General features: G+C 40.4%; 1 protein-coding gene and 1 long non-coding RNA gene across 2 annotated transcripts; one reads left to right on the top strand and one right to left on the bottom strand.

Moving 5' to 3' along the window:
• The first annotated feature begins 13,121 nt into the window (after positions 1 to 13,121).
• LOC110968802 (leucine-rich repeat neuronal protein 3) lies at positions 13,122 to 28,485 on the top strand. The gene is made up of 2 exons (XM_022218783.2): positions 13,122 to 13,518; positions 24,698 to 28,485. Exon 2 carries the CDS (start codon positions 25,136 to 25,138, stop codon positions 27,263 to 27,265), a length of 2,130 nt encoding a protein of 709 aa, XP_022074475.1. The 5' UTR covers positions 13,122 to 13,518; positions 24,698 to 25,135; the 3' UTR covers positions 27,266 to 28,485.
• A 50,130-nt stretch (positions 28,486 to 78,615) lies between these two features.
• LOC127536490 (uncharacterized) lies at positions 78,616 to 141,402 on the bottom strand. Its single transcript, XR_007945479.1, has 3 exons — positions 141,309 to 141,402; positions 80,105 to 80,154; positions 78,616 to 79,274 (listed from the first exon to the last, which is right to left on the bottom strand). It is a non-coding gene; the product is annotated as an uncharacterized LOC127536490 (long non-coding RNA).
• Between the last annotated feature and the right edge of the window lie 931 nt (positions 141,403 to 142,333).

The raw sequence follows: 142,333 nt of genomic DNA, 5'->3' as shown, positions 1-142,333 counted from the left end.
AGTCTGAAGCACTTTCAGGTTTGTCATTTCTGTAGGGCTTTAACTGAAGCACAGTTTGCCTGTCCTGACTTAGACAGAGAGACACAGTGAGCTCAAACCTGCGCTCCGAGTCTTAACTATTATTTAAAGAAGAACCCATGAGGGCTAATGTCTGACGTCAGTGCTATTGTAGTGGGTGTGATTAGCTGGAAATAGATTTAGAATCATAGCTAAGAATGGCATCAAGGGAATGTGACTGATGTGACCCCCAGCAGGCCTCCAGCACAGCAGAATATTGATTAATTAGAACTGAGCGTTGCAGTATTTTACATCAGATTTCCATTTTCCTGATTTCCATTGCTGATTGAAATAGCACAGCAAAGTGACTCATTACACTGTATAAAGCTTTTATACTTGCTCTTCTAAACAATCAGTGTCTGACAGGTTCTTGGGAAAAAAACAGCCCTCTTTGTACAGGAGATGATTTGCTTTAAATGAAGGGTAGAGAGCAGAAGCAGCAACACTAGTTAAACCAGACAAAGAAGTAGTGTCAAAGACAGGAAGTCACACGTCACAAACAGAAAAAAACAAGCTGTGACAGTGTCGCCCACACATGTGATCCCTGTCAGTGAAAATATGACAAAACACTGCATGTTTATTGCACTACAGAACTAATCAATTAAAAAAACAGCTTGATGAGCTTACAGGTTACAGAAGGCAGCACTTAAAACAGAATAATCATACAGGTTTAATGTTTACACAGCCATACACGCACATCAACCTTATCAACACAGGAAAATGTTCATCAACTACTTTTTAATTTAAACTTAGTTACTAGTGCAGAAAAATATGATGTCATGTAATGTGTCATATCAGGAACAGTGCTAAGCGATGTAGTTGAAAAGCGGATAATACACAATGTTTTACTGGAGTCGATACTGATGAATATTGATCATTTTCAATTATTTCTAAAGAAGAAAAAAAACATACAACTAAATAAACTTGCACACATAAATAAGGATGAAGAAATGATTTCACATTTAAACCCTGCACCAGCCTCCATGTGCACCCTTAAGTCCATCAGACCTTGGGACAGAGTTACTTAGGTGAAGGTGGCGTTAGACACTGGTTCATGGGTGCTTTTTTACCATGAAGCCAGTTCCCACTGGCCACAGCCTCCACTAGGGGATGTCTACGGGTTATAAGAGGCCACAGTGGCCACGGACTAAAAGCCTCGGGAGACCTGGATGAAAGCCAACTGGGAGAGCGACGGAGGGCCAAGCGACTCCATTATCAAGGTATGATCGGCTGTTTATGGACTACGGAGGGAGAACGGATGGAGACTGTTCATGCAACTGAACTTTGCATTTTTGTTCTGTGCGTTGACTTTCAAATGGAGGTTGCATCAAATACATTAAAATGAAACTATTGAACATTCTATGCAACAGCTTTATTATTGCCATCAATGAGCTGTCCATCACCAGAATACAATATCACGATCGCCCAGACTTTTGTATTATAGCTACACATTTTCAGCAGTTCACAGCAGCATTAAACTGACATGATCAGTTTAATGAGGTAGGAAAAGAGAATCATTTATCAGGCCTGCATGGTCACCCAATTGGAACATTATAAGCCTAATGTATGGTCATCATCAATGTATATCATCCTAATACATACTCCCAGTGGAGGCAAAACTTTGTAAGATGTGGTACACGTAGCGATAGGTTGTCTTCTAATGCAAACCATTTGTCCATCGGTATTTTTCCATTTGGGAGATAGTGGCAGCTGGCTAAGATTCCAGATGTCCCCCTCCATCGCAATACTTTTCTGGTCTTCCTCTGTGATCCCAAGGAGATACCAGGCCAGATAAGATATGCAATTCCTCCAGCAAGACCTAGGTCTACACAGGGATCTGGACTCACTTAGATGAACCCAGAGGCATCCTAATCAGACATCCGAACCGACTCAGCTGGCTTCTTTTCATGCGAAGTAGCATCTACTTCACTTCTAGGTTCCACCGGCTGTCTACACCCCTCACCCGACTGCTAAGGCTTAAGCCCACAAAGGAAACTAATTTTAGCTGCTTCTTTCCACAACCTCATTATTTCTTTCACTACTCAGAAATCAAGACCATTGGTGACGACTGGAACATACATCATCTAATTAACTAAGAGCTTTGTCTTCTTATTCTGCACCCTCTTCACCATCATCATATAACCGGTACAACCCCTGCATTACTGCTGCATCCTGTACACTCCATTTTCTCATTCCTCTTGGAAAGGTTCCCATAATACTTAAGCTCCTTTTGGGAAAGAAACTCACCACCAACCTGGTGGGAAAACTCCATTGGTTTCTGGCAGAGTAGCATGACCTCAGACCTGGAGGTGTTGACTCATCCTGGCCACTTTATGCTTAGAGTTCATGGCTTGATGAAGCCAGGTCATCCACAAAAAGCAAATCCTATCAATGAATATCACACATAGAAGTGGAGACAAGGGGCAAACTAACACCCATTGGCGATGTCTTTGACTTTGTGCAGAGAATATAAACTTAACCAAACACAAACTTGTCAGGGCTGTGGCGTGTGGAGAACCCAAATGCAGACACGATAGACAGTCGGCCTTATTTTCTGAAAAAAGATTTATTTAAATAAAACAACGGCTAACTGAAAACAAGACTGAGATGGCTTCTATAAACTAAACAGCAGCAAACTACAGAACCAAGGAAAATACTCACAACACAAGAACAAACTAAAGGCCAGATGAAAATCATTGAGTCCAGAAATGTATCCAAAAACGGGGGAAAAGCAGAGTAATCCTGTGAGCAGATAATCCAGGGGAAAAAGGGGAACGGAGATGGAAACGGGGTGAGTCCAAGACAAGATGAGCCAGCGACACTGAACACAATGACCGGGCTTAAATACAGAGGGGGAACACAGGTGAGATGAATCTGAACTGATTGTGTCAGGTGACAGCAATCAGTGACCGAGAACCAAGAAAACAGAAAGCAACAGACAGAGGGAGACCAAGAGACCAGGACACAGAAGGGAAAAAACAGGAAAAAGTAACAACCAATACACAATAAATACAGAATCCTGACAAAACTGTTGGTAAACCCCCAGTGAAAAACAATGAATGACAGCCAAAGTCAAAGCAAAGTCAATTATACTATACTTGAACTCAGATCTCCTGGGTGAAAGTCTGTACATCACTACTAACCCTTTCAATCCCCAAATGTGGACCTTTGTTCCTATTTGCAACCGTTAAATCACATCTCCACCAACACTGAATGAGGTGATAACAGAGCTCCATTATTTGGTGATAACGGCATACAATCTACTAGAAGCTTTTGGATCACGTTTGGGAATGTAATGGGCTGGTAACATGTGAAACAAATGGTATGTTGTGGAATGACACATGAAAAAGCAAAGAAATGCATTGTGATAACATGTAAAGTAATTTGAGGTGTCATTCATACATCTTTTCATGATACCAGGGCGTGCTGAAGTATCTTTGTGGTATTATTCTCCTTTAATGAATGGATCTGAGTTCTCCTTCCACTACAGTGTTTTTTTTTTTGGGTGAGGGGGTGGAAGGGTGTGGAACAAGTTCTGCTATTCATGTGAGACAAAATCATCCGTGAAAAGCAACGAGTTCAATGACTTCTCTTCAATCATTTGACTTTCCTTTCAAGAGCATCATTCAAAGACACTGTCACTTTCGACTGTCATACCACTGCACTAGCAAGCTGTTTATTTGCTAAAAAATACTTTCCAAGTTTGTAGAAAAGTAACATTTTAAAACTTGATTTTTAGATGAAATTGCCTGTGCTCTAAACAGTTCACTGTTGCCGTGTGCAATGTAACTGTACTTTTCAAAGCGCAGCAGCAGTCTGAGGAAAGACATTAACGCCTTGGGGTAGTTTTGTGAAGGATATGGATTGTTTGAGTAACACTTTGCAGCATAGACAGTGGTCTCTTTGTGTACAGCTTTGCTCTAGAGACGATTATTCTTCTAGAAATTCCCCCAAAGACTGTCTACAGAACTGAATAAAATGTAAGATATTTTACAAAACATACAAGACAATGATAGTGAACACAGCTCTACAAATATAGGCTCTTCGTATTGTGCTTAAGGAGATTTAACATATCATTTAGAGACAGAATGTAAGGTTTTCTGTGCAAGAAACTACTCAGGTGCTTTAAATACTACACCTCCATCCTTGGTTCTATGCACAGTATTTGTCAAAGAGCAAAGTTATAGTCGATTGAATAAAACTATATTCAATACAACTGACTGCTGCCATGACTGCTGGCAGTACACGGAACAAGTTTACAGATCTCCACAGCCTCAGCAGAGAACAGATCATTTTCTTTATGTCACTTGTAAAAGACCCATTTATAACTGTGAAATTCAGTCAATAAATTCTACTGCCCTCCGCGGCCTTTTCTCCCTCTGCGGAACACATCGCAAAATGTCACCACGACCACGAGACGCCTTCAGAATGTTCCCCAAAACTCAGCAATAAACAAGCATGAGCGAGAACATTACTCACACTATAAACACTTCACATCTTCTTTTTTTTTTTTTTTGCACGAAGCTCTCCTCCCCAAAAATGTGTAAAATTTTATGCATATTCTTCATGCGGCCATGATATCCTGCTTCTTGTCTATGAAAACCACGGGCTCCTCCTTGACACTGCCAAGCTCTGTAGGAAGGAGTTTATGATGTGCTGAGTTCACCCTTGACTGGCTTCATGAGGTGTGAAGTCACCACGGTCAGCCTCCACAGGAAAGGTCCAACGTATAGAGGTAATAGAAGGTGAAAATGCAGAATCAGCTCAAGGCACCATCAGAGCCCTAGTCATCCTGAACATCCAAGAAAGTAAAGGGTGATTTAGAGGATTTGTTCACCTTGAGTATGAAGAAGAAATAGTTATTTTTTTTATATTTGTAATTGATGGATAGGCTGAAAATGAGTCATTTATTACTGCAGCTACGTTTTTATTATACTAGACAATTGATATCAGAGTCACACTACGGTTTTAAAATTTCTATATTTTGCCACTTATCTACAAAATAATGAAGGTCTGACATGTCCTTAGCATGTGTCTTTCAAATTTTCAGCTAAAAATACAACAAAAATGATTCATTTCACCATGACTGGGTTGTTGGGCTGTTTCACTGCCTGTAGTGCTAAAAATTAGCCTAGCCGCGCTAGACAACCCACAGCAACGAATTTAATTCTCTGCCAGGGTGGGTCTAGTTACCCTCCATAAGGCTCGAGGCTGGATTCTCCTAAAACTGGCCAAACGAATCACCATGAAGTGTAGAGTCAGAAGGCGGGCGTAACTAAGTGACAACAGAGGCGCGACGATTCTGACAGAAACAACCGGAAACAACTAGCCTAGCCGCGCTAGACAACCCACGGCAACAAATTTAATTCTCTGCCAGGGTCGACAACAAAAACGACAACAGTCGTTGAGCTCCATTAGCACCGACTCTTAATAATCTTTCTGTTAACATGTCTGTCATATACTTGAGCTTCACCCATTGACTGTATAAATAAGGCTTCACCGAACTACCGTATCCTCTGATTTCCGGCGCTCTAGGAGCCTATTCGTTGCGCTGATTGGTTGTATACCTACCCAATTGCTGCAGAGTGATTTGATAGACAACCTTTTAGCCCGCCTCCCTCCCTGTCGAGCGTGCCTAGACCCTTGTGCCTTCAGAACATGGGTCTAGCAGGGCTAGGCTAACTAAAAATGCCAGTGAGCTGTTGCAGTCCACACCCCCTTCAGGAAGAAGACACTCTCTGCATCTGCACTGACAACATGGAGAAAAACAGTTGGCATTTCAGGTGACCAGGATCTTTCTATCACTTCCAACTTCCTCCCTGAGCGATCATTTTGTCAGTAAATACAGCCAAATTCACGGTGCTGTCCTTGTTTTTATCTCATTTGTGTGCTATGTTTGTCAAACGGTGTTGCACTTATAATATCAGCTGTTTATTGGTGCACAGTCACAGCTGGGAACAGCTCCAAAGTGACTGCTGAGAGTTCAGAGAGTAATTTCCGTAATTTCTGAATGACTCAGATTACAGTTTACCCATAAGTCTGACAAGTGGACATATGACCAAAGCTAATGATAACGCTAGCCATGCAACCTGCTATCACTAAAGCCACGTGTCCACTTGATGTGTTTTTCCTGCATGTAAACGCGCTGCATCTGAAAAATCGCCCGCATGATAGGCATGTACTTGTGGAGAAAGTACATGAAATAACCAGACCAGCATGAGCGATGCATTTTGAGCTGCAATCCAGTTACTCGGCTCATTTGCATGAAGTAGACTTGACTTTTACATTAGGCAAATTTGATCTAAACTAGCCATCAGTGAACTAAAATGAGGACAGATTCAGCTACTGCACAGGTTATTTCTCATCTCAAATGCTTTCAGAAATACTTTTCACTAAAGTGTTTTAGAAATAAATAAGAAAGTCAAGCTGCCATGTTGGTCCGATGCATCTGCCAGACTGTCAAGCTGAAAGCGCTGTCATGTGACCATGTAGCGGCCTGCTAGTGACCGCCCACCATGCTGGTGATTTTCAGATGCGGCACATTTACATGCGGGAAAATCGCATCTAGTGGACACGTGGCTTAAGGATTTCTCATTGTGGTGATTTTGTCATCAAAAATAAAAAGTAATCCACTGAATCTTTAGTTCTTCAGATGCTGGGAGTGCATGAGGTCTCCTGTGTTCGCTCGTGCAGCCAAGAACAGCACATTTGATGAATTTTGCTTGTGGCTAAGACAGTTTAGAGTCAGCAGAAGCAGCTCTAGAAAGTTATAAACCTGGTGGTCCGTGAGTCAACTGATGTTTCAAAAATGCTCACATCAGAAGCACCGGGCCATAAGGGGGCAGAGTAATTCAAATTTTTTAGCTTGACAAATATTGGTTCCTCAGTTAGGGAATAAAATCCTACTATCCTGCTACTTTTCCTTCTGAAGAAAATTCTTACTGACTTGTAAAGCTGGGAGGTTTATATAGTTAAGAGGATGCCAGAGGAATGGAAGTAGTAAGTGTCTTCATATTAGCACAGCTTTTATTATACATCTCCAGTTCTTTAAGACATACAAAACACAACAGAAATGGATTTTTTAACCCTGAGAGACCTTTAAATAACAATAACAAAGGTTTTAAGAATTTTAAACATTGAGAAACTATTTTTTTTTCAGCATTACATAATCATGTGTAATACATGATTCACTGTGTGAAGGTTAAATACACAGACAGCCTACGTGTTTAAGTGTCTTTTCATGTCTCTGTCAGAAACACTTGAGTAAAATGAAGCAGGGGTATGCATCTTGTACCAATGTTACATATGTGACAGAAAAAACACTCAAGCTGTAAAATGTATGTAAGGTAAAGAAGTAACGAGTTCATTTTTGTTTCTTCAGTCCAGACAACTTTGTTTCAGCTCTCTTATGCTTTCTTTTGTGGCTGTTTTTACAAACTGCAACCTTTTTGTTTTTGAGGCTTACGAGGGATTTTCACCTTGTGCTGAATCCTCTGAGGTTCTGGTCATTAAGTTTCCTCAGGATCGCTAACAAGCAAACATATACACTTACAGTCAGGAAAGCATCACTGACTGTGCAGACATAAAGGGCTATTGCTCGTTATTCTTCCAGATTTTTCCACTAAATCTGTGCCTCTCAGTCTACCAGGTCATCACTGAACCCCCATTTTGATTTTGGCTAATCAACTACATTTGATATGTCTCAGATATATTACTATCATCTTTATTTATATGACTTATGGACAAACAACACTAAATCCATCTAAATGGAAACTCTCAATCAACCCTGAGCCACATGTGAGCTTTTTTTTGGTCATCCACTCATGTTGAATTGAAACAAAGCTGCCCAAGAAACACTTAGCAGCCAAAGCGTTCAATTACATTTGAACCCTTGCTATTTGGGGACTCTGTGATCAGAGGGCTCTATCTCACACAGTTCTTCCAATATTGACATAAGGATAGACTCAAATTAAAGTGAGACTTTGCATTTTAATGTCCTATTATTCTACTTCAAGTTAAAGCGCTGAGAGACAGAGCCTTAAAAGCAAAAAAATATAATTGTTAAATGTCCAAAATATCATCCTCTGGACTGTAAATGGTTAGTATGAGGTTTGTCCATCTATTATGGTTGTTGCTAGAGGTACGGACCCGTACCCGTAGCCTGTGGACTACGGATACGGCACTTGCCATTTGCCAATCAGATACGCGAGATCTGGTCACGTGACTCCCGGTAGACGCTAGCTGTAGCATCGGTACGACAGGTACGGACCCTAAACCTAAAACTAACCCTAACCTTAACCTTTGCTTACCTTTCAACAGTTTGCAGTGGTTAGCAGCTTCTTGACTCGCGAGACTCACGTACGGGTCCGTATCTGTCTGGCAAATGGAAAGTGCCGTATCCGTAGTATCCGTAGACACTACCATCTATTATACCTGTCAGGTGATGTATCATCCTGATATTAAAGCTGGCAGAGTTAAATAGTCAAAGTGTGAACAGTTCAGGTGAAATTCACACAGTCATGTAAAAAAGACTAAATACATTAAAAAGAAAATATTGTTTCTTTGACATGTTTGGACAAGCAAACTTTCTCTTCATCTTCTTTGAAACAGTGCCTGCAGATAAAGGTGAAACTGAACACAGCCACACACAAAAAAAAATCATTTTCTTCAATCATTTGTTCAACAAAAATGTAATTGTCAGTAGATGTAATATTCTTCTGTAGATACAATAAATCCACCTTGACCTCAGAAGTGAATATTGCCCCCCTTAGTAGAAACTAACTTCCTTTTGGTGTTTTGCATAATCATCCACCAGTCTGTTAAAATATTTGAAATTCTTTGATGCAAAATTCCTTCAGTTGCAAGATGTTTGAGGGTTTTCTTGCATATGCTGCCAGATTAAAACCCCCAACAACATTTCAGTGGAATTCCGATTGGGGCTTTGACTGAACCATCTTTTTGTGTCTTACTTTGGCAGATTTGCTTGCATGCTTAAGATCAAGTGGATCTGTTGAAAGGTCCACTTCTGGTTTAACTTCAACTTTTGGACAGATGGCCTCACATTATCTCCAAGCGCTCTTTGATACGATGCAAAATTCATCTTTGAAACAGTGACAGCAAACTGTCCAATCCCTGAGGCAGTGAAGCAACCCCTAAACATCACATTTCCGCCGCCAGGCTTCACAGAGGTTTTTTTCTGCTGAAAAGCTGTCTTTGGTCTGCATTGTCTTATGTGTACTGTTGCTGTGGCCAAACAACTCTATCTTTGATTCCTCTGTTCAGAGCACATTATTCCAAAAGGCCTGGTCTAATGTTCTTTTCAGACAGTGAAGGCTGTTCCTGGCATGCCTCCCATGCACCTCAAATTTGTGCAATCTCTTTCCAGTTGTAGATACGACACTTTCACACCAACAGTTGCAAGAGCTACCGACAGATGCTGTGATGAAATTTCGGGATTCTTGGAAACTTCTTTTTGCGTCAAACAGTTTTCTGCTGGGATAAATTTGCTGGGATGGAAAGTCCAGGACCAACTGGCAGCCATTTGAAATTGACATCCCTTTTATTTTGTCATGGTGGAAGGTTTTTTTTTCACAAGTCGAAGTACATCTATTCAAATCTTTAGCCAGACAATCTTTTTCTTATGAAGGCCTTAAAGATCCATTACATTTTGGCATGATGGCACCACACACTTCAATAGCAAAGAGAACACCAAACCCAAGAATTTAGAGGTTTAAGGTTCCATCTGTCACTCCCTAAGGAGGTTTCAAATTATTGGATTTCAATAATTCCACTTCATAAAGATGTTTTAAAAGCAGAGCAGCACTTACTTTTTTCGGTGACCAGTATATATTTTTTTAAATTGAAATTCAGAAAATGACCTGAATATGTCAATTTTATGTGTCATTTGTTTGAGTACATCACATTTATCTGCAGGCAATGTTTCTGAGAGGATCAAGTGTTGTTCAAATGCATTGGAAAAGTAAACCACTTTGATTGAAATATATATTTTTTATTTCACATACCTGAACTGGTGCTTACTCAACGCTGCACTGCTTCATAAACATGAGTACAATAACAGGATTTTTTTTCCCCCATTATGTTAACCAAGCGAGATTTGCTCCTTAAGCTTGACCCCATCAGTGAACATACTAAAATGAGAACATACAAATTGCAGTTTCTCTCCAGGCTCACCGGTGGTACTCGATCTGAATTAGAATCAGCCTGCTGGTTTTTCTGCCATCATTATATAAGCTGAGGTCTCTCGAAAAGGGCATTTGTACCATTATCACAGACAGAGGGTGGTTTGCAAATTCACAGAAACACTAATCTTAACAAGGATCATGAAAAATGCAGAATAAGCATTGGAAGGAGAATATATGGAAAGTATTTCAGAAAGAGTTGCATAATTTCTTAAGTTTGAGTGAGCAGCACCTGGGGCATGGAAGAATCATCTGCATTCAATTAGAGACCACTGTCTAAATACTGTAGTCTCATGGCATGATATTTATTCATAAAGGTCATCCATTTACGAGGATACATCCTAAATGAATGATTTTGGGTAATTTACATGAAATTTGAATAATTTCTTCTGGATAATCCAAAGGGAACTAAGAGGGATATTGATCCATCGAAACTCCCAAACGTTCCTGAAGTTGCACAGGAATGTAAGTGACGCCACATGGGTAAAAAGAACATCATGATGTGCGATAAGTTTGTATACATTAAGCCATAGACCCAGTGAAATCAGACCAGTCTCTGGATCAGAACCCTTTGGGCTGACAGATGAAGTATGTCTCTTTCTTCGAGGCCGCGGATAACCCTCCCGACCTCCAGGAACATCAGTTTGTAGAACATTGTGTTAGAAATCCACCTGGGACCTGAGTCGGGAGCTCTAGAGCTAATAGGTACAGATATCCATTTTCTTCCCTGCCTGCACTTTCTTCCTCATTCCGCTGCACTGCAAAAAATGTCCATCTCAAATGTACTTGCACACAGAAAGTGGCAGCTGCTTGCCAGGGCTTCCACAGTTCGCAATGAATTCGACTCCAACCACTGCAGGGAGAGACAGAGCAGCAGTGCACTTGTGCTGATGCCATTAGTAAATGCGCCAACAAGTGGTGGCAGATCTAAATAGAATTTCCAATTGCCCTAAATAAAAAGGGAAATTTCTGTGTGCCAAATGTAAAATCTAAGTTTGAGATGTAAACATAGCGACTTGTTTAAAAGCCAGTCATAGTCGATTAAAGCAACTTGAACAAATGTAGTCCACCTGTGTAGTCAGACCATTCTTTAGCTGTGTAGAATGGTCTGACTGCACTTCATTATTATTTTGCTTTTGGGGCAAAGAAAACTCCAGCTTGATTGCATTTCTTTAAACAAATAATAATGATGTTGATTGAGTATAAGAAATGGTGTCCCCTCAAAATAGTGACAGGTGAATTGTTTTGGTGGTAAATTTGCATGCAGGGATGCAGGCGCTTTGATTAAAGTGACTAATTCGCCTGAAATCGCTGGCAGAACAGCTTTAAAGCACAACATTTTCAGTGTGTTAGATTGCTTTTTCAGAAGTTGCTGTTGTTGTTTGATGCAATAAAGGGGATTTTTAAAGATGAAGATAGTGGAAGGGGAGGAGAAATCTGCCTGAAATACATGGCCAATGGTAAGCTTAAACCAACAGTCTACATCTATCTGGTGGGTCAGACTAACACATGGAGACTTAAATATTCATACAGCAATTCATTTTAGGAGAAGAAGAAGACATCTTACACCTAGTTGTTACACTTTAAAGCACAAAAAAACATTTGCATAGTCCTAGATTTGATATTTTTCAATGAGGAACAAAGAGTCCATGAGTTTTAATGTGTCTTAATATCACTGCAGGAGATCTTAGTTCAATATGACCGCATTTGCTGTGGTGATAATTGACAACATATGTTCTCAGAATTAGCTCACTTCCTATAGGTGGCATGTTTAGACAGTGTGCAATACGGTGATGCTCATTTATCCTGAATCACTCATGACATAAAAGTTCAAATCTTATAAATAAAGAACCAAAAATATCTACTAGGAGTTAAAATCTTCCTATGAAAGCTACGTTTTTCTAATTCAGGAAATAATGCATATCTACAAATGATGCACAAATGACAGCTACTGAGGTACTTGTCCTTAAGTATTTCCCTTTCCTGATGCTTCAGCTGCACTACAGTTCAGAGAGACGTCTGACACTGCAGTCAGTTCTGTGTTTACATCGATGGATTCTGTCTGATTGAATTGCGTGTTTACAGATTGAAACATTACAGAGGACTTTAATAAGCCTCTGGTGTTTCCTCATTGCAAATTTATGAAATTTCAGAGATTTATTTATGATAGCGTCTCCTCAGTTCCTCGCTCCGTGCTTTTTATCGAGTCCTTCATTTATAATCGCTTGTGGGCGGATTGAGAAGGGGGTGGCAATGATGTTTCTGCTTTTAGTTGTATTTAGCAATTTGTGTTAGATTCTATTTGTAGGCAAAGTCCGATTGATTGACTTCTGTTTCATCATTTATTGCTACACTACAGCTAGAACAAGACAGTAGCTGTAATTTCGCAAATAAGTTGCAGAGGAAAAATTGGTTTGCCCAATTCCTGATAAAATATATCGATGCTTGATGTTTTTGCTGAAGCCATGTAGTGTTCAATAAGTCAAACAGTGTCAGGATAGAAAATCAGCCAAGTTGTTCAGGAGGCATTTGGCAGGGGAAAAGTCAAACATCTTTACAGTGAAGACAAACTGATATCTTTTGGATGCTAGTAAAGAACATTGATTTTTAAAACATGAAAACATCTTTATTCATTTATATGTAGCTGTGTGATTTGAAACACCATTTTAGGACTCCTGGCTGGCCTGAGTTACTTGTTAATATGGATATTTTTTGCAGCGTGCTTCACCTCCAACAGAACAAGACATAGATGAGAACAGGCTTCTGGGATATGACTGACGGTTGCTCTCAGCCAACCAGAGCAGGGATGCTGCGAGCAGCTCGCCTGCTTCTCTGACGCTATTGGCTGTCCTCTGGAGAGTCAGGGTTTGTTCTAATATTAATGACTGCTGAGGAGACGGCGGCGCATCTATGTGGTCCGCCTGACACTTGATCGAGGGGAGAGATGCGCCCTAAACAGCCGCTGTAGAGACTGGAAAGGGAAGGGCAACCGGAACGCGTGAATCTTTCTTCGTACTTTAGCCAACAAAGCTGCGGGTTTTTTGGGACTTGGCGGTTTTGATCTCCCCTCATGCAGAAGCTCGTGTGCATTTTCCCCATTGGAAGATAAACCAGAACTGATTTCGCGTCAACTGCGTGAAAATAAGAAGACCACACATTGTTGACTGGCTTTATGTTGTGCGCTGGGGCTCTTACTCGGCACCGGAGCGGCGCACTTGATGGGAATAGACGTCACATACAGCTTCGATGATGATTACATCGGGTAAGTTTACTCTGTTTACTTGTCTATTGTGTGTCTGCCATTTGATCCATGTCGTGTGATTGCGTCTGCGGTTTTTCCAAGTTACAGAAAAACGCCGAAATCCGGCGAATCGGGGATGTTTCGCCGCACAAAATGGTCTTGTTGTTGGAATAACGGATCGGATCGCTTCCTAAACGGCGATCAGTCATGCGCGATCGCAGACATTAGGGACAAATATTGCAAGATAATTAGACTGATGACTGGCCTCGAACCCTCGCTTGACGTGGAGACATGCTTTTTATTTGCGCAACTATCCATGATGCGCTTTAACCGGAGCAGATCTGTGTTTGAGCACATTAGTGAAAAAAACAAACACGAGCGGTTTAAAAAAAGAAAAGAAATGTGTGGATGGATGATGGACTGGCAGTTTCGGTGTCCTGCTTAGTGAGCGCACATCAGACACGTCTCGAAGAAATCCACAGAATGGTGGCCACCCCACACCACCTCCTCCCTCCTCTCCCCTGTTAAACCTTCCTGTTGCAAACACAGAAGTCGATACCGACACACGAAAGTATGCTACGCATCCCTGTGGCTTTTGTGCGTGTTTTTTCCCCTCCAACCCACCACTAAAAAGGAACCTTTTGCACCGAACCGCCATATCGAACACATTTGCATCCAGGAGCTTCTGCGTAATTAACGCAGAAGCCTTTTTTTCTGAGCGCATCATCACTTCACCTGCTTGCACACCCACATATCCACAGATCCAGCTGGAGAAAGACAAAAAGAAAAAAGAGAGAAAGGGATGGCATTCACCAATCCCTTAACTGCATTGGGGCGTCTCTCTCCCCCCTTCTTCCTCCCTCTCTCACCCCCTCAAATTTCATCCCTCCCACCCTCCTCTCTCCTCTCCTCTCTGTCCAAAATGCATCCCATACAGCAGATGCATTACTCATGAATATTTCAAACCGATAAACAGATAATAGCTGATAACTCCAGATTTTTCCCCCCTTCACCGAGGGGGCTATCGAACCTGATTGCTGTAATCTTCTGTGCTGTGCATGGATGCATGCGGGTGTCCGCTTTTGCTTGTTTCCTGGTGATGGATACAATAGATTTTTGGCCTCCACAGTGCAGGAGTGACTCACCCGAAGCAGCTGCTCCATATGAAGCACAGTCAAATGCCACATGAGAGCCATCGTGCCCTCACATCAGACACCACGCCACGCTGGGGGAGAAAAATCTCAGCCCACACACACTCTGTATTGTTCCCACTTAGAATGATTCGACTACCTGCTGGTCCAGGCCAAAGCCATTTGCAGCTCATAATATCCCTGCACATCCTTGAGAGCAAGTATTTATGATTTCATGTCCTGGACACTTTGTGAAGCTCAGGATCACACAGTCTACAGTGGTGATAAGGAAAAAAACAACAACTGTAAAGCAAAGCAGTAATGGGTTGCTTCATTAATTTGGGCACATTTGTTCAAAACAAATCGATATTACATGTCCACAACAAGTCATACGCTTAAAGTGAGTGGCTTTGCGAATTGCCTATTGATCTGCGTGTGAAACGGTAAGAAACAGAGGCGGGGTGGGAAAGGTATTGTGCCTGCAGTGGCCTTGTGGAGGCTCTGAGAGCATGATAGGCAGCACGGTGTGGGTGTTCCATATTAATTTCTCTATAGGCAGAGGGCAGCAGGTTCCTGTGAGGTGAGAGGATGTGTGGGTGCCAAACACTACTACTGGTTCAAAGTGGAGCTGAGGAAGCCTGTGCTGTGCTGTAGTGCCACCAAATCGGAATTAATCTCGAGATTTATTTATTTTTCTTCTATGATGGTGGTAACGAGACGCCCAAGGATCTATCGGGACTCCTGAGTGAAATGCATGTAAACATATTCACAAAGACGGCTGCAGGGGATCAGTCTGTGCAGCCAAGCATTGGTTCTCTGATAGCATCCTGTTCCCAAACAAACACAGGCAACCATTAAAATGGAATAAGCAGAGACAGAGGGCAGAAAAGACAACACACAGGGAGAGACAGGAAGAGAATGATGTGCGTGTTTTGTTGTGGATCCAGTAGACGGACTGTGTCGGACCCAAATTACGTGGAAAGAGACAGAAACAAAGACGGGCTGAGGATCAAAAGATGGCTTGATGGCAACATCCATGGCATTTTGGTGTTCTCAGTTGATATCAAAGGTCAGATTGGGATGTGACATTTACTCGTGTGTTTGTATTTTAGGTGTTTAGCTTGCACACGTTTTCCAGTTTCGAGCGATGACACAAAGGTACGCGAAAAACTGAACAGCTAAATGTCAGGTGCTGGGAAAACAAAGAGGGATGCTGGTGCTGGAAATAAAATCAAAGCTATTAGCAGCTAATTAGTCTGCTCTTCTGTAGTTTCATATCAGAGCTGGACAGGACAGAGACATATGCCCATATTGCAGTTTCAAACATGAGCAGAGAAGAAGAAGGACATCTAAAGGGCCACTGCTGTGCCGTCCATCTGTTCTGCAATCACATTGATACATATAGGCTCTGGGAGCACTAATGAAAAGGTTGCTGATGCTGTATCATGAGACCAAACCTGCTTTTCATGTATTGATGAAGCTGCAGTGACTGATGAATGGCAATATGCACATAGATGGATGCATTTATATGCACGCATGCAGAGATAAGCGCATAAATGCAACATATACTACAGCAAGTAATTACTGCTGTCTGCAAATCAGATAGCCGGTGTGCTGCTGAGCCTCTGAATAGACACGGAGTCACAGTGCCATTTGAAAGCACCGTTATCTTTCATCTGTTTTAGCTGAGGAAGAGGAGCTGTGAATGAAAACAGAAAGAGAAAGCCCATATCAAGCCCCATGAAATCATAATAAAGAGGTCCAAGCCAGCGATAAATGCATTTCAGTGGCATATAATGATTGATTCCGTGTGCCGTAGGAACTTATTCCCTGCAGGCTTCTTGGCCCCTTGACCAGCCATATATTATTCATATAAATATAGATAGCTGCGCATCTTAGAGGCAGCACACATGCCACATTTGCACCTGCAGATTCAATTTGGCTCTGACTTTGAGGGATATGCCGCTGGCTCCATTCCCCCTGCCTGTCCCCCGCCTCACCACCATCCTCCCACCTCCCTCTTTCATTCTAGCTAGCAGCTATACATGGAACATTATGCAGATTTTTGTCAAGAGTGAGTGCGATTATGTTGGGGAGAAATGAGTGTTGGAATGTTCGCTACGCCTTTGACCTTATCAGCGGCAGCCTTAAGCTGGATACCTTGGCTTAATTTTAATAGATGCAGCACTATGCGAATTAGACAAGGGGACCTAGCTGTGCTCTTTCACTGTGCGGTGCGTTATGCATGCATTATGCGAATGAGCTGGCGCCTGTTTGAGTTTTTATGCTCTCTGCGAAGACACTGTTGGCTAAATTACGTGGGCACGCTCATGTCTGCAGAATGCATGGATCTTTTCGTGTGTTTGCATGTGTTCCCGTCTGCTGTGTGTCTACTCTGTGTGTGTGTGTGTGTGTGTGTGTGTATGTGTGTGAGGCAGGTGGCTATGCTATAGCGTTCAATAGTGCAGCATGTGTGTTCTCCCTCACTCAGCCCAAGGGCATGTCTTGTCCAGAAAAGAGCTGAAAACCCAGAGATGGGGGTCCTGTGGTTAATTTGGAACATTGATTTTACATTAGCAGTCGACTTGCCGCTGATTCATGGTCATACAAGTGCAGATGTAAGGGGAAAGGTTCCCATCTGGTCCCACATGGGTGCACACCGGCTCAGACACACATGCATACATACAGGAAGCTTCATTATGCATACACACATAGAGGTTCCCTTTAATGGACTCTCCCTTACCTTGGAGAAAGTATAATAGTAAATCAATGAGGTGAAGGGCAGAGGGAGGGACAGTAAAGACTTGCAGAGGCCTACAACCAGTATAGGGCTTACCTAGAATATATATCAGACATGGCTTGATTGACTGTGCTATGTGCTTATAGAATTGCTGTGTCTTGAAGCATTCCACTTGCTTTTTTATACCTTAAAATGAGCACTTAACTCTGACAAGATGTACCAAAAACACATATCCACAGCATTTTTATTCTGATTAATACAAAGTGACTTGAAGTTTGAAGAAATCAAAGTAATACTAGTCAGATATGTGCAGTAATAATATGCTCCAGCCTCCTGCAGCAGCTCAAAGACGGGAGTAGTAGGCTAACTGCTGATTCTAAACTGCTAAGAGGTGTGAATGAGTTTACCCCACTCAAGTCAGCTGTTACAGGCTTCAGCCCCCCCGTGACTCTCTAGAAGGGCTAAAGTGGCTATGGCTAATAATAAAAATGGAGAAAATGGTAGACATTAGGGGTTACCAGTCACTGAGCTATGAGTCAGAAGCAACTGGTGCAGGCATGGGCATTGGTAATTAGGAAGCAGGAGCTTCTAGACAGACAGTCAGACATGTATCCAGATGAGATGCCAGCTCCAGCAGGTCCTGGGAAGGCAATTAGGCCGACAGCAAACAAGCAACAGGACAGTCCAAGAAATCGAGACAGAAACCTGGACATGCTGGGAAACAAAATAAAATCCTGAGACTCTCTGTAGTCCATTGCTGGGGCGGATAATAATGCTAATAGGGAACATAAGGAGAAATATTCACCATAAGGGTTTGAAGAGCGGAGACAAAAGTGAGAAAGCAGGATGAAAAGGACAAGGTTTATTCGAAAAGTGATGTGGGGGATGCGTTACTGTGAGAAAAAAGCAAATGAGAGCGAACAGGGAGGGAGAAAAAAAGAGTAAGTGAGAAGGTGGTGACTTAAAGAAAGCCTTGCAAGGCTTATTACCAGTGGATCAAAATTCCCAGTGAACCCTTTCTACAATACAGAGGCTATTCTCCTGAAAGAGGAGGCAATTCGACTGCGCCCTACTTTCCACTTACGCCTGACCTTTATGTCTTCCACCCAGTTTTACCACAGTGAGTGTAATGTCTACCTCTCAGCAGATGCAATACTGCCTTGTTACCACTTAAACCGTGCAAGCCTCATAATCATCTCCCCACGGGCTCAATATGCTTCCCTCAAAACCCCACATCTGAATCTTAGAAATCTTCCCCTCTACGACCGCCATTCCCCACAAAACAATAACAGATGATTTGGTTTTTACCTGAACTGCGGGTCAACTTGGCTCCACGCAAAGCAACCAACCCGCGACAAAGCAATCACCTCTGCACGGCCGCTTCGCTAAACCCCATCCAAGCCCTGTGAAGCGAAGGTGGGAGGGGAGGATTTATAACTCATTTCAATAAACAGCATAAAACAAACAGTTCTGCCCGGCTGTTTGGCTGCCCAGATGACTTGAGTCAGGCTTTCCTGAATTAGCACTGCAGAGCCACCAGGACCAACACTTTCTGCCCCTACTGTGCACACTCATTAATTTAAAGTGGTCATATCTCACTGGTCTCTAATCAAACTGTATTTGTGCCATTACTGTCCGGAACAGCCACAGTGTTAGTATAATGGAGGTGGCCCGGTGGGATAGTAAGCGAGGTGTTGCCAAGATGTGAATGGAAAAGCTTTTCACCTTGACAGCGGGTGAACCTCTTAAATGTAGCCTCGTCCCAATTAGTCTGGTGCGTTTCCAGCAAGCAAATGATCTCAGAGAGGTGTAAAATGTGTAAAGTAACATTTATTTTGCACAACCAAATTCGTATTACAGACCAAAAAAAAAATAAAAAATTAGCACCAGGAAACAATACGCCAGCCAAAATGTGCAGCATTTTAATGAGGACAGATTCCTGGGTTTCCAGTCATGTCAAATGTCATTCTAATTAAGAGTGAAATCTGTGACTAACAAGGACTAAAGGCATACCAGTTTAGAATGGTGATGCAATGACACTGTCATTTCTGAACAGCTTCTCTGTTGGAATATGCCAATAAATATAGTGGCTCCCAATTTTCCTAATGGTGATGCAATGACACTTCCATTAAAAAAGTATTTTTTTTTCAAAACGCCTGCTTAAAAACAGGCATGGAAATCAATTTGACAAGTACATTTCCATCTACCTGATTTTGTGTGCTTGTCTAATTCATACAAAAGCAAACCTGAGGGTGAAAAACAACTATAAATATTGAAAAAAAAGTTTAATGTTGGCATTATGTAGAAGGTATTGCTAAAAATGGTCTATTTCTGTCACTATAAACCATGAAGTACATGATGCATGTGACTCAAACATCCACCGACGCTTCTGTTCTATTTGTGAAACTACAAATGGTGGCAAACAAATCTGAGTGGAGCGCTGAGACTGTAGCGCTTTTAGAATTAATACAAGAAGCAAACACAAATGCCGAACTTCAGTCATTTGTTTTTGTCAGTTTTCTGGGGGAAAAAAATTGAAAATCAGTTAAACTTTGCTTCCAATGTTGCGCAGAAAATATCTTCTAATTTTTCACAACGGCGCTGGATCAAATGGCTGTGAGTAATTTAAACAGAGCATTGTGTAGTGACAAACCCACAGATAATAAACACCTGACTCTGCAGCTGTCCTCGACTGCTGCACCGAGCATAAAACAGCAGACAAATAAAGTTTGCATCTACACGGTGAATATATTGAGCGTATTTAGCTTTCTAAAGAGCCAGATATTTTTCTCTGGAGCAGAAGCAGAAGCGCTAAACGGAGAGTGGATATTGGACTTGGATTCCTCAGGCGGATTGAAACACAACTCAGAATGAATGATAATGTTTCTCTGTATCTGCTGGACGTTTTAATAGGCAACTGTTTGCTATCAGCTTTTTCATTTAACTTTAAGACAAGTTTGTGTTAGTGTTGTGTTCACAGGCTTTATATTTTTGGAAGATGGAGGCATCCAATGGTGTGAATCCAATCCAGTGGTGGTGAACACAACTAAGTGTATTTCACACAGTGCTGAAACAAGTCAGATACAAGGAGCTTGTTTGCCATAATTTTCACAGCCTGGATTAACTCTGGTGCAAGTGAAAAGCCCACAGGCGAGACTGTCACCCTCCTACTGTAATAGAGCTGCTTTGGAGACCATGGCTTGAATGATCGTCCCCCTCCTCTCCTTTCCTTCCTCTGACACCTGGGAACTTGTGTTAGCTCCATGAGTGAACACCTTAGCCTGACCTATAAAAGCCTCTCTCGACAAATGTCAAGGCTTAGGCTTAATGTGTCAGTGCAGGTGGACATTAGGTTAAAGGAGATCCCATTTCGAGCTCTCCGCTTTGTATTGCCAGGTGTTGATTATATATCTCTGGATTTCCTGAAGCTTTTACACGCATAGATTACAGACATCCATCTTTGAATTCAATTTACTCCACAGCTTATTAACCACATTTCTCTTTGTTGTGTGGTTACCTAGCCACTTGATGCCAAAAGCACCACAACCTTTTCTTCTTTTGTGCTTGGAAAACCTTTTTTTCCTCCAATCTTTGTCTTATTTTTCCTGCTACATGCCTAGACCATGCTAAGATTAACATTCCCTGCAATGACAGCACTGTAAAGGTCACTGGAGGTTAATGCTTGACTACTGATACTATGTCAAGTTCCTCCTCTGGCGAGTCATTTTATCCTCCAGATCTCTTCCCTCCCCTCTGGCTTCGCCTCAATTACCAGTAACTGAGCAGTGGATTGTGGAGGAATTAGCTGTACATAGTAGCAGCGGGTGGATGTGTGTGTGGGTAGTGGGGATGCGGCTGGGTAACTTGACTGGACCTTTTACTAATAGGTTAGTACAAGTCTGCGTGGACTCCACAGTCGTAGCAGTCACGGTGCAGGGCCTCCGGAATACAGACTGCCTTTTCACCCGGCGCCACATAATGCAGTCGTACAATATCAATTTACGTGTTCAACCGCCTGTAGATTATTAGGATAGTTCACTTCTAATGATAAAGTTTGGTGGGGAAGTACACCTCAGAGTTTTAACCTTGAACGTGCTGAGATGCTGTAGCTAGGCCTTTAACAAACAGCCAAACAAGCCCGATGAAAGCTTTTCAATTTCCCTCTTTTGTTAACACATCTCGAGCTCTGTTCCTCTTGTCGTTTATGTTCCCCCCGTCCAGAACCATGCATCGTATTAACACTGTCTTACTACAGAGCTGTCTTGCCTCAGTTGTCTTCATCCCAGACTGTTTTATTATGTAACTGAGTCACCAAGGCGGTAAGTGTGCCTGAAGACCCAGTATATTTGCCACATCAGACACATCGCCACACTGGATGTCACTTCAGATTCAATCAGCTACTTTTCCCAATGTTTTCCTTCAACAGCCCTTCAATGGGACCTCAGCTAACCTCCAGGAAGCTTGAAATTCAACCTCATTTCTATAGATTTAACTCTAGCAGTACCATGTTTTTTTTAATGTGTAGATTAATTGATAATTAAATACTTAGCAGGGTCCCCAAGACTGAATTTAAAAGCATCAGCAGTAACTGTAATTTACACACAATTTGCCACAAACATATCTTAAAATCTATATTTGTCTAAACCACATGTTGGATTATCATTAATAGAATTTTATCCCCATTAATTAGCATGGAAATATGTTGCGCTTGCTGGCCGCTACATCGGCAAATTGTCCTGTAAAGCCTCCCTAATCCCATCCTTGATTTTCACCAATGTGGACAAGCAAGCATTAACATTAGCCAAACCGAATGGAATCTCTTTTCCCAATCTGTCTCCATTTGTAAAACCTCCTCGGCGTCCATGATGTCATCCTCACATCTATCCTTGAGCCTCGCCAAAATCTGGTGGAGGAATATTTGATGTAATGTGTGGTGAAAAACAACAGTGATTCTTCCTATCCTGCTGGCTGTTTAGAGACGTTCATTTCTGAGGGCTGCAAAGTCTCTGAGAGAAAATATTGAAAATCAATGAGTCCAAAAATGTCCCCACTGACACAATTAACAGCACTGGTAAAACAAAAGAACAGCACACTCTGTTCGAGCCACCTGCGGTGAATGCACAATAAAGCGAAGCAATAACAGTTAACCTGACCACATTACACTGCTGGTAATTGTGATTACTAAGGAGAAAAGCCAGAGCGAGCAGAGGTGAGACCTGAATGCTGTGGGCTGAATTACAGAGTGTGTCCTGTGCTTCCAGGGTGCGGATCAACTGCATAACCCACAATGAAGAGCCAGTGCTGAGGGAGAGAAGCTAAACCCTGTTTATCAGAACGCTAGGGGTGAAGCAGCTTATTAAAGTGCCAGGTGCTTTTGAAAAATAATATCCCCAACACCCCACCACCGTCCACCCCAGCGCCTCCCTCTCTTTCACCCGCTCTCTCCTCCAAACCTCCAGCCAAAAGGTTTGAGGAATGGACCCTTGGCTTGGCTTTGCCAGCGGGGCAAACTGCAGCATTTTCTGCAGCCTTCAGAAGTTCTTATTCATTTATTTATTTCTTTTTTTTCTTCCTCCACATCTCCCCTGTGGCCACTGAGGTGGAAACAGCGAGGGTGATGAAATGAAATCATTTCTCTCCTTTCTTGTTCTCACTTTCCCAGCCGCCGTCACACTTCTTCTCTTGATTCTTTCCATTTCATCCCCTGTCTCTTCTGACTTTTCCCTTGATGTGGTTCCCGATCTCTTGGCCCAAAAATATCAGAAGCACCATCAAACCTGTCTTGTTCAGTAAGAGGCAGTCACATACAACGGATTACATGGTACACTTCAACTGCCATTAGTCGTGGAAACTAATAATGCGATGCTACAAGAGAGACTATATATAAAAATAAAAGCAGATGCCTGACACACATGCTAGAGGATGCTTTGTATTTATATACTACTATTTCTAAATGATTTCCTCCTAAAAGGCAATATCATTTCATGTTTACTTGATACGATTAAAGGACACTTTAATAAATATTTGTTACTGGAAGGACCAAAAGAACAAAAAATATGGTCAGTGGTGGATTTGTTTGTCTTGTAATGTTTGTTTGAGCTTTTACGCTTAGATGTACTCTGTCTCATAACTGGGCTAATAACTATGAGCTATAAAACCGTGCATAAAATTCCCACAGTGTCACACTGTGTGCTATTGCAGAGACTTTCTGGCTTTTCGCTGATTGTCAGTGAAGCAAATATAAACATTTTTAATATTCCAAAAATATTTGCTGTGTATACACCCAAACCAAATGTGTTAACCTAATAAAATATGTTAACTGTGTTCTAGCCTTGAGCTTTCACTCAGTTCAAACTGAAATCATTCCATATTTATTAAATGCTGCACTATATTTCACCCATTCCTATTTTTTGAGGGTCTGAATAGGAAATTTATGCTGGATATAGTGCCCTCGAAAAAGTCAGGGGCATGGACTTTTTTGCTTACATTCCTATTAATTTCCACTGTAATAATAGTGGAAATTGCACTTGTGAGTGATGATGTAAAACGATGATTTACAGAGTTAAAGGCCGAGAGTCATTTCAGACATAGAGAATGTGTCATCTTGAACAATTCTTTAAATGCCGTTAAAAATGCTATTGTTATATGCAAACATGTGTGTCCAAAACTATAGAATAATGATGTGTTTTCTTCCCTTCAGGCATCTCTATGTGTGTTTTCCTTGTTAGTGAAGTCTGATAAACTGCACAACCTGCATTTCAACAAAAATGCTAAATTCTATTAGCATACAGATTTGCTGATTGCAAAAAAAAAAGATTAAATGCATCCCCACGTTAATGCATTTTATTTTTCTCAGCAGGTGCAAACTGCATCTGGGTCAAACGCTTAGTTTGCATGTATGGCCAAATGGTCTCTCTGTGTTGTGCATCGCCGCCTGCCCGTTTACTTGTTGCTATAGTGACATATTCCAGTGTCTTTAAGCAGCTTGCCCTAAAGGCTAATGCCTAAGCCCTAGGAAGTCTGCCATTTAAGAATTTTAATAAAGCCTCCCTTTTTAACCAATAATAGACTCACACTCCTAGCATCACGACTGAATGCCATAATGTAAGGGCACATGTGTTTTGTCCCCAGAATGAAGTCTAGAAGGTCAAGTAGATATAAATCCATTGTTCTATGTCTTGAAGGGAGCGTGTATAAATGTTAACATGCATCAGTGTGCCTATAACAAATGTCAATATGCCCAAATCCTTCTCTTATGACATTCCCTGACCACCTCCACTGCTGTGTAATACTCACACTGCTTCTCTCTGTCTTGTTTGTTTTTACACAGGTAGGAATGGACTGGGCTGTGGACTCTGGAAGCTGGTAAAGACAATCAATGAGGATAACCTGCATTAAAGAAAAAGCAGATTTTTCCATGGATACCTTTAATAAATCCTTCGAGGTGTAAAATCAGTCCATACTTTTTTCTTTTTTCTCCCTCCTTCCACCTTTTTTGACTGCAACCTTGGCCTCGAACCCTGACACCAGCACGCAGCGTTGAGTGATCGACCGTTACATTCAAGGGCGTCCACGCAGCAAGACAAAAACACCCAAGGGAACCCTGTGGTGTTGGTGGTGGTGGCAGGGGCTGCAGCAGTGGTGGTGGCAGGGGCGGTGAGTCAGTCGCCTCAGCAGCTGCAGCAAATGATTCATTATTTGTGAAGTTAACAGCTCTGACCACTTAATCTACAAGGACCAATTTCTAACTGGAGGGAATCGGTCCAATATGAAGGACGTATCATTTGTGGATCGTCTCTTTGTTGGCTTGGCCATGGCCTCTTTCGTCGTGGCCACCGAGGTGAGGCCTGACTGTCCAAAGCTCTGTGCATGCGAGATTAGACCCTGGTTTTCTCCCAGTTCGGTTTACATGGAGGCGCAGACAGTTGACTGTAATGACGTGGGACTCTTTAGTCTCCCTGAGAAATTACCGGTGGGCACGCAAGTACTATTACTGCAAACAAACAACGTCGCCAAAATTGACAAACCCTTGGATTACCTGGCCAATATCACAGAGATTGATTTATCGCAAAACAACTTATCCTCCATCAGCGACATCCATCTGGGGAACCTTCCTCAGCTGCTGTCCCTGCATTTGGAGGAGAACTGGATACGAGAGTTACCTGAACAGTGTTTGTCAGAGGTGGCTAACCTTCAGGAGCTCTACATGAATCACAATCTCATCTCATCAATTTCCCCGGTGGCTTTCCAGGGTCTCAGCAGCCTTGAGCGGCTCCACCTCAATTCAAACAAGCTGAAGGTTATCAAGAGAGAGTGGTTCGAACCCATGCCGAACCTGGAGATCCTAATGATTGGTGAGAATCCAGTTCTGTCTATTGATGATATGAACTTCAAACCTCTCAGTAACCTTCGCAGTCTCGTTCTCACCAGAATGAACTTGTCTCAGCTTCCTGATGATGCACTGGCCGGTCTCGATAACTTGGAGAGTATCTCTTTCTATGATAATATCTTCCCTGAGGTGCCTCACTCTGCCCTGAGAAATGTCAAAAATCTCAAGTTTTTGGATCTAAATAAAAACCCAATTGCGAGGATACAGAGAGGGGACTTTGTGGATATGCTCCATCTTAAAGAACTGGGGATTAATAGCATGCCAGAGCTAGTTTCCATTGACAGCTTTGCCCTTAATAACCTCCCTGAGCTCACCAAAATAGAAGCCACCAACAACCCTAAACTCTCTTATATCCATCCTAATGCTTTCTACAAACTGCCAAGGCTGGAAACCCTCATGCTAAATGGCAACGCTCTCAGTGCCCTCCACAGGATTACTGTCGAATCTCTCCCAAATCTCAGAGAGGTTAGCATGCACAGCAACCCCATCCGCTGTGACTGTGTGGTTCGCTGGATGAACATGAACAAGACCAACATTCGCTTCATGGAGCCTGATTCGCTGTACTGCGTAGAGCCTCCGGAGTACGAGGGCCAGCATGTCCGACAGGTGCACTTCAGGGAGATGATGGAGATCTGTCTGCCGCTGATATCTCCCGAAAGCATGCCGGGGCATATTAAAGCACAGAACGGGAGCTCCTTGTCACTCCATTGTCGGGCCTTCGCTGAACCAGAACCGGACATTTACTGGATCACGCCATCTGGCACCAGGGTCCTGCCAAACACCGTGTCCGACAAGTTCTACATGCACCCGGAGGGAACGTTTGACATCTATGATATAACAGAAAACGAGGCTGGTCTTTACACCTGTGTTGCTCATAATCTGGTCGGAGCTGACCTTAAATCTGTTTCCGTAGAAGTGAATGGATATTTTCCCCAACCTGCAAACGGGTCTCTGAATGTTGTCGTCAAAACCGTGGAGACGCACTCCATTCTGGTTTCCTGGAAGGCTGGCCCAGGCACCTTGGCCCCCAACATTAAATGGTACACCTCATCAGAAGCTAATCATCCCACCACGGCGTTCACCACCAGGGTTCCCTCTGACGTCCAGGTCTACAACCTCACCCATCTCAGCCCTGCCACTCAGTATAAAGTGTGTGTGGATATCCGCAGCATCCACTACAACCACGACACCAAATGCGTCAATGTCACAACTAAGGGATTAGAGCTGGCAGCCAAGGACACAGAAAAATGGGATGCGGCAGTAATCACTGTCTTTGGTGTGCTCTTGGCTGTGATTTCAGTGGCTTGCCTGCTTATTTATGTGTCTCTGAGGAACCACCACCTTTATGGGGATATAAGGAAATGCGACTCCAAAGCTTCTCTGACGCCAGTGGAAGCTACCGGTATGCACTCTTCTTTCTTTACAAAGCTGTGGGTTTCGGGTAAGGGACTGCCGAGCGGAGTGGAAGTGAGAGCCACAGTCATAAATGTATCTGACAATGCATTTTAAGAAGCGCAGCTTTGTAGAGCACCACACACCAACTACAGTGAATGGACAAGGCCACGGGCAGGGGCGGACGATGTTGTACTGTTTCAAAGGCATACGCATTCCTGGCCCCCAGCTCACATACACTGGCAACACTATTATTGGACTGGGAGCAGTTTAAAATAGACTACATGCTATCCCAGTTTCAACCCTAGTTGAAGTGATGGCTTTGTAACCGTTCCATCAAACCAAGCTAACATCAACAGGAGAAGGGGTATTTACTGCAAAATGATATATTTCAGTACCATTCATACAGAGATGCAGGCAGAGAAAAGAAAGTGAAGATGGTGATGATGATGATGATGATGATGATGATGGTCAACTCTCTTGTAATTGACTGTTAAATGTGTTCAGAGTTGTGGAACTGTCTGTGTGGTCCCAAGCAATACCGTCTGTGCTTTGTTAAACATCCATAGACGAGTTAGAGATCCAGTAATAACACCTGTCTATTATGGGAAGGGAGATTTAGTAGAGTAGACAAATAACAGTGACTATGGTGTAAGCCTTTTGATGAAATATACCCCCCTTTTTCTATTTAAAAATGGATTCTTGATTTTTCATGGAAATATTGTTATATATTCTATTATGTTGATGTAATGAAAAATCCTCTGTATGTGAACAGTTTAAATGGATTTTAAATTAAGGCAAGGAGCAGACTACTTTTGATTACAACGTCACATTAAGCTTAATGAAATTCAGCAACAAAATGGGTACCCAGAGAGGAGGTTTGCCAAATGGCTGTTTATGCTTTGTAGTTCTCATTGCAACGGTGACTGGGAAATAATGCGGACACATTGGACTAAAGCAAACACGGTTGATTAAAACTGAGGTGAGCGATGTGTTATCTCCTCGAGAAGTGGTTTGTTATGCCCTGGTAAGTGCCTACAACAAGAACTACATGAGGTAAACAGAAAAGAAACAGAGGAACTCCGTCAGCCACAGCAGAACATGGTCATGTCATCATCGCAGAATCACAAGCTATTCTCCAGTACTTTTAGTGGAAATACTTTCTCAGTATTTTTAGCATACATATTTTAAGAAAAAAACATTTCGTTGTTGCTTTGGGTGTAAAGTTAAAAAGCCATTTTTATATTAACTGTATTATATGTGATCAATGGGCACAACAGACTAATTAAGAAAAGCGCTGAGAAAAAAATAAATGTCATTGTTTCTTTTACAAACAATTGCCTACTTTCTCTCTTTTTTTTCTCATGTTTGTCATACATAACATTTTGCCATGATCTTGTGAAATGTGCCATGACTTTTATATGACATTTTAAGTGGAAGAATGTAAAACTAAATATTGATAAGTGGCACAGTGTAGAAAAAAAGGTCCTTTGAGGCAGACCACAGGGGTGAAGTAAAGGGACTCCAGCTGAATGGTTGAATGGTCGTCCTAACCCTGGGAAGAAGTGGGAAAAAAAAAACAGCAACAAAAGAACAGAACTCATTAGCCGCCTCATTAAGAACATGTTCGTCCTTCAGCTGGTCTGAATACAGTCACTGTGCTACAGCTGCTACTGCTCGTGCTCAGACGGGGACACAACGTCCCTGCAACACAGAGATGGAGTACAGTACGGGAAAGTCATGCGGGCTGCTGGGATAGAGCTGAGCCCGAGCTTCAGGACTCACATTTTATTTGCCTTACTGAATTATCCAGCATTTCACATGAGAAAGCCGAGCATGATGAATAGTTGTCAGAGGCGGAGTGACATGGCGGATTTATCAAACGGGGCCTAACACTCATACATCAGGCCAGCCTTCAGCACCACGGACAGAGGCTTTTAGAGCCGAGCCATCTGTCAAAGACAAAGGGAGTTAAAATATGACACGGCGCGCTCCTCAGGTAACGCTCGGGTCACACCGAGTCTGTCTCTCTGCAAACATAGGCACAAATACAGATGCAAAAAAAAAGAAGAAGAAGCCTGGCAGAGCTGAGAACCCACACAGCTGTATGCTAGTATGTAAAAACATAAATTCAAGGTCACTCGTGAACACAAAGAGACTCTAGAAGGAGACAAAAGCACATTAACACACACACTCGATTACCGAATCAACCGACGTTTCACAGAGCTTCAGTCGTGCTGCGAGAAACGCAACACGACAGCCAAAGAAGCCGCTAAATGAGTTCACCGACCAAACATGTTCCCTTGAGATTAAAGCAGCTCATGGATATTAGCCATATTGTTCTTGATTTTTATTACTATTATTATTTTCCTCACAACTCATGATTTGATTACATACTTGAGTGAATAAGCTGAATGTTATCCGCAAACTCATCTCTCCTGCTGTCTGTCCCAATCTCATGCATTTCCACGATCGCTTTGTTTTCCTTTTCTCTCCTCCAGCCTTTGACACTTCCCCCCCCTTCCTTCCAAACACAGAAATATGAGTTTGAGAGATAGCTTTTATTTCTTTGTCTGAATTTGTACATTCAAAGCAACCTATATTAGAAAAAAAAGAAAAACCCTCTGGATTTAACTTAAATCCCACATGAAAAGAACCAGTGAGCTGTCACCATTTAATCCGCAGTGAGGAAGGAGAAATTATGTTTCTCGCTGAATCTTCAAATATTTCAAATATTAAAACCACCTTGTTCTATTCAACAAAAAAAGCCATCTGCACTGGGGCAGATATTAAAGCATTCTCGGTGAAGGCTTATAGATGGGTTGTTCCTACTGCTTACATATTCATTTTAATTTTGCGAGGATCATTGTCAGGCAGCCTGAGATTTGATGGTGCAATCCCGCGGTGGGAGGTGCAAGTTCAATAGCATATTTATTTATTTCATTTTTTAACACGAGGCAACCATTAAGTCAGTGGCTGGCAGGTAATTTTCACTTTTATGTGATTACATGAAATAAATGTAAAAAATATGGAGTGCAGGAAGTGTGAATTTGTGAGCCTGGTTAGATTTTATAGAATTATTCAGTTGATTCACGCCTGCTGCTGTAACAGTGCGCATACAGGAACTCTTGACAATCAATATCCCTCAAGCATGCAGGAAGGTACTATTTAAACACTAACAGTTCTCCAAATACCTCATATTTATACTAGTTTTATTCAGAAAACAGCCCGAATAAATCTTTTTTTTCTTATTTGATCGCTGAAATGAAATATTTAATCTCCCTTCTATCTGAGATAAGATTAAAAAACAGAAACCTACAACACTGCAAGGGCTGCAGAAAAGCAAAGAGCGCTCACGCTGCTAAAGGCACTTTTATATGTTTGAATTATCAGCTTATTAAAGTTACAAACTTCCACATAGGTCAGCCGGTGTAGCTACAGGCAGCCACATTCCAATGAAAAGTGAAATGTCAACATGCATTTACAATCCTGCTGCTAACACGATATTTAATGCCACTGCTTGCTTTTAAGAGGCCTTTATGGGCTGCTATTGGAGAAACAACCAGATGACCTATGGAGTGCAATAACGAAGCACTGATTGCTTTCATGACAGAGTAAAAATGCCTCCGGAGTCATGTGGGTTCACACATTTGGATTTTTGACCCTTTTATTAATTAAACATGAGTTTTGCAGCAGCAGCGGTATAAATTGTTTCATGTCTCGGAGTCTTTTTCATGTGTTTACACCCACGTTGACACTAATGCCAGTGACAGGTGGATTCTTCATCCGCACCATGTATCTTCAGCGGGCCAGAATTTGTCCACTACAGCGCTATTGTGAACATGGCGATGCTGTGTATTTCCTGAAAAGTAGAGACAGAATGTCGCAACAGATTTGCCACGACTCGTCAAAGAGCGAGTAGTCAAAAGACATTTGTGTGTGCGCATTTCTGCTCTGCTCTGCCCTGTTCTCGTCTGCATTGCTGTAACCATCGCTCCCAGCGTGTCCCAGCTAATTTTTCTTTTTTCCAGCCACTGCATTGCAATTATAGCCACATACAAATTAATTAGCATCGAGGCAAAGCGTCCAACAAAAACCCAGCTGCTGTTTTCCATTTTAGGTAGAGCTCTTTGGCATGTTTTCTACAAGGCATTTCCCACATATAAGGAGGAAGCCAACTGAGTAAGAGCTAATGCAAGTAACCCGTCATATTGATAAATACGCTACCATAAGTCTTGCTGAGGCCACGGTGGAAAATCAACCTGGATTGAATGTTGGAATGATATGACTCTACAGAGAGCTTTTTCACTAATTGGAAGACCCATTCTCAAACTGATGATTGGTTTCCTGGGCCGCTGATTGATTGCTGCTTCCTTTTGTTTCACCGCAGTTTCCTCTATGAAGTGGGCATGCAGCCTGTGCCTGAGTTGGATCGATGTGAGGACTAATGAGTTATTCACATGCTTGCTCACATTACATGACTGGTGTTGGAGGGGTAAAAAAACAAAAAAAAAACAGAAATCAAGTCCCTAATGAGCAAACATGCAAGGACGTGGAGGAACACCCTTTCTATCTTAGGTGGGGTTTTAAAGTATTGTCGCCTAATAGCACAGATGCATCGTCGCTACCATCAGATTCATTAGTGCTGCTGAGGACATCGATACTCACGGTAACCCACATTAATCACCACCGAGCATTAAAGTTCTGTTGTGAAAGGGAGGAAGAGCCACCTACAGTTATAGCCCCTGTGTAAGTACAGCCTCTTTTTACTGCAGCCATGTTTACGTAATGCTTCGTCCAGGTCCATCTGTACAAAGACCGACTGCAGATTTTGCTCTCCATTAGGCAGATGGAAGGTTTGAAGAATAGTTAGGTAACAGTTGTTGACGCCGGTTACGACAGAGCTTCGACCGGTTCTCCACGACTCACCTACAGAACACCTATAGAAGTACTATTTGCAAAAGCAAGCACGAATGCAAGTTTGCTCTGTGGTAATTATGCACTAGCCAGATTGACAGAGCATCTGCGCCAACTGTCACAATTTTTCATTTAATCAGGGCAGCGTTAGAGAGGAGGAGACGGAGATGATGGGGAATTATGAAACGCAACGAGTTTCTCTTTCTGTGTTTTTTCTTTCTCAGTCCACTGACTGCCATCAATCTAGACTGTTCAGTAAAAAAAAAAAAAAAAAACGACACAAACATGAAGAAAAATAGATGTCATACATGTAATCTGTTTTTTATTTTGTTTTGCGCCTCAGGAAAAGAAAGAGAAGACTCCAAATTTGACTCTTTGCAGCAGTTACAATGCCACAAATTGCAGGTTTTCAGACAGCGAAAAACAAAATGAAGCATTTTGGTCACAATAGCGATAAAAGGCATGACAGGGAAAAAAAGAACACAAACGTCAATGATGCTGAGACACTTTACAAAAACATGAAAGTACAGTTTTGTTTTTTAGATAGGCGGTTTTGTGATTTTGCACGTCTGTCGAATGGTAAGTGAGGTGTCAACACTGGCTGGCTGCAATGAACACAAAATGACTAGAGACATTAAGTTAAAATGAAAAAAACTACATATGAAATCCTGCTGTGCCGGTACATGTGCAACTTCTTAATGTTTGTTTCTGACAAAACCTCTTTCTGTCAGCAGGAATGGCTTCAAACGTGGCTCGACTAATCCAAGAAAACCGCTGAAATTATTTTGTTATTTCTCATCTGTCGAGGCTCGGTTCCTCTTGCTGCAGTTAAAGGTTTGATTTGTTTATCTTGGTTGAATGAATAACTATTTTCAATAGCATGACAGACATGTACAGTTGAGAAGAATTTTCCGTGCCTTTGAATTTCAACTTATGCGTTTGGTATTTTATAAAAGCATCTTTTTAGCAGAGCAAAGCAGCTAAGAAAAATGGCTCTGAAGTGACTGCCAGTTCACAAGTAGTCTTACTGAGCTGTGTTTGCGTCACTATTTAATAGTAATTTGGTTATCTGACAAAAAAATTTGAAAGATAAGTAAACTAAAACAGCCTCAGTGGAAGTTCAGCTGGATTCAAATGCAATCTAAGCGAGCACAGAGAACAGGATAGAAGTAAACAGATGTAAATGCTGGTTGAGTTTAGGTTTCACTGAAGTGCAACAGACAACATGTTAACATCAGCATGAAAGTTTCCACCATCTCTGACTGTCCCTCAGCTTTACAATTTCCACAAGCCTCTGACCTGTGGGCAAACAATCACAGCTAACGTTAACGTGCTAATACTTAAGATTTTCCTGTTGTAGTGGTGACATTGCCATCAAAAATAAAAGTACCCTACTGGATCTTTAGTTCCGCAAATGCTGGGAGTGCATCTTGTGTTCACTCTTGCAGCCAACAGCAGAACATTTAGCATTCTGAGTTTATAGCTGAGACATTTTAGAGTTAACAGAAGCAGCTCTAAAAAGTAAATAAACCTGGTGGACTGCAAGGCTGCTGCTCTTTCTGAATGACTCACCTGGAAGCGGCCAACAGTGAAGAGACAAAATTATGCAGTTTTTTTGTCAGGGTGACTTTTGGTTCCTCATTTGGAACTTAGCAGTTCAATAAATATTCTTACTGGCTTGTAAAGCTTGCAGGCTGCTTAGTTGCTGGAGGGGTTGAGGAGTATCAGAAGTAAATATCTTTATAGCTTAACAGCTTTACTTTACACCCTCAAGTTTATGACAACCAACAAACACCATAAAAAGTCATTTTCACCAAAGTTGAGGAATCATCTTAAACATATTTTAACTATTTGATGAAACCTGATTAAAAAACCCCACAAACAGCAGTGTCTGTCAATGAAAACTGTAATTAATCAGATCTAATTAAAAACTGATTCTAATTGAAAATCATGGTTGTAGAATCACAGAGATAATATTGTTACATTTGATACTTCAAATACAAATACATTTAATGCTTGGGTGATCATGTTTTAATTAAATGTGACATTTTCTCGTTCCATTTGTCTAACAACACTTAGAAACAATGATTTCAATGAATCTCTTTTCTCTCATCATATTAATTTAATTGACTGCATTTTTTTGACATGTTAAGACACTGAAAATAAATTCGGAATATTACCACTGACTGTTGAAAGTTTTTTTTAACAACATACATGTTGGAGTTTGTATATGGGTTTAATCTTGAAAAATCTTGTTGACTCAGCATAAGCTTGACTTTTGCAGGAGTGGAGTTGGATTTGTTGCTTTAGTGATGGCTCCAGATCGGTTTTAAGGAAGATTTCCAACACCGAAAATTCCAAGCATGTGTCATATAATCAAAGATAAAAATAGCTCTAAAAGCGTTCAGCACTCCAAAGAGGCAGACAAACACCTGTAATATGGGCATTAATTAACTCTCGTGTTGTCCTTGGGGTCGCTCTGACCTCAAGTACAATCTTTTGCCGTCATATACTTTTATGTACCAAGGTCTATTTGGCCTTAAACTACAAAACGAAGGGAAAAAATTGTGGTAATGGGTTGAACTGAAGCAAGACTAAAGGTGTAACGCTGAATTGATTGACAACTTATACTATATGCTTTAAATAACAGTCAAACCAGGTGGGGTAATTTTGACCCCAGAGGACAAAAGGTGTATAGCAGCTGGGAGGGCATTACCAGGGTTACGCTAGATGAATGACTATTATCTATTTGTAAAGGACCTGTGGTATTTAAGGTTATTTTGTGGATGTATGCATACAATTTTCTTACTTGTATTTCTTATATTTACAACTTACAAAAAAAACAAAATGTTGTGAGTAGTCATTTAAACACCACAGTTCTTGTGTTTGCCAGATGTTAGCTTATAAAATCAGTATTTTAGCAGTGCAGAACGTGTGTGTACTATCGGAAAGAAAAGGGGTCCTTGGCCTAAATTGAATAACGTCCTTGAGTGAAGGCGTCATTTGTTGTTGATGCATTTGTATGTGGATTAAATATTTAAAAAATCTTGTTAGCTTTTGTGAAATTGGATTTGTTGCTCTGATTACGGCTCCAGATAAATTTGGAGTAAAATTCAGAAAGCTGAAAAATCCAGGCATGCATAAGATCATCAAAAATTAAACAAAACTATCTCAGAAAGGCTATGGCACTTCAAAGAGACGGACAGAAACCTGCAATGTAGACATTCAGTTAGTGAGATGAATGACTATTATCTACTTCTAGAAGATCCAGGGTTTTGTCAGACCCCTTTTTTTTTACTCTTTGTGGATCTCAAAATATAGTTTTGTCACTTGTATTCCAAATGTTGTCGGTAGTCTAACAGGCATTTAAAGCTGCTGTCCGGAGTTTGAATCGCAGCGTCTCCCAAAACGCTGGTGGTCCCACCCTCCCTCCCTCTGATTTCGCCCCTTTATTTGTGCACGCGCGCAGTACATGAGAGGAGTGCCCGGAGTGCTGCAGCATATGGCCTGTTCTGCTGTTTTCCCCTCTTCTGCATTTAGTACATTTAGTAAATAATAAAGGAATTACGTTAGAATGCTGTATTGAGTCTTACTTGTCCTAATACCAAAATAACATGAATCTGCTAGGACGAACGAGTAAAGTTTCAATATGTGATTACACTCGTGTATCCCTCTCGATGACGTTGTTTATCAAACTTAGTGCATTTACGCGTGTATATGTGTTAGATTGTTTATTTATTTCTATCTAGAGTTCAGAATTGCATGACTCCTCTGACGAAGAGTATGTCCCAGACGCCCCAACATCTTCCTCCAGAGGTCGGGCATCTAAACGAAGCCGTCAGGCGGGCTATGGAGGCCGTGGTCGGGGAGCGACGCGAGCACCCCGAGCCAAAAAACGTCCTGCAGTCTCTTGGCCTGACAAGCCGTGGGATTGGTAACTTTTCTGGAAGTTGCTGAGTCCTGATGCTCTCTCCTCCACAAGCAAAACAAATGTGCACGCAGTTGCGTAGTGCGAAGCTCGCCCACCTCTGCATGGACTTGCTTGCTGTGCGCGTAACCGTTGATTGACAGCATGACAAAGCTGAAGCTCGAACTTGATTGGTCGGCAGCAGCCGGCGCTTTTTGGAGTAACATGGGGGTCTATGAGAGGAAGGCGGAGCTCAGGAATAAATTTTCATATCGCGTTATACTAACTTTATATTATAGTATCGAACTAGACTAACACATTTAAGCTTTGTTAAACAATGATACATAAATTGAAAACAAACGGAAACTCCGGACAGCAGCTTTAAGCATCGCAGTTCTTCACTACATCTTGTGTGGGCTACAGGAAATTAAAGAGGTCAGTGTCCTAAATAAAGCAGCTCCATGCGTATCCTTCATTACAATGGGTGGTCTTATTCTTTGATGCAATGATGGCAGCGTTGGGTGCAGAGAGGCATGGAGTTTATTAGATGAGGGTCAAGGCTCGTGAGGACCATTCGGCAGATGAACACCTGCAGAGCCGTGATGCTAATGAGAGCAGCTAAAGTGCCGTGCAGCCACTTCTCAACGGCGTGTTTCAAATTATCGTTAGTACACATGCACGCCGGCAAATCTACACGCATGATGCTCACCGGTTTTTGTTTCTCGCTCAGGTCTTAATGCTAATCAACCGAGAGGAAGTCAAAGACAGCACGTCTTCCCGCTGTCTGTCAGGGTTGTTTACACCAATGTTTTAAAGTTGCTCCCAAAATGAACACACAAATGGCTGCAGTCTACCATCAATCATCCTCCCAACCCCCCGGCATGTGTGGATGGCAGCTCTGTGTGATTCCTTCCACTGTGGAGCTGCATGTGGTTCGCAGTAAGGTTATACTAAACAACCATATTCCTTCAGTTCATTACACGCTTCCCTGGAAGCTAGAATAACAATAACCAAGGCTGCGTGTTTGATCTTCATTATCTTTTTGATAAATTCCCTTTACTCTTTCGCTCCTTTCCCACTGTTGATATTTGCGTTTTTCTCTTCTCTCCAGCATGTTTCCTCTCATCTCCAAATAAGACAAATCCAGCAGTTTAGATTAGATTGTGGTAAAACTGAATGACCGTTTCATATTGATGATAATTGTGTTTTACATAAATTATCTATCTAGATTATTTGCAATTGAAATGAAGGGAGCGGGGTAGTTAAGAGTCTGGCAATCTGCTCTTCTCCATAATGTACGCATCCACAATGATGTTTCTACTGACTGAAAGCTGTTCATCTCTGAAATAAAAGAAACTGAGTGACCTATTAAATTGTATTATGGTAATCGTTGAATTAGCAGCAGACTGTCAAATACCATCACATTCATTATTGTCCCAATAACAAATTATTCTCTCTGGAGGGCATGTTAAAGCATTTTCCTCTCGCTGGGGGAATGAAATCAGAGTTTTGTGAGGGCTTACTGCAGAAGAGAAAAATTTGTCAAAAAAATAGGATGAAAAATAAATGAATGTAACTAAAAGCCCTGTATTTATGTACGCTTTGTGCGACGAGCTGTAGAAATTTGTGCCATTTGTAAGCACTGTCTCAAATCTGTCAAAAGAGAAAGCTTTCCTCGGTCCTCTGAAGTGCGTCCAAAAGAACACGGGTGATAACGAGGGCCTGGCTCTTCTCTCTTAGTCCTGCAGGCCATTAGTGGGAAAGGCTCTTCACTGGATCTCGATTCTCAGAAATGACTATTTCTGTCTCCATTGGCTTTTCCTTTGGAGTCGGGAGGCGCTTGCTGCCGAGCTCTCCTCGCCGGCTTCAAACGGAGGGTGCAAAGATTGAGCAAGTGCCATCGTTCGGAACTCTGGCGAAGGATTAGCAAGGTGAGAAAAAAGTGAGAGGGGTTGTAGAGGCTGATCAGAATCAAAGCGAGAGCCGAGGTAATGATGGGGATTCAATCAAAGGAATGGGGCTGCTCTTACAACAAAGAGGTCTTAAGCAGTCAGAAGACACTCTGATATAACTCACAAAGCCACATTAGCGTGGGATTCAGGTAGGCAGCCAAATGACCAGTTACCTTTTTTTGTCTTCATGTTAGACAACAGCACACTGATTCCACTGACAGCTCTTTATTTTCTATAGATTAAAACATCACTGTGGTTTTTCTTCGCCCCACTCATGAAAGCATAAATTTGAATCGCTTCAACCCAAACCGGTGCTTTTACTCATCATTCATACAGCAGGTTGATTTCTTGTCATCTCTCTCCCCCGCTTGCGCAGTGTATTTTCATAGTTCAATAGTCCAAATTGGATATTGTTTATGATGCATGATATTGAAAACAGACAGACTCCGGAGGGACCGGCGACATTCTCGTCAACCGACTGAACAAGCTAACAAACAGATCCAAGTGATTTTTGTTGATGCTCCGAGACACGTAGCTCCCCGAGCACAACAAAGGGACATTCATTCTATATTTATGCCACCACTGAAGTGTCAGAAATATTGATGACCCTGGGCAGAAATTAGCCTGCTTGTCAAAATAGAATAGTGCAAATACAGGGTTTTCTTTTCATCCAGTGCAGCGCTCGCAGCCTCTTATCACGTAACCAGAAATTGTGACTGAACAGGCACAAAGCCCTGACACACTGGATCATTGTCAGTCTAAATTTAAACTAAGCACATCTGTCACTTTGTCTCACTGATGCACAAAAATGCTCCAAGGTTACGGAAGTACTTGCTTAATTGAAGTGAGACAAGTTGTTTTCTGTTATTGCCATTAGGGAATTTCAATATCGGCGTGTATCTGTCACTAAATGCAAATGTGGAAATAAGCACAAATAAAATGTGTTTTATTAAACAGTGATCCAGGCAAAGGCTGACACACCCCGCTTTTGTTTATGTTTACTTTGCTAACCGAGTTAGAAAACTCTAATCCAAAATCACTTTTCACAGGACCAGACTTGTAAGTAACAGATGAAAGCATTGATTCCTGTTTCAGATCGATTCCTTTATTTCCTTGACTCAAAGTTCACCATCAAACTCTTAACCACAAACAGCCAGGCCAAGCGGAGAAAACAATCAAAAAATAACAATGAAAAACATCAGCGCCCAGAAAAGACAATGGCAATTGATCAGGCGTTCGGCGAGAGAGGTGGCATCTCTCCTATCAGATTCATTAGTTTTCCGGCCGCTCTGACATTTCCATTTGCACACTCCAATTGACAAAATAAAATACCCGTTCGGCTCTCATCCCTCAGCTCCACGCTGGGTAATCACTCCTCCACTGCACCATACACTCCCGCCTCCATCCGTCCCTCCAGTGCAGAGTATAAAACATAAACAGAGCACGCGCCCTTTTTGGACGAGGAGTTTTGGAGGAGGAACGGCGCCGAGCATCCCTTCAATCTGGGGTCACTTGTACAAATCACCTCAGGGAAGGGCACACTTCAGCTTATCATTTTCTTCCCATCACCACCTCCCTTGTCTCTTTCTCGGGCCTCTCGCGCTCCTCCTGAATACCTAAACAACTCCTCCGAAGTGCAGCCATCTCTGAGAATCACCATCACCATCTCCCCGCCAGCCTATTGACTGGCCACATGCTCGCAGGGAGTCTCTCAGCCATCCATTTCATTTAGACACAACTTTTTGACTCCTCCACATTACGGGTCAAACAGGCTCTTTTCAAAAGAGACTCGGAACGGAGGTAAATTATACAAATTGAGTGGCAGGAGGGAAGGGAGCGTGGCTGAGCCTCGGCGGCTCCCTGAACCCAGACGACCTCGGGTTTCCTTAATGATGTCTTTGCCGAGCCAGACGGAGACACATTGGATGATTATGCTGCAGATCAGGCAGAAATCTCTCAGACGCACTTTTTCTCTCTCCATCTCCACCCTGTCCTTCCCACAATCTATTACCCGGCCTCCTCTCCATCTTTCTCCATTTCACCATACATCCACCCCTCTCCTCTTTCTCTATACATTTATCTCCCCAACTCCTACTTCCCTCCAACTTCACCCATTCAGAGCAGTGGCAACATGCTGAGAGAGACTTTGGTCAAATCTGATGATGGTCCCTTCCAACCGTGGCATTTAATCAATTGAAATCTTATTTTGGGGATGAGCAGAGAGGAAGTTGTTTTTTTCATGAGCTGCTCTATAATAGAATAACACAGCCAGAAGGCCAGGTCCCTCATCACCGGGGACTCCATAGATTGAGGTGATCGAGTTGTTCAAAGATGAATCCTGAATACTGCCTACGCCGGCTGGCAAGCTGAGCTCCGCTGTAACTCACCGTAAATCCAGTAATACCGTATAAAAGTGTCAATTAAAAATGCAAAATAGAATGAATAAAAGCTCATGTACCGTTGAAGCTTGTTTCATTTGCTTAAAATGTATTTAGGGAGTTTTTCCGCAAAAGTTAGTATACGCAGTAATAGATACCTGCGATCTATCTTGGCAGCAAATTTCTGGTTGGCTGGTTTATTTAACCAGGTTAAAGTGCTGCTGAAATGAAATCTCATCCCAAACACAGGCCTGGTAGAGACAGCAGCATCATTATACAGTTATGAGTGCAACAGACTGTCACCCGCTCCAAATGAGCATCCAGTTAAGATGCAATATAAGATTACCGAGTTACGATGCAATAAAACAGCAGCTACAATATCCAGTTCAGATGTGCAAACAGCTATGATTTTCTGAAATGATTAAAAAAAATAAAAAGATATTTGTAATTACCACCCAGACTGACACAAGCATCTCTTGATTTAACACCCTATCAGCTATCAGCAAGCTGCAACTGGTCTCCACAAAATTGCATTTACATACAACTAAATTATGTTTTTTGGGGGAAACACATTTTCTGCCAAATTAGAGTTTCTGACGTATTAGAAATACATTTTAAATGAACATATCTTTGTCAGTAAAATAGTATTTTATGTAATATTTGTAGGGTTTAATCTCTAAAAGTAAATTACTCAGGCATAACTGCACCTAAAAAAACACCACAGGGTCTTAACTGTTATGTTTAGATTATGATTGGTGTTACCTTCATAATCCTTTTTACTGGAAGGCACTTTGGAACAGTGGCTGTTGTCTTAGATGTGCTAAAATTAAAACAGCTTTGACTTAGCTGTTTTATCTTGCTCATGTTGCATGTTTATGAACTTGTTTATTTGCCGAATTTGCAGTCATTTTAAAAAATCTATTCTGACATTTGTTTTACTGCCAAGATGTGAGGCAAATTAAGTTATCAATATTATCATTATTACTTATTTTGCTGTACTGTTGTTCTTTTTTAGTGAGCCAAGGGCATATTAATTGGAGGCCTGCTATCCTAGAAAATGGAGGAGAGGCTTTAAATTTGTAGTCAAAATGTCCCATTTTAACCCAAACTATGCCATTCTCTTAAACATAATCAAGCTGTATGTGCTTACCACTGTAAACCTAAACACGTAGTTTAAGTCCCTAAATGACTAAAAAACCAGAAGAAGAAAGATGAAAGTTAAATCAAAGAATTACAGTCCCACATGGGATGTGAGCTACGGTCTTCTGGATGAGAGTCATATGCCTCCGTCTTCCCCACCTGCCTCCTTATGTGGACTTTCAAACTGGAAACCTTTCCAATAATGCCATATGTGAGGAAATATGCTTGTTCCAAAACAAAATTAGATTTCTTTGAAAATGTAAATGCAGGATGCAGTTTAGTTGTACAGGAAAAGCAATATCGTGGAGACAGGATTGGCGAGACGACATTATTTATCAGTGCCTTGCCAAATCTGATATAGACATATAGACTGTATATTGCATATTTAAAAAAATAAACACATAAAAAAAAGACTCTTTCTGATCTGACTACTTAGCAGTTAAGGTTTAGGCACAAAAGCAACCTGGTCAAGATTAGTCAAAGATCACATTAAGATGAATTATTCTGACAATTAATAAAAAAATAACAAAAAAAAATGGTTAGAATTAGGGAGCAGCTGAGCACAGTGAAGGTTACAAAAACAGAAAGGAGCCACAGTGTCTATGACTGCTAAAAAGCTAACATTAAAATTTGTCATTTTTGCCATTTGCTGTAAAAAAAATAATAAAAATAAAACACTGCTGCAGCCATTTTTCTTTGCAGAACAGTTTAAAAAAAAAACCCAATATGATGCATTTTAAACTGAGAGTTGCTCACTCCATAACTTTCTGCCTGTGATATTCTCATATAAATAAAGAAGTGTTTGCAGCACTAATTGCCTATTGATAGAACACGATATTGATTCAGCCTACACACAGTTCATTAAAGCTTTGACATTTGCCGCCTTAAACATGCAGAGTTGGGATGTTACGCCTCTGACCAGGAGGATGCATAAATAAGATTCTATAAGATGTTTATTATACAGATGGAATTTAATACATGCAGTAATATATCTGATTTGATTCCAAACAGAAAAATCGTTGTTAAACAGACATGTCTGTGAGCATTATATACCATTTGATTCCTTCAATATGTAACACAGTTGTGCCTCTCAGGAAAGTTGGTGGGCAAGAAGAGCCCAAGTTTTCGGTATTTTTTGTCATACTGGCTTCACTCATGAGCATGCTGGAGCTGTAAGCCTGCAGGATATGAGCTCTGCATCAGATCTGCCATCTGACAGAAAACGCAGCTCGAGCCTGTGAAAGCCTCCACAACAGATGGACCGATGAGCGGTGGTCAGGTGTCATGCACACACAAACACAGGCCTCCTCACACAGCACAGGCAAGCAGGTGATACGCTTCTGTAGACACATTCTGTAGATGCAGGTTGAATACCCTACACACATGGAACATAACTGAACAATGTATCCTCATAAAATGCTTCATTTCAGTCGATATTGCTAATTGTTGCTAATTGTTAATGACCTAGTTTTAGTGAAGACTCGGAGAAAAAGGTACTCAGATAGTGCAGTAATGAAAAAACACAAATACATAATTTTACACAGGGAAATAAGCAAAAAGCAATCATGTCACCTTGACACACATTAAATAGACAGCAAGTAAGCTCTAAAGGTGATGATGTCACCAGATAGGGTTTCTGTCACTTAGGTGGAGGTAATGTGGAAAACAGGATTATGGGTGTTTTTCATTGCAAAGCCAGTCTCAGACAGGCAGCTATTGGTTCCCAGTAGCCACAGTTTCAACCAGGAGAGGTCTGCGGGTGCAGATGGAGGTGGAAAAATGCCCAGTGGCCCTCAGACTAGTGCACCTTGAAAGACCTGTACAGAATCCAACAGAGGGTTCACTGAAGATGGACGGATGTTAAGGGATTTGATAGGCTGAGAGGAAGCACCCTTGAGATTTGTTCATGCATTTTCACGATGTATTTTGATGGTGGTTTGCATCCAGTGTATTTTGGTGAATCAAACAAGCATTCAATTGGACAATTTCTTTGTTGCTACGGAGGCAGTGGTACATGAAGCTATTTTTATATCGCCTAGGTTTTTGTACACATAGTCAGTCTTTTAGATTCAACCACAAAATAACAACAATACGTGTATCAAATGCATCAGAAATGTTCACTCTGAATGCATCTACAAAATCTTCACTGATAGCAGTGAATGCACCTGGATAAGGTGAGGGACAAATGTGACACAATGACTTTTTCTACATTACACTTTAATGACAATTTTCCCTGAAGCTTGACAGAATTGTTGTAGTAGTCAAACAATACCCACGCCTGGGACACAAGACATATATTTCAGTCCCCAGTAACTTACATACAAAGCAAAACACCCGCCATTGCCATTGCCCTTGACCACGACACTGATCTCGGAAAAGAGTTGGTCCCTCAGCACTGCCGCTAAAAGCAGAGGACGAGTCTCCTCCCTGGAATAACTAAAGAATAACTTGAATCGCACAAAAGGCCAGAAGTGCTATGATGCACATAAACCATGCTCAGGAAGTTGTGTCCTGTTATCAAGCGCACACACAAACACACACAAACAGTTTCACACAGAGGCTGATGCAGGTTTGACTGATGGTGATGATGATGGCATGGCATTTGGCAGGTCACACACACAGATGGTGGACACCTAGCGATTTCACTGGCTCGCTGCAGTGTGTTAGATTTGGATCTGGAGCCTGACATTCGTGCTGCGTCCTCAGGAATCACAGGTTCAGAGGGAATGGAAGAGTGAAAAAAAGAGACTCGAGCCCCGCAGATTAACAGAACAGATGTTCTCACCTCCTCCATCACTGGCTTGATGGGCAAAGTGACTGCAGAGAAAAGTTGGCTTAAGTTTGGACTTGACTGACAGCAGTACAATGACTGTGGCTTGTCTGTGATTGTGTGAATCAGACGGAGTCTTTATCTAGAAAGAGCTCCTTTGAATTCTGGGTCTCAATTTAGCAGCTCTCACCCACAGCAGGGATCTTTCAGACTGGCAGAAACCAACCTAATAAACACCAAACCATTATACTGCTCTCACTCTCACTGTATCTTTTAATGGATCAAAGTGAGATAAGTAAATATGTGCAATATGTGACATTGGACACAACACAACTGTGCCTTCTTTTCAGTGAAATGATACCACAGAAGCAGCGTATGGAGTGTCTGTATTCTCTCGCGACACAGCACTAACAGTACAAAAAATTGAGAACAGGCTTGGCTATGCTTGGAATAGCAATGACCTTTGTTGTATTGATTGTAGCGAGGGTGGCTCTCGGACAGGCGTAGGCTTTGTACGCGTCTCTGTGTGGCATTGAAATTTGCGGCTTGGCCTTTTCTTGGAATACAAACATTCCTTCAACAGAAATAGACATTATGCCCTAATTAGAGTGTCCAAAGACACACAAGTGCTGTTCAGGACACGGTTCCAACCAACTGTACGTAGTAAAGGAGGCAGACACAAGATACCTATTCAGCAGATACAGTACATGTTGTACAGTACATGCAGTGCTATCTGTATGGTGCCACTTGTCCTTGCCACTGTCAATTTTGTCCTACTAACAAATTACACTATTCTCTTAAGAGGCACATTTTATACTAAGTAGTAGCTTTCTCTCTCCTTGTCATCCATCCATCCATCCCATTATTTTTTAGTTTGAGAAATAAGGAACTGCTGTTCCAATAGTATCTGTACAACAGAAGGGATGTCACAAAAAAATCTGCAATCTAATGTAGATGATAATAGGCAGATCAAGTGGAAGGTCACAGAGCAGAAATTCCAAGTCAGTAATGAGTCACACATGTGTGACTACTGGAGTTAATGAAGTTGTCAGTGCTGCTTGACGTATTCTTTCTGAAGGGCTCAGTGAAGCTGGTGGACTGAAAAGATTTCTGGTGGAGCTGTGGACATTGAAGTGCCCGACTACAGCCCAAACTGACATATCAGCATCTATCATGCCTACAGCTAGTTTCTAGTGTTTTTGCACTATGAAACAGAACCCAGGAATTCCTAGAAGCTCTGAAGATGAACTAATGCAGTACTGCACCGACTGAACCCAGGGTTATTTTGATGTACAGTAAAATGTGCTTTTCTATTTTAAAGGGGTCAAGTTAGCTTGTGTATATTGTTCATTTCTGATACTGTGAATAACTGTCAGAATGAAATTTAGTAAAAGTGGAACACTACAAACAAAGTAGACGAAGAAATGCAGGAAAGTGAAGACAATATGTACTTTGCATTGGACAAGTAAACCCTGCAAAACAACAGCATCTTTCACCTGTATCACTATTTGTCCTGTTTTTACAGGACTCATACCTGTTTATGGGTCATCAGCCTGAAGCCTGTTTTACTGTCAGCTTCAGTATTTTGGCCAACCAGAAAACCAAATATTTTGTTTCACCTTTTATCCTTGACATTATTCCCAAATGTCACAAAGGAAGTATCTGCTGCTGATTGTGAGGCTAGATAAGAAGTGTTGAATGTCATTCTGCACACAATGAAAGGAACAACACTGATCTAACAGATTTAATTTCCTACAGCACATTTTAATTCATGGACGTCTCTGGTGAGGTTTCCAAACATTCTATGCGTTTCCAATCAAGCCGACCCAATGGAACTGTACTTTAAAAACAGATTCTCCAATATCTAGGCCTGACAGATGGCTAAGTTAGATCTGACATGCCATTGAGCTTTCATTACACTTGCAGAAACCTTGAATTTTTAAAATATCATCTATAATCTATCCATCAATAAAGCCTCCATCTACTCAACGTCATATATTCCCACTTATCCATATATTCATCACAAATACCAAAGAACAACCCAATGCACTAGCCAAATTGATAATTTAATGAAAATGAAAGTCTCGGGAGATAACCAGTGCAAATTAAGAGTCAATAAAGCCCACTGAACTGCTTCTTGACAGTTCTGTGATTATGCTGCTAGTTTAGTAATAGCGCTAAAGAACACATTACCATTAATAGCAAGACATACTATAAAACTGTGATTCAACATCCCATTGACCTAAATAGAGGAGATGTAAAAACAGGCAAGCAAGAAATGAGGTTAAATGTGTTAAGATTGGAGAATATAATGTTCAAAGTGGAGTCCTCTGAAATAAATGTACAACGTGAGCAAGAAAGCAGGAGAACTGAGGCAGAGGAAGAGAAGGGGTCTTTAATGGGCTTCTCAGATGACTAACTAAAGAGCCAAGGCGCTTAGTTGCTAATTAGTTTGATTCACCAGCCATGCTTTAAGCATTGTGGTTTGTTGTTTCGCTATTATTTTCTATCTTGTGTTGGCGTCCACTGTTTGAGGCTCCGCTTAGTGTGCCATGAGAGGCCCTATGGAGAGGAAAGCAAGAGAGAGGCCCACCCCCAAGTCACAAGACAACATTGTTGTTTTCTTTCCTCTGTGGTATTAAAAAAAAAGAAATCAGAATAGCTTGAAATTCTCTTTAATGTAACACAGAGGAAAAAGTTAACTGAGATAAAGGGAGTAAACAGTATTAGATTTACCAGTGAAGTCTTCAAAGGAGAAGGATGTGGCAGTACATTGTCATGGTGAAGGTTACTTTCTAACCAGAAATACCCTTTCCTCAAGGTGCAGTGGTCAAACAGAAATTATTCAGAGAGATGTGAGAGAAAGAGAAAATGTGGTGGAGCATACACACAAGCAAACAAAAGATTAAAACCATCATTTACCTTAAAAGCTGGAAACCGAAATTCTATGTGTTCAATAGAATTCATCACGTTTGTCTAAAAGTGGTGGCGAAAATCAATGGCTTTTGGGCTCTCGGAGACTGGTAGTGGTTAAGTGCTCCGGTAATCAATAATGTAATAACCTTCACAGGGCCGTGTAACCACAATGAATGGTGAGCGCTCAGGTGTCGGAAAACAGAGGGTATATACATTACAATACCACAATTACTGGCTTTACTGTGATTATGAACATAAATAGCATTTTATGATTGCAGTAACAATTGCCTTTTTAAATCGCCATACTGTGACTGCAGAATGAAGAAAGTCTGACACTTTTCTAAACATTCTTGGAGTGGACATGAGAGCTCTATTTGTGAAAGGTATAAAAATACAATAGATGATGCTGGAAAAGTGTCCTGTGACAGAATTATTGACTGCTACATTTATCTGTCATTCATGGATTTTTTTTTGGTCAGAAGCTGTATTTTAACATATTATCACTTTGTAAAGTTAATATGGAAATCTGCATACCCCAGTTGTGTTTCAGGTAAAGTAATGAATCTTCTTTTAGCTCTATTTTGGTCTCAACCAACTCTTTAAGGTTAATTCTGACTGTTTAGTCAATTGCTAACTAATCTATCTGCTTTTTAGTCCTTGGTAAGTAGTGCAAAATGAATTTATCAGAGTATTTTTAACTCCCAGCTGCAGCAAGAAGCAAGGTTTATATTAGCTATAACAGTGAGCCAAAATAGTAAAGTTAAGGATTATTAAACTGAAATGATGATCTGAAAGACACTAAAAAGTTATGTGCAGCGGAGGGAAACTGTAGACTTTTCTGTCCATTTTATGATGAATAAAGTCACCCTTTCATGTTAAACATGGTAATTTTAGCCATTGTTAATCTATAAAATAGATCACAGCTGCCTGAATTGACATAGTAAAATGTTGCTATAACCCATGTCTTGTTAAGTATTCTAACCAGGCAGTAGGCTTGAAAGGCCTGTTATCTCTTAATGACACCATTTATTAGAGCAAGAAACTGTAAAAACTGAAACAATGGTCAGATATTCAACTTTTTGATGGTCCTTTAATCTTTCATCATGTGTGACGTGTCATTCCATTGGGAAATTTAACCAAACCTCAGTTAAAAACTGTGGCATTTCATCAAAATGACTCTATTCTACATGTCAAAATTGGAATACAATAATGTAGATTATGTAAAGAACAAAAATATTCTGCACCATTATGCACAAATGTGAAGTCATTTGTTACTGAGCTCTGAAAAAACAGCCACAACAAACTTTACTACTATTTGGGTGAACTGCAGGCAGTAGATAGTAGATAGAAGTGTATGGCAGTGCGGACACAAATTAAAAACATAGGTCGTAAAATATCCATGGAAGTAAACTTCTTTCACAATTTGACAGATTAGTACTATAATACTAGTTGTATGCAATTCTTGTTGTGACAACTTTTCACTTCACTGCTGACATGAAAACTCTAAATATAGAGGTTAAACTTTGTTAAAAGCAGTTTCCTTTGAGTGAAAATAGACCCCAGTTTCGACCCGTGTTGGCTGTTAGAGCTGCACAGTCAACAGACCATTTTCTAAACATTTTTACTCTTCTGCTGACTTTGAAATTTAACTTCCAGAGAAAGGGGGAAAAAAAAACTGCTGGCTTAGCTTCCTCCGGCACAATGACAACACCTGAACCGAAGTCGGTGTTAGGCCCGAGCCTGTTTTTACCAACAACACACTATTAGAAATGGAATTCTGATGATTTGACAATCAGATAAAAAAAAAACATGCCGTGCACGTCTTCTGCAAAGTAAGTACGGTGGGTGATGTAGTGACTGCTGTGGTGCATTAAGCAACACATTGAGAAAAGAGCTGCTGCCTCTGCATATGTTTTTAGTATTCTGCAGGAGCGAGGTTGAAAATGGATGTCTGAGAAAAGAAAGTTAGTCAGTCAGAGAGAAGGTGTGGTCCTCTGTGCACATTTGTTTGATTCAATAGTGAACACCAAGAATCTCAATTTCAAAGCCTGTAATTTGGCCTACAGAACAGCGAGTATACAATAATTACATGCAAAATTTTAAATTAGAGTTCAGTGTGTGGGGCCAGGCCCAGAATCACAGCTAAGGAGGTAAACTGTCAGTGGCAGGAAGAGGACGGAACAGGGATGGAGCATGTTTGGGTGGAATGTCTTTGTATGACACCAAACCAGTAACAGACGGTTGTGAATTAAAGTGACACAGCATTGAACAGTGCAGAACACAATGAGCAATTTGATTACAGCTATTTTAATGACTGAATTAGAAGCAGAAGAACTGTGATTAGTATGCCGAATGCTTCAAATTTGTAACATTGGAGAAAGCTACGCTGCTCACAAACAAATTAGCTAATAAACAAAACATCCTCGGTTTCTTTCTCTTTCTTCTAAAGTCTCTCAGCTCTCCAAGCTTCCCAGGTAGCCATTAATGAGTGATTTTTCATCACAGTCTCCTTTTCTTCCTCTGCTCGCCCCATTTTACCCTCTACCCCTCTCCAAGACCCCTGCTCATCAATCGGCTGGTAGAGGGGAGGCTCGTCTGTCTCTTGCTTATCTTCCCTCACCACTCTGCAGTCATATCATCCTGACCTGACCATCCATCTTCTGCCATCTCCCTCCATTATTGTGTGTGTGTTTGTTTGCGTGTGTGTTGGACCTTGAGCCGACCGACCATGTTGTATTTTCCAGGCCGAATCTGTCCGCGTTTTCCCCTCCAACAGGGCCTGAAAACTCCTCTGCTTGCTGGCAGCAGTGCCTGTGATCTCTCGCTCAAAAAAAAAAGAAAAAAAAAGTCTGTTTGGTCTCGTGTAATAGAGAAACAGAGCGTCAAGAGGTCTGTCTCGCTTTCAGCTCCTAGTTTATTGCGGGTGATGTATCTGAAGACAACCGCTGACAGCTTTGCAACCCCTTTGAACCTCACATCAAAGGATGACAAAATGGTGGGCACTGCGTGGCAATTTGATCCGTTGAAATGAGCCGCGACCATCAGATGTGAGCTATCATTGATCTGACATTCAAAAAAGTTGATGGAAAGCCTGTTCACCCATTACTATTGAGCATTAAATTATTGCAGAATAAACCGTTCAGTGACACAGCGCTCAGGAAGTGAATATTCACGAACTGTCAGTGACCAGTTCTGACCTAAAGCAGAAGTTTTCACAACTGGCACAAACTCTCAACCACATTTGCATGATGCTAAGCTGCCCCACTTATCAGCTGCTGCACAAACTGCCGGATCTTAACTTTAATGGTTTTAAAACTTGCCGCATACATGCGATAAAAATGCTTTTGGATCCCTCCGCAAGAATGTGTGCCTAAATACTGCGGGGTAAATGAACAGGGGCCAGAGATATGACTTTCTGGCATTTGTTAGCAGCACGGTACTCTATTTTAAACATTTACAGAGCATAGTAAAAGTGTTATCAAGCCTCAGCTAAGCAATCATTTGTTTCAACACCCTAGGAGGGAAGGAAAGATGAAACAATGATGGAAAAAAAGAAACTGGAGCTGGAGCATGTTGGTGCTCTGCAGCAAATCAAGTCAGTTGCTCACTGGGATGCAGGCTATAATTGGTAAATGCGCTGCCAATTTTAAAGTAATATTACACACAGCACCATGTTTTAAAAGCTGACATTTTTCTTAGAAGAGTCATGCTGGTTGGGGGGAAAAAACTTTGTATTGCTATTAAAGGCAAGAGTACACTTTTCTTAGTGTTACATGTATAATGCTAACCTTGCCAGCAAGTTGATTTCTCGCGATATTTGTGAGTTCACAAATCTCTCAAGAAACCATCTTGCTCCGCTCCCGCCTTCACTTTTCGTACAGCACCAAGTTGGTTCGGGCCAATCACGCAGGATATCCGGGTGTGACGACGACACCAAGCGCCAGTAGATCAAAACAAACATGGCAACGGAGGACAACGATCGTGTGGATGCTGCTATTAAGTCAGTTTTAGCTGAATCTCCTATCGCTTCTTTGAAGGAAGAACAACGAGAGGCGCTTTGCGCATTTCTGGATGGTAAAGATGTTTGTGCTTTTTTACCTCTGGGTTTTGGTAAGAGTTTAATCTACCAATTGGCTCCGCTCATTATGAAGATCCCGCGATTGGCTAAAAACAAACCTGTCAGAGGCGGGACATACTATTGCATTGTCCAATCCGTGCCTCATGTAAACAGATTTACATGGAGCGGTCCCAGATTGATATTGTGGAGTACTATCAAGTACTACACAATTATTAATCTGGCTATTGCCAGGTTAGTATAATGCACACCACCTACAAATGAACAGGAAACTAATGCTGTTTCATGACGACTGGAGTAATTAGGAAAGAGGTCTAGTTTGGCTTTCTAAAATGACTCTTGCAAGCTCCATGAGCTACGCTACTTTTGTTGTCCAACTACTGGAAATTTATTCAGTCCTGAGATTATGAAACAATTAATTCCATAGAAACACAATTAAGATTTTGTGGGTAATCAACTAAATATCGTGTGTTTATGTTACTATTTATTAAGTAAATAATAAGTCTAATACTTTTGATTGTAGAGGAAAAGCTAATTCTCCTAGCTTAAATGAGTTTATTGGTTGAAACTTATTTCATTACAAGTTGTGCTAACTTTTAAAGATTGATGCAAACTTTCGAGTAAATTTTTAGTAAGCCCTCAGAGCAGTCTCTGGTCCTTACCTAAACCTCATCAAGAAGCTGTGGACTTTTATTTGAATAGTCAAATATCAGCATTGCTGTATGCATATTTCAGGCCCAGGAGATTTCATATTTTTAGAAAACCTATAATAAATCTATGAAGAAACCAATATGCATTATTGTTTTTGTGACAAAGACACATATTTCAATAATTTTATCATAGAAAATTTTGAGTTTTTGGAGTCACTGCCATGCTATATTATATATATTCCATGATATTCTTTTTGATCACATTTAGCATAAGTGATTATACCTATCCACATGCCTATTAAACATATGTGAACACATGGTTTCAATGGTTATATAGTAAATTCTACTCTCACACAGGACCGAATCAAGCAGCCAAACATTAACAGAGTCACCGAATGTCAGGAGCTCAAAAAGACAGTAAAAAATTCAAATGGAAAATTATTCTGCCCACTTCCAAGAACCTGACAGAAGAGTGTATTAGAATGTGACTGAGCGATAAGCCACACAAATGTGAGCTGCTTTAATAGAAGTATTTTCTGTGTCACTTTACAAGAGAAAAAGGCTTTAAGGTAAAACCTTCAAACAAACAAGGAAAATTTTGCAACAAGCCAGGATGTCTTCAAATCAGTTTTATATTCAGCTAATGTGGTGTTTAGCATTCTGCATTGCCTTCAGTCTTGTGTGCTCCACATGCCAAATATCAAAAAGGTTTTCTGGCTCTCTCCCTTATGTTTCTGCTAAAGTCAGCAATGGACCTCTCTGTAACACAGACCTACTGTATGCATCAAAGCCAACAAGCCATCACTTGTGTCCATCACAGATCACGTACAGTTTGTTTCCTTTCGTCTGTCTCCATCTGAACTGTGACTTATTAATTGCAGAAAGTGATCTGGGAATGAATTAATGCAAATTGTGATCTGAAATTCTGCCCCACACTGCATCTGTTGAGCATGCTAACACACTTGAACCCCAGCACGCCACATCACACATCATTGTGTTGGTGGAGGATCCAGATAACCGAGTGGTAATGCCTGAAGTGGGATGACCGCCAGCTTTATCAATTTGTGTTTTCCTGCAGTCCACACAATGCAGCAGAAGAGCAGCTAATTAGGAGGATACACTGTCTGCATGTTCATAGAGTCTTTGTTATGTTCTTTATGCGCTATATGTGTGTGCGCATCTGTCCCTGGGGATATGGGCTGTCTTCTTCTTCTTGTGGGTAATTATGGGTAATGTAGGATGACAGCAGAAAACATTCACTTGAACAGCAAAGGGGCTCACAGCAACCAGATGAAAAGTCACTTGCAAATTCACAAAAGCAAGCACACAAACAGACAAACATATTCTGCTAGCAAAGCATGTTCCATAGCATGAAGTCACATCAGCTGTGATCAGTGTGAGGCCATTAGATTGCGCGAGTCAACAAAAATTAGCAGGAAAGTGTGTAATCTGATACTGCCCAGCATGGATGTTTACTCCTGTATATCTCAGTGTGCGTACGGTATCTATGTTTGCATATATTTGTGCGAATGTGTGGCCTCTCCGCATGGCGTATTAATGCCGTCTCAGCGTGACCGCGTGTTTGCATTTCTATCCAGCAAAGTGAGGCTATTTGGTGTGATGCATAGCGTTTATCCAACAGCAAATATCCAGCGAACACAATTACCAAACAACAGTAGATGTCTTTCTAACCCTGCTGGAAATGGATCACCAGGAATATTTTTTTTATTCCAACAAGGAAAATGGAACTGTATCTGTCAATGGCAGGAGATTTTACTTCAGTCTTGCTTCCCAAAGTGGGGCTTGGGACCCCCCAGGCAGCCAAGATGATTTCCAAAAATCGAATAAAATTTGATAATGAGTAACATTTAACAGCCGTAATTGTTAGAAAACATCAAAACAAACAAAAAAGTGCAAATAAAATGACTTGCTGTGCACACCCATCTAATTAGGTGAGTTTAACACTGAGATGAGAGTAATGAGTAAAAATTTACAAAATGTCACAACAATGTAGGAGCCTGCTGCTCATAACACACACACACACACTTCACCTGCTGCATCTGCATACAGTGTGTTCAATTTCACTGGTGTACTCTGCTACTAGCCTGTATTAAATTAGTGTAAAATAACATTATGTTTGTCAGGCTGTTGTATTCTTTTGTGTTGTTTTTGAATAGTCCATTCAGTGACCATTGTGTGGCTGAGCACCATGTTTGTATGCTTTAACCACCTCCAGGTACAGTGGGGGTCTTGAGTTTCTGCCACTGTCATTTTTGGGATTGGAAGCTGAAAAGGTTGAAACTATTTACATGTATAAAGCATTTAGTTTGTTGTGATACATATGTGACAAATCATACCATTTAACTGAGACGTCTTTGGTTTAATCCTGTCAATGATAGCCATCTCTGACTACCATTTTATGTTCGTTTTTAATCTTGTTAACATGCTCATATGGTGTTTTTATATCATGGAGGACACATTATGAGGGAAACAAGCAGTCAGCATCATTGCTGAGCTTTATGATTTTAAAAATGCAGCATATTAATGACACAACAAAAGTAAGGAATTCATTCTGTCAACTTAATCAGAATTGGTTTACAGTTTGAACATCTGTGGCTTATTCCAACTCTACAGCTTGTGCAGCATAGAGTGGTTTTAATGTGTTTGTACGGAGTTGTAGGTGAGCTGGTGAGCTTGAGCTGCACCAAGTGGGAAGAGATTAGGACTCAGTAGATCTTCACATTATAAAGGAAACAAGTGTAGTTTTTCATATAAGCCATTTTAATGCATAAAGGAATTATTTTAACGGAGAAAAATGTCTAACTGTGTAATTGTGATACATTGAGAGGAGTATTTTTTTGGGTTAAATGGATGACTGGCGAGAGAGTTTAAACACAAAACTACTCTAATAAGTGTTTGCTTTGTTGACTTGGCTGCTTCGTTGCAGATAATAACATGGAGGTTCAAAAGTTTAGGTATTTGTACATCGTTTTCCTTTCTTTTCTTTTCTCTTTACTGCAGAGACAATCAAATATTCAAAGTCTGCAGAAAAACTAAAGCAGTGGTGGAAAGTCAGCCTGACTCTTGCTAAATACTGTGAAAGAACAGCAACAGCAAACTGCCCCTGATGGAACTAAAACTTAAAGTTCCTGTTCATATAGGGCTTTATAGATGTTGGTATGTATATATATTTTTAACCTATGCTAAGTAAAGCTAAGCTGCTGCTACTGTAGATGTAGCTTCATGTACAGAAAACTGGCACGAGTGTTCATCTAATCCAGCTCTGCACAAAAAAAAAAAAAAAAAGAAGAAGCTTGTGTCCCAAAATGTTAAACTAAGGCTTTAAATCAACACGTCTGCAAATTTAATTAAAGAGAAACTCCAATGATAAAGTCAGTGGCTTATGAGCTATATAATCAAACCCACTAAGAGGTAACGATGAGTCAATGAAGGTAATTTTAGAGGGATAAATAAACGGAAATTAAAAGGAGACCATGTTGTTTCCCAGGTGTACATCATTTAGATTTCCTAGACACAGCTCAGCACGTCCGACACCAGCATGAGCTGTATTTGATCTTCTGTATTACTGATATAACAGCACTGCTGTGGGGATGATATGAGCCCTTCATCTTTATGAAAAAATCTAACTCTTTGTTAAAATTCTGCAATGCTGTCTGACAAGTTAAAAATCCAACAAAAAAGGCATAAATTTTCATCATCAAAAATTATGCCACAGTTATTTTTACATTTACTGCTAAGATTCAGAAGAAAGACATGTTTTACAGACACATATTTGTTGGTTTTTAAAGGGAGAAAAGGGACAGTTTTCACTCTGTTTACTTGTTATATCAGGCTTTAAACACTTTTTTCTCTAAGCCCCATATAGGTACCATGCAGAATGATGATAATCCCTTCCCTCCTCCCCCCATCTGCCTCTCAGGTTAAGGAATCAGCAGGCAGCCTCACCGGGAGACACAGAGCTCCCCAGGCATAAATCACACACCCACACGACTTTCCATCCCGACTCGTCCCCTTTTTTATTCAGTTTTTTCTCCATTCCCTTTGTTTTCCTCACTTTCTGTCCATCCCCTTTCTTCTCTTTGCTCTTCTGCCTTCGTTGTTTCTCTATTCCTGCCTTCATCACGCTGCCACAACCACGCCATTATTGCTCATTCTGCCTCGTTCCCCCTCCTAAACATTTCCTACTCTGTTTCCACTGTTGTCTCTCCTCCGTCTCCCGCCTTCCCTCCCAAATTTGCATCACACCATCTTTTGTCTCAAACTGCGAGCGGATGAGTAGCCACCTGCCGAGTACAGCATGGGTGTCGAAATTACACTCAAATTATTATTCACTGTTAATAAGACTTTGAGGCAAAGGGGTCAAAGGGCGAGTGGGACTGGAGAGAGGAGAGAATGAATCACTAAAATGCTCTTCTCGTTGCCGTTTTTCATCACAGTCGCAGGGAAAATGACCACAAATTGCATTGCTTTGACCGTCCAGCTGCAGTGTGTGTTTGTGTGTGGGTGTTGCTGTGTGTGGGAGCACTTCTGTGTGGACACGTGGGGCTTTAATTCCAGCCTCACCATCTAATTACTTAAATTGTGCTTACAGGTCTTATTGTACTGTACACTTCCCCTTGGAGAGCTGCACCCCGTCTTCCTTCATGTCTGCTGCATTAGCAATAGAAATAAGCACATTAGGCAATTTTGTGCTCCATAATAAGTTCTGCACCTGAGGGATGTTCCCGAGTAAAAACGTCTGGACAAAAAGAAAAACAGCTTTCTAGCCCAACAGCACTCTGTCCTTTTTTTCCCCTGTCATTTGTTTCACCTCCCCTTCTTCTTCTACTCTTTTGTCCCTTGTCGCTTGCGCCAGGAGAGATGAGTTCCTCGATAGAAAGCCTCTTGTTTTTGTGCTGCCCAGCCCTCACCGCTGATTGCTGTGTGATTTTACAATTATTAGCGGATAGGACAGTCCAGCCCTCCAGGAAATCGACCTTCTCGGTTTTGTCGCCAATCAACAGGTCAAATTGCTTCATGTCACCTAAAACGACAGCACTTTAAAGGAATACTATGGAATTTTGGAAGCCCATCACTACCTATTACCCACCTCTCATGTATCTGTGTAAACACGGGCTGTACTTTTATAGCCATCCAACCTTTTCTGCACACAGGGTTTGACAGCATTGCATCAAATCCACATCCAGTTTAAGATATGTGTGCTGAGTGCAAATCCTTTCTAATTATTAACCAACTCTAAAGATGTTTGCTTTCATATAAGGGACCAAGGATGCAAAAGAACAGAAAGATTCAAATCCATTTGAATCTTTCTATTCTTTTGCATAGAAGAATAGTCTATTCTTTTTGTCTTTCTTGCACCTTTTTTAAAGTTTAGCTTCTTTAAAATAAGATGATAAAAGTTGAAAATTAGTATATTGTACTGTACTGCTTGATGCTATTACTGAAGATTACAGTACATCACTGTTAACCTTGTTACCTCCAAGACATTTCTGGACATTGTTTGCTCGTGTCACATTTTTACTCACTGTGGCCTCATTTTCAATGCAATCTCAAGTCCTGCATCTCTATGGAAACAGCACAACCATGACTAGAAGTACAGTGGTCCCTCGCCTATTGCAAGGGTTATAGACCTTTCCCGCACAGTTATTAACCTTTCCCACACTCTTAGGAACACTGTCTATGCTCTTAAACACTTTCTACACTCTTAAAACTGCGTAATTTTAACAACATATAGAATTCTATATGGGTACTCACCAGTCCATATACTTTAACCTAAATGATGAAGATGCTGAATTAGCTGAGCAGTGCTGATGACGATGAGATAAACGTACTGTACAGTGAGAATGGACAAAGCGAGATGTTGAATGCTGCTATGCACAGGAGATGAAGTAGACTGATGCTACGTTGCTAGGCCAATCAGCACCCAGCATTGTGCTACACATTTTATTCCGATTTAATTATTTTTTTACATTTATTTATATTGTTTTCATTTTTTTAGACTAGAAAATGCTTATTTTTCCGCAAAATAAGTTTAAAAAATATAAAAATACCTATACACTGCAAAATCCTGTGATAAGAAATACATATTAAAGCCTAAAATCTAATTTACATATTGCTCTACACACTACAGATATTTTACTACTATATTTTTTATTTGTTTACACACATCTTCAATCTGCTCTGCTGTAATCACAGTCTGCAGTTCTATCAAAAGGTTGCTTAATTTTTGTCCTGTGACTGAGAAAATGAAATGCACAATCTAACCAGTCCCAAGATATAAAGTTTAATCTCCTGTCAGATGGTTCCAAGCTACAACCTTTTGGCAGCATTTAATGACAAACTGAAGACACTATATTGCCAGCTATATTTTAAAAAAATGAACAAGACTGTATCATCGGCATAGAGATGAATATGGAAGTTATTACTAACATTATTAAAAACTGTGGAGAAGATAGTGGGACTAAGTACTGAACCCCGGGGAGCAGCTTAAGATACATGGAGGGGCTGAGAGCAATTGAGGTGTACATTTGCATGTTAAACCCTCTTAGTAAGAAAATTGGTGAGGTAGAAAAACAAGTTAATGAGCAACCACAGACCCCCATACTATTTAGTCTATCTAATGTTGCTTCACAATGTTTGGTGTCCAGTGCAGAATTTTTGTCATTTACAGCTTTCAAAATGACAGTCATAGATTCAGAAACTGAACAAAAACACAACTGGAAAAATCATGTGCCACAAGACAGCAAGTTAACTGCTTCTCTAAAAGTTTCTCCAAAGCTCAGGTACGCAGAGCAAGATGAATACAGAGCAGTAGCAGATTCAGTCAGCCTGATCATCACCCTGAAGAAGAAGGCGTACACTGGCTACCTTCCAGTGAGCTGGTATTTCTGCAGTACGACTGGAAAGGTTAAAAATGTCCATTAGTGGTCCTGTAATGACTGGAGCTGATATTTAAATAAAGAATGGAGCAAATCCATCTGACCTGGCTGGCACTGTGGAGTCCAATGAGAGCAATTCTTTTGAAACTTCTCTTTTCACAAAAGGTTGAAAGGATAAACTGTGACAGGCTGAACACAAACAGGACACAGAAGTTGAACAATTGGCTAAAAGAGGAGTGTGAGTTGGATTAATGTACAGGCAAGTCTTCTTTCAGCAACTTGAATTGGTAGACACAGAGACCAGTCCAGATTTTCTAAAATAATGATCGAGAAAGTCATTCAGATGATTTTGACTGGTGATCAGAATGCTTTAAAGTCCTGCACCTCTATTGAAACAGTATAATCATGGCTCGAAGTAGAGAGAACTCAAATTTGTCTTTTGTGCTGAATTATTTTTTAATATGCACACAGCCTTTACCAATACTGTGAAAAAGTGGTGACTCTGCATACTAAAATTGGTTTCTATTCATATTGTTGATTTGTTTCCATACTTGTGTACTATCGACTTGATGTAAACACGGCCTGCAGTTCATCCTTGTTCATTCAGAATGCCCTTTGGAAGATGACTGTCGCAGGTGAGTCAGTCATGGCTTCAGAGTTACGCTGCAGAGCACAGAATATTTAGTTTTTACAGAATCTGGTGCAAAAAAACAAATTGATGAGAGATGTAGAATAAAGTGATTTTGATAAAATATCATGATTGAAGCTTAGATTTGGTTAAGTTTTTAAATTAAATGGCATGTCACACATGATTGAATTGAGGACAATCTAAAAGTTGTACTGGAGTGTAAATGGAGATTCATGATGGAACCAGGTATCAAAACTCAGTGCTATAAAAGTCATTCTTCAAACTGCAGAAATCAGTTACTGGACTGTAGAGCTCAAAGGAAACATATACATCATATGAGGGCACTTCAAGAAGTTCTCCGCTATACCAGAAAATGTCATAGAACAAAGATTGTTCTTGCATCATTTTTCAGCATAGTCTCCTTTAACTTTCCACCATTGTTCCAGCTTCACTATACATTAGTGGGAGACAGTCACACTTTGAGTCTCCAGAAAAATGGAGTCTCAACTGAAAATGGTGACCATGGAAGTGAGATTTCAGTTGAGATTCACATAGAAGTTCAGTGGTGCAGGTTGGGTGAGTGAGGTGCATGAGGCAACAGCTTAAAGTCACATTTGGCAGCTTGTGGATGCTTCCAGCTTTCCTCTCCTTTGTTTTCTGATTGCTCCAAACATCTGAGTTTTTGTGGACAGCGATATAAGGCTTTACAGTATAGAGTTATGTCCCAAAAAGGGAGTTATGCCCCTTGTTTCCAAGTAAGGCCAAGAACTTTTGTACCCTTGTACACGAAAAAGATGCACACAGACACATTAGTTGGGAGGTCTCAAGCTCCATTTTCCTGAAAAATCCTTGCCAATAAGCTAAGTTACACACAGAAAAAAAAACAGCTGATGAAAGCAGCAAACAGGGTCTGTAGCTGTATTGCTGACAGGCAGTATCTAAAGTCATTTAGAAGAGAAATTCCTTCACTGATTACCTATAAATTAGCAGAGGTCGGCACATTACCCCGACCCATCCCCTCCTCATTTTTTTTCGTTTTTACCTAGAACAGTGTTTTTAAATTGCACAGCCATTAAGTAAAAGAAATACTGTCCAGGTAGCTGTGGCTGTACAAAAAGCATTATGATGTGAAATATCACATTCACACCTCTTGTAATTACTAGGAGACCAGCAAATAATGCCAAACACTGGAACGCCCACACTCAGAGATAACCTGAAATGCATGCAGAAAAATGTTCAAGGGCCACATACTACCAGGGGACTTCCACTTCATTAACTCCAGTAAGGGCCTCTGTTTGTGGAGGAGGTGCTCCAACACATGCGAGCATCTAGTGAGGCGAGGCGACAGGACATGTGAAGACTGTGTGTTTGCTTGTAACATAAACTCCGGTCCCTGCATTACAGCAACAGCACAGGAAAGAGAAAGCAGCCGTGCACGTGCAAGGTTTGTTTTTGTATGTGGGTTACACGTCCTTTCTCGTGGATGTGTGCAGCCTGGGCGAATTCCTCAAACAGGAAGACAGGAAATGTGCGAGTGATTTTGTCAAGCGTTTTATCTATCTTCAAAGCTACTTAAAAGGAAATTTAGGGGGAACAATGGGAACATTAGGGCTCAAGTGGTTAAGCTAACCTTCAGCTTTCATTTTCAAAGTTACAGTCTTTCAGAATAATATCATCCTACTAAATATGAAAATGTGTGCGGCAGCTACAAGACTGAAATATAGGACAAAGATGCCTCTTTCATAAAAACCGCAATTTGTATGTGTGCGTATATGTGTGAGTGTGTGTGTGAGCGGAGTACAAAATTTGGCGTCGCCTGAATAAAATATTTCCCAGGGGCCTCTCTACTTGGCGCTTTGCTGGGGGAGAGCCTGGAGCATCTTTTCAATATCACCCTGAGAGAGAAGAAGAGCATTCATGAAGGGATTAAATGAATTGTCACCCTTCTTCCTCTCTGCCTTTGCCACCATTAAGACGGGGCTCACTGGGGCTCTCCGAGTGCAGTGTAGTGTAGAGGCAGGGGTTAAGGTTTGGAGGGGATCATGTGATCAGAAGAGCACGAGCTGGTGTGCCGGTTTTTGTGAAGCTGGATTCTAGCCAACAGGCAGGATTTCACAAAACAAACTACAGTGTAACGTTTTAAAAGCACAGACGATTATAGCACCAGCAGCCTCTACCTTCCATAGCAACAGAGAAACTATAAATCACATAATTTCAGCTGTGTGTAATAGAAAGATCAGCGGTAAATGTGAGAGAGATGCGTCATTTCCTCAGAACATATTAATCTTCTGAACTCTCAAACCTGCTGGCGGGTTTGAAAAGGCATCAACAAATTCAAACTTACAGCATTTTTCATAATTAGAAAACATAAAAACAGGAAGAATTGTTGGATTTTCAGCCTTTCAGTGGTAAACTACTTGAATTAATCATCTGTGACAAAAAATTACATCATAAAATGTAACCAAATCCAACCTAAAAATTATGATTTTTTATCCCAATCAATAAGTTTGTCAAGGGAGAACTGTTTGCAGTAACCACATTTTCTAAAAACAAAAAATAAGAACAAATTAAGGATTTTCAGCTGAACTGCAGGTAGTGTTTACACAGAGCAGATAGGAGGAAAGTATGAAAACAAATTAAGAAGGAAGCAGTCAAATATCTACAGTAGCTGACGTAGAGTCAACATTTTGTCCCAGTATTGGTAACACGTGGGAAAAATGTTGCACGTGCTGATTCCAGATTTAAGAAATAAAAACATGCCTTTTTTTCTCTGTTTTCATGATTTATAGCATTCTCAATGTGCCACACCACACACACACAAAAAAAACGTTTTTAGTTGTTTCTACTTCGAGTCATGGTTGTTCTTTTTCCATAGCTTTGCAGGATTTTATATTGCAATGAAAAGTTACCCCACAATAAACAGGAGCAAATAACACTCAGAAACTGCTCTGGGGTCAGAGGGTCAGAGGGTTACAGCATTTTCCCCTTAACTTGTTGCACCTGTTGTGCTAAAATAGCAAAAAATCAATACCAACAAAAAATGTGTGTTGAAAAGGTGCTAAACCTCTCGTGTCTGGTTCAGCCGAGCTTACATGACATGGACCTCACTGTCGGGCTGATGATAAATCAATAAAGCAAAATGCAAGTTGGATTTCTTAGTGTACAGAACAAGATAACAGAAATGCCAGCAGCTCTGGGAGAATGCACTTAAACACAACTGTGCTTTTAAGCTGAGCACTAAAGCTAACAGCGCTATCCAGATGACGGTGTTAGCATGTCAATTTAGCCGTCGTAATGGTCGTCATCTCAGCTTAGCGTGTTCGCATGCTATCATTTTCAGAATGGCAGTAAAAAGAAAGCAGAATGACTAATAATTGCTTTCATATAGGGAGCTTTGAGGGTGGCAGCTGCCTATACACCTGGAGGTATATGGGCATATTATTGGATTTATTTATTTATAGAGTTTCATAGGGACTTTACACAGTGATAGAAACAGGCGTGCACAATTTTGGATTTTGCTAATGCCCGATACGCTGATATTTTCCAATTTATCTGATTGCCTAAACTGATATATGCACATATTTCTTCCCCTAATTGAACATCAGGTCTCCCCTCTCGCATATGCAGAAATAAAATACAACGCTTTAAAAAAATAAAAAATAAAAAAAACAAGAGAAATGTTACAATTTACCCATAAAACTTTTTGAGCAAAAATATTAAGATTAAGAAGAGAACATACAGTAGATCTTTTACCGACAGCAACTACTGTCAACCTTCTGCTGGTGCTAAAGTAAAACTCAGAGGATCACTGAAGCCTGCTGACTTGATCATCTGGACATGTCTGTAAAAAACTGATAATTGTTCACATCAAAGTGTTGAACTGACTAACCAAGAAACTGACATTTCAGCCCATAATGCCGTGCCACAAGCTTCATTTAGAAACAGTAGCTTTTTCCCTTGATTAAATAAAATTATTCAGAACAAATGGAAATTGAAGTGAAAGTTAAAAGCATTTGGAGGTGTAACAACAAAGCCAGGATTAATTTGACTGCTTTCCCCCAAATAACATGCTTCTCCTAAATTAAAAACAAGGACCAGATGGTTTTGGCTTGACGCTGGAAGCTTGCTCTTTCTAATCAGTGCTGAAAGTTGGATGCTGGGCCACTCCCTGTTGCGTGGTTAATTACACCGCGATACAAAAGACTGAGACCTGCTGGTGACACGAGGAGGAGGAGGAGGAGGAAGAGGAGGAGGAGAAGGAAGGGAGGCAGTAATAACGCTGGTTGTAAAGCCATCAAAGCTCCAGTAAATGTTGACTGAGTGTCCTTGAGAACACGGTGGAAGACAGCAGAGTGTGCCTCTTTATGTGTGTTCACGGCAAACTGTGTGAGCTCATGTGGGCATACGTATATGACACAACATGCGCCTGTGTGCATCTGACTTGATGCGAGGATCATTATGCGGATGGATGTGCGAATGCTGGTGGGAGAGAACACGACTTCGAGTGCGAAAATGAGAGACCCGAGTGGCATAAGTGGGCCAAGACAGAAGCAGACAAGTTTGATTTAGCTAATGAGGCTTTCTTTTTTCTACAAATGCACAATGCTGCCATCATTAAATCTAAGAAACACTACCAGAGCTGACCAGTTATTAATGTAAACATATTCATGTATTCATTAAACACCGTTTTTGACTTGTGGCTCAACAAATTCAATTAACCTTGTGAGTAAAAGCACTAATTCTGACATGGATGTAAATAATGAGTGTTTGTATGGGAAACAATAATTGTGAATAAACAGCAAATAATAAAAAAAAACACTTCCTCTTGCTTGCTCTTGCATTCTACCACACAGGCCTGGAGGGTGTAAATACTGTAAGCAACTAACTAATCAGGCAGTCAGCACATGTGCAAATGCAGATAAATGAGTGTCCGTGTATTCGCTCTCAGCCGATCAGCACCTTGCATCTGTCCCAAAGTACCCAGCAGGAGTAACCTACCGAACGTGTGTGTGGCGACAGGAGCCTGCCACTCCGTTTATCCCATAATCCGCCCTCTAAGGGTGATTGTGCTAAACACAGATTGCACTCCGCATGTAATCTACAAGGGCATCATCGCCAGCATATGTGAGGGAGAATATGCAAACACACAGAGAGACGTTGGGAGGCTGTCAGCAACATCTGACAACAAAAACCTACTGTATGTTCATTTAGATTAATGTTTTCAAGCATTTTGGGCGGAATGACAAAAAAAAAAAAGGAAATTAAAAATAGAATAAACACACACGTGCACATGGAGAGTAACTGGGTGGTTGTCAGCATCATCTGACAAAATAAATCTACTGTATGCTCATTTATACTAATATTTTCATGCAGTTTGGCCTGAAAAGGCAAATAAAAAGGTAATTAAGAACTGAATAAACACACACATGCATAGGGTAACTGGGTGGCCTTCAGCTGCATCTGACAATTTCATTCAGCCAATCAGTGCTCATCAGGTCACTGCTGGGCATGGAGGCTCTTTTAAAGCATGTGTTCCTGACAAGAAAGAAGCAGAAACACACACTTCCTTTCCCCCTCTTTTCTTTCATTCTCACACACACTACACAAAAACTGATTACACTGCACCCATGCATGCACACACTCACACACCTCACCTCAAAGAACAGGGATAATGAGGGATTTATATGCAACTTCCTTTCTATGCAAAATTTTTCTAGGCTCAGAGTAATACACAGAAAAACAAAAAAACACAAGGACACTCACGGAGCTCAGCTATAAGCCTCCTTTCGCCTCATTTTCAGCTCAATTTCAGATGCTAAGAATTTATTCTTTCATTGTTTTTACTGTGTTTTTTTTCCCCCCCAGCAGTGAGAAATTTGTCTGGTTTTTACATCATAATGCTGCAACTTAAAGTGACTATTCTTCTATGTGCGGTGGCCTACAATTACAGTGGCTGAGTGTAGGAACATTGCTAAAAAAATGTTCCTGCTGGAGCAAAACTGTATCATAAGTGTTGGTATGCATGCATGTGGCACATACGACATCCTGTGCGATTAATGGAAGAACTTAAAACCCCCACTGCTCGCGGTGTGAGCTCCACCATGACGATAAGGAAGAGCTCTTCGTGCTCATTAGAGCATCTCCAGCCTCAGGTTGTTCGGCCACAGGACAAATAAGCTGAGGGTGAAAGGAAGCTCCCTCCCCATCGCTCTTCATCTTTTTTGGTTCTATCTTTCTTTTACTCAAAGCCTTAAAAGCTTAGCCCGCCTTCCCCACGCTGCTTTCCTTTCCCCCTCCTTCCTCCTTTGTTTGTTTCCTTTTCTGCTTCATCAAACTTGCTTCACCATCCATCCCTCCCTCTGTCTGGATACATTAACCCTCCGATGTACAACGCATGTACCACCAGAGCAGGCGATGTCTCTTTTTTCTTTGTCTGAAGCCTTTCATCTCCGTCTTCACCTGCGGGCCCCTGTGATCCCTCAATGGCTCAAACATTTACAGACCCCGGTGGTCCTAATTAAGCTAAACAGAATAGAAAGAGAGCACAAAGGGAATGCCTTTGCGTCCATAAGGATGCTTTATGAGCTCTTCAGATGTCACGGGCAATTTACCCCGAGGGCTGTTTCCCAAAAAGACTGTTTTTTTAGGCAGAGCAGGTCCGCGGTTTTCTCCGAGTGGGCAGTGACTCATCCCACGCTGCAGAGATGCCAAGAGGCTAATGTTGTCTATCACATCACGTCTTTGAGCTTGTATTATTTAAGTCAGTGCTTCATATTCAGACCTTGAAAGGGTCGAGCTCTTGCAACGTCGAACATGTTTGCTAATGAGAGCTGCCCAGTTTCAGCGCTGTCCTTTTCACCTGTAGACTTTGTGGAGACTTCAGATACTTCAGTAGCATCTGTTTGTCGTGCTAGCGTGTTGCGCACTGCGCTGTTGGGGCATAAAATGAAGGTCACCCAACCAACCGCAAGCCCCGCGCTGTTACATCCCATTCCACAGGACATAAAAGCCAACAACCCTGTAATGCGCATAAATCCTGCAGCCTTGAGCGGTATACAGCGCTCTACAAGGTCCAGAAGGGTACGTCAATTTCTAGATTTTGTCGACCTTTTGTCTGTCTGCAAAAAAGGGACGACAGTGTTTGTTTTTTTCCTTCTAAATGGATAGAGAATCCAAGGTCGGAGATAAAACTTCCTGATAGTCCCTCGGTAAAAATGGAGAGACTTTTTTCCGTCATTCACTCCCCACTTGCGAGCACCTGTCTCTGCATGTTACAGATGCTTAATTGATAATGAGTTGAGTTTCGTCTGACGCCTGCATAACAAAGTCAGTTAGTTGGCATGTGTAATTACCTCATGACAACAAGTGCTGCTTCGCTGATCAAATTAGCCCGATACACCTGCATGGCTGCAACTGCACCTGTTTGCTTTTTAAACCTGTGCCAACCGCAGTTGTTTCAGGTATACTATTGAAATAAACGCACAAAAAAAAGCACCCAACCAGAAAGTAAATCAGTCATTCTGTGCTGGAGATCTCTTTGTGCCGCGTGTATAAATGTGTTTGATTTATTTAGACCAAATCATATAGCATTAACGGCTGCCAAAGCCAGAATCTAAAGGCAGGGAAGGGAAAAGTGAACTCAGTAACACCTCTATGTGGGAGGTTATACAAGAACCTTATCGCACTTCCATTTCTATTATCCGGTAGAGAATGCAAGCAAGCTGGCAGCAGCTCCCACTCTTGTTTATTTGCCTTTATAGATTTTTTTTTTCCTAATGGAACCCGGCACTGTGCCACCTGCCAAAATGTGGCGGTGGAGAATAAATACAGCCTGTGTGTGTGTGTGTGTGTGTGTGTGTGTGTGTGTGTGTGTGTGTGTGTGTGTGTGTGTGTGTGTGTGTGTGTGTGTGTGTTGTGCAGGTGTGTTGGGAAAGACAATGTGTGTATGTGTGAATGAGGAGGGGGAACGGTGTGGACTTTCACAGCCTGTTATTTGCATGCTGCTGTCAAATGAGCTCACTGTACGGGGAAAAAAAAATCCAAAAACAACAACAACAACAAAAAAAAGAGCAATCAGCAGGCTGTGGCATCGGAGGGCGTCTGGCAAATCAAAACACAAACCAGAGCCTTAATTGAATCGTCATGTCAGATCACCCTGGCTTTGTGTCTTGAAAGGCGGGCCGCCGTGGCTGAAACGAGGCCAAGTGGGCCATCTCAATTAAGTGCTTTTGGGTCTGCTTGCTTGTTTGCAAAGCCGAAAAAGGACGACTATCCTCAATGGTCAAGAAGGAAAAAAACACAGAAGGCTAATATTTGCAAAAAAAAATTAAAAAAGGAAGACAGAGTGTGAGAGATGTGCAGATTACGAGCTGGGAAACTTGACACCTGACATGCAGAAAAATCACAAGCCTGCAAAACAAATCTCTTCACTCTGCCACTCCATTCTGCTCTCATGCTCTGCCATTATAATGAGTGTTTCTATGGCCATCACCTTTCATAAGTGACTCACATCCTGATGACCACTGCAAACTGGATTGCCACTTCACTGAAGGAGGGTAAATAGAGGGACAGGTTGCTTTCATTTATTTATTCTTTTAACTTCGAGCGCTAAAATAAAACCCACCATTTTGATAGCCTGACTTGCATGTTAAACGCGTCATTTATTCATTAGTTGACAAAACATTGTTGCTAGCATTTGCAATGCGGCGCCACATTTTCAATTCGGAGGCTTTGAAAGGGATTTGTTTTTGACAATGCATTCAGTTATCAATATGATCATTGTTAAGCTCTAATTTACTTTGGCGATGGCGAGTTTTCTTCCGAGCCCGTGAGGGGAAAAAAAAGCTCGTCTTGTTAGCAAAAATAAATGAAAAAAATTGCACCGCTTTAACCAGAATGCGTTGTTAAATGAAATTACTATGCGGCTCCTCGTTTTACTTATTATCACTTCATATCAGTGTGGAAAGTGAGCAGTCTATTCAGACGCATTTACAGGAGAAAACAGTGATTGCTTTCAGTGCCGAATGCTTGTTGAATGTTGTCACATTCAAAGCAGTGAAATGATGGAGGCTCATTATAGCGCACCTGGGACAAAGGAGATGAGAATGCATCATTTGCTTCCCTATATGTGTGTTTTATAACAAGAGTGTGTTTTCGTGTAACACAGATAGCAAGTGATACGCGTGGGACGACACATTAGCAGCATGTTCCATTTGCTTTTTATATAAACATCTACATACAAGGTTGGATTGTGCTCTATTAGTCAGGTTCCTGCTCATATGGAACCTGTTTTGTGCAAACTTCCTCCTAAAACTGATCTGATGTGGTTTTACTTCATATTTATGTATTTAACAGGCCACAGTCATGTTTCTGCATTATCCAGTTTTCATTTTGTGTGATTTAACGTGCATATTTAATATATCTTGTAGGGTTTGTTGTGAGATTATGCTTTATGCTTTCCTAAACTCCAGGTCCCCATAGAGTATAGTTTGCACCATATGTGGTTTAAAAGTGTGGAATAACTATATAACCTTGAGTGTATCTAATTGCTTTATTTTGTGGTGATGTATGAACCAGGAAAATTCTGTAAACAAGTGCAGCCTTCATCATACTAAAAGGACCCAACAGACTGTGAAATAGTCCGGCTTTCCATTATCACATATAGAGTTTACAACAATAACGGTGGCAGACTTACAACTCAAGATTCACAGCATTCTGGGAAAGAAAGGGCTTCTTATTTCAGACAGGGGTAGACAAAAAAAAGGCTTTTCATTTCTAGCTGCAGACTATTAATTTCACCCAGTGCCACTGTCTCTGGCAGGTGTTATCAGATGTAGCGAATAAGCTAATGTTAGCCTCAGGAACTGGCTGACACACAGTGGTGGAGGAAGTATTCAGATCATGTACTTGATCAAAATTAGCACTAACATGCTGGCAGTGTTGTGAAAGCTGAAAATGATCTTTGTTTCTGTTGCAATGTGACACATTGTTTATTCACTGTTAATTCGATTTCATGTTTATTATATTTCCTAGGCTCATGTGTTTCTCGGGTAAATTCTAATTTTGCAAAGTAAGTAGCAACTAAATCTGTCACAGCAAATTGGTGGAGTAAATAGTAAAATGTTTCAGAAAGAGAGGTTAGTTGCGCAAACATGGGTACCACTTATTGGGTAATATTGGGTAGAGAACAGCAAACTACTGAGGATATATTGTCTCTACGATCTTTTGTTCGGCTCAACGGCAGGCTGGAAAATGTAACAGACACTGTCATCAGAGCAGACTACTTAGTGTATTGATTCTGTACATTAGTAATATATGTTTCTGTGATTTATGTGAACTGCTACACTGCAATTTCTAACAACCATGTTTACTTTCTTATGCATTACGACAGAGACAGAGGTGAAAAATTTTGATTCATCCAGTGTTCCCCCAGTATGACTCACGTCAGTTAGCGGACCTAAGTTAAGTTTGGCTGTCAGAAAAATTGTAGGAATTCACGTTTGCAGCTTACAAAAGAGCAGAAAACCATGCAGTTTTAACCTTCTTATACCTTCGCTTTTCTGTATTTTTTGAAAGTCTAAACTCCATATTTTTAAAATCCCAAGCCCCATGATCAGCCTGAAGTCCCTATGTGATCAGTGATTGTACCTCTAAAAACTCTTCCCTCTACATTCCTGTTACAGATTTAGAAGTTTTGTTTTTTTGTGTTTTTTTTTTTTTTACAAGAAAACAATCCATCCTTGCTTTAAAAAGGGTTAGATGTAATTCTACACTGTTGCCTTCTTTAGAATGTGCAGATCTGTCTGTGCTTTCTCTTCGCCCACCTTTTCACTACTTACTGCACCTGGACTAGACCAAGTTGTAATATTGGAGTAACTCAGCTATACATGTTTGGCTGGAAACCAATTCTGCAGAGGAATAATGATACACCAGTCCCATCCTTTAAGCAGACAGGATTGGTTTTGTTTTGTGTGTGTATTTGTTACTTCTAAAACCCCAGAAATCTCAATTTGTGTTTCTGAGACGGCCATCGGTACGGCAGAAATGCTCAGCAATGCCATTGATTTCTTGTTTTGATTCTTAATGCATCTTCCAACAATTAAAAAACACCATAGGCTTGTTAAAGTATAAAAAAAACCACTGATTTCCAGAGAAATGGGAGTCTTTAAAAACCGAGACAAATTGCTACCTTGGATCTCATAAACCGAGGAAGGGTTTAGCGATTTGTCATCCTTTTCACTTTTGTTTCTTTATGAGTTGTATGAGATATAATGTGTTAATTAGTGGGCTTTCAAGGTGGAGTTTTTCAACTAGACATTTACCTTTGCTTCAAGTCTTCCTGCTGAACTAAACTGTGACAGACAAAAAAGCGGCTTCAATCTTCTAATCTAGCTCTTGGCGAGACAATCGGTTTATTTCCCAAAGTTTTGAGCTATTCCTTTAAACACAATCCTATTTTCTTATGAAATACACACACATCCACGCATTCAAAATGAGACGGCACACTAAGAGGGGTAGGGTGATTGGCTAAGTGATCTCCTTTAACAGTCAGACAGATCGTATCGGATTGCTTGCTTGCTTCGGGGCCTGCAGTGCCATCAGATAGCACTTGATAAGAGTGTGACAAGCTAAGGCAGCGAAGGTCAGGACATGATGGCAGCCAGGGCAACAACAGCCCTAGTCTCTGTGCTGGGAAGGAGGATTGTTGGGGGTCGGGGTCAAAGATGAAGTGATCAACTTGAGGCAAAAAAAGGAGAGAAAAAAAGAGAATATAGCTGCTTTAAGAGGCAAGTTGCTCATGTCTGATTCATTTCCATAAATGTGAAGAGAATGGGGGACTAGCCACGCTTTAGAAAGGCAGGTTTTCTGATGCTACATGACAAGTTTAGCATTCAAGAAGTCTGAAAAACCATTTAAATTCTGACAAAGGACCTATGTAGGATTGGTTCTTAAAATTCAAGGCTGCATTTCACTCGTCTTCAATTGCCCTTTTCTCAGAATCTTGATGTCACACATTGCTGCAAGGTCAAGGGACTTGCACTTTTAAGCCAATCCAAACAGAGTCTGTGTCTCTGCCAAGCTGATTCGAGCAATCCCCATTACGCACACATTGTCATGCGTCGCCGCTCAGCTCAAATGAGTTACAAAGAAAGCAGGGAGAGGAAACATTAGCAGCAGTTGGATGGACTGGATGCATAAAAATATTAGAGAGTGATTTATGACCCATGTCGATAGCCAGTTCCAGGCAAACAGCGCTGTGTAAGCAAAGGCCCTTCCGGCATCTCTATCGACCATTCTGGTACAATGGGTGACAGAGAAAGACTATGAAGCCATAATCTCTCCGCATCAATCAAAGAGAAAATGTACCTGTGAGACTGATATTGCAAATTCAGACAGCTAGTCCGATCTGTATCCAAACCCCAAACTGGCTAAAATGGACAGACACACATTAACGTAAAGTTGAAGAAGAAGAAGAACAATACTAATGGATGTTTGGGTCTAAAAATATTAAAGAGATTTATTTCACTTTCATATTTTTTGAGGCTACGGTGGTGTCTGCTGATAACATGAACACGAATGAAAAATTACTGACAGTCAGTGAAGTACAAGCAGGTGTTTAAAAAGTTAGTCAATATATGTTTAACCTCTTCTTTCCACTTTAGTTTAATTACAATGTCTGTTTCATTGATGATAAAAATTTGATCTTTCCAGCCAGATGACGGCATAAAGCGGTATAATTTGTAAAGTTTCTTATGTGGAAAAGAATTTAGAATAGCAGCAATCTACAAATTGGTCAGGCAATCTCAGGATGAAACAGGGGGCATGACTGACATCAAATGGTCTCTGCAATATCAAAAAATATATGAATAAGTGTCAAGCATAAAGAGCATTTGGAACTGCACTCTGGGTGTTCTTTCTGGTGCATAAGTAATGTACATACTCTGTAATATACATCCTGTTGGAGAACTACAATATGTCCCTTTCCCCTGGAATTAAAAATAACTGTCCAGCAGGAGTTAAAGTACAAATGGCTTAGCTGGGGTTGATGTGCTCTACACTGATGTTACATGAATGGGGCTGACTTTCAGCGAATAAAGGATATATTTTAATGACTGACATTCACTGCGCTACCAAACTCTGGTGACAAGAAGTAAACTTTCTTAAAGTCAGCATACTTCATTTACATGAACATCTGCGACTTTTACACCATCAACTGGACATTACTACAGTAGCACACAGGCAAATGACTGCAGCTGTTTGAAAAAAGTTAGTCTGTGTTACAAACAGGGATGATAAAGATTACAAATGCATCAGCCAATGAGGCAGAAGATGAAGGACATGCATGTCAGAAAATGTAGGAGGTTTGCTTTATTCCTGTTTAATGGGGTGGAGTTACACGCGTGTTTGCTGACTGCCCGAAAGAGTCCATAAAACAAATTCACCTCCCTGCTGCTAACTGCAGCATTCAAGTGAATACACTCTGCAGAATAAAGTCATGAAAATGGTGTCTGGTTTTGCTAGCTACCTGAGGCTCATGCTAATGCAAGACTTGGTTTTTCAAATGCTAACAGAGGCAGCTGAGTGTCTGTCAGCAGAGAGCAGCTGTCGATGAACTCCAATTACATGCTTCCAACAACATTCAAACTCAAGTGATAAGGACCTGTGATGCTCTGAGTTTCAATGCACTTTAAATTCTAGAGCTTCCAATACTGCAAATACCGACAGATTTCATAGACTGGTATGAATTGTATTGTATTTAAAATGTTACTTTTAAATAGGACCCCAGGAAGATTAGCTGACCTAAGGGTACAGCTAATGGGGATCCTAGTAATAAACAAATAAACAAAAATAAACTGATAAAGTTTCTGTGACAGTATTTGGAGACATCTGTTCCAGCTGGGCAGCTGTTTCCAGCAGCTGGACTGGCATTAACTACAGTGAACAAGTCACTCCATCATGTAGATCAGGTATGAGGATTATTCTGATATCAAACTGCTGTGCAGAGATTAATCATGTTGTGGGTTGTTTACTGTGAAAAACCGCAGCTTTTTTGTTTAGTACTTTGGATTTTGTCAGATCATTTAATTATAATTTTAAACGCAGTCAATATTTTTATGCTAAATGGTTTAATTTAGTTTATCTGTTTATTCGAATTCTTAGTGTAATCAGGCCAATTTTGCATTGAACAGTACATGTGAGTGGTTAAAAACAAAACCCGTATTTCATTAATTTCGACGGTTCATTTATTATTGTTATTGACTGTTAAGGTGACCGACTTTTGGTTAAGATAACCGTTTAAAATTTACCTCTATAGTTAAAAACTGAAGGTTCGCCTTTATAAAGACATGGGCATGTGGAAGGAAAGTTACTGTTTAGTTGTAGGAAACAAATATTTTATCTGCACATCTAGAATGTGTAGAGACTTAAAATCTTTCTTTCGGAGAATTAAATTGACAGAGTACTCCTTCAATAAGATATACAAACTATACAGTAATGCTATCCATTGCAGCACAACTTGTCATATCCACAGGATATGCAAAGTGAGAGCTCTCATTATGGAAACAGCTATATATGAGCTCTCCAACTAATGCAAAACAAAGCGTTCCAGAGCACTGGTGTTAGTGTACAGTAAGTGGAAGTGCGCTGCTTCATAGTGGCTGTGAGTGGGTCTGTTCACACTGCAGGTATCGCTCAGCGTGTTGGCTGTTGGCACCACAGACTGCCTACAGCACTATGCATTGCACCTTGGGGGTAAAAGCCAGAGGCTGAAGATGCTCTGTCACCTGCATCAGCTCACCATAGAGGGGGTGAACAGATGTCTGTAGGACAGATTTCAGTTTAGTATGAGCCCTCTGCCCTACTACTGCCTTCAGGCTGTAGCAACCACATTCTTTTTCAAACCAGTTTGTTTATTCTGTTTGCCTCCCATATCAGAGCACTGCCTATTCTTCACACCACAGCTGAGAACAGCCACTGGCTAACACTGATTCAATACATGGGTTGTACACCAGTCTGGATAGTTGTTGGTATGTATGAATGGGTACTTTAGAGACTGCACCTTCCTCCTCAGCTCACTGCTGAGCGCGTTTGTAGTTACTTCTTTCCGACGTCAGCCATAAGTTCCTTCACCTTGCTGACACTGGCTACAACCAGCAGCATCAGAGGTGCATTAGGTTTTATTTCAGAGCTAAAAGGCAGAAGATGTTCCACATCCTGCTCAAATACATCACTTCATTCTTCTTACAGGGAAAATGCATTGCAACTTTTACATTGGTGCTTCTTTATTTAACTGACTCCATATCACTGCATTATCTGCAGATATGTACATGTTATGTAGTCATCTTGCATATACAGCACTGTTTCTGGTCTCCCCTCTCTCTCTCTGGAATTGTCCCCATCCAGCAGCCCAGGATGAATCTTGGAGAGGTTTTGCTGCAGGATCACCAGCGACTGAGAACAACTGCCATTCATTTTACTCTACAGCCTTGGGCCTCGGAAATCAGTGTACAAGCTCATGCAAACGCCTACATGTTGCAACTGAACCTACAAATAACACGCATGCATATGCACACACACTCTAACACTGGTGGTCATCTAGTCAAGAATAGAAGTTCGATGTTCCAGGGAAGCAGTGGGTTTAGAGTCGACATTTCAAGCTCAGTCTCACCACAAGGTCACAGCCTGCAGGCAGCAGCAGTAGCAGCAATAACGGCTCTCCATCTCCCAGCCCCATTTAACTGACTGATGCTTTTTGACATGGCGGAGCAATCGAGCCAGTTAGCCTCTGGGAGGCTTCAATTAGGACCAAGACTTAATGCAGCAAAGAACTTTGCAAAGCTCTGATACGAGGTTACAGCCAGACTCAAATCAATAAGAAGAATATGGTTAAAGGCAGCTGTGCTGCATCCCACACTCACAGAACTACTAGAGCACTCAGAGATGGGTGAATGCAGATTGGATACAGGGTAATGCAGTGAGTTTTCTGTTGGTAGCAGATGTGTATTTTAGTTAGGATGAATTGTCCCAAGTTGTCTTTTGAGAATGAATTTAAACTCTCACAGTCAATTACTTAAAGATAGTTGGAGGGAAACAGGTGTCTGAGACTGTTTGTATAAAACATGTGTTTAAAATTTACAGATATTGGAAATTGTTTCAGCTGCACCTGTTGCCTGTGAGCTGCAATATACACAGACTCAAATGCACACACATTTTGTTCCAGTATGATAATGAAATAAAGCAGCAGGGCTGTGAGTGACGCGGCTGCTGCACTATTTCACGCCCCTCCGACAGATCCATTTCCTGGCAGTAGGCATGAGATTCAGGCGAGGCTCCTATATAACTGCCACTGCCACCTTGCATGGCCTTACGTATCTGATTTATGGATAAGATGTGTGCGGTTATACACTCCCTCACGGACCAACCCTATTTGATTGTGTCAGGGGCAATTAAACAGTCCTCAATAGGCTCAACGAACTGGAAAATGATGAACTATGACAATGGTGTTTTATATTTTTTGTGAGTTTCACAATTCTTGATTGAAAAAGAGAAAACAACTGGGAATAGGTTTCGGTACAGAATGTAAGTATTGCACTTATTCTACACGTTTGCATCAGCTTCATGAATTAATAGCAAATGCTTCAGTTCTGTCTGACTACTCAATTCTTGGGTACATGTTACATTGCCGAAAAGTCATCTTTTTTTTGCTTTTATCAAAGCGGTGAGTGCTATTCAGTGCCAGGAAAACACGGTTTGATGGAGCAGGGGAAAAACAGCTTTGAGTCAGGCAGACCTTGAGGTTGGCTGTACATCATTTCCCCCCCACAGTGCGAGTGCATCATTGTCTGGGCTGTAGCAGTCAGAAATGACAACAGAGGGTGACACTGAAAGGTCCCAGAGTTCAGCTGCCTGAAAAGTCACTGGGCTGCCTCTGACGGAAAGTCACACAGGGAGAGAGGAGGAAATTTGACAAAACAACAACCTCAAAGCACTACAGATCTCTCAGAAAAACACACGGAAATGTGCATATTCTCTTCCTCCTCCATCTATCCTACCATCCATCCATCACACACTCAGTCTGTCTTTCGGTGTCGTTGATGATAAAGCATGCAGACAGGAGGTTTGTGTTTATTGCATAAATAATAGTCATGCAAAAGCAATATATTGGTTATGAGAAAATGAAATGTCAAAATGCTGGATAACTGATTACTTGTTTAAGTTTTTCATCCAGGTGCAACGCAATAAAAGTGAAGAATTTCTGTTCTTTTGTTTTATATGCCGCGATGTGTTAATTTTGGAGTTTGGACTGTATTGGCTAACATCAGCTTTGGTGAAATTGTGGTTGGCATTTCTCAGCACTTTCTGAAATTTTAGAAAATAAACAATTACCTTATTTAAATAATATAAGTAAATAAATAAAATTGAGTAATCTACATTTAAAAATCAGATGTATCCTTGTTTTGTAGTGATATAATGTCACGATCTCTCTTGAATGCATTGATAGTATTTAATACTGGCATTTTTTAAACAATATCTAGTCAGTGTACTTAAATCCTGTAGATACTCAATTCTGTAATATTTTTAGAAGATCACGCTGCAATTTGCAAATACCGTTCGATTCAGATTCCCCCGTGTAGAGTAGTAATAGAAGTAAAGGATTGGAATCAGTCTTTATTGTAGGGTTGTCGTCTCCAGGTGATTGACTGGTGGAGATGTTCATATTTCACCAAATTCTTATTGATCAGACAAATGGCAGTGGTACTTTCATGAAGAGAAAAGCGCTACGTCAATAGCCTGTTGGATTAATACCTATTTCTGGAGCACCTTAGTATCTGTGAACATCCACATTTACTCCAAGTAGGTTCCAAAGCTGTGGGTATGGCTGCAGTTTGTTAAAAAAAAAAATAGACAAAAAAGTTGAATAGAAACTTTACAAACAGTAGTTTAAATATCAGAGCTCAACAACCAATATATCATATCATCCAACAACAGAATGGTAACCTCTTGACATATTTGTATTTTCAGAAATGACATGATACAGGCAAATTCACGCTCGTCATCATCATCAGTCAGCATAAAATAATGAGGTTAGAATTATTTGTTTTGCTGCAAATACTAGCCTTTTCTGTTTATGTTCAGCTCGCTAAGTTCTCACTTACCTTCACTTATTTACACCCACTAATGTCATCATAAGAGAAAGAATAATATCTGCGAATTTCTTCGCAATAAAATACTATTTATTACACTGCATACTTACATATATTTTTTTAAGAAAATGTACATTTTGCATTATATGCTTATACTTTTTCTATTTGTGTTTTTATTTTCGGGACATTTTTAGCTATATATTTTTTGTACTGTTTATATTTCTAAGGTTTTGAATGGGAGCCACTAATCCATTTTCCCTCTTGAATTAATAAAGTATTTCAGATTCTGTATAATTTACTCAAGGTAATAATGCCAGCAGGTAGAGCGTACTCAGTACCCTGTGGCTGATTTAGTTCAACTAGATGTAAAGAAACAGAACCAATCGATTGGTTAAAGAGTAGGTATGATTTCAGTTGACCTAAATTTTCTTCAGCTGATTACAGCCCTGCTTTACTGTCTGTTTCTCACTGATAACAGCCTCACTTTTAAATTTTTATTGTTGCGTATAAAAACCAAAACTGTCCTGCTGCTGCCGGTCCACATTAAGAGCACACAACCAGTAAAACACAGAGCATTTTCTACTGTGAAGCAGCCAAAAGATGTGCCAAGTGTATGTCACTGCAGTTAGCACCCATCGTTTCTGTTCAACAGATGCATCCAGGGAACAAAACTGCTGAAAATAGATACACTGTTTTTTGTTTTTTTTAGTCTGCAGATTAGTTTAACCCTCCTGTCATCCTGCAGGTTAAAATTGACCCGGTTTAAAGTTTTAAAATGTGGGGGAAAGTATGTATTTTCACAGTAAAACTTCTGATGTTCACATTTCAACGTTTTTGGGAAATCTCTGAACATTTTAGGTGGAAAAAAGAAATGTTAAAAATGTTTTCTTTAAGAACATTCACAGACAAATCATCCAAGATCCAGCAAATATCGCTGGATTTTGGTTGATTTTTTTTTGTGAATGTTCTTAAAGAAAATATTAGAAGTTTTACTGATATATATGGAATCACTTTAGATATTTTTTTAGGATTTTTACTTATTTTTTGACAATATTTACAAGAATTTTCTTGCCAATTTTTTTTTTTTAAACTTTGAAGGAATTATGGGAATTTTCTTCCTGAAGTTTTTGCAATTTTCAGAAATTTGGGGAATTTTTATGCTGGATTTTTTTCAGACAAGGAAACAATATTTTTTGGTGCCTGTAAATGAGGACAACAGGAGGGTTGAATTATTTCAGGGCAGATGGTCAACGAGGATTTTCCGTTATGTACTGAGCCACACTTGCTGTTACCACGGCAACAAGGAGAGTCACATCAACAGGAAAGGATTACTGTAATATAACTGACATCGCAGTCACCTGTTCGTATGACCGACAGGCACAGTGAGCGACTTTTTGAATTGAAAATCGAGATGGCGAACACGCACTCACACGCTGAGGATGTTGTGTGACAGTGTGAGCTGCACACAAGGGAAGCGTGTGCACTGGAAGTACGTAAGGTGTGGATTCATCACGGCTTTCACTCCTTTGATATGTGACTGAGGGGAGGGGAGGGTAAAGCAGAAACGTCTCTCCTCATTAGACCCGACTCCCCCTTCTGCTCCGCCGCTGACAGAAAGACTCATATCCTACCTCCACCAGTCGGCTCTCGCAGTATGGCATCAGTCCATCCGCATGAGTAACTCCAGCTCTCCCCTCAAGTCAAAATCAGTGCATCCGCTTGATCCGATTGGCCACGCACGTCAGCATCACCTAGTGTGAACAGAGGAGATAAAAAAAAAAAAGGTTCACTGTTTGATGTCTGGCCAAGTGCTGTGCCTTCACAGTCACAACGTTAATGTAAAGTACATTTCCTCTGGGTGTCAATTTATTGTTTTCAGTCCCTAATCTTTCTGTGCTGTCAGACTTGTTTGTCTCGTGCTTGTTGTTCTTTCGGATTCGCTGCATTACAGAATTCACGGAAGGTCAGTGAAAAATCTCAAAAGCTGCAGATTTCCCAGGAGATTACAAGGAAATTGTGAAGATAATCTTTGTTCGTTTGATTGTGTGATTATCATTTGTCAGATATGATGACATTTTACCCTTCCAAGTAATTTGTGAGTTTATTTTTAAACACTGAAGTGGTAAAGTTCTCATCAGAGTAACTTATTCAATGAAAATAACATTATCAAAACCAGAAGCAACCCAAAAAATGAGACCCAAATTAAAATCTTTCTTTTGCAGAGTAAACTAAATACTAACACATTCATAAACATAGAAATTTGAATTTATTTTATCAGCAGCATTTACATAATCAGCTTTATTTGCTGCAGAAATGTGTAATCAAATTTTCGTGTAATTCGTCAAACTTTCATCAAATCAGCGAATTCGTAGTTTTTAATTCGAGAGAAGTAAGCCGTGCACGATTAATTAGTTCTTTGAAAACAACACAGAGGTTTGGATGCAATAAGGAACATTGCAGAGAAAACAATTTTTCTTCAAAAAGAGTGAAATTAAGCAGCAGGGCAGAGAAGTAACAAAGAAACAGAGCACGGTGTGTGAGAAACACAACTGTTTGTTTTTAGGACGTTCTTACATCCTACCTGCAGAAGATGACTCATGTTCCCTCGCAGGGGAAAGACGCAGAGCATTTCTGAGAAAAACAGAAAACTAATATTAGGTTTTGCACATCTCAAAAACCTTTCAGAATGATTCAAATCTCTGGAAAAAGGAAAATAATAAATCTTGGTCGTTTCCTCTGACAGACACTTTGACCAGCTATTAATTGTCTTAAACCTGAAGCAATTAAATGGGATTCCAGCCAGTATTGATTGTATTCTTTAGACTTGTGTGTTTTCCACTGCACCATAACGCTGTTTAATCCATTTAAAAAAAGGCTACTGCACATGTAGAATCCTCACATACTAATTCCTATCAATATTAAGCATGTTTCCATTTGTTTGTACAGAGACAGAAGATAAATAATGGTCAGATCGAGTCCGCTTTGCCATCCACTAAACCCTCGTTCTCATTACGCCCATCCCTGCCTGACACGACTCTAAAAAGTGGGTAGCAGGTGCATGAATACAGTAGTCACAGCCAAACATGCATGGTTATAGGAGAAAAAATCCTCTCTGGCAGATGCTGCCAGCTGCATGTGTGTGATTACATCCAAACACATACACCTGAGAGGTTTCCTTGGTAACCAGAGGCCAGGAAGGGACTCGTATTGAGTGTTTCAGTGAACCATTTAACCACACACGTGTCTGTAGAACTGACAGTTAGATCTAAGCATTATCATTTAAATGTAAAAGAGACATCCCAAAATTTCCTCTTAAACACAGTTCATTCCTAACAGCCTGAGTGACTTCCTTTAGGGATTATTGAGCTGCTTCCACAGATGTTACCTTCGCCGTCGCACAGCGAAAGTAGATGACTTTTACTTTGAGTTTTCAGGTATCCATTTTCATAAAGACACATTACGGTGACGTGATGAACAATCATTTGCACCCAGAAGCGCCGCGGTGTTAATTGGGAGAGCTGTTGGTCTCCTCCAGTCATAACTCTGCACCGAGGAAGGAAAAAAAAAATGTGCCAATACTATCAGGAACTGCACATGATCATGTGATAGTTGCTAAATTATTAGCTACAAGGCAGAGCATGTGTCAGAGGCGGTGAGAGGTTACAGGGAAGGGAAATAAGCGTAGCCAGGATCTAGCTCTGCCTAATTTAAGACTATCAAGTTGGCTAATTGGTTTTAAACGAAGCCCTCTCTCTCGTACACGCGTGTCCAATTAGCGGAGCGTTAACTTCAGAATAGAATCGCTTCCTGTCAGTGTTTTCCAAAGCTGTGGAGTCGACATGAGCTGTGAAATCATAAACTCTGTCAGTCTGTCTCGCGCTCATCGTAGTAAGGAAGAAATGGCTTCCCCCGGGGATCTCATGCCTTATGGTGGTTGGGAGTTTCAGAGCAGCAGGGAAAAGAAGGCGGCTTTGTGAAGGTACAATGAAGCATATAAGTTCATATCCAGTCAGTGTGAACACATAAAGGCAGCGGCACCCCAGAGGTTTGCATCACTTTCAAATAAAGAAAAGAAACACTTGAGCCCCAAATGGAAATATATCATTTAGAATCACGAAAGGCTGTTGATGTAATTGAGATTGATGTAAAATGGCTACCTTATACTGTACACTTTAGGAAAAACTGTCATTCAAAGGATAGCTTTTCTTTATTATGTTACAGATTACCAAACCTCTCACTGTGAATAAACATACAATTTAATTTAGTTAAAGAAAGTTTTCTTGTTAAATTTTAAATTCACAAATAATTCCTTTTTATTGAAAAGATTAAACTATAACATAAACTTTACTGCTGTAAATGTATTCTTACAATTGGATGCAATTGGATACAGCAAAATAACTACTGCTGTAATTTAAGCTTGATGTGTTTGTTAAATAAAAGATATCCTGTGTAATTCTAGAAGTTTACAAAACAAACATGTTGAATTAATGTGTTTTTATCAGCATATATAATTAATAAGCATGAGTAAACTGCCAAAACACAGTTTTTAAGTTTGAAATTAGTGATTATTTACACAGTGGAATAAGTGAAAGAGTCCCTCAATCATGAGGTATGAGGATTATTCTGATATTAAACTGCTTGGAAAATATGAATAATTACAGGGTATTTACTATGGAAGACTGCAGCTGGTTTGCTGTGATTAATACTGTAGTGATTTGAGGAGGCAGTCACTTCTGGCAGCACTGTGTTGACAAGCACAAAGAATCACTAAAATGTTAATGTTCAAATCCACATTTTTAAATGAGCAGTTTTGTGATTGCTGTTTCAGTTTTGTTGTGTTTGAATTGTGGCTGTTGTGAACGGCTGAGATAATTTTGGTGTTTGAGAACACTGTGGAGGTTTAGCTAATAAAGGGTCACCATGACGGAGACTTATGTAGCGGGTAATGGATAGCTGCCTGTGTTCAAAGTCACATTTCTTAGCCATGACTGATCAGACAACTTGAGTATTTATAGCACCTGGTTCATCAATTTCTCAAAGGCAAATACATTATTTTAAAGGGGGAATACTGTTAAATAGAAAAGGCCTGTTATGTTCACAAGATTTTTCTGCTAAGTTAGATGTAAAAATTCATACTACACTTTGTAGAATTCAAAATTTACATTACATTCTTGTTATTTCAGACCAAATCATTAGGTTTGCAACAGGACTTTGACTTTTCTTTAAATTACTTAAAATTATAGAATGTAACCGAACAATAGCAGCAGTTTTCTCCAGTATTATGCCTGATTTTTTTGCATGTTATAGGAGCCTTAGACTATGTTTATTGGGTTCAGTGTCTTTGCACTAAATATTTAAAAGGCAAGCAAAAACGTGATCTAATTTAAAATTAATGCTGGAAACAATTTTAATTAGAGGAAATAACTGTATGTTTCTGACATTGTTTTCACTATTCATTTTTTTACAGTGTTGCTCAACTGGTTATCTTTTCTGTAGCTGCCCTTCATGAATAAATAGGACATTCTCTCACTGTCTAAACAGCATAAAACACCCCTGCTTTAAGTTAGCTCTGACAAGCTTTCATCAAAGGACAGACGTAAACAACTTGCAAAAGGAAAAAAATGTATTTTTTCCTCCATGAAAATGTGATTGCATCATTACTTTTGAAGTTGTTTTGATGCTGATGACAGTCAAACGAAAAAAATCTAGCATTTCTTGTGAAAGACTTACGGACTTTTTTCTTCTTCTTATAACCTTGGGACTGTTGAGCAAGAAAAAGACTGAAGATGAAAAATGATCACGTCTGTAGACATGATGCACGCTCAGAGGCTGGACTGATAATGTCACGATATGAGGGCGTCTGAACTGTAAGCTTACATACTGTATAAGAAGATTAGAGCCCCATGTGAGGCGGAAAAAACATGCACTTCTTCAGTGGAAAAGGCAGCAAGGAGGGGCTTTTGACAGCATATGAGTGCAGCGCTGGGAGATGCAGTCGCTGCAATAAGTGTGTCTCTCTTTGGGATGAATGTCTTGATCAGTGAGATGGGAGGAACAGGAGGCTGGGAAAACAGCTTGTACAGCCGGTATAATCAGCCACAGCTTTGGCAGAGAGTGGCAGCACTTTATTACTTGTCTAAGTAAATGTATAATTGAGCGAGTCACTTCATCCACTGGTGCACGAGACGAACACTGGCGCAGGCAAATTTATTTTCAAACCGAAATCTCGACAACTGCCGGAGAGCTGACTGACATGCATCACGGAGGCTCACAACCTTAAGGCAAGCTGGGTGTTTTCAGGGGAGGGAGTGGGGGGGAGTGGTGTTGGCGTTGCAAGCAGTTCCTGTCAGATTTAAACTGCATTTTCCAAAAAGCCTGGAAATGGTGAAAAATACTGCATTTGGCTTCCCTCGGGATGGCATTAAATGAAAACACTGAGATCAAACATCCCCTGCACTTTCAATTAGATGCCATTCCACTTGAGCCCACTTGATCTCTTATGTAAAAAGCTATGTGTTGCAATTAGTTCTGATTTAGTTTGTTTTATTAAAACATCGCCTGGAGGTTGTGAAGAAAGGCAGTGCATTGATGCTCGTCCTGGCATCTTGTTCTGGAGTCAAATATTACAATCATTACACCGACTCCTAAATTGCCATTGACAGAGAAAAACCTCCACCTCATTACTTCTCAGGAGCTAGCACGCAGCTAATATTTACAGAGATTCTTGTGATAAATGGATAAAGCAGCTAATACAACAAGATATCTCACTCTTGACTGAGCCAGAGTCTTCATCATACCAGAGTACCTCAGCATTACGGAAACCGGAACAGAAGGGTTAAATTTCCACAGCGCTTTCTGCATCATTAACAATGTCTTTGATTAATGGTTTACAACCACCCAAAGCCCCACCTGTGAGAATCGCAATAAAGATGATCGTTCGTCGGGCTGCAGCCGCCTTCCATTCTCACATGTAGACAGAAAGACATTCTTTAAAAGAGCTGAAAAGTTAAGACACAGGAGGTTAATTTTCACTCACACCTGTTCTAAATAAACCAGTGGCGTAAATATTGTGACTTTCTCATCAGCAATTTTGGTGCCAGTGCAGAAGGGGCACACAGTAGGTGTGTTCGATAGGGAAAATAGCCCTGCATCAATTCTCCCGTTTTCTGCCGACCTCTTCGCAGTTTGCAACCCACCCATGTAATCCATCATGGAGACATTAATTATGTACTAAGCTCTTCTAGGACAAAGACTCTAATGAAGGGCCTGTCAACACAGGCCTTCCCCAGAAAACAGTGCAGTCATTGGAGGTGGGAGGGATGCTCGTGCTGAGCCCCCCACTTGGATCTTATCTCGAAGAGGAAGGCAAGAACAGTTCAAGTGCATTTCCAGCACCTGCATTGTGATAGTGCTTGCTCAGTGCACACCTGGAACTGCACACTCTATTAGACACACATGGGCCACAGGAGTAAAGCTAACTTGCTAACAACGGCGGTTGATTCATGATCATAAGCGAGGAGGGAGTTGTTTCTCTATTTCTGTAGCAAATTAGTCACAATTTGTGACAGCATTTTGTAAAAGGGTTCACTAAATGTACTTCTGTCATTATTTTCAAATGACACCGAAGCTGCCGGAGTGACTGTTAGGAGCAGTTTACATTTTTCACAATGAAAATGATGACTGTCAGTTTATGAGTTGCTACTGAATGTCTATACATTCACCCACAAATTCTGCTTGAGTAGTTAAAATAGCTGCAACTATTTAAGTTCATCATGGCCTTGGGTCCAAGTTTAAAATAAGACACATTTCATGGTTGACAGAGGCAGACAGATTTACTCAAAGTCAGACATATACTATATATTTTCACAATAAAAGTTTACATAAAAATGTTTATGCTTTTTTTATACTATATTTATTTCTATTTTAGAAATTGATCTTACATGTTGCTGTTCTATTTGCCTGTATTAGTGTTTTATATGATTTTATTTACTTTTACTCTTTGATTTAGGGTTAAAATGAAGTCTCATGTTGTCTTAATGTTTTTACTGCCTGTCTAGTAACATGTATAGGCCTTTGGTCAATTTAGGATATTTAAAACATGCTGTTAATTCAATATGATCGGATCGGATCTGATTGCATGAGACTGAAATGGTGTGACATACGTGTCACTGATGTGCAGTGAGGGTGTGAAAAGGAAAAGGTGTGATTGGAGAAAAAAGCACAAAAGCAACCACTGGCTGAGTGGGAGGAGGATGTAACAAGAAAAATTTAAAGAGGGTTGGCTCTGTAGCTGAGGTATGTGATGTGTATGGTTGGAATAAATCTAGAATATATCTCTGTTATATGGTTGGTGTGATACTAGTGCTCTATTTTTAAAGCAACAGTGACAAGCAGATCAAAATAGGCCAGATTTGGTGCTGCTGACATTGCAAAGATTGTTTAGTTAAAATGACAGAAAGTGAAATATCAGAATCAACAGATGGGAAAAAATGTGTTTAAGCACTATGGTGGATAGTATTTGGAATAAAAGAAGAAATAAGTTAACATTTTGCCATGGTGGTCTTACAGTAACTGGGCTGTCCAGGGAACTCCGTTGGTATGTGAAAAATGCTGGAAGAATGAATGCTAAGATCATAATCAAGGAACTTTTAAACTTACTCAAACCTCAAAACTCAAAAATGTACATACACACACCACTGCTTGTCGAAATAACATCTCATATTTATATAACATCTGAAGCTAGTGAAGCAGTGAGGAACACCAATGTTGTACTTTAACATCACCTAAATTATAAATTCCACTGAAACCCTGCCGCAAGTCAGTTCTTATTTCCCTCCTTTAAAGTGATTGCTTACCATTTTGCTGTCTGGTGATGTTTTTACTTTGTTAGTTACCACTTCATATTTCACCATGCTATATTTCACTCTTTATTATATACTATTAAAATTGTTTTTCTAAGAGTTGTTCTTTTCTCAAATTACTTTTGTGCCCTAGAACTGTATAACTCATGGACACATTCATTATTATAGACAAATAACAGAAACGAAATGCACAAAAAAATTATCCTTGCCTGGAGCCAGATGAAGAGATCGATACCAAATCACGTCTGTAAAAACCTAGGCAGGCAATTAGCTTTGCTTTGCAGAAAGATTATAAAGGGAACCAGTTATCTAACTGCTAAAGTAAAAAAAAACAACAACAACAAAACACCTAAAAACATCTCTAAAGGTCAGTGTATTTGGTTTGTGTTATCAGTCCACAAACACAGATGTCAAAAACAAATTGATTTATGGGGAAACAGGATACAAGCAGGCATGGCGGTTAGCATCATCGCCTTGCAGCTAGAAGATCCCTGGTTCGCATTCTGGCATTGGATCTTTCTGCATGCAGTTTGCATGTTCTCCCCATGCATGTGTGGATTTTCTCCAAGTACTCCGGCTTCCTCCCACAGTCCAAATACATGCTGAGGCTAATTGATGATTCTAAATTGTCCGTAGGTGTGAATGTGAGTGTGCTCGTTTGTCTCTATGTGTAGCCCCGTGATAGACTGGTGATCTGTCCAGAGTGTCCTCTGTCTTCGCCCTAACTTAGCTGTGATGGACTCCAGCACCCCAACAACCCTGATGAGGATTAAGCGGTGTATAGAGAATGGATGGATAAATGGATGGACACAAACGGCATGTACAATGCATGGCTTTGATTTTTACATGTTGAAATTGCAGCATTTTGTAGTTGTTTCACCATGTTACCTCTTCTCACGACTCTAGTGGGATCCATAATCATGTGCCCCAGACAGACATGACAAGTCAGCCAGACAAAGTGCCTCCCTGCCAGCCAGCCAGCCAGACTGAGACCGAAGTGTGTAGGCGGCGTGATGGATTAAAGACAGCGCCAGGACAGTGCTGCTGCAGGTCTGCTCACTGTTTCAGCTGGACACTTCACAGCGTTCGCGGCACCAGCCGAGCTCTGAGCGTCAGAGAGATGACTTGAGGTGTGAAACTCGAGCCATAACTGAGCCGAGCGGGCTTTTGTTTCATGGCTAATTACCGCTGACTCCTGGCTCTAAAACCCCCGCCTCTCCTCCACGTCTTCCTTTGCTTTCTCTTCCCTCCATCACCCCTCTCTGCTCTGTCTTGCTGTTCACCAGTGGGAAAGGTATTACTAATGACAGAAGAAGGTTAACCAATTATCTTCGGGCAAAATCTTTCAGTGGTAGCTCTGCTTGTGTCCCTGCAGAGCAAAGATTGCCAAAGGAAAAATATAAAAAAGAACACACACACACAGCAAACAGCAACGACCAGGGACTTGATCCTGATCTGACTTGGCTGGTTACATCCAAACTAATCCTGGTTTTATTTTTTTAATTTTTCAACCTCACAATACAGCAGAAACCATAAGATAATAAGGAACCGTCTAAGACATAATTAGACGCTGAGGGCAAAGGGATCACTGAGCACCTCAAGGAACGTTATTTCAACACTTGCTTGATTTCAATACAGATGGTGGGATTTATCATAGGGGATGAGGAGAAAGACTGGGAGGGAAATGGCAGCTTGACGAGAGCTTTGGTTCTTTTGACCCTCTGATGCAGAGTGATTTGAGAAAGTCCTTTTGGCGCCGTGATGAACAGGCAGATGGATAACAGAGCAGAATCTTGGTGCTTACAGCTTTAGATGACATCTGACTTTCATGGAGTCTTAGATCGTCATCGTACTAGCCAAAGTGAGAACAGCAAAAAAAGACTCTCCTTCCTCAAAAAGATGTTGAAACACCCTTGGGTATGCTGCTTTTAAACCATGAAGGAGTTTTAATATTGGAAAATACTGGCTGTAATGCTACTGAGAAGAATCAAAGAATCATTAGTCCAAAACATGACACAGAAGAGATGTATAAAACAGAGGTATGTTAGCTAAAAAAGATTTTTTTTTGAGAAGATTCACAACAACAGAAATGAGAATTTTTAAATATTCTCCAGGAAGCTGTTTCTTATTGTTTTGTGAATGAGGCAGGGTATTGCAAGATGATACGACAGTAAATCGAACACTGATAAAATGATGTGGAAAGAAAGTTTGGGTTCAGGGAATCCACTTACTGATTCTTGAGATCACTGATACTTCTCCATGAATCAAGTATGAGCAAAACCAGTGTTTTTTCTCAGTGTAAAATTTCACATTCTTACGTCTCCAAATGCCACTTATTCGTAGACTGTATCTTGTTTCCTTATCATGTATGTAGTCAGAAATGTAAAATGTTGTGATTGTAGAAGTGTAACTTGCCCAAGCGATAAATTAGTTCCTGGAGTATTTACTGGTCAAATGTCATACACGCTTAACTTGAAACTGGTAGTGGCAACTTGCAGTATTTTGAACTTTGGAAAGAGCTGGGAAGAGGCTTTGAGCTTAGTAGGCTCCCTGCTTCCTGTCGCTAATCTCTTACTTCACATTAAGACATGACAGTGGTCTCAACATTTACAACTTTTGGCAAGAAAACAAAAAAATGTTTACCCTCACTAACACTAACCCAAATCAATTTGAGTCATCTGGGAGTTATGCTGAGCTCAGACTACAGGTGTTTTGGGATTATTTGCCCCATTATAACCTTCCACACAATCAAAGAGAACTCTGGTCTGGAATTATGGTCTGTGGGGCCCAGATTATTGGTAATGTGAAGGATTACAGATCCTGTGGTAAACCTCCCTAACTGCTCACAGACTCACAGAGGTAATTCTTACAATGAAAAAAATGTTTGATTAGTTTTTCGCTCCTGTATCCAGGATACCAGAGTTTCTTCAAAACCACAAATGCTGTTGCCAAGTGATGTTAAAATTCTAGCTCTTGTTAGCTAGTGTACAAATAATAAAACTGATGGTTAAATCTTGTTCATAAATGGCAGGAAAATGAAGAGTGAGATGGACTGATGGATTGGAGCAGCACCAGCAGTATCGTGGATGTTATCCCAGATTGTCATGGTGAAGAGGGATCTGAAGGATGGTTGGGCTCAGGCTTAGGGGCACAGGGCGAGGAGAATCTGGAGAAAGCCTGGAGATACTGTTACTTCACATCAAAAGGAGCCAGCTGAGGTGGACTGGGCATCTGATTAGGATGCCTCTTGGGTCTCCTCCTTTGAAAGTTTTCGAGAATGTCGAACTGGGAGAAGACTCTGAGGTAGATCCAAAACTCGCTGGAGGATTATATATCTCATATGTCTGGAAATGTGTTGGATCCCCCAAGAGGAACTGGGAAGTGTTGCTGTGTAGAGGGACTTCTGGATGCCCTGCTTAGCCTGAAACCATCGCAGCCAAAGTCCAGATAATTGGAAGAAAATGGATGGTTAAGATCTTGCTGAACAACAGAGCACCCATATTAACTGCATCTTCCCAACCATTTTCTCAGGCAAGCTCTTTTTGCTTTTTGCTTGTATTTTATTCTCATCACAAAGTAGTAGTAGTAGCAATCTGCCAAGGCTGCTCAGTTGTATGATTTTCGATGGACGAAATATCTAAACAATTCGTGGTCCGCAGGAGTTGATTTGTAGTCGGGTCGCAATCGTGATTGTCAGCAGGCGGCTGACATAGTGTTCACTTGAAGTCATGGTTACAGTGACCCGGTGCCGCTATCTGGCAATTATATGGAAATCTTAACAAATCTGTGGATCCAGACTGTAAGCTGCATCACTGCCAAAATCTAATCACTCACTTGTTGTGTCAGTTTGTTTCTGACTAATGTTTGCAAACGGACAGACTACAGAAATACAGACAAACCAACGGCCATCATCACATAACATAATAATATTCTGCGGTGTGTGATGCACCATTATTTTCAAATCTTGTAGCCTGAGCATGTCTGAGATTAGAGACAAGAATATCTGTGAAGTTTCTCCTTGTGTGTGATGCAACCCGATTTTCAAAATGTGTTAGGATTCTAAAACTCCTGTAGTCTGAGCCTGGCATTAGGGAGATTACAATAAAAAGAGAGCATGAATGGGAAAGAAAAAAAAGAAATTAGTCGGAAAGAAAAGGGTCTGTGAAGTAGGCAAGGTGAAATACAAGGAGAAGTGAGTGACACATCTGTGCTAGATAAATGAGACGTTAGATGTCCACAGCTGGTTAACGACTAAACCCTGATTAAACAGTTATTAATCAGCTGAGGCCAAAGGAGTCACACCAACATTCATTAGGTTTTATCTGCTCGGCAAAGGCCAAGATGTGCAACCGCTAATACAGTCGGAATAGAAACGGTAGACAAAAAAAGTTATGGTATTAGAGATACACACGTGGACAAAATTGTTGGTACCCCCTCAGTTAAAGAAGGAAAAACCCACAATTCTCACTGAAATCACTTGAAACTCACAAAAGTAACAATAAATAAAAATTTATTGAAAATTAAATAATCAAATCAGCCATCACTTTTGAATTGTTGATTAACATAATTATTTAAAAAAACAAACTGATGAAATAGGGCTGGACAAAAATGATGGTACCCATAACTTAATATTTTGTTGCACAACCTTTTGAGGCAATCACTGCAATTAAACGATTTCTGTATTTGTCAATGAGCGTTCTGCAGCTGTCAACAGGTATTTTGGGCCCACTCCTCATGAGCAAACAGCTCCAGTTGTCTCAGGTTTGATGGGTGTCTTCTCCAAATGGCATGTTTCAGCTCCTTCACATATGTTCAATGGGATTCAGATCTGGGCTCATAGAAGGCCACTTTAGAATAGTCCAACGCTTTTCTCTCAGCCATTCTTGGGTGTTTTTGGCTGTGTGTTTTGGATCGTTGTCCTGTTGGAAGACCCATGACCTGCGACTGAGACCAAGCTTTCTGACACTAGGCAGCACATTTCTCTCCAGAATGCCTTGATAGTCTTCAGATTTCATCGTCCTTGCACACTTTCAAGACACCCTGTGCCAGATGCAGCAAAGCAGCCCCAAACATTACTGAGCCTCCTCCATGTTTCACCGTAGGGACAGTGTTTCTTTTCTTCGTATGCTTGGTTTTTTGAGTCTATGAACATAGAGTTGATGTGCCTTACCAAAAGCTCCAGTTTGGTCTCATCTGTCCAAAGGACATTCTCCCAGAAGCTTTGTGGCTTGTCAACATGCATTTTTGCAAATTCCAGTCTGGCTTTTTTATGAGTTTTTTTCAGCAGTGGTGTCCTCCTTGGTCGTCTCCCATGAAGTCCCTTTGGCTCAAACAACGACGAATGGTGCGATCTGACACTGATGTACCTTGGCCTTGGAGTTCACCTTTAATTTTCTTTGGAGGTTGCTCTGGGCTCTTTGGATACAATTCCAACGATCCGTCTCTCAATTTGTCATCAATTTTCCTCTTGCGGCCACGTCCAGGGAGGTTGGCTACTGTCCCGTGGGTCTTGAACTTCTGAATAATATGAGCACTGTTGTCACAGGAACTTCAAGCTGTTTAGAGATGGTCTTATAGCCTTTACCTTTAAGATATTTGTCTATAATTTTTTTTCGGATGTCCTGGGACAATTTCTCTCCTTCGCTTTCTGTTGTCCATGTTCAGTGTGGTACACACCTTTTCACCAACAGCAGGGTGACTACTTTCTCCCTTAATAGGCAGACTGACTGATTATGAGTTTGGAAACACCTGTGATGTCAATTAAATGACACACCAGAGTTAATCATGTCACTCTGGTCAAATAGTTTTCAATCTTTTATAGAGGTACCATCATTTTTGTCCAGGCCTGTTTCATTAGTTTGTTTTTTAAATAATTACGTTAATCAACAATTCAAAAGTAATGGCTGTTTTTGATTATTTAATTTTCAGTAAATTTTTTATTTATTGTTCTTTTGTGAGTTTCAAGTGATTTCCAGTGAGAATTGTGGGTTTTTCCTTCTTTAACTGAGGGGTACCAACAATTTTGTCCACGTGTGTAATTTTACCGTGGATGTCAAAGGTCCTAACGGTGAACACATCAAGCCGGGACTCCTTAGTTTCATCACTTACTATCAGAAAAGAGACATTTTAAATACATGAGGATGCTACACCAAAGGACGGATATCAGGGGTGTCAGCTGAGGGAGATTTTCTGAGCTGATGTCTTCCTCAGATGCTCTGCCATCATCACCTACTCCATCATCCTCCGGCTGTCCCTGCTTCATGTCTGCCACCTCAAAGTCCTGATTATAGAAATGCCAAACTATTCAGTCACGCAATTTATCATGACGCTCTGCGTGTTCTCTGTGGCGAATGCGCCTCCTCTGTCACAGCACCCGGGGCAAACTGTCAATTTGAAACCCACCTCGTGTGTTGACCTTTACGATATTCATCCATTAATTTTTCCACCAATTCCTTTAGAAAGGCACACAAAAGCTAACAATTAACCTCTCTGGTTGAAGACAAAAAAAAATACAGTCAAGAGATTTATGGCAATGAGGCCATTTTAGCCGAAAAGTCTGATTGACGATATCGCCAAGTGGAGCCTGCAAACTTTATAGTAATGTGAGTGGAAAACACATGAAAACATGGCATATGGGAATAAACATCCCCCTGTTCAGTTTTGGTGGTTTTACAAGGGTTTCAGTCCCGTGTGTGAAAGATCTATGAAATGTGACCCGGCCAATATGAATCTGTTCATAAAAAATATACTGAGTGAAATTAATGTATGTAAATGATGGGTGAAGGTAAGGCTTAGGGTCTCTCGAGACATGGCATTTCATTAATTTTTTCAGGCCCTTTGACATAATTGGAAGCTCTAAATCTATGATTGGCTCATGCAAGCGCAAAACCCACAGTGGCGCTTGACATTTGTGGAAGTTCAAATCCTGGGTTATGATAGAGAAGTGGGAGAAATTAAATCTAATTTTGACCTGCTGGAAAAAAAAAGAAAAAATACAAAGATTAGCCCGAGCGCATGAAATGTACAGAAAATTACAGGTTGAAGTGCATGAGCATATGAAACTGAAGGAGCGTTTAATTAGAGGCTTTGCTATTGATTAAGCTGGGCAGAGGTGGGTTTTTCATGAGCTGTTTGGGCTTTTGTAGAGCAATTTATTTTCCAGACGGCAGCAGCAGGCAGAAAGGGTCCATCCTGCAGAGAAATTAAGCTGCTGGATGAAGAAATTTAAGATAAGACGGCAAAACTGAGGGGAAGAAGAGGAGAGAGATGGAAGAGAGACTGACAGATACAGTATAGATAGATTTTTCTTTCACTTCAATCGACTTAACTTTACCACAAGCAGCGAAGTTAATTCTAACTTAGAGTGACATCTTGGCAAAGGTTTAAAACGTGCGGTGGGAAGCAGGAGTATCAGCAGTATAGAATAACTCAGCCCAGTGTGAAGCTAAAGGGTAATAAAAAGTGGACTAAACAAGCTGAGAAGAATGGATGGTGCAAGAGATTAGCAGAGCAGACGTAAGACTGTGTGTCTGAGATGAGTGGTGGTGGTTGTGGGGGTATGATCGTCTTGGCAGAGCGGCGTCGACAGCTGCAGTGTCTGCGAGCAGAACCAGCAGAAGCAGCAGCTTCAGCATCAGTGGTTGCAACATCTGTCTCTGCTGCTGTGCCCCTCAGTGAGCTGATGATTTGCAAACCCTCCACCACAAGTGTCCCCCTGATAAGCCGAAATCTGAGCTGTGATTTGAATGAATGTATCGTATAATTGCCTGATGCTGCAGTCGTGTTTACTTCTGAAAACATCTGAACTGATTAAAGTTTTAGAGTTTATAGGAAATAAGTGAAATGGAAAGGAGGGTTTCAATAGATCTTCAGAACATATGGGATTAAGAGGCTAATTAAACATAAATCAAGAAAGTTTGTATTAATTGATACAATAATATGGCTAATTCTGTGGGTAAAACCCAAAGCAAAGCATGTAGAAGAAGCTTAACAGTTGCTGATTTGCCTCTCATAGGACAGAACTGAATCTTTAAAAAGAGACATATGGAGGGAAATAGAGTACACACAAAGACTAAAGCAGGCAAGAAAGAATCAAGAGAATCTGGCAGTCAGTGCTACGACTCACAGCATGATGCAACCGAACTGTGTTTGAGAGCAGAAAAAAAATACAAGGAGAAGCTATAAGCCTCTGCATAGATGGCTCTCACATTAAAGGAAACTCAGACTACACAGACATTTATACAAGCTGTGTGTTAAATTGAAAACGGGCTCAGTCCAGGCAAGTGATTTAGAATTTTCTTCAGAAATACTCTCCATCTACAGCTGTGAACAAAAGTTTATGTACCCTTGCAAGGACCATATATATCTAATGACACTTATTTCTAGGGCTGAGTACCGAACTTCGGTTCTTTAATGGCACCGACCGAAACGTTTCGGTAGTAATGAGCATCGAAATAAGCCTTGTATTTCGGTTCCATGTTCCGGTACTTATCACGTGATTATGATAAAGCAAACCTGTGATTGGCTGTAACATTACACGTGATTGAGGCAAGCCGAAAAAAACATGCTGCCCATTCACAGACAGGTTTCACGTTAGGTACATTGACTTTACTGCAGTTGTGTAGCGTGTCGTCGAAGTGGGAAAAGATGCCTCTGAGGTCTAAACGTGGCTCTACTTTTGTAAAATGGACACCAATAGTGCGCGGTGCAGTATATGCCAAAGCGGGTGGTAAACTCCATCTAAGGCTAAATACCGGCACGAGACCGATAGTCGACAAGTACCTGAAGGGAAAGTTGAAAAGAACTTTGAAGAGAGAGTTCAAGAGGGCGTGAAACCGTTAAGAGGTAAACGGATGGGGTCCGCGCAGTCCGCCCGGGGGATTCAACTCGGCGGGCCAGGGACTGCCGCTCGGTGTGGGAGGATCCCCTCGCGGGACCTCTTGCCGGGTGTGGGCCGTCCCCCGCCGGGTGCATTTCCTCCGCGGCGGTGTGCCGCGACCGGCTCCGGGTCGGCCAGGAAGGGTCCGGGGGCAAAAGTGGCTCAGTATGTACTGAACTGTACATTGCTTGCAAATGTTCTTTTGCACTGGAAATCACTGGAAAATTAAACTCAAGATGTGAAAAGTAATGTGTAATGCAATTTTCATTCTGTTAGAGTATATATTGTAAAACTGGTATCGAAAAAAGTATCGTTTAGGAACCGGTATTGAAGTGAAGGTATCGAAATTGGTACCGGTATCAAAACTTTTAGATTGTTACCCAGCCCTACTTATTTCCCTGGATTTTCTATATTGGACTTATTGAAACACGTGTCTTTGGCACTAAAACAATCATGCATTTTGGTTTGTTCATAGATTCATAATGGGTCTTCTAGAAACATGACAAAAATACAGCAACTTGAATGATCAGTTTTAGTAATGTAGAAACCTGTGTTCATCTAATCTTCTTGGTGACATGACCTCTTAACTTCTTGTAAGTGATTACAGTTGACTACAGCTGGTGACTTCAGAGGATCTATAATACATCTATGAAAGACCCACAATGCAAGATAGTTTTTTGTGTGACAAAGATGCATGTTTCAATCATTCCATCATAGAAAATTTACAGTTATAGGAGTCAAGACTGCTATAATACACATGGCCTTTACAAGTGAATGTAAACTTTTGTTCACAACTTTGTAATTAGGTACCAGAAATATTGTATTTAAAGATGGAAAAATCCTCTCTGGCATCACCCACAGGTTTCCTAAACAGCTACACTTGTCATAGACGAGTAAATTAGCTAAAGAGACTAAAGTTGTTTTTTGTATCAGGCTTTAAACATGTTTATTTCTGTTGTAAAGTTGCGCACTTTTAGCATGTCGGATGATGGCAATTAAATCGCGTTTGGTGCCCCTAGTGGCCATTTGAGGTACTATAGCAGCTTCATCTTTTTTTTTTGACATTTACATGCACCGGATACATGTGAAACAGGCCTGAAGAATCCAAAAGAGACCCAATCAGGAAAAGAAGCAGGATCTGAGTCTTTCTCAAATTGAACCATCCCTCGTCCAACTTTTTACATAGTCACTTCACATTTTTAACCCTCATTAGCTGCTTTGGTTTTGCAACAGTCCAACCGTCCCTGTAAATGCGAAACACTTTGCAATCAAATAACCACATCGACTGTGTTCTGGACCTCTGAAGTGTATATTCGATCCTCAGTAAAGTTTTAATGCCTGACTAATATCTATCGAGCAGATTATTAGTGAATACATTAGCAGTTTCACAGATTTCCATGACAAACACGCACATCTGCATCGATGGTGTTGAAGGTTTTTACAACCTACCTTCACTCCCTGTTAATTAGTTTGGACTCCATTCCTGTCTGTCTACACACAACACTGCAAACAGAGTTTCTCAAAACCTTCAACCTGGAAAGTCTTAAGGGTTTTCGGAGAAGTATAACTCAGTTTACGTGTAGATGAAACGGCAAAATGCATTAAAAAAAAAAAGCTATGTTATAAAAAATTTGTGCTGACAAGACTTCAGTCTGAGGAAAAATACAACTTTCAAAGAGAAAAACCCAAGAGCATAGCTTAAAGAAGTGAGAAAACTGACGCCATCTTCCTAATTGAATGCAATGTTTTGATATGACTGGAAAGTATTGTATGACAAACTCACACTCACTACCAGACTGGTATAACACATCGCTGTCACATTATTAATGCGATTCTTGACAAGGTCACAAATGTTTGTAAGCTTGTGAGCTATTAACTAAGTCGCATATATCACATTAATAATTAAAAGATTGTGCTATCATGACAGTTTTTTTTGACAGTAATATTACATATAACGAAGTAGTCATTCTTCTAAATGCATTCTCAGTAGTACTACTTGGCCTTGGCCTTTGCCTGCTTTCTTGATTTGCATAAATATAAGGAGTTTAAAATGCCAGCGTGAAATGAAGCCACCCGATGAACTCATCCCAGGTTAGCTACAAGTCCATTAAGTTTATTAGGCTGGCAGCGAGCAGAGGCCACCACTCGAGGTTAGGTACGTGAGAGTAGCTGACTTGCATCTAGCTGAACGCATATGATTCATGGAGATATTTGGAATGTCTGTACACACAGACAGCTGAACATAAATGCTCATTAGAAGAACCGATTGCACACATGTTAATATTAAACAGTCAAATGGGTTTCCTATTAGGAAATAATCAATTAGTAAATAGCAGTAATTTTTTAAAATACCCTCAATGAGTGCATCTGGCAAAGTAATTTATCAATGCATTCATGAATGCTCACCGCTACAACAGTGTTTACTTGGGAAGAAGACCATGGCACATGCCAATACATGGAAATTATTAATTATTTGAAGCGTCTGGAACATGTAAAGCCTCATTAAACTGCCCGACTTCCTTTGATTATCATACACTGCCGTCACTGGAGCAGCTCCGTGTGTTAATTCCTGTCTAAATTACAGGATGAGCAAAGAATAAAAAAACATCCATTGATAGAAAATAGCATTTTATTCTTCACTAGTGAATATATTTCTGCTCTTTGTCCTTACATTTTTTTAAGTCTCCATCTCTATTGTCTCTATGAGTGGGGATGAAAATGGGTCGTGCCTCACCCCAAAGGAGTTCTGGCAGTAAAATTTGAGCAGGAACAGAGCCCAGTTAAGGGACTAGCTCAGAAAAGGGATTTGAGCCTCTCAGGCAGCGCTTACTCACAGGTTAGGATTATGGCTATTGTTGGGGCTTTTGGGTCCGCCAGCCTTAGTGGGAGGCTAAAAGAAAGTGCTGCCTGGGAGGCTGAGCTCATGTCTGCAAGAAACCGTTACATGAGTTTCACCTCCCTTTAATACCGATGACAGCAAAAGCCTCTTTGGCAGTGCCAGGACATGCAACTTGGTAATCACACTAAGTAGCAAAAAGGCTATTTACATCAACTCAAATGCCAGTTAAAACAGATAAGTTTACCTTTAGTGAGGGAAATAAATATTTGATCTCATGTAAATTTCATGATTTGGGCCGTATACAAATGAAAAACAAAAAACAAATGGTCAGTGATTTTAATAGTAGGATAATTTTGACCGTTATAGAAAGAGAATATCAGCCAAAGATCCAGAAGAACACATTAACTAACAGTTAAACACTCACTTTCAGTTGAAAAAAGGAAATAAGTATTTGATCCTCTTCCTACTAACAAGACTTCTGGCTTCCACAGATTGGCTATGTGACCAAGAAGCACACATATAAGCCCATTCTGCTTTGCAAACTCTTAATCTGAACTGGTTACGTGTACATATGTGAAAGAAACCTGTCCAAAGAATCACACTTTGCATCTTAAAATTTACCACCATGGGTAAGACCAAAGAGCTGTCCAAAGATGTCAGATACAAGGTTGGAAAGGGCTACAAGACCATCAGCAAGCAACTTACAGAAGGTGACAAATGTCGGCGCCTTCGTTCGCAAATGGAAGAAAGATCAATCATGCCAGATCTCACCTTGTGCAGTATCTATGATTATCAAAAAGGTCAAGGATAATCCCAGAACTACACAGTAGGATCTTGGAAATGTTAAGGCAGCTGGAAGCGCAGTCAACTACAAAACCATTGGTAACACACTGCACTATAGTGGGTTGAAATTCTGCAGCACCCACAAAGTTCCCCTGAAGGGCATTTGAACAAGTCATGAGGCTTGGAAGAATGTGATTTGGTCACATGAGACCAAAACTGAGTACTCTGGCATCAATTAGACTCCCCATACTGGAGAGAGAAGAATGCTGATTATGACCCCAACAACACCATCCCCACAGACAAGCACAGAGGTGGAACCATTATTCTTTGGGGCTGTTTCTCTGCCAAGAGTACAGGACAACTGCACTGCATCGAGGGAAAAATTAATGGGGTCATGTACCGATAAAACTAGCTGTACGTCTACCCGCAGTTACTTTAAACATTCATTCACCTAATACATTTTCTGATTTCTACTTGTAATTCTAATCCTACTTTAAATTCTTTGGCCTGATGCATTTTAATCTAATCTGTTTTAGAATCTACAGCTGCTGCCCCTGTGAGACTGTACTTAAGGACAGTATTGCTTTGAGCTAAATGCTACCATCAGCATGTTAAGATGCTCACAATGACAATGATGGCAAGAAGATTTAATGTTAACAATAGCTGCAGTTACATGGACAGTGTTTCTTCAGCATGACTGAAATCATTCTGATTAGAGATTCCAACAGAATTGCTTATGGACGTTAAATAATGCGATAAGATGCGTGTTTGCATGCCCCAAAGCATTTAATCAGAATATAACTTTGATGCGTGCCAAGTGATTCTGCCCACTGCCCATCTAATCTGCCCATTAATATAATAGTCAAATCATTTTTTCTAAATAATTGAGAAAACTCAATTCATTCAGTAGAATAAAATGGCTAAGATGGACACGCATCGAGTGATGTGTATCCATGGGAACAATATTTGGGTTTCTAAAGAAGCAGTGATCCCAGCAGCACACAATTCTCCTTCAATCTTTCAAGAGGGTGAAAACGCAAGTGGACCTTTACAGCTCAGCAAGAACAGTAAACTTGGTGCTCCTTCCTCCGCTGAAGATCAGGAGCCAGAAGATGGAAGTCTAAAGCAAATATTGGTGGGAGAAAGTTATTTCAGAGTTTACTGATCAGGAGTGGAATATTGGACAAACATGCACGGAATGGATGTATTTGCTCCAACCAGAAGGTAGCGAACAGATTAAGTGATCACATGGGTATTGGGATTATCAAAGGGTTTAGACCACACTCTCACCTTTAACATTGTGTTACTTGGGCTCAACAACAACAACAACACAAATACACATCAGTCTTTTTCAGTTATGATAGCTTCTAATGAAATTATGTTCAACCAACAAATGACATGGATGTAGGGGAATTAGCTTTTCCTCTACAATCAAATGCATCTTTAATTAGCAGTCTGAAATGTACGAAATAATCCAGGAGATAAAGGAGGAGACTTGAAGTTACAATGGCGATTATATTAAGTTATTTCAACTTGAATTTAGTTTTAAGTCAACTAATGCAGAAATTGTAGTTAAAATTACACATAAGAATAAATAAATTAAATATTAAATACTGAAACCATGCTTTTATTTAAGTAGTAGGAATGGTTTCCTTAAATTACTTTTGTAGAGTACATCTTTCATTCTAGCCAGTCTGTTCTGACTGAGGCGGCTATGTGAGACACTTATTTTAACTGGTCCATAAGTGATTATTATTATTATTATTATCATTATTATTGCTAGTAGTACTAGTAATATTAGGGTCCATGAATAAAGCTGTGAGTGAGTGGAGCATATTAGCATGCTAATATTGGATGATGTAGGTGAAAGCACATGCTGGGGCTCTTTTTCTAGAAATCATACATATGGCTATTTTCTCGACACAAAATACTTTGATTTATTGTATTAACAGGATGAATTAGTTCTATAAATGTCCTATACTCCCTTAAAACTACAACCAGAGTTGTTTAATTTTGTAGACCGTCTTCAATATATAGACAAAGTTTTGCATCTAAAAAATTATGCTAGCAAAAAGCTAAACCCCTGTAAAATAGCCTACCCTAACAATGTCTTTAGAAAAACACAGCAGAGCTCTGCCTCACCTGTGGTAATTCCAGACGGAGTAAGAAACACACACACACCTATTTAATAATTTAACTTTTACCAGAATGTGGCTGCAGCCAGACTTCCCTCTCATGCTGGCACAGGGCAAAGTCTGTACTCTGCCAAGATGTCTTGTTCTACCAGCAGATAACAGAAGTGAAACACCTTCACACGGACATTTCTTCGTAACTTTAACTCCAAAAAAACCAAACCTCAGTGTCTCCAGCTGGATCCACCAAGTGAACTGGATCACAGGATCAGTGTGACAGACGGCATGCAGACAGGCTACCAGTGAGTATAACTTCTACTACAGTCACATTTTTTTTCTCTCTCTCTCTCTCTCTTTTTTTTTTTTTTTTTTACAGTTTCACAGTCCTGAGCTCACTACCATGACAGCTGTGCTACAGACAGAATCAAATCAGAACTGTTGACATGGATGAAGGGTAGTATTTCTTCAAAAGTGAGTGTAACATTTTTCAAAACTTGCTCTGTGGTTGCACACAGGAGACTTCCAGCCTCACAAACAAGCCTCACACCACCAGCGGTTTGATGTGTGTGATGCAGTGCTGGAGGTAGTGTTAAAGTGGGTAAACATCACTGCTATGAAGCCAGAAAGAAAAGAAAAATCACATCATAAGAGTCTGATACAGTCTGGTCATCGAAGCCATGGCACTGAGAAAACCGTGGAAGCTTCTGTGACAAAGGGAGAGAACAGCATTCGAGGAGAGGGGAGGGGGGAGGTGTTACAGAATCCACAAGCAAGACGTAGTAGAAAGGAAAACGGCAAGACAAGCAGAAAGAAACAGCAGAAAAGTAGGCGTAAGAAAGCCAGAAAATGCTTGGCTGGTTTACGAGGCCTGTTTGCCGCTTCGGGGGACGGCCGACGCGTTTGATCTCACGAGGAGCTTCACACGGGGAAAGATAACTCCGCAACACGTCTCGGTAGGGCTCTTCGCTCCTCGACAACCTCCATGCATCCTTCTCCGCTCTTCAGCTGAGAGCCTGATACAAACAAGGGGGAGGGAGACGAACAAACGGCAAAGTATGATTTATGAACACTTCTGCTTTGGTTTTCATTCCGCCCTGCATCCCTGCTGTGGGGTAAACAATGCTGACTCCTTTGAGGGAAGGCATGTACAGTCCTTTCATTCTGCCTATCTCTCACACCCACAAAAGCACAGTGGGAGAAGCCTTTGTCTGTCTATACCTGAACTCACCCTCCTCCTTCCTCGTCTTGTCTTTTAGCCTGGAGATCTATTTGTGCTGACTTCTTAAAAGGCATTGCGAGTGTCACTTGGACAGAGTGGATGGGGCCTAATTGCATTTAACAAAGTGGAAGCAGATCTGTACAAGCATAAATGGATTGAACGTGTTTTTCTCACTTTATTCAATTGTTCCTGTAATGCACCGCTGTCACTTTGTAAAACTCTTGTGTGCTTTCAACATTTTCCCCCCACTTAGCCGAGCTTAACATGCATTATATCGACTAGTTATTGCTGACACTTGAGCAATCCTTGGAGGCCTTTTTGGTCACATTGAAAACTCTCTGAACCCGGCGATTAAAATTGGTTAGCAACAGCATTTTCACATTTCCCACTCAGTGACTTGGACATTTATTCATTTCGCAGCGGGAGGTTAATAATAAAATCAATGTCTTGACTTCCATACACAGCACAGCGTGGGATTGTACGCAGAGAGGCAAACGCGCCGTCACCAGATTCTTGTTTAGCGCTTTTCATAATGGAAATCGATGCACTTGATGGTAATTCACTGTATTTGATGATTATATAATTTCCTTTTTATAGCTACTCAGATCTAATCAAGTCTAAAAGAGTGCTTCTTTGCTCTAATAGTTCAATGTCAAATATATGGCTTGTGGCAGTGGTCCTGGGTGGTTCGGTTTATCTATCAGCTATTTACGCAACTTTGAAATGTTGAGGGTCGAATATGCTCTTTTTATTCCCCGCTACAGTCGTCCTGACAGGACAACAGCTGCTCCGCTCTGCTTCGGTCTATCACCTCCAGCTGATCTGATTAATCTGCAGGGTAATGCAAATGTACAATCTGTATCTGCTAACTGCACAAAAACACCTGCATTTGGATTCCTACCATAAACGTGTGGATGTATACTGACTCCCTTGTCTTCTGTGCTACATGGTTTTCTATTGCCATTTACACTTCTCATACATATATTTTAAAAGTTTAGTTGCTAGTAAAACACACAGTATAATAAAGTAACAAAGTAACAGCAGGGGCACTATACAAGTCAGAACAATAATGACAAAAATAAAGGTTATAATATGTATATTATTCACAATCAAGGAGACTGAGATGTAAATCTGATATTTGGAACTGGTATTTGCATATGCTGATTTGCAGCAAAAATGAAAATCTTGATGTTCAAATTTAGACAATACAGACTGCAACACAAAACTTTTATTAAAAAAAAGCCTTAATTTATCTGTGAGATATGTGAAACATATCTTTCCCACATATATCCTTTAGAACTTAGTACTTGAGACACGTAGGCAGTCCAACAGTGCTGTCAGTGTGGGGTTGGAGTGGTGAGTACAAATGGAGAACGGCAGATGCAGAAGTAGCACGCTTTTAATTTGATTTATTTTATCAGGAATAGGTTAAAAAATAACAAAAGCTTATAATTGGAAAAAATATTGAATGACAATAATCAGCTTTTCATCCAAGCTGATAATCGGTCAACCGCTAATACTTAATTAAGTTTAGTTTCCATTTATTGTCATAAGAAAATAATAAAGCATAGAAAACATCCATCCATCCATTCTCAATACACCGCTTTATCCTCACTAGGGTCGCAGGGGCATAGAAAACATGATAAATTAAAAGACTTTTAAATTAAGTGGCTTTGAGATTTTAACTACATTGGTCAGCAACGCAAGACATTTTATTTTGACAATAAAAGCAGTTAAATTGTGACATGCTTATGTTTTCTAAGGGCTATTCTTGGTTCTTGTCATCCTAGTGACCTAAAGCACACCTGGAGATGTGTGGTTAGCATTTTCAAGGGTATATCTGAACCTAAACCAAGACCTTTTCCAAAACATAATTAAGTTCAGAATTAAGTTGGGGCAGTGTTTGTGCAATGGTTAAGTCTCTGGGCTACTGATCAAAAGGTCAGAGTTTCAAACCCTGATGTGGCCACTGTCGGACCCTTGAGCAAGGCCCTTAACCCTTCCTGCTCCAGGGTTGTGTACTATAGCTGACCCTGCACTCTGACCCCGATTGGGATATGTGAAAAACAACATTTCACAGTTCTGTAAATGTATTTGTGCCAAATAAAGGCTTAAATTCAAATTAAAATGAAGTTGCAGGCAGTAAAAGTGGTCTCATGAAGGAGAATCTGTGCAGCATCAGTCCAGATTAATTCTGCAGAACCCAGCAAACATGATGAAGACGAGAGAAATGTTACTTAGGATAAACTTTGAACTGTAACATAAAACTAGCAACACTTCTGTGGGTTACCTTTGTTTACATTTTCTATACTGTAAAATAAAAATCTATTTAAAATCTGGCTGCAGGGGTGCCAGAAAAAGCCTGTAAAATTGTGAAATACTGTAATGTTCAAAAACTGTAAGGCTTGCGAAAATAACAGCAAATGTGTGTAAAATATTGAGAAAATATTTGTTTTCTAGGATTTTACTATTTGTAATGTAGAAAAATAAGGAAAATCTAAAAGTAAAAGAGAAATTCTTTAATCCTTAACATAGACAACTTATCTGTAAAATTTCAAACAAATCTTCAGAAAATAATGTTTTTGTTGCCATTTTAAATACAGTATAAACAATGTTTCACCATTTTATATGGTGAAATGTTGAAAAAGAATGAAATACCATTTATAAAAATACTAATTTCTGATGTAGACATCATTTGGCTGTTTCATTTTTGTGAATGTATATGACTGATTTAACAAAACAGGGAAATCTGAAAAAACATAAAACATATGTTACCATTTTTGACTTTCTAATAATTTGATATAGTTTTCCTCTTAAATAATGCATATATCTGTTAATTATTATGTTGATTTAAATACAGTTAAATGCATCATCATTTTAAAGTCAAACGCTGTAAGAGAATCAATTACCAATTCTAAAAATTATAATCATTAAAGTGGGCGGAATTTACAATTGTAAACTGTGATTGTTTTTTGTGCTAACATGTAAATACTCTTTTTTTCTTCCTTTGTTTTTACTCGCTTTTTCTGTAATTTAACAAAAGAGAGAAATTGGTCAAATAATAATAATAAAATAACAAAATAAAATAAATTCTTCAAAAACTTCTACAACAGTTTTAAAAAATGTGTCAGAGAAGTACTGCATACTAATCTCAGCTGTCATTCCTCACCTGCCCAGCAGCCATCACTACTGAGCCTCCCGCCTCAGCTCATCACCTGCCTCCCCCACTGCTTCTTATGAGCCATTACCCTCGGTAGATATGGAGGACAGATGTTTTGATGACCATCTGCCTCCCATAGCCCTCTGGATTCATTTCCTGGTCTGGCAGCTTTTTCATTTGCAACTGCAATCATGCATTTTGACCTGTAAAGACCGTTTTCACCTCACCTGTTTTGCCTACCAAGTCGGGTTTTGGGCAGCAGCTCTGTGATTCAGCGCTACACCTCCTGCAACACATTCTGTCTGCCTCCCTCTCACTCCCCTCCTGTGTGACCTTTCAGTGGTGAGCCTTGGCAGTCTCCATCTTGGGGGGTGCCATGCTTCCTTGCGAGGGTGATAATGATTATCACGAAAGTGAGGAGGCAGAGGCAGACGGGGGGCATTTATTACAGAGTGATGCAAATAAGGGGAGGGACAGCAGATGATAGGAGCCGGATGCTTTTACAGTAGCACAAATGCAGGTAAACAAAGTAGGAATGCCTGTTAAATCTGTCAACATGTGGTATTTCAGAAGCTAGTCCTGCTTTACCTGTTATTGACAGAGAAATTATTTTTATAATGGATAACAGTGTGCGACAGGAAAGCTTTTACCCAGTATGTGGGATTCAATGGAACTCTGTGCTTTAAGCGTAAGAAAAAGTTCATATGTATTGCTCAACATCAGGTGAAATCCAGAAGGCAGTTTCTTCACATAAAAACGGTATATGTGATGAGAACAAAGGGAGAAATCAGACTGCAATACAGAAGCTCGTCTTAAATGCAGCGTTATTTTATTCAACGTATTCCACATGAACTGTCTGCATATGAATTTCTCTCCCGCTACACACGTGGACAAAATTGTTGGTACCCCTCAGTTAAAGAAGGAAAAACCCACAATTCTCACTGAAATCACTTGAAACTCACAAAAGTAACAGTAAATAAAAATTTATTGAAAATTAAATAATCAAAATCAGCCATCACTTTTGAATTGTTGATTAACATAATTATTTTAAAAAACAAACTAATGAAATAGGGCTGGACAAAAATGATGGTACCCATAACTTAATATTTTGTTGCACAACCTTTTGAGGCAATCACTGCAATTAAACGATTTCTGTATTTGTCAATGAGCGTTCTGCAGCTGTCAACAGGTATTTTGGCCCACTCCTCATGAGCAAACAGCTCCAGTTGTCTCAGGTTTGATGGGTGTCTTCTCCAAATGGCATGTTTCAGCTCCTTCCACATATGTTCAATGGGATTCAGATCTGGGCTCATAGAAGGCCACTTTAGAATAGTCCAACGCTTTTCTCTCAGCCATTCTTGGGTGTTTTTGGCTGTGTGTTTTGGATCGTTGTCCTGTTGGAAGACCCATGACCTGCGACTGAGACCAAGCTTTCTGACACTAGGCAGCACATTTCTCTCCAGAATGCCTTGATAGTCTTCAGATTTCATCGTACCTTGCACACTTTCAAGACACCCTGTGCCAGATGCAGCAAAGCAGCCCCAAAACATTACTGAGCCTCCTCCATGTTTCACCGTAGGGACAGTGTTCTTTTCTTCGTATGCTTGCTTTTTGAGTCTATGAACATAGAGTTGATGTGCCTTACCAAAAAGCTCCAGTTTGGTCTCATCTGTCCAAAGGACATTCTCCCAGAAGCTTTGTGGCTTGTCAACATGCATTTTTGCAAATTCCAGTCTGGCTTTTTTATGAGTTTTTTTCAGCAGTGGTGTCCTCCTTGGTCGTCTCCCATGAAGTCCACTTTGGCTCAAACAACGACGAATGGTGCGATCTGACACTGATGTACCTTGGCCTTGGAGTTCACCTTTAATTTCTTTGGAGGTTGCTCTGGGCTCTTTGGATACAATTCCAATGATCCGTCTCTTCAATTTGTCATCAATTTTCCTCTTGCGGCCACGTCCAGGGAGGTTGGCTACTGTCCCGTGGGTCTTGAACTTCTGAATAATATGAGCCACTGTTGTCACAGGAACTTCAAGCTGTTTAGAGATGGTCTTATAGCCTTTACCTTTAAGATGTTTGTCTATCATTTTTTTCGGATGTCCTGGGACAATTCTCTCCTTCGCTTTCTGTTGTCCATGTTCAGTGTGGTACACACCTTTTCACCAAACAGCAGGGTGACTACTTGTCTCCCTTTAAATAGGCAGACTGACTGATTATGAGTTTGGAAACACCTGTGATGTCAATTAAATGACACACCTGAGTTAATCATGTCACTCTGGTCAAATAGTTTTCAATCTTTTATAGAGGTACCATCATTTTTGTCCAGGCCTGTTTCATTAGTTTGTTTTTTTAAATAATTATGTTAATCAACAATTCAAAAGTAATGGCTGTTTTTGATTATTTAATTTTCAATAAATTTTTATTTATTGTTACTTTTGTGAGTTTCAAGTGATTTCAGTGAGAATTGTGGGTTTTTCCTTCTTTAACTGAGGGGTACCAACAATTTTGTCCACGTGTGTATATGTTGAATGTCAAACCCATCTATTACTCTAAAATCATTACAGAGCACCTGTGTGCTCATGTGACTGACAGTGCTCTATATAATTACAACACAGAATTACTGCTCACTCAACCTTGAATCAATACCCTTCTCCTCCCGAAACACATTCATCTCTGCAAAAAGCAATTAAGCAGTGACAAATCAAAGAGTACATTCCATGATACACCCTGCCTGTGAAGCCTGCAGTGAGAGGTCAAACGCTGAGTGACATGAAAGATTAAATGTATCAATAATACATTCAGGCAGAATGATCCAGCGGGGGCACCTAAATGAGGCGTCACTGCCTTGTCACATTGGGGAACAGGTGCGCTGCCACAGAAGCTCCTGTACCGCTGCATAAGGGTGTATATTTGGCATGTCAAATGAACAGGTGTTGTGTATAATTCATCTTTGTTCCATATTTCATGTACAGGAGCAGCAGAGTGGTTTGGGAGTCTGCTGGGGGGGCTCTTTTGTCAGCCTTCTGGCTCGGTGTGGTGCACCTCTTCAGTGAGGCCTCATCTTTAGGAATACATCTTTGGGTGTGTGTTCTGTGACACTGAACCATCACAGCTACAGATCTGGGTCATATAGTACGCGCTGGTTACAGTTTTGTCTCTGAGTGGTTGAGTGATGTTTTTATGTCGCAATGGATCTGACACTGAAAATGAAACAGGGCTTACTGAAAAATCTGTAAGTCGATCTTTTAAAAGTGTTTGACAAACTCAGTGAAGGTAAACTCTGCACTTTTTCTCAAAAATAGATGGTTTGAGCATTTAGAGAATATAAAGTCCACACTTTCATTGTACAGAGTCACAGTGGTCCTTGGTAGCATGGAGTGATGGGTTCGCGTACGTAGCCGTCATTCTATTTTCGATTTGGGGTCAAAACACCAAAAGCGGATAACGGCCGTTTCCCGTTTTCAAAATAAAAATCAGAAAACAGAAAACCAATCCATTTTCCGATTTTCTTTTTTTCAATAAAAACGGATATCAAAAAACAAATTAGAAGTTAAATTTCATTTTTTTGATATCCATTTTTTAACTTCACTTTTGCAAGACAAACATCAGAAAACAGAATATTGACCGTTATTCCATTTTTATTTTCCAATAAAAACGGATAACGAAAAACGAGTTAAATTTCATTTTTCGATATCCTTTTTTTTTTCCACCAACACTTTGCCAAACAAACATTTGAATCGAAATACGACACTGAGTTGCCTTGCTCTGCACACCATCTTTGCGTGCAGAAAAGCCCTGTGTAGCTCCAAACTGTACGGTAAGCGCATTGGCGATGTCGCTGCATGTCATCCCAGCAGATCTTCTCTCTGTTATAAAGCTTGCAAAGAAAAACCAACTATCCTAGGAAAAAAAATCTCCCCGCCCGGCACACAAGGAAGTCGGAGTGGCGTCGTTACCTGTCTTCGCGGCTAAACAGTGCAGTTGTGTCGCAACATGGCCTTAAACAGCTTTGCAAGCTTTTCAGGCTATTCAGGATATTTTCGAGAGCATTTTCTGCAAACTAACTACTGAAAAGTATTTTTTATTCCTCCTCAAAGGTCCTGGAAAGGTCAAATAAAGATAGAAATAAAGTAGAATACTAGATTCATCCACGGACGCATGCGAATCTACATGAAACCATGGTCAAACCCAGCTTTCAATTTGCTCTTGAAAACATTTTACTGTTAGACCCAGGCAAAAAAGACAATAATAATGTTTGAAAGTATAAATTTGCACAAGTGAGACAAAATCCTCTTTATATTTGAATTACAGTAGATTTTATTGCAACTTAGTCAGCAAAAAGTGATTCAACTGCACCACTTGAGGGGAAAAGTAAAGAATCCCTTTTTTTCCACGTAATGGGCAATGTCTCCTTTGAACGAAAGAAAGTGAGTCGTTGATCCGTCACTCAGATGCCCAGAAGGAATTCTGTGCCATAATTGTTTCAACTGAGGCTGTAATTCATGTGCTGTACAGCTCACATTGGGTTTCCTTCCATGAGTGTCAGCGGGTTTTACGTAGAGGTCTGGCTCTGCAGCAGACAGAATTCAGTAATGAAACAGCGGTCAAATGTATTTTTCATTCGGTGTCAGAGGAGCACTAAAGCAGAGTTTTGATGTTAAGTATTGTGTGTTGGAATGAAACAAGATATTAGATGGCATAAAAACTGACATGGTTACAATAAAAAAAGCCATTGTTATTTTGTCTAAAATGAGGGAATATTTACTGAGCATGAATTCTCGTTTTCAGCACCAATTTGATTTGTCTCTGTTGATTAAAGCTAATTCATTTTTAAACTTGAATTGCTTTTCTTGGCAGAATATTCTCACTGGTCGGATAAAGACTGGTGTTACTTTCAAAAGGAGAAAAGTGTCAAATCGATCGCCTTGTTGGAGTAATCCATTATTTTCAGCAGTGGGATGAACACAGCACCTGTGATCACAACTACATCTTTCACAACTCAGAATATTTACTGAAAATGCAAAAAAAAAGTCAGCTTCAAACTAACTGACACCATGTCAAAAAAGTTGTTGTTGTTGTTGTTGTTGTGGCTATGTTTGTCAAAACCAATGGCCACAAAGTCCAGTGTAAAGTTTGCAAACAATAGATTGCATATCACCGCTGAACAGTCAGCATGACATCTTGTTAAAAATGGTAGGCTTACTTGTGCTGTATATTTCTCATGTGCTATTGTAATCAGACATCATAAATAAGCCTGTTTTCATTTCAATGTAAAATGACTATTGAAACTCTATTGAATATGCTGTAGATATTAGCTTTTAATATTTATTTTGAATGAATTTAGGTTAAGGCTAGCAGGTACAGTTTAGCCAGTGCGCTGTGGAAAAATTAGTTAAGTATGTGCAATTTCACTCTACCAAGATTTTATTGGGTTTCCCTTTTGTTCATTCTTTTGGCTTTATTGCAAACAGCTCTACTTGTTTAGCTTCACTCTCATTCTCATTCTGTGTTCAATAAGTTCTGATAAGACTATTGCACGCGGTCGGTTTCAACACCAAATAGCAGACAAAGTTAGTGAGTAGCAGGCGAACAAAGTGGAACTTTTACTGAGGCTGGAGAGTAGGAACACTTGACTTATATTCCTCAACTGGCTAAAAACATGATTTCGAGTGAATACTGATGTTGTATCGTGTCTACTGGGCATGAAGATCTGATGTGACAGATTGCAGTGACATCTAACATGAGACCAATGTGAGATTTTTTTGCAATGAGAAGATTTTCAGTTTATTATAAATTGGTTGCAGAAGCGCTGAGGGCAGATATAAAGTCAATTGACTGCATTGCTTAAATTTCACATTTCTGGCAAGTGCATATATTTCCACTGCACCCCATTATCAAGTTGATAATTTGGTACAGTGGAACAAATTGACCATTTATTAAAAAAAACCTGACAAGGCTAATCACAATATCTTAAAAATGGAATTGCAGTGATTGAGTTGAACTGATTGCCATCATTACCCCCATTACATTGTCCAAAAATTGCTCTTTTACATTTAACCACTAGAGTCTGGAACAGCTGGAGGAGGCTATGTGAGATGTAGAAGGGCACCTCAGTGCTTTTTGAGGAAAGGTAGGACAGATTTGCATGCGTGTTTGTTTTGTAAAACTTTCTGCTCGTGCACTGCATTTTCAGAGTTTATAATGATTATGTCTTAATTGCTTTGTTAACTCTATTCGTACAGAAACCTCCAATTCCATTTTGAGAGGATATAGCGTAAAATCCCTTATTATGCCACTTATAGGCTTTTATGTTGTGCAGATCCCACAGTGTGATTTAAATGGGATCAGACAGTTACACAAACAACAATTAAAAGCTTGGTTAAGTTTGTTCTTCCTGATTACCAGTGAAGTTTTGTCCCGTATACAAAGCAGCGTCTCCACAACAAATATCTGTTGATGTGCATTTGCGATGATCAAGGCTTCATTCAAAAGCCGCCTCTGTCCCTCCCACAACACAATACACTCTCATCCAAGGCCTTTATGAATAAGGCCAGTCACTTCACAAAGACAAATGGTAATAGACTAGTCAGTCTGAGACTCTAAGAGTCATGTGTTTGTAGCTGTTTGTTGCTCAGTCATAACAATATATATAGTCAAATGAGGTGATACATTTTGATTGGTAGACATAAGGAACATCAAAGGCCTGCCAGAGATGTAACCCATCATCTGTACAGGAAGGCGAATATGAGCTGTCCAGCCGCAGCTATCCTTCATTGTTCTGGGGGAGATGGGGCATTGTGATTGCCTTGCAAGGTGGTGGAGATGAAGACAAATGGAAAACCACAGTATGTTACACTTGGCATGGAGCAACAGTATAAATGTCAAAGAGACAGAAGGTCTTCTCGACAAAATATTTCTCCACAGTCACTGCTGTGTGGGGAAAGTAGACAAATTTGACAAGTTGCAAGTCATCTAAGAATCATTAAAATTGACAATTTCAAATGGCAAAAAGTCACTGAATGTAATTAGGTGTATTCGACCCTTTTATTCATCTTCTGGTGCTTATCCGGGGTTTGAGCTGTTGTGCCAGCAAGCCATTTCAGATACCCTTCTACACAATAATGTTTCAAGTTCCCCATGGGGAATCCTGAGATGTACCCAGTCCAGATAAGACATGTAATCCCTCCAGCCAGTTCTGGGATTTCCTCCCAGTTGGATGTCCCTGGAAAACCTCCAGTCACCCAGCAGGCGGCCTAATCAGATGCCTGAACCACTTCATCCGGGCTCCTGTGAACTCTATTAAAAAGATCCTAATGATAAAAACCCATTCCAGTCCCTTGTGCCCATGATTTAATTCTTTAGGTCGCTAACCAGAGTTCATGGCAGTAGGTGAGGGTTGGAAGAGTGGGTCTACGAATACCACAGGATCAGAAAGACTGACGAAGTTGGTTGTACAATGACCGGATGGCTCATAGCAAATACCTCATACTCCCACAGTATCCACCACAGGTTTCCCAAGGGAACATGATCATAGGCTTCTTCAAGTCCACAAAACATGTGGATTAGACGGGCAAACTCCCACGACCTGCTCGGGAACTCCACAAGGGTAAAGAGGTCGTTCACTGTTCCATGACCAGGACTTTGTTTTCATTTTGTCATTAAAAATAAAAACACAATGTGCTAGCTGACACGTTCTGTATATAGAAGAACATAACTGAAAAATTAAAGTTCAGCATTTGGGGCATTTTATGTTTGTCTATTGAGTATATAGCTGAAGGGGCTAGAGGGCAATTATCTTAGCTTAGCATAAACACTGAAAGGAGGGGGAACGACTCGTTTGGTAAGTAAGAGCTCCTGACCTATTAGCATGTTGTAATCCCTTAGCTAAATCAGTGCTCAGATAGTTCCAGCTCTTTAAAACTACAAATTGTCATTTTTTACATTTGTATTTGTGCACATATTAAAAATGCACGACACAGCATGATAATTAGGAATATGAAATGGTGCTTGTAGGTGTATTTGGCATATGGACATGTTAAGCTAATCACCTCCGGGTTACAGTTCTGTACTTAATGCACAAGGAGATTAGTTTGAGTGAATAAGCATAATTTCTAAAATTATTTAAAATTACAATAAAGGATTTGGTTAGAATATAGCAGGAGGAAAGTGGGATTTCAAAAATAAATTTGAATCACTAAACCCTGAAAATCTTGATGTCTTTGTTATATTGTTGCCGTCTATTGTTAATATTTAGACTATTTATTATGATGAGCTTGTTAGCTGGTCATCATTCATGATTTGGAGTCCCAGGGCAGGATATCAGCATTTTGATTGGTTGTTGCCAAACCTTAAATCCTCTTCATTTATCTGTCCACTAACTGGAAGGCTACACAATTGTTTTTCACTAACTGTGAGTGTGCGTCGGCAAGCAATCCTTTATCCTGGCTCTGTTGACTTGTCCAGGAACTCCTACCTACGTACTCATTATAAGCAACAAAAGATAAAAATGTCAGCTTAATGTCGAATATGCAAATATGCAGTGGGAGGGAAAATGGCGCAATAATCTCATAAAGCAGGTAAGAATGGTTGTCATAGCAACCTACACGCTACTTTTAAGGTTAATGCTGAAAACCAGTGTTTTCAAAGATCTAATTTTAGATGTAATTTTGTATGCAGTGTTTTGTTAATTTTTTTGAACACATTGCACATTCATTCGTTTTGCACAATAGAGATGCAGTCCGTTCTGTGGCTGCTGAAGGTTCCCTGTGAGCTGTTCATTAGCTAAAGCATTGACCCCAGTCCTGATTTTCCTGTCTGAAATCAGCACTGCTCTCATGCCTCACCCCAAGAAGAAAGTTACCCAAAGAAAACTTGCAGATGCTAATAAATGCTTCATTTCCAAGGCTTTATGGTCTTTCTCAAATATTGCCCTGAATGTGCATTGTTCTGCTGTTATGTGAAAATATTGCTGACATGTCATTGGAAGGCTGGGGATACTATATTAAACAAACAATGCTATTCAATTTCCCGAAATGGTACACTGATCACTTTGTGCGTGGTCAGAATTGAATTTTTCTGAAATGCGATATTTGAACTGACTACATCTCGGTGAAGGCAGAGTGAAGGGAAGAGAACTGCTCATAAATCATTCCTTGACATTGCTGCTTCATTACCCCAAACTCACTTTCTCCCAGCCTCTCTCTGTCTCTCATCAAAACTCCATAATCCCTGTCAAAGCTGTTTGGATTGTAGGTTAAAAGTGATTCACAAACAGAGAGAGAGAGAGAGAGAATGAGAGAGCATGGAGAGGGACAGATGGAGAGAACTGTAATCTCCTCTGCATGGAGGTCTGTTCCACACACTCTTATGATAATTACTTCTTGCTAGCTTTCATTGGCTCCATACCTTCTTTTTTTTAATAGGTGCTGTGAGGGTGCAAATGGAACGGGCTTGTAATTATAATGCTCCAGGTGCACAGAATCATCCTACTATGTGTGCACATGGGAGAGCTGATCATTTGATTTCAAAGGCTGCCATCGGACCCTGTTTTCACCAGAAATGTCAGCTTGATGGATTTAAGTCAAGGTCAAATTTGAAAGCTCTGATTAAAAACTGAGTGGTGTTATGGATCAAATGTTGGGAGAGCACAGCAGAGGGTGCAGCTGGGTTTAGAGTGCAGCACTTCTTCAATGCCTTTAATGCCTTTACCGAGTAAAAGAGCGTTTGGTCAGCAGTAAACTATGTCAAGCACAGGATTTTGGACCATGTGGGCGGAGGACAGGAGCAGATACCACCAGAAGCTGATCAATCCTCAGCGTGCTGCAGAAAGCAACACTGAGCAGAGAGGTTCGACAGTCATTATCGGGGGGTTTTTTGGAAGGTGAAACAGTCACACATATCTGATGTGAATACTCTGAAAGTGGCATCCACAGCCTCCCAGCTGCTGGACTATCTGCCAGTTTACCTGAAAATGCTCACCAGGACTCCAGACATTTGACTCTTATCATTTACACCGATCAGCCACAATATTGGCAGAACATTACTCATGTTGTTAAAATGCAACATTCTGCTGGGAAACTTTTTATCCTGGCTAGGATATCAGATGTTAGAGATCGAGTACAAACCCTCATGGCAACAGCATTCTTCAACACCAGCAGTGTGAACAAAGTGCCTCGCCACACCACAAGAACTGCTCAGAAATAGCTAAAAGGAACATGACTGAAAGCCCAAGGCATTGTTCTGGCCCCCAAATGCTACAGAACAAGTCCGGTCCACAGAGACATCATCTTATAAACCCATAGGACCAAAGAATCTGCTGCAAACATCCCGGTACTTGACATAACTGCACACCCCAGAGCTGTTTTAGCTGCATAAAGGGGATCTATACAATATTAGGCAGGTGGTTTTAATGTTGCAGCTGTTAGATCTGTACTATTTACTCGTCAAATGTCAAAAGCAAGCAAATAAATATATATCCTGTAATGTAAAAGGACAGTAATTTCAGTTTTATGTCTGCCTAAGTAGTGCATATAGCCAAACAAATCTGCAGGGAACCAAACAGCGAAAGGCAACAGTCACATACATTTGGTAATCCAGCGAGTAAATTAGTCATATTACAAGAATTACCACATGCTATTTACAACGGATGACTGATTGTCATTAAGACAGCCATGGTATTGTATTAACGGTGTCATCAAAACATATTAAGAGGTTGAGATTACTGGTGCTAATTGAAGCTGCTGCTATCATCCGAGCTAAACTGGTCACAGGCAGGAATGCATCCAGATTTTACGTATTCATATCTCATTAACAATGTGGACCTTGTATACATAACACTCAAAGTGCCTGCTAAAACAATAAGAGAGGGAGCTCTCCTCCTATTGCAATAGAAGCACTAACAGAAAGTCTACAGTGTCCTAAATCAGCAATTCAAAGATTTTGCCAGTAGTAGGGAAAAATCTCTTTTTAAGGTCACAGTAAACTGCGTGGGCATACATGTATAAACAATGTTTAATCTGCAGTGCCTCCATTTCAATGACAGGGAATTTTGAAGCTGTATGTGGAAGGAAATAGTTGTCAGATTGAGAACAGGAAGCTGCATTAAGGGAACAATACCACTGCATATCTGCAGGGGTACATGCAAAACTCAAAAATAATCCATGCAAAAGAGCTATCCACTCAGTTTTGCATCTGTGCAGCAGTAAGGTTTATCAGCTGAGAAACTGAGCAAAATCTTTGAAAAAAGAAAACACTTAAAGTTAAAGGACAAAAAAAAACTTGGAATGGGGTACTTGTGAGGCCATTCCTATTACAGTGGCATTTCAAACGAGTGTGCTTATCCAGCACTGGCTTTGCCGGCTGTAAGTGATTCATCTCCTGGAGATAAAAGCAAACAAATGTTGCCCAGAGAGATGTCTGATGGTAGCTGTCCATGGTGCTGCATTTACCCTTGGCTTCTCTCTCTCTTCTTCCCCTCAGCCTCTGTCTCTCTGTCTGTCAGTCTGTGTCCATCTGCCCTGGGTTTGTGTGTAAGCACACATTGCCAATGTCACTCAAGACTGTCAAAGCAAGGCTGCGGCAGCCACCTCCACGGCACAGCGGCTATAATGTCTCAGTCGGGTGAAATATTGGCAATCGCTGTGTGCACAGTGTCAGTGGTTGCAGTCAATATGTCCTTTTTACTGTTTCAATATAAGCATTAAAAGTCTCCTGGCAGAAGACATACAACAACATAGCCATGACCCATTCAGCTCAGTGTCAACTCCATTCACAGCAACACCGGCCTTGCCTTTCAAACACACGCATTAAGCCTTCAACTATCTTTGCAGGATTGTAGCGGCTGATGATGAGGTGTGTGGGCAGCAGCAGACTAGCTGTTAATTCATGGATATATGCAAATTTGCATGCACACACAGCCACAACATCTAAATCTAATTAATGATTCATTTGTCTCTTAATTGGTTTTATTATTTTACTAACTTGGAATTTTAACATTTCTATCAAAGTGTTTCATCTAAAATCTAATTTCCATTCTTACGTCTTTGTTAATTTCAATTTTTGCTCAGCGATATTGTAGATGAGGGCTCTACCTCAATATGTTAAAGATGAAATCTCATCATAGTATTCCAGAAAAAAAGAAAAACAGCTGTCATGAATCCGAACTGGATGAAATCTTCCCATGACTTGTCAGAACCTCCAGCACACTGCAATGTGCATTCTTTTCTTCATGACTGAGTTTTCTATTCTTTAATTGAATTTTACAAACTGTGTGAGCACTATTGTTGATTTTATCCATACTAATTCATTAACTCGTCAAAAGCTTTACTCTTTTATCTTCAGAGGAGAAAAAGGCCCTTTGTTATTTCTCGGGGAAAAAAAAATCCTTTGTATTCATGGCATGCACGAACAATCATTACTAATGAAGTATTACTTCACACGCAAGAAAAGAGAGAAATGATTTTAATTTAGAATGTGTCAACAGTTTTTGAGAAGCATGTCAAAATGCTGCGGCAGTTTAGAAATTAACAGTGAGCTGGCTTATTTTGAAGAGCTGACTTTTTTTTCCTGTAATAGCAGAAGCTGTCACCTTACTATTAAAGATTTGAGCTCAGTGTTCTGGATTATTTCACACGTGTCATAGAAAACATGGATCTCTCTGGTGTCTTTTTAAATCTATTACTATTTCTATTAGTGATTCAATTTCATATTGCTCTAATAAGGACATTTTATGCCTTTATATAATATTCATTTCACACATTTAAAAGAGGCCCAAGGCTCACAACTGTTTCGCTGATTCTTACAGTGGGTTTCACAGTTTAGAAGTCTAATTCTCGTTTTCAGTGGACTAATTTAATCCTAAAATGCCCCTCTGGTATATCGACATCAATTAAAGATGGCTGAAAGTTCAGCACTATGGGCCGGTTTCGATGTAAGCTGAGCAGATTTCACCAGAAAAGTCAAACCCACAGTGTTTGAGCCAGTATTTTCAACTGGACCAGGCATTTCTAATTTTGTTAGGACAGTGAGGAGAACCTGGTTTCACTGTGAACTCTGCTGTAGCCGCTTTGTTGGGACCCCTTGGTGTCATATTTGAAAGCACCAGCTTTCCTTTAGAGTCATATTTCAACGTGCAAGGTAGTTAGATAGATCTCTAAAAACAGACACAATGAGGCTGTAACTGAATGTTCTCTGCTGGTTCCATCACTGTCGACTCTTCAGTTAACAAAAAAAATTGCCTTGGAACATGTGGTTAATGTTGTAAAAGGGTATATTTGAACAGAAATCATGATCATACCCTCAGCTTAGTCACATAGGTCTGGTGTCTAAAACTAACTGAGTGGTTTTGGTGTTTAAATTTAACAAAAGAGCGAGTGAAAATTAAATTTACGTATAAAAGTAAAAAGTAAGAGAAAACTAGGTGAAAAAATAATGGTCCAACACAGGTCAGGGATGTCAGCCTCCTGGATAAAGGTCTATGACGTATTCCTCCTCTGCCACCTCTTCGACCTCCTAAATAGGCCCTCTGAATAACTCTTATAAGTGTATCTGGGTTGCATATTGATGCAAATGGCACCAATGTCAAACAAAAAGTGGCGCACATCTGTCAGCAATCGGTCATCTGGTTTGACAAAATGCCAGTTACTGTAGCCTTGGAAAGGAGAATAAGTTTTCTACAAAGATCACTGGTACATCCCTGCCATCCTCCTAGCACATTTACTACTCCAGAATAGCGAGGCAGCGCTCCCTTTGCTGACTCCTCCACTCTGGGAGGCTCTATGGGTCACTGGGCACCAAAACAACCAGGCTCAGGCATTCATGAACCACAAAAAAACAGATAATACGGTGTGATAATAGTAAACACTGCTATAAAACAGCTACAAATTCTGTTCTTTTGTACAGTTTGTGACACACAAATGAGTGCGAAACAGTTTTTTTTTTAACCTGCTTATTGTAAATGTGTTTTTTCAATGCCAGATTCTCAAAAGATAATTTAATATACCTAAATGTTTCTAGTGTATGGAAACTCCACAGCAGCAGGTGGGCATGAAATTCATGGTCAGTCTCGTATTACACATCTCTCCCAAACAATAAACTCCAAGTGGCGCTCTCTGCCTCTTGCTGCTTTTCTCTCAGCCCTCTCAGCTTTGCATATGACTTTGATATTTCCTTTCATGAATATCCTTTGCAATAAATTGAAAAAGGGCTTATTCTGAGAATGCTTTTTCTCCCCAAGTCCCTTTAGGAAACATGAGAAATCAGCACAAAGAATGAGCTCAATTCAATTATCTTCCCTCATACTCGGGGTGCCAAAGAGCCTTTAACAAATTGAAGATGGCTTGAGTTGATTCACGTAAATGGACTGAATCTCACTCAAGTATTTATAAGGGGGGGAAATAATAGGTGGAAGACGACATCCTGCTGTTGAGAAGCAGGAGATATAATTTACCACTGAAAGGGATAAACCTTGAGAGGCTTCACCAGCTTTGCAGCAACAACAGTCCTATCGGGGAAGCAGGAGTGAACCCAGTGTTGCATTTGTTCCACTCACAAGGCTTTACCTGCTTTGTTGACAATGCGAGATGACAGCTTTAATGTCGAGCCTTGTCTTCTTCCAGTATACTACCTCTGATTTAAATGTAGAACCAATGCCTTTGTCATGGCAAATCGCATTTTGTAAAGGTTGGCTTTCATGCTCAAAACTGCCTCTAAACTTAAAGCAAAGGCACGGGTGATTTTTCATGTGAAACCCAGAGAGTCCCCAGCCCACCCCCACCTCCTCACGCACGTACACGCATGCACTACATGGGCTGTGTCATTTAGCATGTGCCTGGGACTCCAGTCAGCACAGTGACCTCATTAAAATGAGTGGGCGCTGTGAGCTGCAGTACATTTTTGTAGGTGACATATGTTTTTGTGTTGCCATGCCAGTTGCAAATCTATTTTTGCTTCAAGGGTGCACACACATCTGCAACATAGACCTGTGTATGGATGGACAATAGGTGTATAAAGAGATCAATAAATGAAATTAATGCTTCATGCGTGCAGAGATAAATATAGAGAACAGGGGGGCAGCAGAGCAGATAATACTCTATATCATGTCGGATCCAGTGTGTTGTCGGTGCCCCGTTCCTGTGGGGAGCAATTTGCTTGTTTTCCTCCAGGCTTCAGCAGCAGTGGCAACGCCGACACTTCCTCTACCCCCAAAATGAAGAGGCCTCTGCTGGGGAAATCACCTCTCAGTTTGGCCTCTCTACTCCTAGATCCCTCATCTCCTGCGTCGTAACCTCTGAAAGCACCTGCCGTGCGGCCATTACCCAGGCGCGAGGGCTTTAAGCAGGGGAAGATGGATCTAGAGGCTGTCCCCCGCCAAAGCTCCACACATCCCTCCTCTGTATTCCACACCATTACTTGCCTAGCTGCCTGCCTAGCATTCCTGCCTCCCCTTTCTCCCTCACTGCTTTCTCCCACTCCTTTTTTTTTGTTTTGTTTTGTTTTGTTAGCCACTACAGTACATGGCTGTAAAAAGATATAAATATCTGGAGGCGTGAGCCACATCCAATAAAGCAAACTGATGTGAGGGGCTGTGACAGGCGATCACACTATTTGAGGAGTGTGACAGCGATTTATTCGCTCAGTTAAGGTTGGTAAGGCCTTAAAGCAATACACTGGAACCAGAAGACAAATGGACATAGATCTTGGTAAACCACTGCATTAGAGATAATATTGCACTGGTATTTAAACAGATTGTCCTTTGACCTGTCCTGGTTCATATCTCTGAACACGTGGATATGATGGATGGTGGACATTTAATCAGAATGAAATATGGAAGTCATTCATCTCCTAATTTTTGTTTGCTTACTCAGTGGCAGTGAAAATTATTAAACAGGTGTCTCACAGAAACTGACTTCTGTCATTGGCTCAAGTCAGTTAGCAGATAATATTGCCAGATGAATTCCTCATGTATAAATAACCTGCTAATTGTGTGAAACATCCACAAAACAAAGCGTTCATGACTTTGATCTGTCACGAGGGGCTTTGTTTGGATCGCCCAGCAGGTGGCCCCGAAACAAACCTTGAAGCGAATCGCTGCCCCGCTTCCCTATCACACATCCAAACGTCTCTGTCTTTTATCTCCTGGCCTCCACAAAACAGCCGCTCTCTGTGTGTGCTCAAAGTGTGACACATCAAAACACGCGTTTAAAGGCAGACCTCAACTGGGTTGTTTTCAGGAATCTTTCAAGAACTCAAATGACTAAGCATCTCATGCTGTGATTGTGCTTTTCACACATCTTTGAGTCAGAGCAAACTGCGAGATGCTGAAAGTTGGGGATAACAACAATGAATGTCAAAACATTGATTACTATGGCTTGAAAACACTTTGATTTATTCATTTGTTTGGAGGTGGATAAGCAGCTTTCAGATTGTGGAACGGCTAAGACTGAGCCCATAATTGACTAACTGGCAGCAGTGCTTTAATAGGACATATCTCATTGCATATTGGCTTCTTTCCCATTTCACATGACAGGACGTGTCATTGTTGGACGCTTCTAGAATTTGAAGAATGCATAAGTGAGTCTTTGGGGACGATGATGTTTGCCACATTCCAGGATCATTCAGCAAGTCACACAGAGGGTAGATCAATAAAACTATAGACTAAATACTGTAGATGAAAAGACTTGCCGTTTGCTCTATGTTTTCAAAAGCTCTACTAATTTCACTCACTAAGACAATAATCCGGTGACATACCAATTTCCATATGTCCTGGGAACATGCAATGCCTCATGTGGTTGTCCAACTAAGGCATGCAAAAAATAAGTAATGCCAGTTTATTGTTTTCATATTTACAAGCTATCCATGATGGTTGAGTTTTTTAAGCAATCAGAAGTTTTGTTCCTCATTTGTCGACCAATCAGAGGCTACTTTTCACATGGCAACTGGGATCTGAAAGGCACTATGCAATGGAACACCAAACACCCATCTGGTTTACGGCCTAAAGTATTCCTCCAGTCATCTAAAACTGGCTTGGTGCCTGAGAAAGCAAACAATAAAATGTGTATACTGTTTCCATTGGTATATGTTGCTAAGTGGTTCGTGTGGCTTGCTAGCTAGGGGAAATGTTGAAGCTCTTACCAGCCATTCAGTTGTTGCTTGTTTTGTATCTTATATAAGAAATATAACTCCTACAATAAGGAAATTTGGTAAGATACAGACAAAATTGTTTATAATAGACTGAAATGACTGAATGGCTCCAGCAGACGTGAAATTTGTAATTATTGACCTTTGAAAATAGAAAAATGTAAAATATTTTTAAATAAGGGCAGTATCGGGGCTCCAAAGTTCCTGTGAGGGTTTATATAAGCCTCCAACATCAATAGAATTTGATGTGAGGCAAGTATGCCAAGCCAAGGTTCCAGTTTTGTGCTTTTGTAATGTGTCAAATTGGTGATGTGGCCTCATTTGTATGACCACAAAAAGTTGTGTGCAAAGGGGTCTCTGTAGTGTCATATGTGCAAGTTACAAGCTGTTTCCATGTAGTCTTTATGGAAAATTGAATAAATTATGAGGCTCATTTCGTCTCACTGAATGTTTCCATGCATATACGTGTAATGAACACTGAACAAAGAAACAGACAATAATTCAACACGCAAAAACGTCACGTTTACTGAAACAAATCGTGCAATAACAACAAGAAAGTCAGAACAAAACATGAGACGGCGGAGCAACATCGCTATCTGGCATGACCCAGGGAGAATTAAGGAAACTAGCTACCGTAGTTACTTGTGATGGATCACCACTGTTTAGTTTAAATATATTCAACATTTATAACGGCACTGATCAACAGCACCACTGCATTCACCACAGAAGCCTGGCTAGTAAACAGTACATGCTATAATTTCATTAAAATAAAATGAGATAACATGAACACGTGTATGTAACGTAAAGGAAATTTTAATATGCAATATGCCTCCAAAAAGAGGTTTTAGCTTGTACCAAAAGGAACTCGCCTGTACCATTGAAAAACCTGCAACCATTAGTGTCTTTTTAATTGGCATTTGTGTGTGAGTGTGTACGTGTGTGCTTTTAAAATGTGTTTCTGTGTGTGTATAATGTTTGGTTTGACTGTGTCATAAATTTTATAGTCCAGCTTTTTTGTGACATGTTCATGTTGTGATGTTTTTATTGTGACCTGCCAAGGGACTGCAGATAGAAATTAGCTTAAAGCTAACTGTGCTGCAATACATCAATTGAAATATATATGTTTAATAGTGTACATGGTCCCTTTTTAAATAATCTGATAATATTAACAACTGAATAAAGAATGATAAAACTATCAAGTTGTTGATTTCTGTTTCTAAAATGTTAAAAATAACCACCCTCCCCTCCCTTCAGCCTCACTATGGTTCCAAAGGTAAAGTCAGGTGATTATAAAAATCCACAGAATTCATTCATTTCTGTAGCTGAAACTGTAGAAAGCTGTGACTTCCAGCTAGGCCGGGCGACCGGCGAATACACAGCACTTCGGTTCACATCCAGAGTGTGGGAAAAATGGCTGGAGTATGAACATGCAGACGCACCAAGCAGCCTGAAAGCTGCAGACAAAAACACTAATCAAAGAAGTCAGGTGGAAAATGTAAGCACAGTAGTGCTAATTGACCTGACAGACACCTCCAGTGAGTCTCACTGGAGAAAACTGGTGGCATGGCACTCAAGTGTGTGAGGCACTCCTCTTAGTCATTTTGCTGTCTGACCGACTCAAATCTCCACCTTTTTTCTCTTTGCTTCGCACCCTCACACTCTGTAAATGTTGCTTCTCACTTTGTGTCCTTTACTTGTCCATTCATCTGCCATTCAGCGCAGCCCCACTTTCTGTTTTAAACATACTCTCAGCTACACACACACACAAATACATACGCTCATACATTGTTCCATTTCAGAGGTTACCACTCAGACTCAATCCCAGTAGTGCTGTCCCAAAAAAAGCCTCTTCCATCAGTGTAACACAGTGCATGAAAGTGCTGGAGTGGATATCAGTGAGTTGGTCGACCCGCTAAAGTGACGAAAAGCACAGCAGCAGCTGCACATAAAACCATCAGCACTCTGGGCCACACCGGAGCAAACCAGGGTAAACCCAAAGCAAAAAGCATTGTGGCAGAAAAGCTGTCGATACCTTAATTGAATGGGATTTTTGTGTAAATTATTCCTAAAATGCTGGAAATGCATTCTTACATAAACACTTGTCGCCTTAATTTTATTTTTCTACAATGCAAACTGTAAGAATCTCGCCCTAGACACAGAAACTCTGAGGATTCACCTACTTCTGCAGACACCTCTTGGGGCATGAGGGCAATGAGCTAGCAATAATTGGGTTTGATTTAATGCAGTAATGTATCCAACACAGCTGTCGTGCTAAACAAGCTTGTGCATACAAGTGCCATCTATTTACCTCTGGCGTGAATGTGTAATGCACTGCCTTCGTTTTCAATTAAAGCTCCACAGTGCTGGAGTGGTTCATTGTATTCAATTCTACATTATTCATTTCCTGTATATTCATAAATTAGATTTTAGCTTGTGTACACACAGCAAGCTATCAGATTCAGCAAAAAAATTCAAATGAAAGTGGATGAGATAACCAGGAAGGATTGGTTAAATAAAACACTTATTAGATTTTATTAAAATTTTCAAAATGTGCACTTCTACAGTTTTGTTCAAGCCGAATGTAAGCTTCACAAGGAAAGACAAACTCATTTGGGAATTTTGCCAACTCCCGCTTTTTCTAAATGTAGGCCGCCTCTAAATTGTTCAATTAATCATTGACAGGGAAATTCAAATTTTCATGAAAAAGCGTGTGCAGAAGGTATTCGATTACAGCAGATATGGAGGAGCTTGTCATCCAGAATAACATCATTCTTGGTCATCCAGAACCATTAGGAAGTCAAACCCCATCTGTGTCTTTCCCCTGTGAGCTGCCATGTCTAAGAATACATGCCTCCATCTCGGTGCACTGTCACGTCAAGACAGATGCTATCATCAGATGGAGAAATGGAGCAAAGTGTGAGTACACAGTCGCACAAATATTTTATTTCTTATCTTTTTTTAATTGTGACCACAAACACAAGGAAAAAGCTCAGATGTCATGACTTTAATGTTTAATGGTTGTATACTCACACGACTTTTACATGAAGCACGCACATGTACATGCCACGAGGAAATATGTTAACACTCACAAAAATGCACACAAACACATTGAAAGTGTTTATCTAACTATTCTTGGCTGGGTGGCTTAATCCCTACTCAACCTTGTAAATCAATTCATGAACAGGATTTCTTTTTCATATTTCATGTTTCGATCTGTCAGGTGCCCCAAAGCACAAACAGTTCCCATCTAACTCACAAAACAGGTGCATAAATCATGCAGTGACCTTTTTGTGTTGGAACAAGCAGAGGACATGCAGTAGTTTTAGTTGTCCCAGGGCGGAACTTCTCAGTGTGAGTTTGCACGGCTCATGTGTGCTGACCACAGGCTATGTTTTTAAGTCTTTGCATAAAGTTTCATGGAAATAGTGCGTCCAGTGATGTATAAATAAATAGAATTATTTGAGGCCACTATATCTTTGTTTCAAGCCTGTTTATGAGCTTTCAGACTCCACTCCAAAATCTTCCAGCTTCCTAACTTGCAAGTCAGACTTTCAAAAATTACATTTCTATCCAACTGTATCTGTATTGTTAATTGCATTTTACGGGAAACACTTTATACTGGGTTACATTTGTTTGTGAAGCAACCCAAATACATTTCTAGTCAACATATCTTTGTCATTTTTTGTTCTTTTTTTTTTTGCTTTACTGTTAGTTGCTTTTTATGGTGGCTGAGGTTTCATCACCAATTGTAACCCAGAAAAATGAAGGAAAAGCAAATGTATCAAAACTTCTAACACGTAGCTGTCATTGCTAAAGTGTCAACAAGAGTGATGTTTTCCTTAACTTAACTATGTAGTTTTGTGCCTAAACCCAACTAATCAACAAGTAAATGAGTGAAAACAAATTGAAGAATAATAATCCCAAACTAAATGCAATGGCTTTTGCAGTTCTTTTAAACTGAACGTTTCCCCTACAAAGTAATCAGTTAAAAAAAAAAAGTATATATATATATATATATATATATATATATATATATATATACATATAGTATAATTTTAAATATAATTGAAAATATGGGTGTAAACTAGCACAAAGCTGTGGTAGCAGGAATATTAACACAATTTGGCATTTAAAGCAGGATTATGTTACTTTTAAAAGAAGAAATTGCCTCTAGATAGAATTTAGTACAAAGTATTAAGTACACTGTGTTTTTGGTTTTGTTTGCTATCAAAGCATTAAAACATTGGCTTCCATAGGAGAAGCAGTATTTCAGTTTTAAAAAGATCTTTTAATGAACTTTTGTGTGTCTTTCAGTCTTTAACATCATTTGAAAACAGGAGCTTCTTCCCTATTCCTAAAAACTTTACTCCTTTTATTACTCAGCCTTTTTTTTTTCTAAACTTGCAATAAACTGTGGAATCTAATAATGACAACACACTGAAAATTACTGATCCGCAGCAGTCTTTGGGTAACTTTGTTTAACTGTTCAAGATGTATGGGACCATTAATGTCATCCAGGCCTGACAATTACAAATCCCACTTCCATTATTACATTCATTTAGAGACCATTTGAAGGTCTGCTGGAGAGTACAGCAGCACACTGCCACAAACAAATGTCCAAATAAAACCTTCACAGTCTACATATGATAATACTGTGAAATCAATAAATTGCCCTCAAACTGAATTTTTTTAGTGAGCCTCTTGTATACGAATATAAAATGATAAGGGAGCAAAGGTGATGTCATGTAGTTATGTGAGGAAAATATAATTAAGATTTTTTTTTTCCTGATCAAAGAGAGCCGACAGCTTAATTAACACTCTTTTTCAAGCTTTCCATTTGACTGTTGCTTGTTTCGCCGTGAACATGTTAGTAAATCAAAGGTTTCGCGGGGTTTTAAAAACGGATTTTCTGAGCTGCACATTATCATACATTTTGAATTTTGCACATTACAGTTTGTGACAGTCCATTTCTGTCATGTACTAACAGAAAATGTGCATATTTGCACACATCCATCCATCCATCCTCTATACACCGCTTTATCCTCATTAGGGTCGCGGGGGGTGCTGGAGTCTATCCCAGCTGACTCGGGCGAAGGCAGGGGACACCCTGGACAGGTCACCAGTCTGTCACAGGGCTTATTTGCACACAGAAAAGTTAAAAACTTATCACTTGTTTCCACATAAGACATTATATAGTGTATTTAATTGTTAAGATTGCATCAAAACATGCCAATGATGCCTATTTATATCGTTTTCCACCCTCAAGTACTTTCTCACTTTGACGCAGATTCACAACTCTTCTCATTATCTGCCCGATCACTTCATTAAAGCCTTTGAGAAATCAAGAGTTGACGATGATGCAGCACAATCAGAGTGACAGGCTGACGTAAGAGGAGAGCCACCGTTTGCAGGCGACACGGCGATGGAAACCGCTAATTCTCCCCTCCTGATTATGTAAATACCACTAGATCCCAATCTCAAAACATCATTAATCATGTCCGTATGGTATGACTGTGTGTTATTTCAATTTCCTTGTGGAGGGCTCATTTGAGAAGCAAAGCTAATCAATTGCGTCTCATTATCGTGGCAAAGATCTATGTCTGTGACACTGTACCCTCGACACGTATTGACAAAAGACTGATACTTTAACAATTCGGTGCTAAGAGAGAACATCAGCAGTCGGTGACACAACAGTGCTAATTTGACTTCATGTGTCAATGGCGTTGGTAGTTAAAGTTTTATCAAACGAGGCCTAATTGTCGATACAAATCCAGTCAGCTAACAATGTTCATCACCTCATGTTAGTTTAGTACATTAGCGTGCTGATATTTGTTATTTAACACTAGACATAAAGTGCAGCAGAGGCTAATGGGAACTGAAGCAAAATATTAATAACATATGATCAAGTTTTGGCATTTTTCTTGCACACATTCATTGACATACAGTAGAAAAAACAAGTGCATACAAGGGTAGACTGGATTATCTTTACTTATTAATAATTATACATAATAACAAATACGACTAAACACATTTTGCTTCCTCAGGCTTGTTCTGTGTTTCTCATAGATTTGTAATCATCTGTGATTATTACTAAATGAACACCATGTCAGTTTCCCTTGTGGGAATTTCTACTATACATATATGCTTTTTTTATGCTTTCCCTGTTGCAGCTCAGCAGTTGATAGATGAATAAGCTTACAGTTGTGCACAGGATTATCATCCGTTGACACATTTATTGACCTCGATGCTCCCTGCTATTATTTCACATTAAAGCAACCTATTTCTCCTCACATTGTTACTGTCCCTAAACACTCAACCTTGAATACTTACATGTACATGTGGCACATAAATCATCACGGCAATGGCGAGGACTGGCTGTTTAAATTAGTCGTGGAAACAAACAGAACGTGTCACCAATACTAATGAGACTTTCACCTCTTGCATGTGCCCGTATTTTAATTATAAATTGTTGTGCGGCATGCTTTTAATGACTCGGTTTTATTAGAAAGCACAAATTAATTGTGTACATCTCGCTGCCATGCCACATTGAAATAGTCCCGGGAGTTGCAATAATGAAGAATCAATGGAGCAACATATTGGATGTAGATGTTCATCAATATGGCTGTAACCAAACAACAGGCTTGCTGCTTGTGGATTCATGTCACAGCCAAGTGTGAATACCCTTTTAGAAGTGTGTGCAAATGATTGATCTTCAATCAGAATTTTTTATTTTTATTTTTTTTAACTTTCTCTGACACATAAGTGATACCTTTTATATAAAAACTTAGTGACCCATGGGGGGGGGGGGGGGGGGGGGGGAATGTCTTTTCAAACATCTTTGTACAAATATTTTTGCTGTTGTAGTATAGCTTCAAAGTCAAGAAGAGTGCAGTGTCTAGACGCTGGCTAAGTGAGACTCAAATTATTTGCATTTTCTGTCACTCCGCCCAGCAGGAGACACATTTGTGGCTTGTCCGCCAGACATGTCTACCCTGCTCCTGGGCTCGCAATTGCTTTCTGTCCACTATCTCTTGTGAGGGACAAGCGATCCCATATTTGAATTAACATGCAATCCACTTTGGATTGCCTTCTATGAAAATAACATGAGAGGTGAAGATGGGGAGACAGACTAATTTAAAAGCAGACTGGGGAAAAGAGGAAAAAAATACCAATTGGCGACACTGATGGAGGAAACAGGAGCTGGAGTGGAGGGAGGAGAAGAGAAGAAAGAGGAAGAGGGGTTCTTTAAAAAACATGTGGCTGGTGGGAGGAGATACATCTTTGTAGTGAGGGTCCATATTTAAAATCATGTATAAACAGCAAAGGCTCCTGTGCTTATCAAGGTGAGCTATCCCCCTGCTCCATATTTCTCTCCTCCAACAGACTGTGACAGATCATATTAGTGGGTGTCTGCTGCCTCTCATTTCACACTACAACCTGTGCAGCGATTGGATTTTGTGCGATTTAGAGTGGGGAAGTGGTCAGACAGTGAGACAGTGGGGAAGTCTGTAACAGCATAGTTGGTGCTATTTGGATATGTGATCTGACAGGCGTAAAGGGAAAAGTGTGCAGCGCGAGGCGAGGTGCATGTGTTAGGGACGCGACGCCGTGTGCTCTTAACTCATAGGCATATCACCGTGCTTCTGCTGGTGACAAGGTGTTTGTTGCCCACAGCTACAGCTGCAGGGGCACGTGGCATGATGGGAGCTGGCTGACAAACGGTGGGTAACCAAGTGTCAGGAGAGAAAATGCAGCAGCCAGTCATTTCAGCATGCATGGGGGAGAAAAAAATCCAATCGGATTCCTCTAAGCAGAGGAAGAACGTTTACTCTCACAGCACACCATCCCTCGACTGAAAGCTGTCGCTGGAGTTCTTGATAGAGCGCAGATCTAAATGGTCAAGCTGAAAGCGGGAGAGCTGTCAGCCATGCCGAGGAGCTGCTTTTACACGTGTGACACAAGCTCACTTTGAATTGCTTTGGACATTCTGCAGCGGCGATAAGATGGAATACGACATACTGATGAGAAAATGATGCACTTTATTGGTGTTGCCAAGTCGTGGGTGGCGTTGGTGGTACCTGGAAGCAACCTATAGACAGACAAAGCTGGAGGTTGTGAGCAACACCAGACGACCCCAGGAAACATCACTGATGATGTGTCGAGGTGCGCCAAGATGATGTATGTAAAAGATTCCGCCAGAAAATAGGTGACATCGCACAAATGACACAGTGTGAAAATGCTACAGCTGAGGTAGAAGTGCGACACGAATCCTGACTGCTACATACGGCAAGCTCCATTTATTTTTCCAGATAGGGGAATCAATCACACAGAAAACTTCAAAGTCAGCAGCCGCATTATTTTGAAAAGTAGTGGTCCTGAAATAAAGGTTTGCATGTTTGTCGATGTGCTTGTAATCCTGTTTCATGCTCTCCTGGAGAGGAGTCGCACCATCATCCCCAGGCATGACAATTCCACCTACAGGAGTATATCAGCAACCTCCGCAACACCAGTATGACTGATGTGTTTATGCATTCTCTTATCATATTTACCCCTCAGTGTCCTCAGTGCAGACTACGCAACGTTTACAGGGATGATTCACAAACCATCAAGAACAGTGGTGCATTATTTGAAGTGTGGGGGCAGCTCGAGCAACTGCTGCAACATTTTTCTTCATATAGCAGCATAATGACAATAAACCTCCATCCAGGATGTGAGGAAATAACAGTAATCGAGTTTAAGGAATGTGGGCCACAGTTTTGGACAGTCGACTTACTTCTTCCCACAGTGGGCCGTATAAATGCTCACAAGGAGGGAGAGGGGGCGAATTCAATCACACCTACACACTTCCATTCGCGGTGAAATCAAGAAATAAATGGCAGTCTGCTACTCATCCCTTAGCTCATGATAAGTGTGACTTTCAGTGCCACTTGATAGCCCCAAAATGTACTGCGGAGAGGTCAGCCTTCAGAAAGAGACACGGTGATTTAGGAGATATCGGTGACAGTCGAGGTGACGTTCTTTCTCCTTCTGATGCATGCTGTTACCGAGGAAGAAAGAGAGAAAGATAGAAAGACGACGAGATGGAGGTGGGATGAGATAAAGAAGTGTGGAGAAAAAAAGCTGTCTATTGATACTGCTGCAAATTGTCCTCTGGCCAGCTCTGACAAAAATGGATGATTTTTATTAAGAGCCTTGGCTTTGTATCTCCCATCTCATATATCTCTCCTAACAGAGGAAGGCCATCTTTGTACCGGTCATAGAAGTGGAGTGTCGCACTGCTCTTATTTTGAGGGGGGGTGGAGTGAGAACAGGGGAGGGAAATGTGCAGTTTTAAATACAAAGGGAACATGGAAGACTGCATCTGAAGTCTGTCTGTTCAGATTGAGATGAAACAGTAGCCGTTTCTCTGCCTAAGGTGTTTGGTAACCAAAACGGGCGGATTCTGCCTTTTTGTGTACACTGAAAAAAACCATAATGATACTGTAGCTATTGTGCATATTTTCCGGTTTTTCAAACAAATGTTAAACCTTGAGGCGGATGTTTCCTACGGCTGTAACTGACTGACATCTGAGAGCTGGCATTGCTGGGAAACACACTGTCAACTTGATGCCCTCCGGACAATAACATGTCACACTGTGTATCCGATAAAACACCGGGGCACACGTTTTCCCCCTTTTTCCAACAAGCTGCCATAGTGTTAGTTATCAGCCATTACAGGTTTGACACATCTGTCCCTTTAAGGAAGACCTGTTATTTTCAATTCACTCAGAAGGTGGGAGCTAGTTAGCAGACCTCGCTATAGTTGAGTCCTGTTGACTCTTTGTCAAGTTTCCAAACAATCAATGCTGTATTTGTCGCAAATGATACATACACTGTAATAAATTCGTGCAAAAATACAGTCATGCTCGAACAATAGTGCACTGCATTTCCAAAAGACCGCAAAATGTTTCTTGTGGAGCTAAAAACAAGAATGCACGGTAAGAGCAGTCTATGGTAAAACTTAACAGCTTAGACAAGTGACAGGATTGTGGTAGCTTAGAACATTATTGCTGTTTTTACACTGATGCCCTGAGACAGGCCATTTTAGAATTTTTTTTTTTTTAAATTAACATCAAGATAACTTATTTTTCTTTGGTTTCTAATGTATATTTAATAGACTACAACTAGTCATACATTGCTGCCTTTGAATAAATGTTCTCAATCCATAAAAGTGTACCTTGTCGTATTTTTTCATTACTACTCCGCCAAGACGTACGTTTATCCGTCTGTTTGCCTGTTAGCAACTTTTCTCAAAAAGTACTGTGCTCTCTGATTGCTTTTCTTGTTGTTGTGTTTTAGTGCTATATGCACTTTTAAATGTTCAGTGGAGCTGGTACGTCTCCATTATGCACAATAAAGATTAAAGTTTTTATTTGTTTTTATTGTCTATGTAATTCATAGTTCATACATTTTAAACATTTATACATTTAAAGAAGAGCATTTTGTAATTACCAGACATCTATGGTTAGAGTTCATGTTCATTACACTGACAACACTGTATAGCTACACTACATTATTGGAAAGTCTAGTTGCAGCACATAACACATCATACTTTAATGTAGAGCACGTTTTATCAATCATACAGTAATTAACTGTTCAGGTAAATTAAAACAGGAACAGTAAAAGTACTGGCAACTTCAAACGTTAGTATTTTACTGTAATTTTACAGGAAAGTCTGTCACAGTGTAGGAGGATGTTCTGGCAAATGACCAGACTGCCCAAACTTTGAGCAACAACAGGTCAGTCCTACTATCTCAGCCCTTCGTGTGTTTCATTGTGATTCATCAAGCAAAGCACAAAGAATTGTTGGTTGTGCTCGAATCACAGATGTAATAAGCAACAGCCAACAAAATTGTCTCCCCAGATAGTTAACAGCCTTTGGAAGTGACGTGATACTGCTAAGTATTTTTAGTGTCAGTCCACACAAAAATCACACTGATCACACCACAGATGTAAAGCACTCGTGGTTGCGATGGGCAACATTGCTGTAAAATTATTAATGTCTTGTTTTAGTCACTATGCTTTTTTACCAAAGGTCTAAGTACACAAGTCGACAAACACATCCAGAACACTATAGCAGTATTTAATAGAATATGACAACTGATTTATTAGCTGCAATTTTCATTCAATTACATATAATGAATCTAGAGACACTATTCTTATATATAGCAATGCCTATTTTTTCAGCAATGAGCTAATTGACCACACTAAGCTCCAAACTCACCGACTTCCAAGCATACATTTTTCATTTAAACTTTAAACTACACCAAGGTCTGAGGGCCTTATTTACAATGTACTCGAACAAGAAAATAAAATATGTTGATATTAAACTTAATAAAAAACATTCAAAGACAAAGTTAGTTAAATAATAAGCACTAATTTAAGTTGCAACACAAATGAGTTAACTGAAACAAGAGGTGAATTTCTTAAATTAAAATGCGTCAAGCATTAGATTTGGAAACTATATTGCAATACATTTGTTCAAAGTCAATTTTTCAAGCAAATGTCCATTAAATAGGAACATTTGCAGCAGACCATTAAAAATACTAAGTGTTTTCGACATCAGCACAACTTATATTGGATTTACTCTGACAAAACAAGAGTGCTACTCTTGGAACATATCCCCTCATAGCGCTGTTTTTTGTGTGTGTGTTTTGAAAGGTTGTTGACAGCAGTGAAGGTGCGCAGCACAGCCAAAAGTCTGTTTTTCTATTACTTTTCATTCTCTGCTCGGTGCATTAGTATGTGGAAACATTGTATTGACTATTTCACCCTCCACAAGAAACAACTTGCACAAACTTGCCCATTCTCTTTCTTCCGCCCGGGACTCTCAGCCCTATATTGTTGTACTCACAGCCGGCGACCTCTGACCCCCGCCCGCCACATCTCCCTGCTCCCTGGGGAGTCTCCTGGCTCGGCTTCTCTTTTGTACTACATGCTCCTCCACATCCCAATGACAGGCCCCATAAACCACCGTCGAACAAGATAGCCCACCGCCCTGCTCAGTGGAAAAGGCCTGTGGGATTGCCATTGCAGAACGAACAAGAGGGACAAGTTGGGTCTTGTGTTGATCAATAATGTACTCTCTCCGCCATCACGCTATCTGTCACCTCCATTTCTGAGAAAACAACAGAATAAATAGCAGAGCCTGGATTTGTTGCTTCCAATGATGGATGATGGGTGATAACGTCGCCTTGGCAACTGTTCTGCAGTGTACACTCACCATAAGGGCCTCCAGTACAAGCTATTCTAACTCTAAGCCTGAATGCCTATTCCTTTATTGGCAGCCTGTCACGGTAAACATCCTCCTATAGCTCAAGCTGACAATGGAGTAAGTAAATTGCATGATAAAAGCCTTGTACAGTATATTCCTATGATGCTCCTGTCAACATGAGAGTTCATCTGCAAATAGAGAAAACTAAATTAATATCTGAGGATTGGACTGGATAAATACGAGCTGCATGAATCAGTCTGTTCTTCTGTCCGCCATCTGCTACACAGGTGATATGAGTGTACACAGCGATAAACATTTCATTCTTTTAAGAAGGCAGTAGGCATCAGAGACCTTCAGTTACACACAAAAAACACATATATATATAATGTCTTGCTCATCAGCTAATTCTTTAGGTTACAGCCTCCTGAAGCAAGAATTGTCCACATTCACAACAGAGAAAACACATTATGCTTTGCCCCGCCTGGAAATAAAGTCACATAAAAGCAGGTGTCTAAAATAATCTCAAAATTCTTTCCAAGACACCTTTGCTGTCCTGACTTTCTCTGTTTTTGTGTGGTGTTTACTGATTGTAAACAACTGCAAGCAAACGGTGAAAACAAAGACGGCACATTCAAAAGACAAAATGTCAAACAGCCGTACACCCAGAGCAAATCAAAACGGACGAGCCAAAGCAGTACATTTAGCCTCCCGTGGCGCTGCCTGCCTCAGAGAAATCAGTCACGGCCAACTAAGGTAATGCTTGAGGGACTGCCTGCTGTCAGCCTGAGATGAGCACTCAGAGAGTTTCTACCACAGGTTCCATGTGTTCTGACTCGCTGTACCCAAAATGAGCTTTTAGCTGCCTGCCTGTCGGACAGAAAAGAGAAGACCAGAACACCCTGTTTAGAACTGACAAAGAATAGGAGAAAAAAACGTGTCAACTGAGAGGCCGAGGAGTGTGCAGGAAAAGACATTTGGACAGTAATAACCTTGAAACCTTCAAAGGCTTTGGAAATCATGTATTTGTTAGCCATTACTTTTACTGCACAGAACAAAAAACACACACTCCGTAACATCTGGTTGTTTTATTTAAATCATGGAGTATGGAGCAATTGTCCCTGTTTAGCAGTGTTTGGTCAGTACTTTCCATTTTTCTGATCTGCCACCTCTATTATGATCAATGGCGCCCGCAATCAAAGGCAACTTCACTTGATAAGGAAGGTTTGTAGCCACAGTTAAACAAAAATGAAGTCTACAGCAATGCTAGCTTTGAGTCCAATAATGTCAGCATATGAATATGCTCACAGTGACTTTATGATCCTGATGATTAGCAGGTCTACTTCTTTTTATTTTTAGCATCTCACGTAATACTAAATAGTCATACTAAAGAACATTTTTGACCTGATGATGGTGCTAGATAGAAAGTAAACGGGTTACCACAGTTCATATTCATCCAGCAGTAGTATATAGCTGCGTGTACTAAATTTCATGGTAGTATTTGACATATTTCTTTCAAATCCATGGCTGTAAATCTATTGTGACACCTGAGGAGTACACTGTAAAACAAAACAAAAAAAGGAATATGGTTAAATCAACTTATGTTTTCTAGTTTATGTAAATATGAGTTTTGCTCATTTATAGTTAATGGAACTTCTTGTTTTAGGACCACTTTAGAACTTAAAAATATGCGTTCTTCCCACTTGAGGCCAAAATTATGAGTTAAATGAGCAACAGTTGAGAGTTCACTAAACTCATTAAATCCAGTTTATGAGAAACAAAACTAGCATGGAAGCAGAGTTCTCAGGATGCACTGTTAGAGAGTTGTAGTTTAAGAAAAAAGATAGTTGAACCCTGCTGTACACTACCAGTCAAAAGTTTGGACACACCTTCTCATTCAATGCTTTTTATGTATTTGTATTATTTTTTTTACATTGTAGATTAATACTGAAGATTAACATTTTTTTTGTTTACAACATAATTCCATATGTATTCTTTTGTAGTTTTGATGTCTTCAGTCTACAATGTACAAAATAATTAAATAAAAACCATTCATTGAGAAGGTGTGTCCAAACTTTTGACTGTTAGTGTATGTCTTTAATACAAGTTATATAAGGTTTGCTTTCATAGTAACTAATCTAACCATGACAAAGATTATAACCAAATTTAGTCCCTACACTGGTAGACTTATAATCCAGTGTAACCGAGTGTCCTCACTGATGGTATTTGTGCTGATTTTGGTCAAATATGTCTGCAAGTCTTCCAAAATGTCTGCAAAAATGTAAAGGAATCCAAGTCTGTAAGCACTGTCAATGTGGCCACTCAATTCAACTTCATATCTTAAGTTTACTGAACTTGTTTTCTCAAGCTCAGTTCATTTAAATCAGCTAGCTTTGCATTTTCACAACTCAGATGACTTTAAGCTAATTCATCAACCAAACTGGAGTCAAGTTTGAGGCATCAGTGTTTATGTTTGATCCAACGGGTGTTGAGATGTCAGTAAAAACTAAAACCTCAAGGGAAGAAAAGCCAGAAAATGATCAGGTCGTATAAGACTGAACCCTTGGCATCCATCCGATTATTGTTCAGATATTTCAGTCTGACTGACCAACAAACCATCTGCAACCAACTGACTGACCAACAATGCCATCAGTAGAGCCAAGAGCAGCGACAAAAATATGTTAGCGAGACATTAGATTAAAACCATGGCCCCCACCCATGCTTTCTACACTAAACCACCCTTCAGAAACTCACATTATACTTCCAGCATCTAGAGGAGAGGAGTGATTTTTAAAAAGACCACACAAAGTCACTTGTTGACAAACTGTGCTCTGATTCCCCCACTGACAGTGGCAAATAACTGAATCAGAAGTCCTTTACTACTCCAACAGAGCATCTGCACTCTGAGGCCTTTGTTTTTTTCCTTCCACAACATCTGGCTTGTCAGCAGAGGTGCAGAGTAACATTATCATGCTGAAGATAAGCTTGTATAGCTGCTGTCACCGCCACCCTGCCACAACTGCCACTGAAAACAACCTGTGAAAACTCTGCGATGGAGATATTGATACTACAGTGCATCTTCAGCCACATCGATGCACTCATACAGCACATTATGAGTTTATTGAATGCAAAGTGCCGGGCGTTGAACAGAAGCCTGAACAACAATGAGAGCATGCATTCACACCCGATCATCATTTTTCTGGCAGCTGATCTCTAGTGAGGAAAACATTGCAGTGACTTTTTTTGACTGTGAGAAAAATTATATTCTCAGTAAGTGTTTATACAAAGAGTGGTGGAAAATATATTTGTAGCAATAGTATGCACATAATTGTGTACCACCCTGATACTTATTTAATCAAAATTAGTGAAGCTGACAAGCAATATTCAACATAATCAACAGGATGAAACCAACAGATTTGGTAGGTTTCCAAACAAACTCGCTCTACAGAGACTCATACTGCAGTAAAAGAGTGCCACTGAGGAGGATTCAACTAAATTAAACAACATTTTGGGAAAAATTCATATGATTCGGAACAAAGAGGGTGACTCATGAATGTATTTAATTAATGAATGGTCCTTGTAAAGACTGTTCAAACAGCTGTAGGCCTACAAAATTAAAAACAAATCAAAAAGCTCAAGACAATGTCTTCACTGACAATTCTATTATTTTAATCAGGACCTTTTTTAAATTAATTAACAAAGATTAAAAACAATGAAGACGGAAGCAGAGACTGGAACCCCCGTTGTGTTTAATGAAAGCCAAGTTGTACAGAATTCATTCTAATGAAGGCAAAGACCAGGCGTCTGTTCTCTTTGTGATGTGCATGAAAATAGCTTGCATACTTCCACTAATAAAAGGCTGGCATATAATTAATGACAAAAAATGTACTCTCTTCCTTCAGTCCTTTCATGACAGTTGAAACAGTTAACAGAAGTATTCGTAATGAGCTCTAAATGGCCAATAAGGCCATTTGGAGTCGACGACACACATACACACACAACCACACACACACACACAAAAGGCACTGACATGGCCAGTCGACGCCGCCAGGTAAAAGCCTCCAGGACCAATTACTGAGCCGGTCACCTCAAACACACACACACAAAGGAAGACAGTCACACATAACTATGAGCACACCCTGCTAGTAGCTTAGGAGGCCTTTAGTTTCTTTGTGCTGCTGTGTGGCCAAAGAGCCAGGAGCACAGTTTCTGCAGGCAATAATGTGCCGTGCTCAGATCTGGTTTGAACAGGCATTATGGAGCCAAATGGCCACCCAAATATCTTCAAAACTCCCAACAACACGAGGCTCGATGATAAGGCTTTCAGTGTAGAGAGAATATTTATGCTCCTTAATTGCGTTGAGCTGGATGAATTCGCATTGTGTGGATTGCCTGTAATTTTCCTTGTGTTACACTTCATACAGTGTTTTGGTAACTCTTTCTTAATGGTGCATTCCCTCTGAGGCTCGTGTGACCCCTCTTCCTTCTGCTCAAGGACAGCAGGGAATAAGATAAAGCGTGGCACAAAAAGGACAGAAACAATGATGGCATGAAAACCAAAGGGTAGAAGGGGGCTCCGAGGAAGAAATGAAAAATGTAGAGAGTTAATAGAGGTTGAGAGGAAGGATTAGAAAAGAACAGAGGAGAACAAATGAATTCCACACTGTCCATTATACCAGCCGCAATGTGGTGTAGTGCCACAAGCCAAATGCACTATTTATTCCAGGCATAATTACACGGCAATGAGGCCCCGCTGATGCCCGATGCGAGGTTAAGTCGATAGGTGACCCAGATTTAAAGCAGCCGTGTCCTGTAATGGCATCTACAGTCAAAGAGCCTTGCCTGGATTCCAATAACCCATCTCATCTGTCATAATAAAAATTTAGCTTGCAATTTGTGCTGCCCACTCTGCCCCTCGCTCTCTGCCTCTTATGTTCCCTTTCTTCACCTTCTCTCTCTGACTCTCATTTTGCCCCCTGCACACTTGTGAGGATGCAGTGGTTTGCTGGTAATAAGTTATGTCACTGGGCTCATATCGATTCCGGAACAGTATCCACCGATTTAATTAGCCATGCTGCATATAAAATACTCGACCAACCAATCATTATGCTCTAAGCAACATGAGCCACTGAGGCTTGAGATATCTTGCCTAACAATCCTGTTAAAGCATAAAGCTTTTAGTGCTTTTGACCGCACTCCAAAACGACTGAATCCTTGACCTTTGGTCCTTTTTTTCCTCCGCTTGCTAACCATATCTCCTTTTCCCTGTCTGCCTTTCTACCAAACTTCTACAGACTTTTTGTCCTTCTTTGAGCTTCTATACATTACTTAAAGGGATCCTCCACTGGGAATACATATGAATCAGTTTATCAAGAACATAAGCCTTCTCCCTGAAGGTCGAAGTGATCCCTGATTCAACTCAGATTGCTAAAGTCGAGCAATCACTCCTCCACATAATAATATAATATTCACTGTGCTAATGGGTACCTGATGAGGTAAGCTAAAACTTAAGGTGGAGGGACACACGTTACCAGCCCAGCATTTACCTGAAAGTAGCGTGGCTTTGTGGGCAACCTGTGCATGATGCAGGTGCAATGTTTTGGTAAGTGAGTGACTAGTGTGTCAAAGAAGTAAAATTACCAGCATGTAGCCAAAGCCATGGTGAAATGCATGCTAACAGGTATTAGTAAGTTACTGTAGTCTATGACAAAATGTCTATATAGGTATAAGTTCAGTGGAACAGCTGTCCACATGTTGTATATTGTGTTTGTTGCCGTAAAATAAAGGAAATAAGAGTACAGTTCATACAACATTATGACTATAGCTTCTAACCAACTTCGTCTATGGCTTGAGTGTAGAAATATTCAGGCTAAATATTCAAATTGTTGTACTGTTAGCTGAATTCGACTTGACTGACAAAATTCTGATAATAACTAATCAGCATCGTCCTACATTGGTCTTGAGATGTCAATTTCCATCAACAGAGAGTCTGACTTAGAGCTTAGAACGTGTAGCTTGAAAGACGTTCATTATGGTACAGTGATACGTATGATCTAGTGTTGCTTGAGTCTAAGGACAAAAGTCACATTATATATATGTGTAGATTGTGGCCACTGCTTTCTCAGTTTAGTTCTTCCAAGTCCCCCAACACAATAAAAGGTAAAACCACACCACTACATGAGTAATTAAATTAAAATGCAGTGAATGGCTAAAGTGATATTTTTAGGTAGGCAGTTACGGTTACTGTGTGTTGAGTCACATCTGTCGTTTTGACTTTTTGTTTTTAGCAATCTATTTTAGAGACCAGATTTTAAAACATCTTTTCACATCTTGTTTGACATTCTTCTCTGCCGTCACTCTATTGATGGATCAAAAAGAGCTTTACAGGCCAAGGACGCGGCTCTGACTGAACAGCAGGGGAAAATTATGCAAGAAACAGAAGACCAAGTCTGACGCAACTGTCTGACCTGCAGCAGTTGGTGCAGAGAAGGTTAAGGAATAATTTTGTGAGCAAATATCACAAACATTACCTGAATTGCAAGAAATGGTCCGCTGCCTTCCTCCTCGTACCTTTTCCTGACACAGACTTCATCCCTGAGGTGATAGCTGTGCAATCTGTCAGCCTGTTTCAGATGAAAGACAAAGGAAAGCGACATTTGTGCTGGTGATTTTCATTTTTGTGTAATGAGTTGACCCGTCTGTTTCCTTTTCAATATTGTGTGAAGGCTGTCTCTCCAGGGCCAGAAAAAGTGAAAGTAAGCAAAGTGGTTTTAAAGTCATTTTTGTCATTTTTCATCAGTTTGATCCTGCCGTTGTTTCTGTGATATCAGAGTTATTTGGTTGTGATGCTGTAATTGAAAAATGGTAGCGTAGCACCTCAATTTAGTGCCATGTTATTATCACACCGATTGATCATTTAAGTATGCACAAATCAGGTCTGGAGGGGTTGAGATTCATTTTGCACACTTTCCACCTGACTCACCTAATATGAAACAATTGCAGTCCCTGAGATGTCACTAACAAATTCCGTAATTGAATTGCTCAAGCTACTGTAACAAATGACATTGAGAATAATCAGCAAGTTCTACTTTTAATCCAGATATTTGTTCCGGCGGCTATGATAATTTCTCGATGCTGATTATCCAGTTTTGTAAAGAAATATACTGGGATCCCCATAATGACACCTGTATGAATGAACGACTTAATTAAACTTTTTAAAATATGAGCAATCATCTTCCCTTGTTATCGTATATCAGAATTAAAACCTCTACTGCCTTTGGGTAAATCTTTGGCTATTGGCGAGATTACAAAAAGATAATGTCACAAGGTTAATGATAGCCAGAGACACGACTTCAAGTGAATGCTAAAGTGGCTCAAAGTAAGTTTCTCACATTCGTTTGAAAGTTGATAATACGTCAACATTAGTGGGGGTGGCAGCACACCTAATTTGTGGTTTGTTAGGAACCACTTGATAGGACTCATGGTTCAGTGTGTTTTTGCAACAGCAGAGAAAACCAAATACATTTTAAATAAAAAAATGAAATTCTTCAGTAAG

The sequence above is a fragment of the Acanthochromis polyacanthus genome, chromosome 1 (assembly GCF_021347895.1).
Source record: "Acanthochromis polyacanthus isolate Apoly-LR-REF ecotype Palm Island chromosome 1, KAUST_Apoly_ChrSc, whole genome shotgun sequence".
Classification (NCBI taxonomy): Eukaryota; Metazoa; Chordata; class Actinopteri; family Pomacentridae; genus Acanthochromis; species Acanthochromis polyacanthus.
Note: the sequence above shows the minus strand (reverse complement) of the source record. Positions and strands in the feature narration are given on the sequence as shown.

Coding starts and splice junctions, on each gene's coding strand:
- LOC110968802 (XM_022218783.2), top strand. CDS start 25,136: ATGAAGGACGTATCATTTGTGGATCGTCTCTTTGTTGGCTTGGCCATG.